This window comes from Rhipicephalus sanguineus, chromosome 8 (assembly GCF_013339695.2).
Source record: "Rhipicephalus sanguineus isolate Rsan-2018 chromosome 8, BIME_Rsan_1.4, whole genome shotgun sequence".
NCBI lineage: Eukaryota > Metazoa > Arthropoda > Arachnida > Ixodida > Ixodidae > Rhipicephalus > Rhipicephalus sanguineus.
In genome coordinates this window covers 2,361,541-2,505,719 of record NC_051183.1, presented here as the reverse complement: position 1 = coordinate 2,505,719, position 144,179 = coordinate 2,361,541, and the positions used below count along the sequence as shown (strand labels likewise).

Genomic DNA, 144,179 nt, shown 5'->3' with positions numbered 1-144,179 from the left:
CAGGTAGTATGCGAGGGATTATTGGTCAGCTGCCTGCTCGTAAAAAGATCACGTGCTACGTGACGCCAGAAAGGCAGAAAAAGAGTGTTCCACACTCGCCGCCATGGCTGCGACTGGCGCTGACTAACACTCCAAGGTTTAAATGCACATATATACCCCATAAAGTGGACGAGGGGATGACCGCCGCCGTAGCTCAGTGGTAGAGCATCGGACGCGTTATTCGAAGGTCGCAGGTTCGGTCCCTGCCGGCGGCAGGTTATCTTTTCGTCCACTTTACTTTCTTCACATTTATATTCTAAATACTACAGATAACACCCCCTATATACTTTCCTTGGCGTTATTGTCTGTTAGTTCTCGTTAATATTGTGTCTAACAAAGAAAACGAGCCCTTAAGAGTCATCTTCTTTCCTTCATTCATAGCAAGGGTCTCGCTCTGGCAGACTTGATGCCTTCAGGTAGTATGCGAGGGATTATTGGTCAGCTGCCTGCTCGTAAAAAGATCACGTGCTACGTGACGCCAGAAAGGCAGAAAAAGAGTGTTCCACACTCGCCGCCATGGCTGCGACTGGCGCTGACTAACACTCCAAGGTTTAAATGCACATATATACCCCATAAAGTGGACGAGGGGATGACCGCCGCCGTAGCTCAGTGGTAGAGCATCGGACGCGTTATTCGAAGGTCGCAGGTTCGGTCCCTGCCGGCGGCAGGTTATCTTTTCGTCCACTTTACTTTCTTCACATTTATATTCTAAATACTACAGATAACACCCCCTATATACTTTCCTTGGCGTTATTGTCTGTTAGTTCTCGTTAATATTGTGTCTAACAAAGAAAACGAGCCCTTAAGAGTCATCTTCTTTCCTTCATTCATAGCAAGGGTCTCGCTCTGGCAGACTTGATGCCTTCAGGTAGTATGCGAGGGATTATTGGTCAGCTGCCTGCTCGTAAAAAGATCACGTGCTACGTGACGCCAGAAAGGCAGAAAAAGAGTGTTCCACACTCGCCGCCATGGCTGCGACTGGCGCTGACTAACACTCCAAGGTTTAAATGCACATATATACCCCATAAAGTGGACGAGGGGATGACCGCCGCCGTAGCTCAGTGGTAGAGCATCGGACGCGTTATTCGAAGGTCGCAGGTTCGGTTCCTGCCGGCGGCAGGTTATCTTTTCGTCCACTTTACTTTCTTCACATTTATATTCTAAATACTACAGATAACACCCCCTATACTTTCCTTGGCGTTATTGTCTGTTAGTTCTCGTTAATATTGTGTCTAACAAAGAAAACGAGCCCTTAAGAGTCATCTTCTTTTCATTCATAGCAAGGGTCTCGCTCTGGCAGACTTGATGCCTTCAGGTAGTATGCGAGGGATTATTGGTCAGCTGCCTGCTCGTAAAAAGATCACGTGCTACGTGACGCCAGAAAGGCAGAAAAAGAGTGTTCCACAATCGCCGCCATGGCTGCGACTGGCGCTGACTAACACTCCAAGGTTTAAATGCACATATATACCCCATAAAGTGGACGAGGGGATGACCGCCGCCGTAGCTCAGTGGTAGAGCATCGGACGCGTTATTCGAAGGTCGCAGGTTCGGTCCCTGCCGGCGGCAGGTTATCTTTTCGTCCACTTTACTTTCTTCACATTTATATTCTAAATACTACAGATAACACCCCCTATACTTTCCTTGGCGTTATTGTCTGTTAGTTCTCGTTAATATTGTGTCTAACAAAGAAAACGAGCCCTTAAGAGTCATCTTCTTTCCTTCATTCATAGCAAGGGTCTCGCTCTGGCAGACTTGATGCCTTCAGGTAGTATGCGAGGGATTATTGGTCAGCTGCCTGCTCGTAAAAAGATCACGTGCTACGTGACGCCAGAAAGGCAGAAAAAGAGTGTTCCACACTCGCCGCCATGGCTGCGACTGGCGCTGACTAACACTCCAAGGTTTAAATGCACATATATACCCCATAAAGTGGACGAGGGGATGACCGCCGCCGTAGCTCAGTGGTAGAGCATCGGACGCGTTATTCGAAGGTCGCAGGTTCGGTCCCTGCCGGCGGCAGGTTATCTTTTCGTCCACTTTACATTCTTCACATTTATATTCTAAATACTACAGATAACACCCCCTATACTTTCCTTGGCGTTATTGTCTGTGTTAGTTCTCGTTAATATTGTGTCTAACAAAGAAAACGAGCCCTTAAGAGTCATCTTCTTTCCTTCATTCATAGCAAGGGTCTCGCTCTGGCAGACTTGATGCCTTCAGGTAGTATGCGAGGGATTATTGGTCAGCTGCCTGCTCGTAAAAAGATCACGTGCTACGTGACGCCAGAAAGGCAGAAAAAGAGTGTTCCACAATCGCCGCCATGGCTGCGACTGGCGCTGACTAACACTCCAAGGTTTAAATGCACATGTATACCCCATAAAGTGGACGAGGGGATGACCGCCGCCGTAGCTCAGTGGTAGAGCATCGGACGCGTTATTCGAAGGTCGCAGGTTCGGTCCCTGCCGGCGGCAGGTTATCTTTTCGTCCACTTTACTTTCTTCACATTTATATTCTAAATACTACAGATAACGCCCCCTATATACTTTCCTTGGCGTTATTGTCTGTTAGTTCTCGTTAATATTGTGTCTAACAAAGAAAACGAGCCCTTAAGAGTCATCTTCTTTCCTTCATTCATAGCAAGGGTCTCGCTCTGGCAGACTAGATGCCTTCAGGTAGTATGCGAGGGATTATTGGTCAGCTGCCTGCTCGTAAAAAGATCACGTGCTACGTGACGCCAGAAAGGCAGAAAAAGAGTGTTCCACACTCGCCGCCATGGCTGCGACTGGCGCTGACTAACACTCCAAGGTTTAAATGCACATATATACCCCATAAAATGGACGAGGGGATGACCGCCGCCGTAGCTCAGTGGTAGAGCATCGGACGCGTTATTCGAAGGTCGCAGGTTCGGACCCTGCCGGCGGCAGGTTATCTTTTTGTCCACTTTACTTTCTTCATATTTATATTCTAAATACTACAGATAACACCCCCTATACTTTCCTTGGCGTTATTGTCTGTTAGTTCTCGTTAATATCGAAGTGAGTGAATGTCATGTGGCTTCGTGAGCTCTGCGATCCTTTGAACGGACTCCTGTTTGGTGCTCTTGGTGGTTCCGTCGAATACTCTTCCAAGGAAAACCACTTTCGACTTAAAGAACTCGCTCTTCTTCTCATTGATCTTGAGATCCGCGTCACTAAGTGCTTGTAACACTTTCCCGAGATGTCCAGAGTGCTCCTCTTTTGATCTTCAGTACACTATAATGTCGTCAATATAAACGTTGCACAAGACTCCCAAGTGTGGCTTCAAAACACTGTTCATCATCTTCTGAAACCAGGCTGGAGAGTTTTTCCAGCCAAATGGCAGCCGATTATACTCATACACGTCAAATCGCGTAATGAATGCCGAGAACTTCTTCGTTTCTTCTTGCAGAGGTACTTGCCAGAAGCCTTTGCAAAGGTCGAGACGAGAAAACACTTTGCAGCCTCCGGTTTCATTGATTATTTCGTCAATATGTGGCATTGGAAAGGGAAAAAGGTCAGTCTGCTTGTTTATCTGCCTGTAATCGGTGCAGAGACGAAATGTTCCGTCCTCTTTTGGTGCAATAGTTATCGGTGAAGCAAAAGGAGACGTAGAAGGGCGTATGACACCGGCATCAAGCATTTTCTGTAGCTCTGCCTTCAGCCACAACTTCTTTTCTCTGGACATGTTGTAAGCCTTCCGCTTCACTATGGTCGTATCTCGGAGCTCAAATGGTACTTCAAACTTAGTGGCCGCCTTCGGGTATCCGCCTACACAAAGTAACTCAGGATACATGCGAGTGACGTCTTCTGCGGCAGTGGGCTTGCGGGGGTTTTCGGCAACGGCTGTAAAGGTAGTCGGGCGGTCATCATGTGTGGTTACTTGTCCATCCCAATAAAGATTCAAACGCAATTCTTGCATTACGGGGCGGGACAAAAGAAGTTACTTCACTCCGTGAAGGACCAGAGCTTTTACAGTCGTACTCTTGCCCTGACACGTAATCAAGATCTATGTCCATTCATCATAGAGTTGTTTCCTGCCATCATAGCCGTACACGATGACGGGACAATCTTTTCTTATAGTTAGCTGAGGAATCGCGTCCTTGTTAATGACAGTGATTGACGCTCCACTGTCAACTAGTGCTTTCACATCCTTCCCATTTACTTGCACAGGCACGTATATTAGCTTGGCGCGGTCCGTGAGAAAAATCTTTTCGTATGCTTGGGACGAAGGGTCGTCAGAACATCCTTTGGTAAATTTCCTTTTCTTCGTCTGCCTTGAGTTTTTCGTAGACGGATCGGGTTCGCTGAATGGGTCTGGCCATCCAGGTGCTGGAAACATTTCAGCAGTGGTCACTTCTCTTGCCGAAGACTGTCGCTGTTGAACGAACAACAGCTTCATAATCTGCAGTAGCTCCTCAGGCGTTCGTGGTGTTCCAAGCTGAACATGGCGCTGCATGCATTCAGGAAGTCCCAACGTGATGAGGCACACAAGTGACGAGTCGGAGAGTGCAGAGTCCGCCGTATGCAATAGCCTCCACTTCTCAAAAAAGTAGTTCGTAACAGGACCAGAGAGGTACCTCAAGGCTATTGCACGGTCCCAACTTCGAAACTTGCTTTCACAGAATGTCGCTAGAAAGCTCTGCCTCCAGTCCGCCCAAGGATGTCCTGCTTTCTCTGTTGCTCGGATGTCATGCCAGGTCTTCGCAACGCCTCCCAGGTAGAATCGCATGTGCATTATTTTGTCGCGATCGTGATTCCAAAAATTTTGATCGCATGCGTATTCGTAGAAGTCAAGCCAGGCCTGAGCACTCATTGATGATGATGCATCGTAGATCTCTGGCTTAGTTACTTCCAAAGGTGGTTTCCGAGATCGGTCAACTCCTGTCTGCATTATAAGCTCCAACAGATGTTGTTGCCGCTTGCTATTTTCTTCCTGCAACTTGATTATATCTTGGAAAAGGCTGTCTGTTTCAGCAATCTCCGCTTTTGTCAGTCCGGCTTCGTGTAGTCTATCTTCACCATGGAGCCGACGAGTATGCGCGATGGCCACTTTAAGTTCCTCGAGATTCATATCTTCTTTCGAGAATTGGCGATATGTCGCCGAACAGTCAGAGCTCACGCGAACAGATCGACTTTCCACCATAGACGCAGCATGCAACGCTCACCGTCTTGACACATCTTGCAGCGACGTCGACGCACATGGTCGTCGGAAAATCGGAGCTGTTCAAGCGCGCCCAGGATCCTGCAGTAGACTGCGCCAAAATTGTAACGACACCGAGGAATCACGAATCCAATACGGTCGCCATTACTGTTTATTCCAGCTCTTCTTCTTTTTCGCTCTCTAAGAACTGTCCCCTTGCGTCTTCTTTTCCGTCTTCTTCCTTACACAACTATTAGGGCCAAATTAAATTCATGCACAGTTTGTTTTAGGGGCGAAGCTCCTTAAGGCGGCACCCGTTCGTCCCTCGTAGTCGTAGTAGTGCGTAACCAGTCGTAACGCTAGTACCAGATCTTGACCTAAAAGGTGGTGCCGGTGGGAGATTTTTCCTGTGCGTTGTTGAACAATAAAAAATTCGCAGCGTGCGCGTTAACTAAAAGCCGAATTCTTCTGTCTCTCATTCCCCATTAGCAGCCATTGGCATGTTCCAGTAGGAAACGTTAGTAGAAGTAGAAGTGTAAGTGTTAGCTAAAAGCCGACTTCTTCTGCCTGTCATTCCCATTAGCAGCCATTGTTTACCTCCAAGGTAGTGCCTGGTGAGATTTCTCCTGTGCGTGATTAAACAATAAAAATTTTGTTCAAAACGCCGTTGATTGATGAAATAAACCAACGAAAGACGCCAGATGTTTTCTAAAAGCAAAACGAAAGAACGCCAGATGTTTCTAAAGCAAAACGAAAAGACTCCAGCTGCTTAACGAAAGACGCCAGATGTTTTCTAAAGCAATGGTTTTCTAAACAATGAAAATTCACAGCATACATGTAAAATTAAAGTGAGCTCCAAGTCGTCATAACTCATCGAACCTTTAGTATAAACGCGCCCGATCTCACGTCGGTGATGATGTACTGAGCAGAATTCACGGAAGATTCATGGTTTACCGATGAACCTCCGCAGCTTCGCCCGCTCATCATCATTCACTCCGTGGATATGCTGTGATTTTTTTAGGGGCGAAGCTCCTTAAAGGGCCCCTCACCAGGCCACATAGCAAAATTTAGTTAGATGCTGGGAGTTGTTGTGTGCCGAATGAAGAGCAGTATGCCGCAAAAATTTTTCAAATCGGTTCATTACGAGCTGAGAAAAACAATAATTTGTAGCGGCGCGAAATCATGATGCGAGGAGGCAAGTTTCAAACCCTTGCCACTCGCCCTGTGTAGCCTTAGCAAGCCAAATCCCTTCCCTGGCCTCTTCACTTGGCACATACGCATGAACACGTCATGCGCATGCATGGTCAAGTGCGCATGACGTGCCCGAGCCAGCCCGAGCACGCGAGCGGCGTTGCACGGCCGCTACCTTTTTTTTTTTTTTTATCTAGCCACCATGGGCGTTCTGTCGGCGTTCTCTGTGGTGTACTGCCTGTTTCTGCGGGACGGGCATGAAAGTTGAGACATTTGTACGGGCACGAGAGTGGCGGTATCATGAGCCAGTGCCGCATTAACGTTTACTTGGACGCGGTAGAATAAATTAGCATAATGAGTGCTCGAACGCGCCAGAACATTACTTTCCTTTCCAGGGCTGGCGTCTGCTCGATGCGCTAACCGCGGGGACACGAACGCATGGGGAAGGGAGGCATATTAGCCCCGCATCTCGCTGCAATTCAAGAAAAAAAATGAAAAAGACGCACACAATCCCTTTGTGTGTCTCATTATTTCTCTCAAGTTTTATTAATCTATTCAAGCAACAAATTATACAAACTACACATGTCGTGTCAAATAATTATCGCCGTGTCACGTGCTACTGCTGGCGACGTCAGACCACAGTCGTCTACGTAGAGGAGCGACGTCACAGCACTACCATCTACGTAGGGCCATTTTCTCATGTACGTCATCCCCTCATTCTCTAAAGCACGCGCCCGTGAGAGGATGGGCAAGCAGCGTTCACCTTGAAATTTGACCCATTTCCGCGGCGCGTAGCGTTGCAAATTTTGGCAGACGTGATCGTGAACGCCCAGTGTACGCATTGCGCTCGTTAGCTCAAAATTGTCAAACCTGGTGAGCGGCCCTTTAAGGCGGCACCCGTTCGTCCCTCGTAGTCGTAGTAATCGTAGTGCGTAACCAGTCGTAACGCTAGTACCAGATCTTGACCTCCAAGGTGGTGCCGGTGGGAGATTTTTCCTTTGCGTTGTTGAACAACAAAAAATTCGCAGCGTGCGCGTTAACTAAAAGCCGAATTCTTCTGTCTCTCATTCCCCATTAGCAGCCATTGGCATGTTCCAGTAGGAAACGTTAGTAGAAGTAGAAGTGTAAGTGTTAGCTAAAAGCCGACTTTTCTGTCTCTCATTCCCATTAGCAGCCATTGCTTACCTCCAAGGTAGTGCCTGGTGAGATTTCTCCTGTGCGTGATTAAACAATAAAAATTTTGTTCAAAACGCCGTTCATTGATGAAATAAACCAACGAAAGACGCCGGATGTTTTCTAAAAGCAAAACGAAAGAACGCCAGATGTTTCTAAAGCAAAACGGAAAGACGCCAGCTGCTTAACGAAAGACGCCAGATGTTTTCTAAAGCAATGGTTTGCTAAACAATGAAAATTCACAGCGTACATGTAAAATTAAAGTGAGCTGCAAGTCGTCATAACTCATCGAACCTTTAGTATAAACGCGCCCGATCTCATGTCGGTGATGATGTACTGAGCAGAATTCACGGAAGATTCACGGTTTACCGATGAACCTCCGCAGCTTCGCCCACTCATCATCATTCACTCCGTGGATATGCTGTGATTTTTTTTGGTTGTATGCTTTTCGAGCTAAGAAAAAAATACTCTTGACGTCGGTCCTGGAACGTCGCACGTCGAACGATCGTCGAACATGGTAGTACTCTAGCAAAGTGATCATCTGCTGCAATAAGCAGCATAATGAAGTTAAATAACCGCTTGTTCTCCACTAAGGAAGCCTGCACGAATGTGCACACTAAGTTTCAGGCCATTTGAAGAAACGCGCGGTGCGTGATGTGACTCCGAAGTTTTTGTGTACAGTTGTACACACAATGACTGAAAGGGCTAATGAGCGCCTCATCGAGTCGGTTTACGCTATTTTACAAAAGCACTGAATTTTCTGTGGTCTTACCTTAAATGCCAAATTCTCATAGCTATTAGGGGTTACCCGCAGCGGTAGTTTAGTGGTTATGGTGCTTGACTGCTAACCCGTGGGTCGCGGCGGCCGCGGTTTGATGCCCGTGTGCTTATTAAGTTTTATAACAGCACGTGGTCGAAATTTCTGGAGCCCTCCACTACGGCATCTATCATTATCATGTCGTGGTTCTGTGGGGCGTTAAACACAAAAATTATTATTAGCTCATGGGGATGCCGCCTGTATCGTGTTCATGTACTTATTCGCTCTGTTTGATGCAGAACCGCTTTTCTATTTTACTTAGGTATATTTGTTTTTTTAGGGGCGAAGCTCCTTATGCCGTGGGTCTGTCCATCCTCCGTTTGTTTGTACCGTTGTAGTAGCCACCTCTAGCTCGTGAGAAGCGCGCGTTCTTGTATGCAGTAGAAGAAGAAGACGACGTTGACGAGTGAGACTCTCGTGCGTGTTCGCCTGTGTGGTATTCTTTCTTCTTTACCGCGCGCGTTCTGGTACGCAGTAGAAGAAGAAGACGTTGACGAGTGACACTCTCGTGCGTGTTCGCCTGTGTGGCGTTCTTTCTTCTTTACTACGTCTCGTGTTTTCAACGACACCCGAAGACAACATTTCAGAAGTAACACGCCATGAGGCTCCCTCTTGGCACGCTTTCTCTGTAGCTCGGAGTCGCCAGATGGAAGACGAGTCTGCGGAACGGAGGGCACGGAAGGCGGCGGCAGCGCGCGCTCGCAGACAGAATCCTGAGGTGAGAGCCCGCGAGGCCGATGCTGCACGTCGACGCCGCGAAGCCTAAGCTGCTCGACAAGCTGCAGGGCTGCGGCGAGAAGACCCCGCCGTTCGAGCCCGCGAGGCCGAAGCTGCTCGACAAGCTGCAAGGCTGCGGCGAGAAGACCCCGCCGTTCGAGCCCGCGAGGCCGAAGCTGCTCAACAAGCTGCAGGGCTGCGGCGCGAAGACCCCGCCGTTCGAGCCCGCGGCCGAAGCTGCACGGCTGCGGCACGAATCGGATCTTGAAAATGTGAAGGACCGTGAAGCGGCGAGAAAGCGCGCGTACCGGCAGGCAGAGCCCGAGGCTGTGCGAGCACGTGAAGTGGCTGCAAAACGCATCAGGCGGGCTCTGCCCGAATGCGCCGACGCGCGCTTCCAGCGGGACTTCCTTGATAACAGTTTCGGCCATAGTTGCGGTGTGTGCAACAGATTGTGGTTCTCAAACAATCTATTCACAATATCTTCCATCAAGAAGGACCACGCTCGCGCCAATGCCATCGCCGTGCTGCAGCGCGAGTTCGCTTCGCCCCGCTCATCATCATTCATCACGTGTATATGCTGTGATTTGTTTTAGTCTTTAAATATTTTTACTGTTACTAATCACCAGGTAATAGGAGCTTAAGTGACAATATAGAGTGAATAGCGGCGGTGTCCTGCGGCACTTCGTGCAACTATAGAACACGTCTGATACGTTTCCTGGGCTGCAGATGTTCTCTCATGAAAGAAAAATTGTTAAAAGATCGCGAATTACTGAGCACGTCGCTAACGAACGCTTTACGCGAGAAAATATGTAAAAAATAAGCGTAATTGCAGTTTTATGTCCTCTACGTAAACAAGATGCGTCGCAAAGAATGTCGCTACCAGCTCCTCGCTGATGTACACCTGTTCGGTGATCGGGTATTGCGAAAACCGTGCTGAGTTTACGGGCAGGGTAGAACTTAACAACGGTATTTGCAACATTGTGCGGAGGCTGCTTATTGAAGTTTTTGTGATTAGATCGCATCGCGCTAGCTGATCGGCAAGAAGAGCATCGACTGCAAATTACAAAAGCGACAAGCAAAAACCGTTATCAGCGAAGTGTATAAAGAGCTGTCGTGATATGCAGCTAAAGCAACCCCAGTAACTTGTTTCAGAACGAAAGTAAGACACCTTCAGCAAGAAATACAAGACTTTTGAGATACTAACAGATATTTCATTCAAATGAAACAAAAATGGTCGCAGTTAATAAACTTTCAAGCGAAAATTTTTGTGCATCGGCGCTTAGTGCTACATTGCCGTATAGACAGATATATAACGACTAAATTCCGAATGTATCGAAGTATCTTAAGATAAAATTGGAATATATCGTATCGGATACAATCGGCGTTGTGGTACCTTGTATCTGTATCTCAAATACTTCTTGCCTGAGTATCTTGTATCGTATCGCGATACAATTTCAAAGTATCTTTGCCCAGCCCTGCATACATACATACATACATACATACATACATACATACATACATACATACATACATACATACATACATACATACATACATACATGCATGCATGCATGCATGCATACATACATACATACATACATACATACATACATACATACATACATACATACATACATACATACATACATACATACATACATACATACATACATACATACATACATACATACATACATACATACATACATACATACATACATACATAGAAGTTTACAAAAAGTCACGACAAAGCTTTACAAGGCTGTGCTCAATTACATTAGCCTTTACACATATCTTCAATGGGCTCCTTCAAATTATTTACAGCTAATAAACAAATTATAAGTGTGACGAGCACTTCTCCCAGCGCAGCTTCACCAAGCACGATTACGTTGTCGTGATGAGTGAGATTGTGTTCAGTGAATATGGTAGTGTTTTTTTATATAGCAGAGAAACGTCCCAAATTTATTTGAGCACACCTACTTCTGCTGTTTGATTAAATTAACATGTCACAGTTGTAGCACCTACCACTATGAAGTGAAAGTCTGTGAACTACTCTCACGAAAAAAACCTAGGAAATTGAAGAGGTAATTTAAAACATACATGAACTTGCACTTATCCACAGCCACACTACAAGATTTTACGTATTGTCACGGAGTCGTGAGGTCAACGAAAGCAGCAGTCGGTGTGTCCAAGATGAAACTTTTTATTTGGCCGAACTTGTGGCCGGGAAACGAAAAGTCGAACTACAGCAATACACACTGCACACTGACAGCGGCGAACAGATCGTCGGCCATCGATAAACTGATCTGTGGCAAGGCGCGTCGGAATTTATACCTGTGGCATCGAACATTCGAGCATTATCGCTGGTGGCTGCGTTAGTTGTAGAATACACTCAGCTGTTCGCCATTGCGCGCTCCACCCTAACAGAAAGTCCTAAAATAATCTGGAATGTTCCCAGACATTCTGGCACGGTTTGCGCAACGCAGTAACTACACGTGCAATTGGCCAATAACATAAAACATAGAAAGAAAGGAGCGCATGTGGCAGTATTTCAAGCCGAAGCTTCTGAAAGTAGCAGGGAGAATACATACTTGAGCTTCCAAGCCCAAATATATTGAAAAAGTAAATAGCACAATAACAAGTATGCAATATATATATTACCTTTATTTATCCAGCATTGACAAAGGTTCACACCAAATGATTTCGCGAGTGTCTGCTTGCAATAGAGTGCTCAAGTTCTATCGACATGTCTATGTGATACAGAGATTGTGCTCGTGGCTGAGCAGTTGTTTAGTGTTCTGTGCGAACACCAACAAAGATGTACACTGCATGCCTAAAGCTTATGTTCTTAGAATTGTGCTTCAGGAATCTGTGAGCACTCGCCTTATGTCTCTGTTTCTTTAGCATTCATCTACGCTGCATACTCAACAGTCCGATTACTACTAGCGCCCATAAATTGTAGCTGTAGAAACTGTGTAACTGAACTATGACGAGGAACAAAACGAGCCTGAAATATTTTCTTCCGCCTATTACCTGAATACGTAATACGTATGGTATGGCTTCACGGCCGAGAATTTCGCCGAGAAATTCGTGCCTACCCTGTAGGCACAACGCGATATTCCTTATTTGTAACGCGTTCAAGGTGACATCGCAGAGCGAGAAAGATGCAGAACTGTACGCATCCGCGATTGCTTACGTAACAAATTAATCAAAACTACATAGCTCTCACTGCGCTAGCTATCTCTCGGCGTAGCGCATGTTTCGCTTCCGACTCCACCACCGTGCACTCAACACAACCTGGCAAGCGCCGCATAACTAACGGCAGGATAAGACCCTTGTCCTAAAGCTATGCTGTTCAACTCGGACGCTGCAACACAATGAGAGCAACGTTCTTTCAGCGATCTCGGTGTTCAGTTATATGCAGATATTTGTCAGCTTTCAGACTCATTACACACGCACGGGTTGAAAGCTTTCGACGTGTATGAGTGACTTGTTTTGCTTGGACCTGACTGTATACATTGCTTGTTCCATCTTGGGGACTCACAATAAGCGATGCAAACCTTACTTCATTGACGCTGTTTTTGCCAGTCGAGGCCATTTTGGTCACCTGGCGATAACTATTACACACGCGAGCCGCGATTTAGCAACGACCAAGAACAACAGGGAGCAAAAAGCGCAGTAGCGCGACCAGGGCGAACCAGCCGCAAAAACGCGTTTGTCTAATGATGATGATAGTACTTTCAGCGCCATCTCGCCTCGCTCTATTGCAGTTCAGGGCGCCGCCGCTACCCTTATTTCCGTACTACAGCCAAAGGTACAGTTTCCGTTCTCTAAAGTTGTAGATGTTCTCTAGTCCGACGACCAGCGAGCAGTCAGTCGGTCGGTCCGGAGATGGTGAAGTTATGTTGAGTGTGGCTCCATCAGCCAAAGAAGACGTGTTTAGGATGTTGTGCGGTCAGTCGATCGTCGATCTGGAAGAATCGGATGATGACGCCGTGTGAGCAGTGACAAGTTACGTGTGTGTTTCCTCGAAGAAGAGAGTCATTCGGGAGCGACAACAGGAACGACGACGATCATCGCTGGAGTTTGCGTGAGTGTTTCCTGGAAGAGAAGCGTTCAAGTTACGTCAAAGAATTGTGGACTGGATGCGTTCTTGAATATTCAGGACTTTAATGGTTCTTGAATATAGGTTGTTATGCATGAGATTGCATTTTTAGCACTCCATCCGCTGTTTTGTTCCAGTTGTGTTAACACCGTCTGAGTTATATTGTGAACTTGTAACTGGTACCGAGTGTGCATGTTTGTGTAACGCTTGTACTGCCTTAACCGAGAATATATTTTTTTGTGTTATCAACTCTTGGCTCTGACTAGGCCTTTGGACCACAATCGGCGTTCGCTGGCGCACTAAAAGGACCAACTCTAAATTGTCCGCGCTTTCGAGGTGCGCTTCGGGGGGCCGATACGTCAGCCCTTGGAATCTGCCCAGCGATTGCCTCCCTCTTAACGAGACAAGTGACAGTTTCTCTTTAGTTTCCTCTTTCTTTCTTCCACTCTTTACTTCTATTTATTTATTCATCTCTCTATCTCTTGCTTGCTTCCCCTTTCTTTCTCTCTTTTTTTCTCTGTCTTCTCACTCTTTCTTTTCCTTTCTACAATTCGTTCTCTATAGGCCTCTCTTGCTCATTCTGGTTATTCTGTGATTTACTCTATCCCGTCTTTCTTTTCCCCCTCCTCACTCCGACATCTCTCCTCCTTACCCTCACTTCCATTTCTCATGCTCTTCTTTGTCACGCTCTTCATATATATCCCTGTCTTTCTTGCTCTTTCTACCTTTCTTTTCCTTTCTTCCTCTCTATCGATTTCTCGCTTGCTTCCTCTTTATCTCTATCTTTTTTTCTCTCTGTCTTTTTCTGACTTTCGTTCTCTCTATTTCTTTCTTTCTCATTCTTTCTATGCTATGCCTTACTCTCTCCCCTCCTCTTTACCCTCACATCTGTCCTCCTCATCCTCACTTCCCTTTGCCACCCCCTTGCTAAGCTATACAAGGCAATGGTGTACTGTGCAGCGTGCCTGGATAGCCGAGTCGTTTCGCCTTCGGATCATGGGAACGCGGGCTCGAATCCCACCTCGCCAAGAATTTTTCTCTTTCATTTTCTTTCTCTCTCTCTCTGTACTCGTTCCCTCGCCCATCAGGTTATCTTATCCCGCGCCGAAGAAATCGCCACGCGTTTTCTGGTTGCGAAGCAAGTGGTGAAGAAGACGACGAAGATGAAGAAGAAAACGAAGAGAGCGCGTGCCGGTTCCCGACGATGATTATTTCTGTTCCCGACAGACAAACAACGGCGAGTTTAAGCAGTTCACTGTTGAAATGCAATCCTAAGAGGTCGTACAAAATCATAATGTGATCATGATGTCGGCAAGTAATAATAATATCTAGGGTTTAGCTCCCCAAAACTACTATATGATTATGAGAGACGCCGTTGTGGAGGGCTCCGCAAATTTCTACCATCTGGTGTTCTTTAGCCTGCACTGACATCGCACAGTACACTGGCCTATAGTATTTCTCCTACATCGAAATGCGACGTGGCACCTAAAATACCGGAATTCATTTATAGGAATAAATTAGTGTACATTGCGAGCCACCTGCAGGGTTGCCAATGGTGGCTACTTTTCGCCAAATTGGCGAATTTGAGAGGCTCGTGGCGACCTAAAATTACGAATGGCGACATGGCGATTTTTTGGCGATTTCAGGATTAGGTCTCCACTGAGTTGTGCATCCTAAGCTCAGTGTGTTCACAAAAAATGAGCGCCAACATTCTCTGTATTTTTCTTGGCTTTAGACCCACTTGTAAACTGTGCACATTACGCGGCATTCGGTATGTCCGTCCTGTAACTCGTGTGTATCCCCTCAACTCATCTAGATGCAGGAGGTACTGCAGCGTGCCCTAGCGACATTCTAGCAAAATGTAAGCCAGCGGACTGCCTTGCATACCGCGAGGCGGCAGTGTTTGACTGTAAGTTTATGGCTTTAGATGCTTTAAAGGGACACTGAAGGCAAATAACAATTTGTGTCAGAGTGAAAGCCCAATGTATGACAACTTCTAAAACGGCAATATTATCAACAGCAGTGCCCTACTTACCGAGAAATTAAGCTAAATGTATCACATGATGAGCGCCACGAGTGGGACATTTTCGAAGTGATCCCGATGACGTAGGGAAGTCGGCGTACAATAAATCACTAATAATCAAACTAGCAGCAGTAAAAAAAGAACATTCCGAGCATCAAAATACGTAATAAAATGCTGTTTGTTCGTTTCCACTTGATTCATGGAAAACAAAACCTCCGTGGCGTTGCCATGGGGAACGGAGCGCGCGTGGTTCAAAGGTTCCGTTTTCGCCGAACTGTGCCTCGCCCGTCTCAGTGGTAGTTTCGGGATCGCGTACTGCCGTGCGTGTTTTGCGCGCTCGTGAAAGTCGCTCTGACAGAAAGTTCGACAAAATGCCGCATGCGTGTGATATTGCCGGATGCCCGAATGGTGCACAACGCCAGTGCTGCAGCAAGGAAACCGGTGTGTCTTTTCACTGGGTGCCGCGGAATGAACCCTTACGCTCGAAGTGGCTTAGTGTCATGCCGTTGCGCCAGTGTGCTAAACAGTCAAAACCTCTGCGTGTGTGCTGGCTGCACTTTCGTACTGAGGATTACGAGACCAACCGCAACTTGGTGACGGCTTTGAATGTGCCCATCCGAGCAAGTCTTTGCCGCAGCGCCGTTGTTGCTACTGTGGGTCCCGCTACTTCCGCTCGGCTGCTACTAGTGTCGGCGGCCGCGCAGTAAAAGCGGGCAACGTTGGGCACGGCAGCAGTGACGTATGAGAGTCGTATTTTCAGGCGGGAGATTTGAAGCGCGCTAACGCGATGCGGACCACTAAAAACGTGATTTTATTTCAAAATAAGCACTTCCTTGGCACAAAAGCAGCGCTACGAGGATTCTGGGCCGCTATTTCAACAATCAACGTCGACTTAATATTTGCCTTTGGTGTCCCTTTAAGCTTCTCTAAAGTTTCGCTTCTGAAAGGGCTAGACGACGGGATGGCCGCGTCATCCGACCATTTGTTACGCCAAAGCTCCAACTATTCTGAATAGCTTGGCGACTTGTTCACTGTTTCAGTACCCCCCATTCAGCTCGTAAAGACTGTTTTGGAATAGCGAAGGGAGGCGGATATGCGGCTATTTGTGCAATAAAAAATATTTATTGAGGTATTTTTCACTGTTCTCGGTGAGCGTGGGCAATGAAAGCAATTGCTATATAACATTTTACATTATCTACCTGTTCATTAATAACGCATCGGATTGACGCTTGTAGATATAAGTGACTATAAGAAAGGGTCGGTGGCGTCCGGTATCATATTAGGTTACACTGAAAAGGCGTAAGACTCACTAATTTTCAGTTCCTCTAAGAATTCTGTCGTGTTACCTTCAATAAACCTTTTAAACATTTTAATTAATATACGGATGCGTAAAGCTGTCTACAAACAACGCTTTCACGGTTTTCGCCCAAGGTTTACCACACTCTTACCTTTGAAACGAGCGGACAGGAATGGAACGGTATCATGAGCGTTTTATTTGTTCACCCTTGTGCCAACACGCACATCTTGCGGCTAGTCGGAGAAGCAGCACCACGCACTCCCACGGTGAAGCGCGCGATACGACTGGCATTGAGAAACGTCTGTATAATTTAAGGGTCTTATATGGTACTGTATTCTACGGTTCTATACGTGAGTGGAAATTCTTATTTCTAGAATGGCGACATTTAGCGACAAAATTGGCGACTTTTAGCGACTTTTTGTTCGTCGTTTGGCGACATTTAATCGAAAGTCAGTGGCAACCCTGGCCACCTGGCAGACAGTCACAGCTGGGCCCGCAATGAGGGAGACGCTCTATCGTTAAAACTGTCCGTCACAATAGATGCCAGCATTGGTAGTACAGGAAACAGCGCAGATTGCGACCGCAGCTTGTGAAACAGCAACCCCGAACGAACAGCTGTGAAAGTCCGTACGAGGATATCTCGCAATTGGTTATGCCGGTAAAAGAGGCGTATTTTTTTTAATTGATATGGTGTAAGGAGATGTTGGTGCACAAATAAGGCGCCGGCTGCCCCATAGCTCTTAGAGCTGTCTAACATAAAGCATTCAAGGTCAAAAATTTGCGAACATAAATTTGCAGCACATGCAATATACAACTTGAAGAACACAATGAAATTATAACGTCGAAAAAATACAACTTAGAAGAATGGACTGTTTGACGCAACAATACAAAGAATAATGCCCCCTATGAAGTTCGTAATTCATACCTACGTAGCCAAAGCATGCGGTATTACACTTAGTCGTATTGGGCAATATATAACGCTTTTAACAGCGGAGCTATTGAAAGCCGAGGTGAATTCCTGGGGATCCGTCGTCCGCACTTTCTAGCGCAGCTGCGAGAGGGAGAGGAGGATAAAGCTTTTATTGAAAACCAATTAAAATGGTTTCTTCGATTGCGGCGGCGAAGCCTGACGAGAGGGAGAGCTTGGGTAAAGCTAAGTGATTGAAAGGGGAGCCTAAGCGAGATAAGCGTAGTGGAGAGGGAGCAGAGACGTGGAAAGGGTGAAGCTAGGAAGAGACGAGCACAGCAAAGGCGAAGCTATGGTGGGAGCGGGGCAGGTGGTGTGGAGAGGAAGACAGCAGGAGCTCTATTGGCTGTGCAGGTAGAACGAGTCGACCAATGGTAGCGCGCGCCCAAGCACAGGTGGTGCTTGTGAGAGAGGAGGCAGGGTGCTAATGACATAAGAGGCGTGCCGAGCGTTGGCGAAAGCAGAGGAGAGGCGCGCTGATGCCAACAGCTCTGCTATTTAACCAGCCTTCGCGACGTTAAGAAGTCAGTTGATGCTGCGCATATTTGTTTTACCAAAGAAAAACTAAAAGCTCTCATAAATTTACTTTTCAAACGGTTTCCGTTAATACTTATGTTAATGCTTAATGTGGCTCGTATAAAACTAAACGTATAAAATGGAACGTAACCAGTGGGATATGTCCTATGCAGTTCATGCGTACGGTATGCATTGTTTGAAGAAATGTGTCAGAAAAGCCTCAAAAATAATAGAAAATGAATATTTGCTTGCTGCCTTCATAATTACTTTTCATGTAGCGACAGACATCTCAAGATGGCTAGCGTCATTATTTACGGCAGTAATTAAGGACATGGATCTTATTAACGTTTTTTTTTAATTCGCGGAAACAGGCGGTCGGTTCAAGTTGGAGAATGAGGTCCTTCCTGCGACGAGCCCATCGCCGCTTTGAGTTTTCGGAAAAAGTTGCCTGAGGTGATTATTGCGGAGCAATGAAATTCGACCAATTTCGCCGGCGAAACCGAAGCGCCAATGAGCGCAACTAGCGGACGACCAGAATGGCATCACTGTTTTCGAGAACGATTGCAGTGGGGTTAGTTCTTCTGCCTTTGTTAACTTGTGTGTCATGAGTGCTATAATATCAAGCACAGCCAAGACACACAGATACAGTGAAGCCAATCGAGGGTTGATATTACGACGCACGCTCATTCTGGGCGTCTCGGGAAAATATGGCACTTGTCTTCGTCAAGGCATTAAGTGCTATCTTTAGTAACGTGTATGTGTACGCCTTGATCCCTCTCCCGCAAACACACATCTACAGGAGAAGAGAGCACTTGCTCTCTTTTCCTTCTCTCCCCACACACAGACGGTGCTAAACATGGCTGTCACTGCTTGACGAAGACAAGCACATTTTCAAAAACGTTGGCGCCAGCGATACACCTGGTTGTTCAAGGATTCTGCATCAAGCATGTTGAGATATGTGCAGGTACTGCTTCTCTTAGATGAGGTCACAGTTCAGGCTTGTAGCAAGGGGGGGGGGGTGGAAGCCTAGCCCCCCCCCTTGCCGGAATTTTGGTGAAGTAGGCGTTTTTACCAAAAATAAATAATGAAAATAGGCGTTTTTTTTAATAGTCAAGGTTTTCAGCAAGTGGCAACGGGCCTGTGTCACATATACCACAGTTCCTGTTACAGAATAGCGAGGTAGGTGCCAGTTATGCACAAGAAGAAAACGGCTCACAAATTTCGACTTGACATGACGAGAACTTCATTAAGAGGAAAGCCTCAGATGCCTCATCAAACGCCACTAGTGACCGGCGTCCCGCGGCGGAGGCGCCAACACGAGTGATGCAAAAAATCATCATCAGGTGATGACGTCACCATGTCATGACGTCAAATATCGCCAAATTTGTGACGTCGCATGATGTGATGTCACATGTCAACCATCCTGGCGTGATGACGTCACAGATCACCAAAATATGTCGTCATTGTTGCAACTTCCGAAGAAGAAGTTGCCATATTCACGCGCGGCTCCAAGCTTCGAGACATTCTGCTTTGCCCGTTTGACCAGCAGGTCAAGCATGAGTTTTCTACCGCATTCAAGCCTTTAAGTTCTTTACCGAAGGCGTTTGTCTCTTCAAAGTGGTGCCGAAACCCGCCGGGAGCCATCCAAAGACGGCATCCACAGTAACCGAGGGCAAGCAAGCGTCTATCTCGACCGGCCAATCGTCCAGACTGCCACGACTCAACCGACCACCGTCATGGACTCGCTTAAAGGCACGCACAAAGCTCATCGCACCCTTTTAACGAAGCTAGTAAATGAAATCGAGGCGGCTGTTTCAAATGACGGAGCAAGCTTGCATGATCTTCAGGTACTCGCAGACCGGTTGGAAGGTATCACCGGCGAGCTGAAATCTTGATCGGGAGATAGAGCCGTATTTAACGGGCACTGGCAGTGAACAAGAATTCCTTCGTGCTGCCGGGGACAAGGCTGTTACTTACTCGTCCAAACTGAAGTACCGGATTCTGCAGTTGCAGCCATCGGCAGAACCTGCACCGCCACACCTAAACTCTACCGCAGCGGATACACCGACTTCTAGTCACAGCATAAGGCTTCCTCGCCTGGAACTTTTGAAGTTTAACGGAACGCCTCGCAACTGGCCTCTATTTTGGGAGCAGTTTCAAACCGTAGTCCACGAGAACCCGGCTTTGACGGATGTAGACAAGTTTGCCTATTTGCGATCATCGCTGACAGGCCCCGCCGCTGCTGCTATCGCCGGACTGCCTGCAAGTTCGAGGTGTTGTCAAGATGCACGGGCCATCCTCATTGCTCGATTCGCTAAGGAAGACATCATTGTCAAAGACCACGTCGAGCAGCTCATCGACTCACAACCCGTTCGGTCAACAGCAGATGTACGCGGATTGCGTCGCTTGTATGACGACATCGAGGCTAATATTCGTGGTCTCCGGGCATTGAAGATTACAGAGGAGTCGTTCTCAACCGTTCTACAACCGATCATCCTCCGAAGTCTACCACGAGAGCTGGTCCTCGAGTACTACCGGCGTGGCGAAAAAACCAACGAACACCCGTCGTCTAGCGGAAACGACGTAGTAGGTGAGCAGACGTCTTCCGTATCGCAGAGCAGCCTACGATCTCTGCTTGACTTCATCAACAGAGAAGTGGAAGCACGAGAACGCTGCGAGTCCTGGAGCGTTGAAACGGACCGAAACAAGCGAGCTAAACAAACTGAAGCAAGCAGGTCATACCAGAAGCCATTCAAATCGAGCATGTCGAAACAAATAGCACAGACTTCAGAGTACCACACACGAACTGTCTGTTTCTTCTGTAACAGCGACGAACATGCTACCGAACATTGCAAAGCCGCGCTTACCATCACAGACAAGAAGACCAAGCTTCAGCAAAATGGGCGCTGCTTCAGATGTACAATGAAATCTCATCTGGCGAAGGATTGCCACAGAAAGGTCAGCTGCCTTAAATGCCATCGACGACACGCGACACCCATGTGCGAGCCAAGCATCGTGAGTTCCAATTCTGAGAGTGCGGCCACGCCCCTTCAGATGCCAGCGGTCACGGGGCAACGACTGATTTACCTTCAAACAGCGATCGTACATGTGTCCTCCGGTCGGACAAGTGCTGTCGCGCGCATTCTTTTTGACGGTGGAAGTCAAAGAACGTTCGTGACAAGCCGACTTGCGAAACGACTCAAGTGCAAAACGACAGGCCACGAAAATTTGTCAGTGGGATGCTTCGGCGGCCATAACAACAAGCGAAGCTTCCGAAAGGTTACGCTGCACCTCCAGGGTACAAATGAAGTCTCAAGATACAGCATAGATGCACTTGTCATTGAGAAGATTTGCAATCAACCGGTTCCAGTACTTCAAGGCGGCGAACTGAAAGAAATGTCAAACCACGGCCTTATAATTGCTGGTTTCGACTTGCCAGCCAGTCACGTTAACGAGACGTCAATAGAGCTTCTAATCGGAGCCGACCACTACTGGGAACTTGTGACAGGCCAAACACGGTCTTTAAATCAAGGTTTAAGGGCAGTGGAAACAGTTTTTGGCTGGACAGTTCACGGACCAGCGACAACCAACTTGACAGAGCTGTGCACGGAAGCCATGGTTCTGAACGTACAAGCTGGTCCTATACACGACGCAATCGAAAGATTTTGGAATGTTGACTCCGTGGAAATGGAATCACCACAGAATGAGGACGATCCTGTTCTGACATATTTTAAGGAGACCGTCAACCAAGTGAATGGTCGCTGTGAAGTAAGACTTCCGTGGAAGACGGATATTCTACGCGATGACAACAAGGCCGCAGCACAAAGGCGGCTAAGTCAGATGACAAGGAGGCTTCTTCGAAACTCTGAGTTATTGACAATGTACCACGCGGCCATCTCCAAGTACGCCAATGATAATATGGCCGAAGTGGTCGACGACACGGCAATCGCAAAAGGCCCAATATATTATATGCCTCACCACGCCGTGATCAAAGAAGACAGGTCAACGAAGACACCTGTCGTCTTCGATGCTTCTTCACATGCAAAGGAGCATATTTCGCTGAACGACATTCTCCACAGTGGGCCCAACCTGAACGCCGATCTAGTTAGCCTACTGTTAAGCTTTCGTCGCCACCGCATCGCTCTCGTAGCCGACATTGAAAAGGCATTTCTGCAAATTTTGATCAAAGAAGACGACAGAGATGCCTTGCGATACCTTTGGTATGAGAAACTTGTCGTACCTAACGAGTCGCTCCCAAGGGTGATCACTTTCCGGATGACACGGGTACCTTTCGGCACGACTTCAAGTCCGTTTCTTCTTGCGGCAACTATTCGGCATCATTTAGACAAGATGTCCACTGAGTACCCTGCTACCGTCGCAAAGCTGCAAGATTGCATCTATGTTGATGATATAATCACTGGAGCCGACAACGTCGATGAAGCTATCAAGCTCTGCGCAGAAACAACGAAAATATTTGCTGCCGCTGCAATGAAACTTCATAAATGGGCATCAAACGAACTAGCTGTTCTCAAGCACGTGCAGTTCAAGCAAGGTTGTGAAGAGCTTCCCGTCAGCGAACCACTACGTGTTTTCAAGGTTCTTGGGTTGGTTTGGCATCCCGGTACCGACAACCTATCGTTTTCCCCTGGACCTGTCCTCGACTTTGTGAAATACAGAATTGACACCAAGCGCTTTATACTGCAAGCAACCGCAAGACTGTACGACCCACTAGGATATCTAACCCCGTTCACTATCAGAGCCAAGATATGCTTTCAGCGCATCAGGAAGCTCAACGTCGAGTGGGACGCTGCTCTTCCGCCTTCACTCCTGAATGAATGGAAAGGGTGGTGTGATGAGCTCCCTATTCTCTACGGAATCGAGCTGCCTCGCTTCTACCTGCACGATTTGGCACCACAGGTTAAGAACAGCACGCTTCACGTGTTTGCTGATGCAAGCCCATCCGCTTACGGCGCAGTCGCCTACCTGTGCACCTTCGATTATCAAGAAGGGTCTCATTCCACAATCATCCTTTGTAAGGCTCGCATAGCCCCAATCAAAGAACTAACCCTGGCCAGATTAGAGCTTCTTGCTTGCTTAATCGCATCAAGACTGTACGAGCACGTCAATCGGTCCATCCCTAACTCCTTCAACAGCGTGTACCTGTGGACAGACTCTATGATAGCGCTTCACTGGATAAGAGGTGACAGCCATCGTTGGAAACAATTCGTACGACATCGAGTGGATGAGATTCAAGCTGCTACAAACATAAAGTGATGGAACCATTGCCCAGGGAAGAAAACCCTGCAGATATGATCACCAGAAGATCAAATGCTGAGCAGCTCGCATCGTCAGAATTGTGGTGGCATGGACCTTCGTGGTTACTTAAAGGCACGGAATACTGGCCACAGCAAGTTCGAATAATTTCGGACCTATCGACCAAAGAGGACAGACAACCATGCCACATAGAAGTGCACGAAGCACTGACTACACTGGCTACGACATCACAGTTAGCGCAACCGATTATTCCTGTCGCTAATTACAGTTCCATCACTCGTTTACACCGGACAACTGCCTGGGTCTTGCGATTCGTCAACAAACTGAAGCATGACAACAGTGCAACAGGATTTCTCACATCCCACGAAATAGCGAACGCTGAGATGTACTGGACGCGCCAAGTCCAAGCAGAAGCCGTTTCGGAAGAGATAAGGGCAATTCGAAGAGGCGAGCAGCCCTCCTTGACGTCACCTCTGCGCAATACCGGGACTTTCCTAGACGACACCGGAATTTTACGCGTGACAGGACGTCTTCACTACAGTCAAAAACCTTATTCCGAGCGACACCCGGTCATCCTTCCGAAAAAACATCGTTACTCGAAACTCATAGTTTCTCAGCACCATCGCAAACTCCTGCACGCTGGTGTACGAGACACGCTCGTCCACTTACGGGAACAGTTTTGGATTCTGCAAGCACGACAGCTTGTCAAAAATGTCATCAATGAATGCGTAGTGTGTCGTCGTCAACAGGCAAAACCATTTCAGGAACAAACCCCTCCTTTACCTCCCGACAGAGTAAATGCAGCCGAACCATTTCAAGTTGTGGGGATTGACTTCGCAGGACCGTTATTAGTCAAGGTCACACGATCGTTCAAGAAAGTGTACATAGCACTCTTCACCTGCGCGGTCTTCAGAGCTATTCATCTCGAACTAATTGAAGACATGTCTGCTTCCAGCTTTCTGCACTCCTTTCGCCGCTTCGTGTCCCGAAGAGGATTTCCTGCGACCGTATACTCTGACAACGCTCTCACGTTCAAGCGAAGCAAGAAAGAACTGCTCAACCTCTGGAAAAGCATACGGTCGGAAGAAGTCGCAAATACCTTTGCAAACAGCAAGATTGAATGGAAGTTTATCGTCGAGCGAGCACTTTGGTGGGGAGGATTCTATGAACGTCTAGTCAGATCCGTCAAGCTAGCCTTGAAGAAAACCGTCGGACAGCATAACCTCACGAAAGAAGAACTTGTCACGACTCTAACGAAAGTTGAGGCCGTGCTGAACTCTAGGCCAATCGCGTACGTTTACAGTGACGTTCGATATCCGGAACCCCTCACACCGGCGCACTTCATGACAGGAAAACGCCTGGTTTCGATTCCAAGCCCGAAGTCGTCCGAGCCGCGCCCAGTGTCATCAAAGCAACTGAACCAATTATGGAAGCACAGATAGAGCAATCTAGAAGAATTCTGGCAACGATGGGCAAAAGAATACCTTCAAGAATTACGATCATCCCGTCAGCACAAGCCAACTGCGGAAGTAAACATTGGAGACGTCGTACTTCTTGAAGACAGCCTACAACCGCGCCAACTGTGGAAGCTAGCCAGAGTGACCGAAGTCCACGCTGGTCGCGATGAAAAAATAAGGTCATGTACTATCAGACTTGCAGACGGAACGCATGTGCAACGACCTACCAAGTTGCTCTACCCTTTGGAAGTTCACCGGCTTTCATGAACATTGCTTTGCGCGGGTCGGGGCAGGTTGTTGCAACTTCCGAAGAAGAAGAAGTTGCCATATTCACGCGCGGCTCCAAGCTTCGAGACATTCTGCTTTGCCCGTTTGACCAGCAGGTCAAGCATGAGTTTTCTACCGCATTAAAGCCTTTAAGTCCTTTACCGAAGGCGTTTGTCTCTTCAGTCATCATGACGGGACTATGACGTCTCATCGTGACACGACCGCTTTGCCATGGTGGTCCGATCACGGAGGCAGTGCAAAATCACGTTAGGTGCGGGAAGCTTTCGGTGGGAGGTGGGGCAGGACGAGTACATCGACAGAGAAGAAAAATAAGATGGCTTTCGCCTTCGAGTCGCCTTAGGTGAATGCATAAGGGACCCTGTGACTTTTTGAATCCCGAGCAACTGAGATCAAGGGGTGTAGAGGCCCCCCAGATCAAGTTGTGGCTCCGCCCACGATGGTACCGGTAGTCGAAGTCCCGCAGCGATGTCGTGGGGTCCTCTGGACGGCGCATGGAGTTGAGTGGGAAGATTGGTGCTTTTGAGGGATTCCTCCCATTGCCCTTTCGTGATGGGTGGAGAGGCGTTAAGGGCTACAGCGTGACTCATACTCTTTTGATCACTACTTTTGAACCAAAAACATTACTAAGTTAGTGATGTACGTGAGGGAGCGGTCATCGACACCACTGCCCAGAAAGTAGTGACAGCTTCTAGTTCTTCGATAAAACACTAGCTGCGGGTATGAAAGCAGGAAACAATCAATTGTGCTCTCTAGGTTACAAAGCGGTAACTTTTATTTGTTGGTATGCCTACACGTGTGGACATTTTACTCGCAAACGGCAATATTTGCGAGTGTACACATATATTCATCAACAACCTCGATTTCTAAATGTCATATACAAAGTTTCTACACATGAAAAATAACGCATTTCGTAAAAGAAATTTCGTTTCCATTCGGCAGAACTTCCTTTCTGGTAGCAGAAGGGCTCCTGAATGTTTTTATTCTTCTTCTCGCCGTGCACTACACGAAATATGTAACAGCTTGCCTCAGATGGCACCGAACTTGTCTTGTACTTAAACGAATTCAAGAAACTGTTATCCTCGCACATATGGGAAAAACTATAGCCGTTCTATATTCTGTACGTTGAACTTCAAGGTGCTGGAGCTAAAGAAGCCAGTCAAAAGTGACACAAAAGAGGACTTAACCATCAAACGAAGAAAACGAAACATCATTAGAAAAGGTTGAGCGCAAATTAAAATAAAAAGAAAGAAGAAAAGAACACATTACACTGCACGTGTCTTGTGTGGCTTGTCTGTGTTCCTTTCATTCAGCTGTTCCTTGAAGTTTTCTAAAAATACAGCACAAAGTGGCCCCCTATATATTTTGTTACATGCAGATAGACTCTGCTTCGAGTGTCAGCCAAACGTCTATCGCATTCCATCAAAAAGAAATAGAATTTTTGAATGGCTTCTTCCCCTGTTCTCGAGTCTATCCGGCACGCACCAGGTGACCTAAAGTATATTTTCTTTGTGCACGCAATAAAATGCTCAGTTGTGAGTCAGCGCTCGTGTATTCTCTTTCTTAGTCCATCGTGTGCCACGCTACACGTCAATCCCATTATGTTAACATACCAACTCGCCCAGCTTGCAGCGTTAATTTAATTCAAACACGACTAGCATGCAGTAAGTGTGGACACATGAATATGCATCTATAGGTAACATGCTTAGTTGCAGGGCTCAATCGAACTGTCATTAAAAATACACTTACTATTCTTTCCTTTTTCGCGATAATTTCTCGCACTCAATATTTTTATGCTAAATAGCTGCATATTGAGGAGAGCAACATGTAGTGGATTTTATTGCGATAGCAATTTATGGACACTGCATATTCATTGCCGCCGTCCTCGTCGCCGTGAGGTTCCGTATTGTGTCCTATGGCGATAACATCACCACCTTCTGCAGCTCATTGTGATGGCTGCACTCGCCCTCTCGCTTTGCTGTACCCCCCTCCCCTTTTTTCTTTCTTTTTTTTTCTTTGCAGCTTCCTTTAATTCTGACATGGCAGACCCGAACGGTGTTGCAAACTTTCTTGAAATGTCGCAAGGGCTACACTCCTCTGCTTCCGAGTTTCTCTCTTTCCAGGCAGAAATTACCAACAGCAACAGACGTTGCTCCGTCTCCGGGTCGCTCTATCTCCAAGTTTTTTCTTTCGTATAGCTTTTTCATGCCACCCGTGCGTGCTTTATTTTATTTTTCTTGAACAAGCGCCTAGCGCGCAGCCCTCATTAGGGCTTCAAGTTCAATGTAGGCCCCTAACCCGTCCCCCTTAATGCACCGCCTCCCATGACAGCACGTGCTGTGGTGCCCTTCCGCCCTCTGTGATGGAGGACAACCTGCCCCCGGGCTTCCCCCCGGGCTACACCTTGAGCGGCAACACCAGCCACTCCAGGGCCTACGACCTTCTTGTGAAGAAGGCAGCAGACCTCGTGCGACAGGAGGATGCACAACGGGCCAGCCCACCTCGCCTCTCAGCCACCACCACCACAGCAAAATGTCGCATGAGGAAACTGAGAGACGCCACCAGCTTCCTGCGCAAGGGGGAGGCCCCGAGCACTCCCAGGCGTACTCGAAGGGCGACGAAAACCTCGGCCTTCCCGCGGCGCACACCACGGGCGAAAACAGGCAAGGCAGCGAACGGCACAAATCTCCCTGCTTCCATCGACGTCCCCCCTCAATACGAGGCAACACAGCAGACGGCCGCCGCCATTTTCTCGCCGCAAACATCGTCTGCCACCGCCATTGAAGGAGCCCCCGCCATCCCTCCATTTCCCAAGAATGGCAAGGGATGCAACCAAGGAGAAACGGAGCTGGAGGAAAACCTGTCTTCCCTCCCTCGCCAAGAGAGCTACAGGAACACCAGTCACGAGTTCCCCTCTCCCTCCTCGGGCTCGCAAGTCACCCCGGCATTCTCCCCTCCAGCCATCTCAACCGCGGAGAGCAGCCCGACCGGTTCCCCACCTGCCCCCTCCGCAGCAACTGCCTCCCCACCTGAACAAGCTCGAGAGGCCGCGGCCACCGCAAACAGCTCGGGAGCCCTTTTCCCTCCTGCCCCCAACCCTGATGTCATGGCGTCAGCGAAGAAGGGAAGCAAACAGCTGACACAACAAGCAGCACAAACACAAGCGAGCGGCGAGGCCCCCCCAAAAAGGAGCCAGCCCCTCACTCGCCCAAGCTGTGTATTGGGCACCCTAACTACTGAAACGGAGGCAGCAGCCTCTCCCCTGCTCCCCCCTACCGGTGCCCCCCTGGCACCCCTCTGTGCGCCCCACTTGTTTCAGCTCCACAGAGTGCCCTTGCAATACCAAAAACAAAGCAAGTGCTCAGAATGCTGCTGCGCCTCGCCGCCCCGCACCCCGGGCCAACGCCAGCGGCCCTGGGGAGACGGTCCTGTACCGGCCCAGGAACAGGAGAACAAATTTTCGCTCATCCACACAGGAGGCCATCTCCTCGTTCCTGGCCACAGTAGACGGTGTGGTTCGCGTCCGTGTCAATTTCCGACGCAACGTCGTCGCCGCAGACACGCCCACCGGCTCTCCACTTGACCCGCTGCTTAGCATCAGCGACATATGCGGCATCGCTGTGCGTGCGAGGCAAGCCGCAAACAACACGTGCAGCGGCATCATATTCGGTATTGACACGGCACTCGGAGAGGAAGAGATCCGGGAGAACATCTCATCGAACCTCCCTGTGACCTCATGCTCTCGTTCCGGGCACAACATCATCGTCCGCTTTGAGGGCAGCAAGTCACCCACGGAGGTTGCCCTCTACAAGTAGCGCCGTACCGTCAAACCACGACGCCCGCGGCCTGTCCAGTGTGGCCGCTGCCTACGGTACGGCCACGTAGAAGCGGCTTGCACTTTCTACCAGCGCTGCCTCCGCTGTGGGGGTGCCCACGAGCCCGCCGAATGCACGGCGGCAACACCGAAGTGCATATTCTGCGGCGACAAACACCCCGCCACAGAACCATGCTGCCCTCGCTGGTAGAGGGAGCGCCAACTGGCAGAAGCCCGCACCCAAGCCAGGAGAGAGCCGGGACACCATGAGGCACATCCACAACAGGGCGCCAAGAAGGCCTCAGCACCGAGCTCCTTCAGGCAGACGCATGCCTCTCAGCCAGTCAGGCAGGGTGTGCTCTTCGCTGACATCGCCGGCGGTCACTCTGGGAGTGACTCATCGGCAACACACACAGCTCCCAATGATCATTTCACCAGTGATCGGCGCGAGTCGGCGATTGCCGTGCTAGCGGCAGCAGTGCGTACAGCGCTGGAGTTCCTCCCACCCAGCTCCCCAGCCTACTCGCTGTGCGCGGCGGCTCTCGCCACACACCAGGCTCTGAACCAGCATGGCGAGTAGTCCGCACCACCGCCCCAGGCCGCGCATCCTGCAATGGAATTGCCGTTCGCTGCGCCGCCGTCATGCTGAGCTAGCGGAGCACCGGTCTCTGCGCGACTTTGACATTCTTGCTCTGCAGGAGACGCGCGCCCGCGCGGAGGACCTCTCACTTCGTGGCTTCATTGGCTACAGCGGCCCGGCAGTATGCGCGGAGAAGAGCTGTTCGGATGTGCCTTGCACGGATGCCGATCACGCCCCCGGCGCCCCCCGAGCTGCTCTGTATGTGCGCGCGTCCATCGCACACGCGTGCATCTCCTGCTTGCGGTTCTGTGACGACGACGTGGAGTGCGTGGCTGTGACGGTTCGCATGGGTGGTGTCGATACCTCGGTGGCATGTGTGTACGTCCGTCCGAACGTCAGCTGTGACTTTGCTTTCGTGCCACACCTTGCCGCGGCGCTATCAACTGACTGTGTCGTGTGTGGAGACTTCAACGCGCACCACAACAGCTGGGGCTCCGCGAAGGTAGACCTACGCGGCCGGTGCCTGTCGGACGCGATTGCCACTGCAGGCCTCGTTATCCTAAACACCGGCGAGCCAACTTTCGTCCGCCGCGGAAGCCGCCCTTCCTGCATCGACCTGGCACTGGTGTCGCAGTGCTGCTCCTACACGTGGACACGAGCCCATGACACCGCCGGGTCGGATCACTACCCCATCCTCCTCTCCCCCACTCATCCGAGTCGCGGGGCGACGCGAGTGTACGATGTGGTGAGGCGGGGTGTCTTCCGTGAGCTGTGTTCTTCCCGACAGCCCGCGAGTGACTACTTCTCGCACGTTGCTGAGTGCGCCCGCATGGCCACTACGCGTTGTGTAGTTCCAGCCGGCTCCCCATGCCCTGACATTAAGCTTCTGAACCTTCGTGCTGCTCGTCGCCGCGCACAACGCCGTGCCATTCGCACCGATCGTGCAGAACACTGGACAGAACAAAACCGTATTGACGCTGTGTGCAGACGACAAGCGCGGCACCTCAGGCGCAAAAGCTGGACGGGCGTATGCTCTTCTCTGAGTGACCCCCGCCGCCGCAACCGCGGCTGGCCCATCATGAGGTCTCTCCTAAACCCTAGGGCCCCTCGCTGCCCCGTCCTTGCGATCGCGGTGGCGCGCGGCATCACCGAGCTCGCACTATCTGAACTACTGGCAGACGCCTTTGTTCCCCCAGCCCCCGATCCTACGCGCGTAAGCGCCGAGAATCTCAGAAGCCGCCGTCCAGTTCTGTCGCTTCCTGCGCCGTCTGACGCTGCCCTTTCGGAGCACCTAGCCTGCCTGTGCGACGCAGACTTTACAGAACACGAGCTTGCTCGTGTTTTGAACCGCAGACGTCACCGCAGCGCCCCGGGACCGGACGGCATCACGCACAACATGCTGCAGAACCTCGATGACAGCCAGCGCCACCTCCTGCTCGCTGCATTCAACGAGGTCTTTCGCAGCGGCTCCCTCCCGGATTGCTGGCGTACAGCGATGGTTGTCCCGGTGCTGAAGCGCGGTAAACCGCCGCGAGACCTGAAGTCATACCGGCCGAGCTCTCTTACCTCAGTGCCGGGAAAGACCATGGAGGGGATGGCGCTTCATCGCCTACAATGGATAGCCACTGCGCGCGCCACTTTCCCACCACAACAGTGCGGCTTTCGTGCCCTGCGCGCCACAGCCGACTGCATAGCCGCGGTCGTCGGCACGCTTGAGCAGGCACTGCACGACGGTGAGACAGCCCTGCTTCTTCTGCTCGACGTGCAGTCGGCCTTTGACTGCCTACCACACGCTGCTATCATCGACGCGGTTTGTGCGCTAGGAGTACAGGGCAAATTCCTCCGGTACATCAAGGCCTTCCTCACCGAACGCTCACTGACTGTCCGTGTGGGGAGGGTGTCCAGTACCCCACGCCCTGTCCCCACCGGTGTGCCTCAGGGGAGTGTGCTGAGCCCCTTCCTATTTAACCTGGTCCTCGCACCTCTCATTGAATGCCTCCCGAAAGGTGATACGTTTGCTGTGCGCGCGGTGATATACGCGGACGACATCGCCCTGTATGTGCGCGGTCCCACCCGCTACACCAATACCGTCCGCCGGTGCCTCCAGAGTGCTCTCGTGGCCGTGGCCGGGTTCTTGGACGGCATTGGCCTGCGCATCTCGGCTGCGAAAACTGAGGCACTCCTTGTGCATCCGCGCGCCAGTGCTCGCCGCACCACTGCCACCATCACACTGCACGGTGTCCCACTGCCGTGGAAAACACACGTGCGCTACCTTGGCCTCACCATCAACCACAGACTCCAGTGGAACAACGAGGTAGGCCGTGTACGCCGTGGAATGCGCCGTGTTGAGTGCTATGTGCGTCGCATACTCGCGCGAGGTGACGGTTGCCCCGCCTCCTTCGCGATGACCATTTACGAGGCCATTGGGATAGCCAAGGTGCACTACGCGCTGCCCCTGTGCCCCCTGCGCCCCATCCAGTGGCATGCGATCGACGCCGACCACCGCCGAGTGCTCCGAATGTGCCACGGACTTCCGCGCAATTCGCGCATTGCGGACACACTCGCGGAGACCCGCGCCTGGCCGGCGTCACTCACAGGCGAATTGCGCGCGCTCTACCACCTGGAACGCCTCAACCGTGCACCGGATGGAGCAGCCATCATATCTCAGTTGCGCGCACTGCCCGACTCCCGTGTTGGCTTGCTACTCAGCACATTCGACGTCATCGTCGCGGACAGCGCTCCAAAGATTCCCCCGTGGCCTCCCCCTCCTCGGCGAGTGCCTCTCTCCATCGGGTTCGAGCTCCCGGGGGTCCGCTCCAAGCGCAACACACCCGCCTGTGCCATCGCACAAGAAGCCGCTGCAAGAATGGAACATGACCTGGAAGGAAGAGTGCAGTTTTTCACTGACGGCTCCGTGCTCCAGGACCATTATGCGGCCGCTGCCTGCACGGCACCGCAGCTGGCATTGAAGCGCCAATGCCGGCTCGCCTACCTTGCGTCCTCCACCACGGCGGAGCTGGTAGGAATTCACCTCGCTGCTGACCTCATCCGTGAATCGGCGCACATCGATCGCGCCGCGATCTACACGGACTCGCGGTCGGCACTCCGCCAGCTCGCCAAAGAAGAGCGCGCCCCACCACTCGCACAGCGTGTAGCCCTTCAACTGCACGCACTGCGAGAACACGGTTGCGACGAGGCTCTTCAATGGATACCGTCACACATTGGAATCGCGGGGAACGAAGCTGCTGACGACCTGGCGAGGACTGCACACGACCCCGCGGTTCCGCTGACAACGTACGCGGACTCCGCAGATTCAGCACGCCAGAACATCCGGCGAGAGCTCGCTCGCAACCACCCTGATGCGCGCGTAGCCTCCGGCTGCCCCCCGCGTTATCTACCGGAGGGAATGCTAAACCGAAAGGAGCGCTCCCTTCTGCTCGCACTGTGGACCGGCTCTGTCTGGCCCGCCGAGCACCGGCACCGCCTTCGCGGTGCTCCCTCACCCCTATGCGGCGACTGCGGTGAGGAAGAAACACTCCAGCATCTCCTCATCTCCTGTACCGCTCTGGCTCCGCAACGGGAGCACCTCGCGCGCGCCTTCAGGAAGCAAGGGTTACGCTGCGCGACCATGAACGATGTGCTGCACCCGGCCGGAGCCATGGACCGTGTTCGCGGTGCCCTACGCGCGGTGCTCGAGTACATTGATGCCGCGCAACTCGCAGACCGCCTCTAGGCCGTGCTTAGCGCCTGACCAGCAACGACAACGACGGATCTCCCCGCTTCCTCTGCCCCCAGCCCTCTACCTGTTGTGACCTTCCCTTTCCTACCACCTCCTCCCCTTTTACCCTCCTTCCCCTAAAGTGACGCGGTTGTGGTGTCCTCGACTGAGAGACAGTTACTGCGTCACTCCCCCACCTTTCTATTTTCCATTTTCTATCAAGAACCTCTTCTCGCCACCGCTGGACATGACGTCATCACTAACTACTTAAAACTAACACGCCAGGGATGACAAGGCGCCTTTGACAAAGATAGGTCCCCTATCGAAACGTCGGCCAGCCTGTTCTGAGGCACTTTCTCCTGTTTGTAACCAAGCCCACTCCGTGTATCCATCTGTCGGCTCCCTTCTTGATCTTGGACTTCATTTCTCACAAGCATTTCAGTGTAGCCTAAAATAAATATTATTATTTTAGTTTCGATCAGCCACATCTATTCCTTCTTTCCTACAAGGTTTTTCTTGGTTCAAATTTCCCCATATTACTTGTTGCCGCACGTAATACACATTCGGAAATTGCGACCTGCTGTGGCGATCTAAAAATCAGGTTCTCTTCCGCTTCTCAATCCAATCGAGCGTGTGCGATCGCTTAAATTTAAAAAGAAAGGAAAGTAGAAAAAAAAGTAAATAAAAACGAGCGACCCCCGGGGTAGGTGTTCCCGGCTCAATGCATCCGCTGATGTGCCTCGCGGCCTGTCAGGGTGACTACACCTCGCAGCTGTTTTATTGCTTTGCAGCTAGCGGGATTCATTCCGTCTCTGGCCTTCCACCTAGCGTCGTACCGAAGCTACACAGGAGCTTTGAACAGCAATCGCTCGTCGTCTGATCGGACGTACCGACGTTTTCCACCGCCGTAAGTACTCCAAGAAGTCCCAGTCTTGAGTTTTCATTTTTCTTTACAATGAGGAGCTCTTTTTTTTTTGTCTACTCATACGTGACTAGAACTATCTGTCATACAGCATCGATGCCAAGGCCACGCGTAATACGTATCGAGAAAGCCTAGCCCTTACAGTGATTAGAACAAAGGCTTGCCTGCAACATATGAGCGGGTACCTTTCCACGGGGCCGCAACAACGCACCACTGCGGTAGGGGTAGCAGAGCACAACAGTCCCAAAACTAAGGCTAAATTCCCGGTTTGAAAATACCTTAACCACAATGCATGAGTTCATGAGGCACGCCGCACAACGGGGCACAACGCCTGCATATTTCTTCAAGAAAGAGGAACATAGAGGAAAGGAAGATAATCACAAAGCGAATTAATGCTTGGCTGGTTGTCGAAACCATTAGCGGAGTAAGCAAGCGCCCGGTTACCTGATAACAGTTGTCTGAACAACGTTTATTTTTATTTTCGCCTCCTCCAGCTACCCTTGTCCCATGAGGAGCACGGATGTTATTTTGCGGGGCGGTTATGTTGATCGATTGCATCTATTACGCTTGCTGAACTCGACGGATGCGTCTTTCTTTTTGTGAACTCTCTGTAATGGGCGTGAACAAAACTCGCAACAGAGCGATGCAACTAGCCTCTTTGCATAATCGGCAGCCAGCAAATCGCTGACATTGACGACTGCTACGAGTGGCCAGGGTTGCACGAAATATCTGTACAATTTAAAGTTTTTCGGTTAGTGCACTTTTATAGAGGTTATGCGAACGCAAACGCTTACCCTCAGGCAGGAAGCTGTAAACTTTCGTCGTATTGTCCTCACAAATTCTTGTCTTCCGCCTCTATGGTACGGTAGTTATTGTACTCGTCTGCTGACCGGAAAGTCGCGGGCTCGATCCCAGTCGCGGCGATCGAATTTTGATGAAGGCAAAATGCCAGACGACCGTGTACTGTGCGATGTCAGTGCACGTTAACACCAGATGGTCGCCATTTCCGGAGCCCACCACTTCTGCGTGCCTCATAACGATATCGTGGTTTTGGCACGTAAAACCGCATGTATTATTATTATTATTATTATTATTATTATTATTATTATTATTATTATTATTATTATTATTATTATTATTATTATTATTTTATTTTATTTTCGATACTGCCAGTCTCATACGAGACCAAAGCAGAAGGGCATCAGTTCTTGGATACACAATACAGTTTTCAGTTTCACGTTTATACAGCGGCATATTTGTCAGAACGTGTAAGAATGGTTGGAGGCAGAAATGCCTGTAGGGGTCTCGAGGCAAAATTCAATAAGTACATTCTGAAAAAGTGGCGTTAATTGTATACAAACACTGAGCAATCGGTACATACTTAAAGACGGCATAGAAGACAGCTCTTATCTAGTAGACAATACAACTCTAGTTGTACACATACACAAGAGCACTGGGAACAATACACCAGAAAAATACACACTTAGGTAACTTTGAACCAGTTCCTGCATCCAGCAAACAAATTCGTTTACGCGCAATTGGACTCGAACATTTATTCCACAAAAAATAACTGCTAGTAAAATGACAATACAACACTAGTTGTACACAAACACAAGAGCGCTGGAAACAATACACCAGAAAAATACACACTTAGGTATCTTTGAACCAGTTACTGCAACCAGCAAAACAAAATTGTTTACGCGCAATTGAACGCGAACATTTATTCCACAAAAATAACCGCTAGAAAAAACGATAATACGGCTCATCAAAAGAGAAAAAGATAACTGGAAAATTATTTGCAGAACATGTCCTCGATTTTTGAGGTGAACTCTGACAATGATTGTATACTGGTAATCGAGGAATCTAGACTATTCCATTCTCTTATTGACAGGGGAAAGAATGAATGCTTGAAGCAATCGTTGTACAAGGTGTATTCTGTAATAGTGAACGCATGTTTGTGTCTTAGTTCTCTGGATTCTGCTAGGGAGATGTATTTTGATGCATCGATGCGGCTGCGGTTATGAAGCAGGTTGTGTAGAAATTTTAATCGTGCCAGTTTTGCTCTTGTCGCTAGCGTAGGAAGACCGCAAGATTCTAAGAGGTTAGTGGGCGAGTCGGTGCGTTTATACTTGTTGTAGATAAACCTTACGGCCTTCCTTTGTACCCGTTCTAACCTTGCGATATGAGTGGCATATTGAGGGAACCAAACAGTGTTGGCGTACTCTAAAATTGGACGAACGAATGTTGTGTAGGTTAAGAGCCTAGTTTGTATCGGTGCAAGTGGGAGACGCCTTCTTAAGAAAATCAGCTTGCGCAAAGCGGCAGCTGTGACGTTATTTATGTGTGCTTCCCATCTCAGATCGGAAGTTAATGTAACACCGAGATATTTCTGCAGCGTGACTCTTTGTAAAGGTGTGTTGTTTATTGTGTAAGTAAACTCAGAGGGTGCCTTTTTTCTGGTCACCGTCATACAGACCGTTTTTGTTAAGTTTATCGACATTTGCCATTCTTCACACCAGTGAGCAATTTTTTCCAATGAACTATTTAGTGCCTTGTGGTCATCGCTGTCTTTAATTTCCCTGTAAATAACGCAGTCGTCAGCGAAGAGCTTAATTTTGCAGTCTATGTCGGCTGTAATGTCATTTATATAGATAAGAAATAATAATGGCCCAAGGACGGAGCCTTGGGGCACACCCGACTTTACAGAAGCCGTCCCTGATAATGCGCCTTCGTAAACCACAAACTATTATTATTATTATTATTATTATTATTATTATTATTATTATTATTATTATTATTATTATTATTATTATTATTATTATTATTATTATTATTATTACCATCATCATTGCAAATCCTTGATATCGTTCCGTCGACAGGGTATGTCGCCAATAGTATCTCATGAACGACCACTGTTACAATATGCATAAAGTTTAAGGTAACAAATGCAAGCAAAGATCTAAGTGTGCTTTACAAGCTTGTCGAGTGAGTTGTAAGATGGCCTGACGTGACTTCGGTATCCAGTAGCGGGGCGAGGTACATTCGAAGAATGCCAACGTGAAGCCTTAGAAAGAGGCAAACCTAGGTTTGACATGGACGCCGTTTGTGAGAGCTTAGTGAAGCTACACCGAGAAGGACAGAGTGTTTTGGGCTTCAGAGATGCAATGCGCGTGCTATTGAAGAGCTTAGAATCCACGGTATGGTGCTCGCGCTGTGTCCGGTTCTCATTGTGCCTCGCCGCAGCCGCGTCTCTCCCTCACCCCCGCTTGGTCTACGCCGGCCGCTGGTAGCCACGGGCAAAGTTGGCGTGCTCCTAAGTTCGAACAGAGACGGGTTGGATTCCAGAAGCCACACCATCCACATTTCAGCAGAAGTGAAGTGAAAGCACCCCTGTACATAATCCGATGCACGTTAAAGGGGCCATGGCAGTGGCGTAGGCAGAATTTTTTTTCGGGGGGGGGGGGGGGGGGCACCTCCTTGATCCGACATCCGACATTGGGTCTGGGCAGATAAGTGGGTTCAAGTCTCACTTTGAGCTCTGTATCCCATGGGAAAAAAATTCGGGAGGTGGGGGGCACGGGCCCGATGTTCCAACCCAATTTTCGATCAATATCTGTGTTATGCGGCTTGATTCTTGTCCAGTCACAAACAAGCAGGCCAAATTTTAGCCTATTTGTTCGAGCACTTTGTTTATAACTGAATATTTTTATAAGTATGCGAGCGCCTTGAGAGTCGGGCAACCCTGACGCACTCGCGAGCCGTGACGTAACAAGCTTCCTGCTGTGCAAGCGTCTGTATTTCCGGCGAACGATATTGTTCCGTGGTCAGTTGCGCGTGCAGTCGAGTTATTTCAGCTTTGTTCAGCTTGGCATTGAAATTGAACGATTTGCAACGGCTGAAACTTTGGTAGAAGATGACGGCTCCACCCCACGCAACACATGACGTCACACACGCCGTCGCAGAGTGGCGTTCACCGGCGGTGTGCGGGTTTTATAGCCGGCGACTTCTCGGGCCTATTTTGCACTGAAATATTCTTTTACACTTCATTTTTCATAAAATAAAAAAGGACACGAAAATAGAGAGAACAGGAAATATTACAAAGGAAAAAAAGAGAGAGAGGGAAAAAAGAAAAGAAACAGAGAAGAAAAAAATAGAAGGAAAGTGAAGAAAGAAGGGAGGAAAGAACACGAAAACGAAAAGGAAGATAAGAAAACCAAATTGACCAAGTATGTACTGGACATATTGCTATCACTCATTATCATCGACGCGGCCTGGCTAATTTGGCAATTATTATATGACTGCACTTTGTGTGATTATACTACATGTGCTTGTATTGATGTGATTTGAAGCCGATACAGCGCATCTTTATTGCGTTCTGATAATAATATATTATATTATTGAACTTATATGTGTAGGGACAATAGACCCCCTGCTTCTATTTTTCGCTAAACATCACAAATTCTTCGGTAAACGTGGGTGCTATCCAGGACACTGTCAAATACCAGCATCTTGTCAAATTTCGTAACCGCGGCATTTTAAGCCTATTGGAGAGGCCGCAGCAGCCGTCCGGGCCAATCAGACTTGAGCAATGGCGGAATTCGACAACAAGGCGGAATTTGACAATGTCCAGAATAGGGGCCGTGTCATGGCCCTTTTTTTTTATTGATATGATATATAAGGAGATGTTGGCGCACAATTATGGCGCCGGCTACTCCTTAGCCCTTGAGTGAAACTTGAACACGTATCTTAAAGTAAAACATACAAGGCAGTTCATGCAAAATAGAACACTCGGGCACACATACGCAAAAACACACTTATAGGCACATATCACAACAAAATGATAAAGAAATGTTCCAAAGACAGCGAATGAAGTCTCTGATAATGTCCGTCGTTAATATTTGGTCCGACCAGCACAAAACAGCAGAGCACACGTCTGGTCTTTAAGAAGATGTATTCGCTCGTGAGTACATTACAGTCGATACGTTATTCACTTCAGCACACACATATGATGGATGTCATATGAGACTGCGCATAATAAGTACGACATGTGTTACACAAATGAAAGTGCGGTATTTCTTAGTACTTGTCAGCAATGCCGCTGTCTTGTAAGAAACGTGTTAACGCTTTTAAAGCTTGCGTCTGTAAAACTCTAGTTGGCCACGGGCCCAGAAGTTTCCTCAAGCTAAACGGTCTGCGGTCTAATGCCAACAGTTCCGATTTAAGACGGCGTCGCGGCGTGTCATGATGTGGACAGTCTATGAGAAGGTGACATACGTCTTCATCTATAAATCCACATTCGCATTCGGGAGTTTCAGCTCTACCAATTCTGTGCAAAAAATGTTTTGTGTATGCGGTGCCTAGCCTCAATCGGTGAATAAGACTTTCCATACTTCTATCTAATGCTAGCGTAATTTTGAATTCAATGAATGGATCGATGTGATATAAATCACAGCTCTTTGTACTTTGGTGAAACCAAGCAGTTTTGCTCATTCTGAAAGTTGTAGCCTTTATAAGACCACGCAATTCATTTTTCGAAAGTGGTAAAGAAATAGTAACATCTTTACGATGTGCTTGTCGTGCCGCTTCATCGGCAGCTGTGTTTCCAGGATGTTGCAATGGCCAGGTATCCATTGGAATTCGATTTCATGTTGTGCCTTGCTTGCTTTGGTGAGCTCTTTCAGCGTTTCGTATGTCATGCTATCACTAATTACTGTCGTGTTTGTACTCGAGAGTGATCTTAATGCGGCCTGTGAGTCGCTGAAAAGTACCCATTTTCTCGCGTCTGCTGCCGAGTTTATAAATTTTATAGCATACAGAATAGCGAAAAGCTCTGCTGTAGTAGATGACGTCGTACGACATAATTTAAATGATTCCTGAATATTGACCTGTAGTATGATAAATGCCGATGTTGAAGATGTTGTGATACTTGAGCCATCTGTGTAAACCTGTATGTACCCTGGATACCGCATGTGTATCTGATAAAGCGCTAGTTGTTGAGCAGCTTGGATGAACATGTCTCTCTTTCTGATAATGCCATCTACTGAGAATTCAATGCTTGGTATTGCAAGTAGCCATGGAGGATAGTCCATTTCAGAGCTCCAAATTTCATTTCTTGGTAATATATGTACATTACTCTGTATTTCTGCATGAGCATTGCTTTTATCCCTTCGTAAAATCTCCAGTGCCAATGGGTGGTCCTTGTGTTGCGTCTAAAGCGACGCAACACAAGGACCACCCATTGGCACTGGAGATGGCCCCTTTAAAGAACCCCTGGTGGTCAAATTTCATCCCGCGTTCCTCACTGCAGGAGTGCCTCGTAATCGGATCGTGGTTCTGGTGGGTAACGGCATACTTCAATTCAACAAATTTCTCTGGTTGAATTCTTTGTTGCGCGCTCTTTTTCTGTCACAATGCAGCATAACCAACACAACCAGCCATCCGCGCTCCTCATTTTTATCACTCCGATCGTTCATGTATCGTAAATTAAGTATACATTTTCGTCTTTTTCATAGCCTTCTGTTGCAGTAAACTTAACTGCTGAGGCTATTAAGCTGAAGCTATCGCCGGCATAACCACTGGATTTCATTTGGGTGGGTTATTTCTTTAGGACTTATCTATTCGCTCATTTTTCTTCTTTTTTTTCATAAATGTGCTCTGCGCACAAAAGATTAGTTAATTCCACGCTAACCCGCCACGGTGGTTATGGTTATGGTGCTTGTCTGCTGACTAGACAGTCGTGGGATCGAATCCCGACTTCGGCGGCCACATTTCGATTGAGGTGGAATGCCAGAGACATGCGTTGCTTAGACTTAGGTGCACGTTAAAGAACACCAGGTGGTAGAAATTCCTGAAGCCCTTCATTACGACGTCTCTCATGATCATGTCGTGGTTTTTGGACTTAAAAACCCAACAGTTATTATTATTTCCAGGCTACCTTTGCGCCGCTGCCATTTTGGCCGCTATGTGCGGCGTGCCCGCCATAAGGCTGATTATGTAAATTAAGATTCCTTTATTTAGCACTGTGCAACACGACTGAGCTCAACATACCTTTAAAAATAAAAGGGAAAACTAAAATTTCCCCAGTTCTAAGGAGTTGTTTGCCTGCCCCACTAAAAATTCTCCAGTTCTAAGGAGGTGTTTGCCCCTTAACGCGTCCGCTGTTTTATCTAGCTGCGGCTTGTCTGGCTGATTGCATTGTCAAGCTATTCTGTTGCTCGCCGCTCCGTCAGCATTCACTTGTGTGTGGCCCGCTGGCTAGGCACTGTTGCACTACCAAGCAGGGAGCCGTGAGCAGCTGTTGTTCTTTGAAGAATTGGCACTACCCGCGATTCTCAGTGCCGTGAGTACTCCGAGAAGGTTCTTGCGTCTTCGTAGATGTTGCAAGGGCTTACTTCAGGCCTTGTTGGCGCTTTCCGCGTTTTTTGAGTGTTGCACTGTGCGTGGACACTTTGACGAAACTACTCGATTAATCCCTGAATCAGCAACTATTCATATGCCTGGTCGAGATTGCGTCAGTACCCCGTCACTATCTTCGACAAAGAACTAGTTTTCTCGATGCCAATGTACTTGCGCATGCCTGAGTATTGGTTTTTTTTTTTTTTTTCAATGTATAAATGTGTGTATTCCGGCCTCAAATAAATCATTTATTGAAGATTAGCGCTTGTGTGTGTCCCCCTTCGTCTTGTCCTGTCTTGATAAGTCTGTGCTAAATACCTAATATAGTCGTACATCTTCAATGCAGGCGCGTTTCTTTCACTACTCTGCGATATGTTCAATTTGTTGTCCATGCGGCCTCAATAAAGCAAATTTGTTTGAAAAGCTGTTGACAAACGTATGCCAATCTGATCAAATTGTATATACGGGCTGAGACAGACGAAGCGCTGACTAACAACCACGCTTTTTTTTTCACACACCGCAACATATGCGGTTCCTTGTCCGAAAACTATATATATAACTGTGTGCATATGTTACTGTACATTGCTGTAAGCTGTATGATATATAGTACAGTACATTGTATATATTTCTGCTTGTTAAAAAATGAACTGTGGTTGATAGTCAGCGCTCCGACTTCCGGAGTCTGTTTGTTCCGCTCCTTGCGCTGTCAGCCAATTCTTGTATATCCAGAGAAAAATTTTTATCACCTTTATGGATGCAAAAGGGTGTTCGGTTGTCTCATTGCTAACACCAACGCTTAAGGGGCAATACCAAATAGTAAACAGGAACAAAATGGTCATTTTTACCAACTTTTCATTGCAAGCAAAAATTACGATAGCTGCTACAATCGACGCGAAAAGCTGGATGAATAAATTTTGCAGCCATCATTGCCTAATTGTCGCGTCAGGTACTTCTGTGCGCATTATTACGAAGTTCTTCACGAAACACTTCCTCATAGTGCCCTTAGAGTTCGCTATCCTGTGTAATAAATCTTTTTGTAGACTACATTACGGATGGGTTTCGGTGCAGCCATGTTTGACCTTGCCATGGGGCCTTGCAATATTAGATCTTGCCATTTTTTATCTTGAACGACTAAGCAAACAGTGCTGCGGTGGGTGTATACACGTGAAAACGGTTGGGCTGGTGCGTTCGGCGTTTCCTGACCTTATCGGTTGACGTCAGGACATACAAAAATAAGAAAATTTCATTTAACATCCCAAGGTGACGGCGCCCACATTTCTTACGTATACAATAGTCTATAGCCGTAAAGATTAGACAGTTTCCACTTGGTCAACAGAACGCCCGTAAAGGCGTGAATTTTTTTACGGTGTACTATTGTGTCCAGTATGAGCGTTGACACGCGTGTGCGTGGCAAATAGCCCTAAACCCGACGCGGGGCGATTCGCGGAGGCCGCTGTCTGAAGTGGGAAGGACGCCGCGGTCCCGCTAACTGTCGCCTCGATATAGCGCTGATACAAAGCGTCAGCTGAATGCGTGTCAGCGACCGCTCGCGATAAGGCGGGCAGCCCCCGCAGAGGGCGACAGGCCTCTATAGTACCGCGTTTACAACCGCTTGTGCGCGCGTGTGTCACGCACAAAATCAAGATACGGCGAAGCAGAATAAAGCGAAATAGTGCTGCTTCTTGCTCCGCGTGGACGCTGCAATGGGCGCTACGTTATCAAGCTGTTATCCAAGATCGACCTTGTGTTATCTGTCTCATGCGTTCAGCGTCTCGTAGAAGAACGCCAGGCCTGCGCTGCACACGCAGCAAAATCACATCGAAAGCAGTAGGAGCTGTCTTTCTAGAGCCTCTTGTAAACTCTCCTGGGGCGTGAAGGAACGTGAGCTCGGGCATGCTGGTATTCCATGTTAACGCCTATAGCGCACAGAGGGACAAAAACACAGAGGTACTACGCGGACACAACCACTGTTGGAAGGTACCCACCACGCCATAAATCATCATTATTTTGGGAAGTAAGGTAATACCCACTGTGCCATTGCTGCAAAACGCTATCGCGTCCAACCGCCACACAAAATGCAAATTGGCCTCCAAACATGGAGACAACAGGCAGTCAGAAAAAATTGGAGGTAAACAGCGCGAAAGACGAAGGACCAGGCAGAGAAGGACACAAACAACAGCGCTGTTGTTTGTGTCCTTCTCTGCCTGGCGCTGTTTCCCCCCAATATGTCGTACCAACTCGCCCAAGCAACCACTTCAGCTTAGAAAAAAAAAAGTGTTGCGTGCTCAGTCGCCTTACGTAGTCGCCACTGTGCATGCGCGTTCCGCTTATCACTTTCCGGTCTTGCTTTCCGGCCCCTTGTTTTTATAACAGAGTGCGTAACTAACCAGTCTCCAAAAAGTATTTCGCTTTTATCTTGTGAAGATCCGAGTGCGTGATTCGCTTGCGTTTGGATTTTCGGAGGACAAACCCAAATACAGATGCAAGTTTGTTCTTAAGCACCTACGGCGTGCTTAAATAAGCCCAATGTACCCAAAGCATGGGTACCCAATTTTAAGTCCCTTTTGTTAAACAGTAGCGTGAAATACAATAATTAAAGATTATTTGGTAAAAGACAGCAAGAGGGCGTGGGGAAGGTTCTACATTCATGTACACTACATTAAAGATAGCTTTGTCTTATGATTAACAACTGTGGATGCAAACAAACTTTAGTGACGATCCCGACGCATGCTTTGTTGTGAATCTGATGCACGCGTCGCGGGCGTCCGTATAGCACAAACAACGTTTCTCTTGCAAACGGGTCCCTGCTCTTTACAATAATGTTGCAACTAAGGCGTAAAATTATCAGACTAAAATTCATGTTTTTGCTGAAAAATAACCGTTTATCCCTTAACCCGCAGCCTTTCATAACTCCGCTCGAAGCACGCCGGACAAGGCATCGCCACGCTGAATCTTACGCCTTGTAGCACTAAAACCAACCCAGTATTTAAGTATTCATTTTTTCCGCGTACAATAACAGACTGGAACAACTTGCCTTGTGAACAGCTGCCCAAGATTAACGCTATTGCACAGTTAAGATGTTAAGTTTTTTTGTATATGCTTTGTATATGCCTTGTATATGCTTTGTATATGCTTAGTTTATATGCCAACTTTTGTATTGTTTCCTTTTTTTTCGTTCCATACTTACAATGTTGTTTCCCTCTTGTTATTATAATTTGTACTTCCCATGCCCCTCCTGCTTGGGCCCTTACCTGGGCCTGCAGTATGTCATAAATAAATAAATAAATAAATAAAGAATATCTCAGAAAGTCGAAGTAACGTATCGCGCCTTGTGCACAGCTTCTGACCCGAATACCCGTGTTAAGGATTTCCCGTAACCTCACGCGGGGCCCCCACAGTAGCCTCCTGTGGGGTCCACAAAGACGAAACATCTCAGCGTTGGGACGCAAGTCCGCTTTCTACAGGGTCTTAAGGCGTCTCTCTCAGCCCCCCACGCAGGCACCCAGTCCTCCCCTCCTGTCAACGTAACGGTACACCACACCACCCTCCCGGGTTTCGGCACCAAAATGTTATGTAAACTTCTTGTTCTAATTTTAATCGAAGCTTTCATAACAACCCGAATGTGGTGGGTCTGACCCTGCCGCGGCGGTCGCATTTTGATGAAGTCGTAATGCTAGAGACTCGCTTACTCAGATTTAGGTCTTCGTTAGACAACCCCAGGTGGTCGAAATTTCCGGAGCCCTCCATTACGGTGTGCCTCATATTGATGCCGTGGTTTCGGCCCATAAATCCCCGAGAATTATTAATTATTGCTGCACTCCCAGCTTTGGCCAGCACATCTTACATAATGTTTCGCAGTAAACTCTGAAACCCCGGTATGCGAGAAAAATCCCCACCCTTAAACCATGAGGACATGAATGACCAGTGGAGCTTGAACAGGCGCACCCGGTGTTCATGACTGGATTTAACAGGCTTAAGCCTCCGTGCCTTTTTTTCTTTCTTCTTTCTTTTTTGCTGAGTCGTGAAGAGACGGACACGCTTGGCTGGGAAGACAGATGACCAGCCCACACGCCACAGAAGTGATACAGAATTTTGGCTAAAGGTACAGAAAGGCACTAAATTTTCATGCAAGGTAGTACACAAAAATTTTGCGTATGCTTCTTTAAAGCTTTCCGTTTAAGCACCATACGTTTCTTTGCCGCGACATGCGTCGTCTTGTCTGGCTCTCCGCATGCGCTCGGTGCATAGTGCACGACCATGAGGAGCCATTTGAGCAGCATGCGTCTTTTTGCTGCATCCCCCATTTCATAACACTTCAGCCGACCAGTGGTAAGTAGTGAAGTTTGACCAATTTCTGTGGTGCATACGCTTTTGGCCGCGGACAACGTCTTCATTTTTATAGAGAAGTGGCCAGCAGCGAGGTTTGTCTAATTTCGGTGGCGCGTACCTGCGTTGGGCCTGTTCTGCCTACGGGACATCCGTTTCGCCTCGGCATGTACAGCTTAGCTGTAGAACGCTACGTGAATATTAGAGTCAAAGGCACAGCTGCGTCAGTTCAATCTACTTCGTGCTGCGCAGAATATTCGACCCGTTAATGAGAAGCAGCACATCCACACAGCGCAATACACACCGCACGGACGTTACCGGTTGAATGGCCTCTCCCAATGCAGATGCGACAGTTTCTCTTGATTTTTCTTACCGCCAGCTATGCCTAACACACGTTATCATATCTGACCGAAAGCAACACACAGGGCAATGGCAACACGTACGTGTTTGTTTATTGAGTAAGGTATACCATACAGCAGTAATCTCAAACACGCGCTGTGCTGGTCGCATCCGGCCCGGCCCAACCCACATATTACCGTGTTCGTAACATATATATTTTCTTATAACTTTGTGACTGAAGTTTTGGGACAATGCTATGGCACCCTCATTGTTTTCCAGCATATTACGATTAATAACGGTTTTTTGTGACATGCTACGCCCACGTGATTGGTCTGAAGTATTTCGTTCGAGAGGCACACCGTGCCGCCACTGTGCCTTGAAACATAACCGTGGAACAAAAGCTCTATAACTCAGAATCGGCGTGACGGTTTTAGTCATTCGGCAGATTGGCATCGATATTTTCCTCAAATCCTGACGCAACACCCCTTTCATAAACGAACCATACATGAGATATGGGAAAGGCCTTCTTTCAAACATTATCTGAACTTTTGTTCAAACTACCCCCCCCCCCCAACTCCCTCCTCTCCAACCTTCTTCGTTGTCCCGGCCCTTGTGGTACTGAATTTCGTGACCGCGGCCCGCCAGCTGAGGTGAGTTTGAGACCTCTGCGATGCAGTAAAGGCACAGTAACGATACAATAAACCATGAGTAACGTACACGGTACAGTAAAGGCAGCAGGGGACTTCTACACTTAACGGCGCGCAACCAAGAGTAGCCAAGCAACTCTGATTGGAAGTAATGAAGATTCGAGATTCAGTGCTTAGCAATGATGTCAGCGAGGCTCGAAAGACGTGCTCGTAGGATCGAGGCTACAGAATTACTCTTCATTTTTTTAATAGATCGCGTGTATGAAATTACGTACGAGCGCAAGTATTACCAAGGAAGTTGTAAGAATTTTAATTCAATGCTAATCGACAAAATGTGTGGGAGTCACAATAAATGTTAACACTGCAGTAAAAGGCCCATTAGCTTCCTTACACTGCTGTACAAAATATTCTTCACGGTAATTTCTCACAGAGTCAGGCCAACGTTTGATCTCAAACAAACAACATCACGGCCTCCGAGATCATCGCCACGCTGGCCAAACGTCCTAGAGGCCATGGGGAAGCTCGTAGCGCAATACAACAACGATGTAGGCTGTCTTCACGAAGTGTTCTTGAACAATGAATAAAATCCGTCCATTTAAATGGCTAATTAAAAAAAATTTCCAGAGCACAACCTACCTGCTTATATTTTGACAATTCAGATATATCCGATAAACACCGAATTTAACGACCAATATGACCCTGTTCCGCTCTTAATCGAAAGGGCGTGTTCTAAGCGGTCATTGATACATCGGCATGTTTGGCCGATATAAGCTTTACATCACGTGAACAGTATCTCGTAGACCTCACCCATCGCACTTTTAACAATGGGCTTGTCACGCACGGAGCGGGAGACGTCAACGTATGTACACTCCAAGACAAAAGGGTGTTTAAAGGGTGCGTGGTTAGTCTCTTTGGACCACACCATTAATCCCTTTAAGGAATAATGGCGGCGGGTCTAACTGTTAGTCCCCATGCAGCTAACGCTTAGTCCCGACAGTTCAGCTAAGTGGACTAACATTTAGTCCACACATTTACACCTTACCGGACAACCGTTAGTCCCCGCAGTTGCACCTCGCCCGACGAACAGTCGGTTCATTCAAATACTTCATTCGGATGAACCTTTTTATCCCCATTTCAGATAATCCGTTAATCCCCACAGATGATTTTCTACAGTTACTCTCCACAAGGCTTAATAGTTCTTTCGCGCGTTTTTTTTTTTTTTCTTGTTTCGCGGTGAGCGACAAATGGCGCGGCAAAGAACACGCGAAAAAATATTTAGTCATGCGTGTATCACTGCTTTCACAGTCAATGCGACAACGAAAGAGAAAAGTGAGACAATAAAACGTTTTACTTTTCTCTATACATATGAAGTTTCTGCTTTCTTTCCTTGAATTCTCCGTAAAATGTGCAATACAGGTCCAGCCGCGTGGCCATATCTCGCCCTTTCCTTTTTGTGAAGCTGCTCCAACGGAAGCGGCAGATGAATGGCATTGCACGTGCCAGCGCACACATCCTTCTGCACGTTGTGCACAACGGCTGCATCCTGCAAAGCACAAAAGGATTGCAAATAGTAACACGTGACAGCGAGGGTGAAGGTGAACGCACATGTCAAATACGTGCAAGGGGAAATAAAAACACACGTCTAAAATATGGCATGCAAATAATTTCACCATGATGTCATACATCATCAAAGACGCATTTCGAGCCACATAGCGCAACAGCTGCCGTGCCGCAGCCATCACGCCGAGGTGCCGCCGACCACCGTGCCGCCAACGAGTCGGCGAGTTTTCTGCGAGCGCCGTCGTACAGCTCGAGCAAGCCCGCCAGCCGCTAGTGAACCTCGAGCAAAAGAGCGAGCGAACGCGGGGCCGCCGCCACGAACGGCGCCGAGCTGCATGCGACGAAGTGACGAGGAAGCCGACCGCAATGGCGTCCCATTTTCCACAATGTTTCTCGAGCGAGCGGCAGTACAGCGAGAAAACGCGGCGGTGAGCTGCTTGCGAGCCAGCGACGGGGAAGCCGACGGTAATGGCGGCCACTTTCCGCAGAGCTCCGAAGCACAGCTAAAGTCGGCTAGCTAATGCCCCCGCCCGCCCATGTCGGTGCAGTTCAAGCGCGCGACATACAACCGAGCTCGTGGCCGGCCTTCGCAATGCGTTTTGGACGAGACGAGCGCAGCGGCGAGGCCTGTGCCCAATATCGCGAGCCCGCAGCTCACCACGGCGGCGAACACTCGATGAGCGAGCGTCCAGGCGGCCGACGGTAATGACGGCCAATTTCCAGGTGGTCTCAAAGCACAGGCGAGCTGACGTAAGCCGGCCTTCGCGGTGCATTTCGTGCGCGCGATATACAACACGATCGAGCCCGTTCCCGGAAGCGCGATGCGTTTCACGCACGCGACACGTGCGGCAGAATAAACAATGATCACTTGTGAAAGAATCCAGGCCCGATATCTGCCCAGAGTCAGATTAAAATCGTGGATCCGATAGGTCTACTCTCTTTTCGGCCGCCATTCCCAGCCGGTGGCGACACAGTGCCGTGACTACGCCGGAGATATATAGCGCGGCGTCGCCACGTGTCGACACCAGCTCCAGACTTCATGGGTGCGGCGAAACGTAAAAGCAGCACCACACGCTCATCCACGCATGCGCATAGGCGTGCGCAGGGTTCCCCTTCAGGGGGGGGGGAGGTCCGTTGCAGCGCCCCCCCCCCCCAATTATGTCAATGTATGGCGCTGACATCGCCCCCCCCCCCTCCGAGTCGCAGCGCCCCCCTCCCTATTATGTGAATGTGTGGGACTGACTTTGAGCCCCCTCTTAGGTGTTTAGCCCCCCACCCCCCTGCCCCCCTCCGTTCGCACGCCTATGCGCATAAGTGTAAGGCACCGTGGCGTAGTTCCTAGATCGTCGAACTCTCCAAGCGCGACACAGCCGCCCACATGCCACCACGAACTCAAGTGGGAAGACTCACTCAAAAGCGACGAGGACGGTTAGTTCCCTTGACAGCGGTTTGCACACGGAACGTATCTCTGCACACGGCCGGCATCTCCCGCGCGGTTGATCTCTTTGCAGACTAACTGGTTTGCACACGGCACGCATCCCTCTGTAGTAGCTCCTCGACGGTCTATCTGTTCATCGCGCGCGCCTATTGGGCTCCATTACTTCTCTTTCGGATAATTTTGCCTTAGAGTGTAGGGCTCACGGGAGCGCAAGACGACCTCTTGATATGCGGTCACCTGGCGGCATTAGCGAGAGCCAGATGACATCGAATATGAAGTACTCCTAAGGTATGCTTGCGCCTATTACAACAAGCTTTAAGGGTGTAATACGCGCAAACGTAGTTGTTTTGTATTCAAGTATTTGTGTTTGTGTGTATATGTGTTTGTGTGTTGAAACCTTCCAGACAACTAATTTAAGCTTCGTGTGTTCCGATGTTTTCGTGTTCAGATACCATTTCATTTAAGCTATTGGAGTATAAAGAATAATGCAAAATGAAACTCTAAAATTGGGAGAATTCGGGATTTACGAAAAGTAAACTTCGACAAACGCCTAATTTCCACCAAAAAGTAAACATCGAGAAACATCGTCCGAATTTCAAGAAAAATTGAAGCGGATGAGAGCGTTGTTTTGACTTGCTACCTCAAAGTGATCCTGTTTGAGGACGCTGCTTCCGGATGGGCGCTGTAGTCTAGTCGCGTGTAACTTATCAGATTTCTTGGGTTTTCTTTATTAGCCAAGAAAGTGAGCACGCAGTTAGTACGTTGCTGAAAATAGCACGGTTAGATGTATTTTAACATGCCTATACATATGCCTCATTGATATTTTAATGATTAGGTGAGTATTTGTCGAGTTATAAACATAATTAGGCATAATTAACTAAACCTCATCAAAGAAAAGGCAAGTAGTGGCTACTACAGTATACTGGGAACAGTATGCACTAGGTGTGCTTCGCGTAACGACGTTCCTCTTTTTTTAAATCGTGCTGCGCGGTATTTGGGACACCCTGTATAAGGCTATGCTATATGCTCCGCTAGCGTTGCCTCAATATTCAAGTGGTTAGGATGCTCGCCCTGAGATCGTGGGTACGCGGGTTCGAATTCCGCCTCGCGAAGAAAGCTTTTTTCGCCGAAAATTTTTCTGTTTCTCTTTCTTTCTATCTCTTTCGTTCTCTGTCTATGTACTTGTTCTGGCACCCATCAGAGCTATCGCAACCCACGCCGCACAAATCGACGCACGTGTTTTGGTAGCGAAGCGGAAAATGATGAAGAGGAAGAAGACGTTGAAGAGTCCGCGTACCGGCTCATGAGGGTGATCATTTCTGTTCACCCCTCGCTGACCAATGGCGAGCTTAAACACCTCCACTGTTAAAAGCTAATGATTGACAGCCTGGCAAGACGAGGAGACTTCATGATTGGCAGCCAGCCTATATATTCTGCGCAGTAGGGTTATCTAGGCCATCTACTGACAGGGAAATTTGACGATGTGAAGGAAACGAAAATAGTTATGAAATGTCACAGATTCGCCGCAAGGGGAAGGGCAAGGGAGAATGCGATTGCAACAAATTAGAATGGTATACGAGGTAAGTCTAGCAGTTAACTTCGTTATCGTCAAATCCGGTGTAATTCAGCAAAACGCCTCCGTAAGGAAACGCGGCCGCTGCAGAGAGGGAAGCGACCTTCGTGCTGTTTATATCTTCGTCGCGAACCGAGCGCTGAGAACAGCACGGACAAATGTATGAGCCCTCGATACTGATCTCTGTAAAGATAAGGCGCGTGCGACCGCACCCGCCCAAGCATACTGCGTAGCCAGTCAGGGCCGGAGGGACGGCCGCGTAGCTCCGTTGCGGCACTTGAAGCTCCGTTGGGCGTGGTCTGCATGTTCCCAAGCACCCAAAAGCTTCTTCCCCGAAACGGCACGGGAGTCCATATGATCTATGACGCGCTTAAGTGACTGTCTTTCGGTCGCGTATTGATGGCACACGCACAAGATGTGGTGAATAGTCTCTGACGTGTGACACACGCTGCAGTTGGGGTTTCGCTCCTGTCCAATCCTACAGAGGTATCGTCTTGTACATGCAACACCCAGCTGCAATCTATGCAGTAGTGCTTCCTGGTCCCTTCTTAGCCGGGATGGAAGCCGAAAAGCGTGACCCGAATCAAGTCTGTAAAGGCGCTCTTGGCGATTATCAGGGTCATCTCATAATCGTGTCGTGGATGTATCGACACACGCAGAAGCGCACTCGAATAGGTGAGTATGTATAGGAGCATCTGGACAAACTCTACAAGGGCGCCAGCTGCAAGCGCTTTCTCGGCGTAATATTCTCAGCTCCAATAGAGTCACGGCGTCGAAATTCGCGTTTTAAACGTGTCACTTTCTAGACCAGATGGCGATACTCCTATTCCCTCCATCTTAGATTGCGGTTGAACCATGAACCACTAAGCTACATGGGTTGAATTGGACGAATGCTTCGCAAAAGCCTATTTTGGTTTCACCTCCTGTTGGATGGCTGTATACCTGCACGGGAGCAATGTCCTGAATATTTCATATGCTCACAATAATGTCGAGATGTGGTCGGTATCAGCGTTTGTTCTGCTGCAAGACGAATTTATTCGTCCGTGCAAAACAGGAAACGGCGACAGTGCATGACGTAAACCTCTAAAACGTATGCGTTTCTGGAGAGAGAGGGAGGGAGGGAGGGAGGGAGGGAGGGAGGGAGGGAGGGAGGGAGGGAGGGAGATAAAAATGACGGAAGGGCAGGAAGGCAGCTGATACATAGTAAGGATGAAATATTATATAGTTGTTTCCTGTTACACAGTGTTTACACAGGTTTATGGCGACACATGTGTTTTGGCCAGCTAAAACCCGTTTTTGGAGAAGGATGTGCACGGCCGCATATCCCGCACAGAATAGAAACATTTTGTTTTGAACCGGTGCCGTACAGATTGAACTGTGTGCACGTCACGGCTCTCACTGCTGTCCGCAATTATCCAAGTCGTTAGCGAGTGAGTACAAACTACGCCAACCTGAACTTTCAGATCATTTAATTTCGCTTTAAGACTGCTAGATATCCTCCCACACCTCGTTGTTAAAGAAATATGTTTGCACTACCCCCTCCCATCACACACATGTCACCTTTTTGGAGACCAAAGCTGCTTATTAAGGCGTAACCAGCCAGCAATTTCCATATGGGGGGGCGGTGGTTGTACCTTCGACCCCCTGCCCCTCCTGGTTACGCCAATGGTAGCGCTTAAACTTAGGCGCTGAGGATGGCATCCACCAGTGTCCGAGCTTCTTGCCTTGGACGACGGACGATTGTCAAGTCTGTCTAAAGCGGTGACACGTATTTCTAGCCCCGTTCAAACAGAAGCATCAACAAAGATGGTCAGTGGCCTCATCACAGCTCGAGTTGTCGCACGAGGGTTCTGGGCCGTTGCAATCCCAAATGAGCAAACGTTTGTGAAGGCCATGTAAAGCCAAAGGCGACTCAGAATAGTCTCATACTGAAAAATTGGCAGCGCAAACTAACGGGACACAGAAGGGGAACACAAACAAGCGCAGACCTTTGTCCGCCCATTGCACAAAGTGCGGTTGCGTACCTGAATTTTCGCGCACGTCTGTTTTATACGCCCATCGTGACACTAAAACTAGGGAGATTGCGGAAGCCTTTTTCATTAAAAAGAACTTCGATAGTTGCGTCAGCTCACCTTCTATATCGCTTTTAGATTGTGAAATCTCGTTTATGGACGACACCTGATTATGGTGGATCCTTCCCTCATGTATTTCCCTTTCCCTTCATGTTTAGCTGGTATATATTATCTTCTGTGAATAAATCCAAGTTTCAGTCTGCGCTTGTTTGTGTTCCCCTTCTGTGTCCCGTTAGTTTGCGCTGCCAATTTTTCAGTATGAACCTATACCAACTTGCCCGCCTTTCAACACTTCTGCAAGTCAGAATACTCTCTTTGGCGCAAATTATTCATGGCGGGAGAGGAAAGTGCAGATTCGAATCTAAGCTATGCAGTGGAGCTTTGGGAAGTTATGTCGCGTTCCACTGTGCAATACATTAGTGGTAAAGCTAGGCACCCTAGCCCTTCTCACATTATGTGCAAATACGAGGTCCTGCGATAGCAAGCTAAGCCTCGAATCTGCTTAGGCTGCAGTGGATACCGACATGGACAGAACGGGCGACCATGGTCATTACTGTAAGATGGAACACTGAGCGAATAGGCACAGCTTTATTCTGGCAGTTGCTAGTCAGCGCCATGTTGCGTCTCTTTCTTTGTCTTTCGTCTGTGTCAGTCGCGCTGTAGCCACAATGAAATCATTATGTACATATACTCAACAATATGCTATAATGAGTATCTTTCTTTTTAATTCGAAAACCTTAGATACCTCAACAAACGCAGATTGGCTGGCGTCCCGTGTCAGCGCCGTCCACACGAGTGATGCAAAAAGTCAGCCTCACGTTATGACGTCATCACTACGTCACAGATCGACAAACGTTTGTGACGTCATTGCGACGTCACTGTGACGTCATATGACGTGACGTCACATGGTAATGCCATCGCATGACACGCCTGCTTGGTCAAAGGTGGGCCGATCACGGGGGCAGCGGAAAACGAGCCGAGGTGCATCCGATCCTTGAGGCAGTGCAAAAGCACGTTAGGTGCTGAAAGCTTTCTGAGTGTGGCGGGGCAGGATCAACACATCGATTGAGAAGAAAAAGAAGATTGCTTTCGCCTTTGAGTCGTCTTAGGTCAGAGCATAAGGGACTGTGTGATGTTTCTTTTTTTTTTTTCCTTAGTGATGGAGAGGACCTCTGCCAGTGACTAATTTTTTATTAGGTACATGATGAAATGGCCACACGAGACACTAGAAACTTGCGTTGAAGTCCGACAAACTGGACCCCACGTACCCTCTTTACTTCTTCGTTTATAAACGCTGCGGGGCGGAGGATTACGAGCTCTACAGCAGTTGATGACGCAAATGTAGATGATTTCTTGATTTTATGGTGGCGAATCAGGTGGAAGCCAGATTACGCATACGGAGCGTTCAGGAGAATCAAAACCGCCTATGTTGACCTCAACGCATCCACTCTACATCCCATGCATACATAATAGGGGAGTGCGAATATCGAGTTTTCAACTTCGACGCGAGTTGAAATAATCAAACCAAGTGCGAATCGAGTCGAACCTTTTTCGAATAATCTCTAATACGAAAGTACAAGTGCTGACTTCTGCAAAAAAAAAAAAATTTCGCCAACCAGACATGGAAACGTAAACTTGTTGTACAGCAAATAACATACACGAAGATTATTCCTTCCAGAACTTTATTACTTGGCGGTACCACACGTGTAATTATTTGACGTCATGAAGGATGGATAGCTGCTCGGTATGTTCGAGAAGCAGCAAGGGCGTTGGTGCGTGTCACTATTCTTCCGGACAACGAAAACAACCGTCAGTAGACACACTAGTGCTTACGTGCTTTACCTTGCCGTAGTTTAATCCTCAAAGCCTGCTATATCAGTCTGGAGACGCAAAGGCACTGCTCAGCATGATGTTCACTGCGGCTGCTTTCTCGCAGGTTAACCCAGAATAATGTTAGTTTTTTTTAGACATTTCCTCTTAACTTTGCGAGGACTCCCCACTCGTTTTGGTGGTTTTGTTCAGTATAATTTCCGCACGATATTTATCTGCCTCACAGACAATGCCCTGGCTGTGGCTCTGCCCACAACACTCGAAAACTGGCGCAACACTCGCAAAAACGCAGTGGAGGGGGTGTGGTAACTGAAACTAATTTTTCCACTTATGCACCAAATTTGGCAAAATTTAGCGTAAGAGCGTAAGTATTTATGCTTCTGGTTCATTTCAACACCTGTTATGAAGTTTAGAAATGTTCGATTAATTCGAGTAGTAAAAGTGCCTTCCGAATCGAATCGAATAGAGAACAATTCGAATCGAATATTCGAAGCTTCGAATTTTCGCACAACCCGAATAAATAATAGCGTTGTCTCCTTGCGGGGACAACTATGGTAAATGCGTTTACTGGTTTATTCCAGGAATAGTTAGGAGGATTTGCGGGGATGTCAGCACCACAAGGGTACGAACGATCTTGCCGAAAACGTGAGGTTTGACAGTAAAGTTGAATGATTGGCCCACGCGCCACACCAAACCACATATCATCAGCGCTGAACGAGTAGCACCACTACTACTGGTGAATGGAAAGCTTGTCCTGAAAGAAAAAAAAAATCTGCAAGAACGTGACGCGGTAGAAAACGCTTTTGCGCTGATAAAGAAGCAAAGCCAAATGGTCACTAGCGAAAACCTAGACAAATGCATCTGCGCAGTTAAAATTACCAACGTCTCCCCTACTCACTGAAGTAGCTCGCCTTTTTGCTATTATTCCAGATGCGAGTGAAAATTGTGAGTGGCGTTGTCTATTCACCGTACCCCGACCTAGAGGACCTCAGGGATGTTTCCACGTACGCCTTCTTGAAGCGAAGACTGCAGAACTACGGTGACAAAACGGCACTGGTAAGCGTCACTTGTCCAATCGTTTTTTGTTTCCGTCTTTCTAAGACCATGACAAGCGCTTGTGATGAATAGCTTGTTATGTACGGAATGATGTGTTAGTTTATATACTGTGGGCAGAACTAGAAATGTGTGCGTGTGGACGCTTTATTGCGATGTGAACATTTGCAAGCAAATTGTACATTACCACGTTGCTTTGACTTGTTTCAACGTGCTATGTTGTTTTTTGTTTTAGTTGCAGAGTTTTTATTTTGGGTAACCGTTTTTATTTGTTTTTCGCTGCACAGCCTGTAGAAATAGAGTAGCCGAGGTAACAAAAAATTCATCCTCTGCACAGCAAGTCAGTTAAAACACAATAGAACAGAGTCCGACATTGAATACGTCGTGCAATACTGAGCGCAAACTTAGCCCCACAAATAAAACGACCCAACGGATATGACTAGTCGTTCTCTCCACCGGTTGAAAAATTTTCCATAAACTCAGTCTAACTTTCTAAAGCACGAAGTGCACTCTTTTGGGAAAATGGTCGATCCCGGCCAAGATGGTCGCGTTTCGATGGAGGCAATATGCTAGAGGCCCGTATTGTTTGATTTAGATGCACGTTAAAACCTCGTGCGATTCAAGTTTCCGGAGCACTCCGCTACGGCATGCCTGATAATGATATCGTGGTCTTGGCTCACCAAACCTCAGCAATTATTAGAGCGATAGCCCTAGTCCTCCTTGTACAAACACAGAACGACTTTGTGCATGCATTCGACCTTGAATCTAGATCAACGTCAATTTCCTCCTCTTCCTTCTCGCACTTGCGTCGTCATAGCAACGGGACATGCGCAGTGTCGGTTTGTATCCTCTACCTCGCGCCACGCACAGTCGCTCGGCGAGAGCCCCGAGCCGGCGGGCCCGTGCGCTCCTCGAAACTTCAACTTCTGTCACGTGATTCACACGCCGGCCATACGAAGGCAGAGCTGGACAGCGCGGCGCTGCTTGTCGCGCGGGGGCGCCGGACGCGCGGGACAACGCCGCGGCATGCTTTCCGCGGTAGTTGCCTCGACGAGCTCGCTTGAACCGCTTTCAATCACGGCATTTTTATTATTATTGCAAACATCGCCGCGTCACAGCTGCGGAACTTGATGTCAAGCTTGTATAAAGCGATAAAATAGCCCAACCGGTAATTAAAACGAAGTTCAGTGGCACGTGCTAGTTGTGTGGAAACAGGGGGAATCTGATGTGAAATTGGACGAGGCGTATGGAAAAAATGTACAGAGAAATGGTGATCTCGTAATATTGTAAGCGACATTCAGCTCGCCTCATATAGTTTCACCCTCGGAAACAGCTGTTTCATTCTGACGGCGCGTCACCCAGAGAAGGTAATGCACGACAGTAATCTCTCCTGACGTCGACATATGCCGCACACGAGCAGTGTACTAGCGACCCTGTCAATCTTGGAAGCTGACCAGGGCCCCAAAGTATCACCGCTCGCTCCTCCCTCTGTCATGTCGCGGCGGCTGTGCACCGACATTGAGAGCTTCGTGCATTACAACAGAAAGAAATAACGTCTATTTCCATGCGCCACTGTGCCAAGAAAAACACACAGGTGCTCCTCAGAAAAGGAGCTTTGCATTTGAAGGCAAGTTCTCTCTGGTGTTGAACTGAGGGATAACGCCTGTGGCAGAGGGGTGGAACCTGAGAACACGCTGGTTCTGGATGCGATCCCAAGACCAAGGACATTTCCTTGCCTCTGAAATGCGAAGTCTTTATTTATAAGAAATTCAGAGCGGTTTTCTTTCTCCTAGCGTCCCATTGGATTGCTAATGACGTCTTCAACCGTTCTCTAACTCGAGGCTTTTGCTGAGCCGACACGCGAGACGAAGCATTCTAATACCGAGGATATTTTCGAGCGCTCTCTTCTCGTGCCATTGTGACAGCCCGTGCTCTTGCCGCGCTGTTCTCGTGCTCGTGTCAGTTCTCGGGCGAGTGCTCATGAGCACCGCAAATGTAGGCCTAAAGATGTTTCCACATCATTTCGCCTCCTGGAATAACTGCACAACATGTCCGCTGACCAGCAACCAAACACACACTAATTTGAAGTAAAAGATGAATTTAAGACCGATAAGTTGTTATTTGAGGGTTCGAATGCCGTAAATGTTGATACGGTAAGGTCATTATTGAGGGAGAAAATAGAATGCAAGAGTGCGCTTGTGTCTGTCGTTCTTCTCCGTCGTGTGTTTAGCGCTATTTGCTCACGTCTTAATAGAATGCAATGTTTTATTGTCAAGTTCGCACCGAAACTGCAACGGTAGAATATCAGTTTCATGTCCTGAATTCCGCATTAAAAGAATAGCTCATATAACTGTTTTTTTAATTGTAGTGCACTCTTTTAAAGCCAAGATCAACGACGTGTCAATCCTGCCAAAGTGGTTGTGAATGACAGACAGACAGACAGACAGACAGACAGACAGACAGACAGACAGACAGACAGACAGACAGACAGACAGACAGACAGACAGACAGACAGACAGACAGACAGACAGACAGACAGACAGACAGACAGACAGACAACGAACTTTATTTCATCCTGAGGACTTACTGACAGGACTCCCTAACTCGGGCCGTTGTAACCGCTGGCTGCATCCACGTAGAGGAAAGAAAAGTAATTTTGAAAGGCTTGTGACGCCATATTAATTGTCAATATTGATGTTATTAGTCGCTTTTAAGTAGCAGCACGGAAAATGATACGTGCACCTTGCGATGTATACTACAGATGTATGTCGCATCTACTACAAGGTTTCATGATTAACGTGGCGCTCGCCACGGTGACAAACACTCCCAGACAAACCTTGACACGTCCTTGAAGGACGCGCCATATGTTTAAGCGGCGCTCCGTTAGTACAGCACACATGGATAGCAACTGTGGGTATTTTAACGCGATAGCGTTAAAGAGCTCATTTGGCAGAAATTCCGGCGTCGGTGTCGACGTCGTTTGTTGCGAGCAAAAAATCATCATCTTGTCCGTGACCGAAAAATAGAGAAAGATGCAAATAAAATAAATCATTAAAAAAATTTGGAGTGGCTTAGCTGGGCTATGCCAGGATGTACATAGCATTCATTCTAAAAAGACAGGGCGTGCAAACAAGGACACAAGAAGTCAGGACACCACAAACGCCGTTCTTGTGTCCTTGTTTGCACGCCCTGTCTTTTTAGAATGAATACTTACCAACTAGCTCAACTCTCTGTTATTCTAAGCATATACGTAGCGTTAGCAAAGGTTCAGCTGATTATTCTTAGCTTTCCAGATTGTCTAGGATTATTAACCTTTTTCTGTTCATTCTTCGTACGCTGAACCGCTAATTGCCAGGCAACTACTTCGGGATCCGACGAGATAAGCTTTTCGGCTCTTCTGCGCCGTCGAGCAGCATTTGCGCTCTCCTTCTCCATGGAGTTACCCACCTGCAAACGCCAGTCACAGGCGCTATCAAGCGGCCCCAGCGCAGTGTCAGACGGCGACTGCACAGCGAAGGCGCTTAGCTGCGCGCGCGCCGGCGCTACAGTGTCTATGGCTACGACGTCACTCCTCCCGAATGCGGCGCAGACCAGCAGCGGCGAGCCACGCGCGGCGGTGGCGGAGTCTGCGCGCGCGCCGGCGCAAGCGGGTCTACCGCGCCTACGACGCCACTCCTCCCGAACGCGCAGACCAGCAGCGGCGAGCCGCGCGCGGCGGTGTCGGAGAGCGCGTGAGATGCCAGCTCCGGTGACCCAGCTGTGTGACATCACTGATCCTCGCGCATACGCAGCACGGCTCATGACCTTCCGCGCGAATACGGCTCCGGCTAGGCAAGTGCAGCTAACGCTACAAAACTTCGGGCTCGAATGAGATTCAAACCTAGGGTCGTCGGCGTGGCAAGCAGGCGTTCTACCAGAGAGACACGCTATTGCTTGAAACTGCTTCGGAAGAAAAAAAAACACACTATATAAATGTCGCGTAGTGGACGGAATCTCCTTAACGCATTTCATATTGCGTGGAAGAAGCGTAGAGTCACGCCAGGCGTCAGAACATATGGATTGCGCAACGAGTGGGTGTTTTAAAGACCCACCCATTACAAATTCGTGGTGCCTTACGGACGCGTAATAGGCCCTTCGCTGATTCGCAAGAGGAAGAATTATGGCGTAGCGGGCACTTAACTGTACTTGCAGTAGGCATTCTAGGATAGTTTGAAACGGCCTGTGTTTCGCGCACAGTCGTTCGTTTCCTTGAGGCACAGTTGAGGCATGCATCGAGAAGAGAAGCAGGCGAGTAATTGAGAAGGCGATGCGCACGGGGCCCAATTATGCTATCGCGTTCTACTCTTGAAGGCGAAGCCCAAGCGTTCTCCAAGTCTTTTTTTTTTTTACTTAGTCCACGAAGCCTAAGTACTAGTTATCATGTACCTAAACTGCGACAACGTATGCTATCGCTATCGCTCGCATACAATGTATTCCGATTTCACAGAAAATCTCGGCACATCGTAGGCCGTAGTTCAGGAAACTATTTCCACCAGTCACGTGTGGCACATGCCCGCATAACACTTCAACACAGGGATATGCGCCACAGGGTGACGTGCATGGTCGTAGGCCATGCACGTCACCCGTTGGTAGCAGTCACGTCCAAAGACATTGTGCAATGATTTTTTTCTTTTTTTGAACAAAAATATTGTCAGATCCCACAAATTGTGACAATCGATTTCATTCCAGGCACTAAGCGAGTAGCCGCGAATGGCGAATTTTTCACTTGGAGCCAAGCGTTACGAGGCGGATCTAGCAGTTGCCAGACATGTCGACTGCACTGGCGTGTAAAACGTAGATCGCGGTCCAACGTGACGTCGGCACTCCCGTTCGAGCAGAGATGGCAGTTTTATCGCAACGATGTGCACACTACAGTGCGATGATGTGCATATAATAAGTAGCTGTCGTCGGCGTATTCGAGCAACGCTTGTAATGCGGCTTCTGCGGTCAATTCTTCTTTAATTGCTATTAAAGCGGACATCCAACACAGTGCAACCACAGCATACGTTGCCCCGACATGAAGCTTGTATATGGTCTTTATCCTAACCAGTTTGAAGCTCAAGTGTGGCTCTGGGGTAGAAACGTCACTGTCATCCAGAATGCTTGGGTTCGATTCCGGCTCGAGCCTTGATTTTTATTCTTCGCTTCCATCAGGACTTTCCGTTCATCGACAACACCGGCACCATATTTTCTGCGACACGAGCTCCTTAACCCTTTTGCTAAAGATTTGCAAAACCTATTCATCCTCGCCCTGGCTTGATATAGACTGTTAATTATCAGTGGCTTATACCCGTGTATCGCAGTGCTATGCGGGTATGTGGGACACGTGACTGATGGAAAGAGTTTCATGACGTACACAGGAGGCAAGTTAGATTATTCGTATCATGACCGGTGAATCATGGTCATCATGCACTCTTGTCCTCCTATGGCTTTTTTGTATATACAGAGTTATGGAGACCACCACGAGAGCGCCAAGACGTAGGCGGATAGATAGATAGATAGATAGATAGATAGATAGATAGATAGATAGATAGATAGATAGATAGATAGATAGATAGATAGATAGATAGATAGATAGATAGATAGATAGATAGATAGATAGATAGATAGATAGATAGATAGATAGATAGATAGATAGATAGATAGATAGATAGATAGATAGATAGATAGATAGATAGATAGATAGATAGATAGATAGATAGATAGATAGATAGATAGATAGATAGATAGATAGATAGATAGATAGATAGATAGATAGATAGATATGGTCAAAGTGCATTTGGTTCGCTAGCAAATGCTCCACATTTAGAAGCGTCGGCTCGACTGGTGCCTCTATCGCCGCTACTAAACGTTCGCGCCATCCTCTTGCCACTCAATCTTGAAAAAAATAGGGCCATCATCACGGTGCTCAATAGTGTCGTCGTACTTCCTTTCCAGATTGGGCACAGGTGTGTGTAATTTAGCAAAGAGTCAGGCCGACATTACGCCGCAAACAATTTCACGATCCCATTTGCCGATAGTTCACAGATGTGCGACAATTAGCATGCTGGACTGAAATCCCTTGTTCGAAGCCAAAACAAATATGTGCAATCATTTCTAGCGTTTTGTGTTACCACACATCCGTTTTCTCTAATGCTGTGTTTTTCTATTTCCTCGCGGTTACAAGGTTAATAATGCCATTTTATCGAGCAGCCTAAAGTAGGTCAGCAACGTGTGTGGGGCCTCTCGACAAATCTTTTCTGCTGTATTCGTTGCGCACTTCATACGTGAGCCGCAGCTAATTTGACGAATATCTACCAATAAGCATACAGTCGTCTGTAAGCACTTGTCTTGTGCCTCAACCCGCCACGGTGGTCCAGTGCTTATGGTTCTCGACTGCTGACCCGCAGGTCGCGGGATCGAATCCCGGCCGCGGTGGCCGCATTGTCGATTGTGGTGAAAAGGGCTGAGGCCCGTGTACTTAGATTTAGGTGGACGTTAAAGAACCCCAGATGGTCGAAATTTCCGGAGCTCTCCACTACAGCGTCCCTCGTAATGATATCATGGTTTTGGGACGTTAAACCCAAGCAATTATTAATTATTATTGCCTTGTGTGTACCTTTCATAGCACTTTGTATCTTTGGGATGATGATAACGTATGTGCACGGACACATAATAATTCGGAACACTGGACGGGCGACCACTTGCCGGCGGAGCACATCGGCGGAAAAATACAGCCATGTTCTGCGCATGAGCGATATCCCTACCAAGCAAGGCTCGCGCTCCAGTGCGCTTAGAATGACCGTACTGTTAAACAGTAACGATACTACTATTAAAGGTATGCTCTAAATATTTCTTATACGGCCGCCTGGGCAATGCAAACATACTTTAATTGGTTTTCACGTTCGTTCGTGCGAGTGACGTTAGTTTTCTCAGTCCATTGTGTGTTTTCCGAACGAAGTACAGCGAGTCAACAAATTGTATGTATGCGTACGCTTCTTCGATAAATGTTTTAGATAGATTCGAGAGGAAAGCGGAAAGTGCGTGTACATTACTTCGATTCCCGCATATCCCTGTTATTCGTGGTAATGAGCTGTGACTTAAGTTATTTATTACATGACAATGCATACGTCTTTTCTAGTGAAGTGCCTGACCACCAGTGTTAGGCGAGACAATTCTTAAGGCAAAAGCCTTAGATGCCTCATCCAATGCGAAAAGTGACCATCGGCGGCGTCGGCATCAGCGCGAAGTGATATAAGAAATCATGCGATGACGTCATCACGACGCCACAGGTCGCCCAAAATTGTGACTTCATCATGACTCACATAACGTGACGTCACATGATGAAGTCATCACATAATATCGCCGCTTGGTGAAACGCGGGCCGATCCCGGATGCACTGCAAAACCATGTGAAGTGCAGAAAGCCGTCGATGCCGCCGATCCCGGAGGCAGTGCATAACCGCGTTATGTACAGAAAGCTTTCAGAGGGCCAAATGAACACAATTGAATGACAAGAAAAAGAAAAAGACGATGTCCTTCGCCTTCGCGTTGTCTGAGGAGAATGCATACCTGACCGTGGGACCGTTTCAGATATCGCCCCACCTAGAGATTCAGTGACAACTTGTCTGGAGAAGACAAACCAATCATCGTAGTGATTCAGTCACTGTTAGGCACACCCGACATGTAGCTGAAATCACCATACACTCAGTTTGCACAACAGGTACACAATGTTCTATGTCCAGTACTTGCAAGCCTTCAACAGGCACCATGACTCTACTACCTACAGTGAAACGTGATACGCCCGAGATCCTGCGTCCATGGTAGTATGGAACGCCGCACTGATGTTTAAGCTCACGCGCATTTTTTATGCTCACTTCTTTCTATCTGCCTGTTTTTTCATCCCTTAATCCCCTTCCCCCATCGTAGGATAGCAAACCGGATGATCGTCTGGTTGGCCTTCCTGCCTTTCCTTCATCTTCCTCCTCCACTTCCACCCCTGGACGGTATCTTCTTTTGAATGTCTTGGGGATAATGCAACTATTCATCGTTACTTCAATGTTTTTACGCAGATACATGGACAAGACAAAATAACCTATTCGGAGTTGCTGGAAAAGCTGAAGATAATGGCCAGCGGGTTTCGATCGCACGGCATTGGTACGGGCGACCGGGTTCTTGTGCATGTCGAGAATGGCGTCGACAGTTTCGTCGCCGCCTGCAGCATCCCGCTGACTGGTGCCACACTGGTAACTTCGGACGTCACATTTAACGAAGGTAAGTCGTGTGAAGTTCCAGCAGGTACACAGTTCATCGGGACGCTGCTGCACAGCTAGAGGGGATCGCTTGTGAACGAGTTTGGAAGTGCCAAAGCTGGGGGGTAAGCGCAACAAATGAACAGTTAAGCAACTAAAGTTTAGGCCGTGACAGTGTTTCGTAATAATAAGCTTAAATTTTCAGACTGACTTTTCCGCAATTCATGAGTTAATGCGCAATTAGCAGAGCTCCTTGAGGTTTCGCAAAAAGGTTTGTATATTGTTTATGCACCGAGGGCTGCGGCACTAAATGACATGTGCTATGAGTTCTATCATCACGAGAATAATAACTAATGTTACCCTAAGGGCTGTTCACAAAGCATTAAAAAAGGGGGGAGGCGAGGAATCATACGAAGAACATGTCTTAAAATAATACCATAATTGAGAGAACAAATTACAAAACAAGTAAATGCGAGACAAACATAGCTGCTCTCAGTGAAACAGACATTGTACAATGCTTCTGTCAAATTACAAAACAAGTAAATGCGAAACAAACATAGCTGCTCTCAGTGAAACAGACATTGTACAATGCTTCTGTCAATTGATTTCTAAATCATCGAAGTGCTAGGGTACTTCACGATGGTCTGGTGACATCGAAACCTGTAACAAGACGTCGAATTGACAAGAACCTCTTGTGACACAGTTGTTAATGAGACCAATTTTCAGACAATGGTGACCTTCACCATATGACCACCGAAGGTAGCCAGCCAATGGCATATGACACTCACGAAAGAAGAGACTTGTGAATCCTGCCCAGGGTTTACAGACAAGTCAAGACATACGAGTCACGGTTCTTCTTGATAAACAGGCACTTTCGCAGTATCGATGTATCATAAATACCCTGTGAGACGACCTCGCAGAGTTTGAGTTGAAGAGCATTGAGCTAACACCTTGACTATAGCATTAGCTGCGTCCGCTTTTGTTTACTTCAAATACCATGTCGCCATAATTAATCCAGCTGTACGTATTTGAAAACTATTTCATGCATTCTTCTAATATTATTGACGAAATATTTCCGTGTGTTCTGTGAAGACATTTTTTCTCACCCAAATAGCACTGAGTAGTCAAATCAGAATTTCGTGACAAACATTGATAAGTGCGATAACCAAACACTGGTCGCAGAAATGATAACTCTGTATGTGGGTGTAAATATATAAATGCCCTAATCCTTCAAAATACTTTCCACTGGACTTCACTACTCAGCTTTCAAAATTTGTTGTCGTAGTTATTATTTTATTATATGCTCCTAAAAATTAGTTTGTCAACATTTAATTTGAATGTGGTGCTTATGAAGAGTAAAACACAATGTCAGTACAGCTATGGTTATTTTGGCATGGATCTGGAGAGGCACTTCATTAGGTGCCTGCTTTTATGCGTTTTGTGTATATTACATGATCTAATCCGCTTATCAGAAAGTGATGAGTCCGACGAAGTCATATTGTTTTTACTCATTCATTCGTGAGAGTGTCCATGAACATATTTGTAGTAACCTTTTCTGCGACAGCAGGACGCGTAAATCCCACTTTTCTGTTTGCAGAAAAAAAAATTCTCCCACAGCACCCCTTGCAAATTGCGCAACGCTAAGTCACTCATAGCTTATTTGCGTCTTTGTAATCACGAGGAAAATTGTTTTACCAAGCTTTCGAAGCGCGGTAGTAGTGTTACAATGGCGTTGAATTTCGATCAATTTATTATGATAGCTTGTAAATTTTCGTCTTCTTCAGATAGAAGGGACCTAGCTATCAAAAGCCCCGATAATTTCCTCTTTTTCTGGTTTTTCAGAGAGGCAATTTTAGCTTCCATTGATCACGTGTTTTGTAAGCTTGCGGAATAACTTGACCGATAAATGCATCCAAACACAATCCCCTGCGATATTACCAGGCTCATACCTCACCGTAATTGCGGATATTGGTGCGTGTGAACATTTTTCTGGATATTATGTACCTCTTAAAAAGTCGGCACATGTTCAGGGACAACATCAGTTCGCAACCATTTCGACAGCCAAAGGAAGGACAGGCAAATGGAGAGAAAAATGGTTGATGCATGCGGTGAAGTAAGCTCTACAGGAACAGACCGCACCGCTATGAAGGCTCACAAAAGGTGCAGGTGTATGGTGCTTACTGCTGGAAATGAAGTCCGCACAGCCTTACTCAGCACAACTTGAGAAGTGATACTCTGTGCCACTTGCTTCAGCCATTTCATCCCAAATACCAGTTCATGAAATCGCGACATGGTGCCTTCTGATGCAGTGGGGCAATGTTTTCCCACTCTTTGAGAACACTCTGTGGGACATATGTGTCCCATTTTTTAGGGGCGAAGCACCTTAGGACCCAGCTTTGTCGTCGACTGACTGTCACTGTCCGCTGTCACGGTATATAGAAAAACCGTTGTTATAGTCGAAACATATGTGCGTATGTTGCGATGACAATTACGATTATAAACTCACATAAAAGTAATAGGCAGCACTCAAAACACTGCTGAAATATCTTAATGAAAATGAAATCGAATAATAATTAAAGGCACTATGTTCCCGAAATCAACAAATCTGGATATCACAATTCTGAAGGATGTGCACAGTGGGATGTGGAAGGTGTGCCTTTTTATACACTTTAAGACACTCAATTTACATTCGCAGTAGCAACGAGCGGGTGACGTACGGTGACATACCGGTACGATACCCAGAACTTCGCCGCTCGTCATGATTCACATTAGGGTAGATTCGGTAATTTTTTTCCAGTTAACTACTGCCTTCATTTTGATGAAATTTGTTTTATACTATTTCTTTGTAGTCTATATCAATATACGTCCGCCGGTTTTTATATCATACTGTCAAAATTTTCGTAAACCTACAAGGGTCAAGAGTGCAAGCTTTGTACGATGCCTCTCTGTTCTTTTACAGAGGAACTTCTTGATCACGCTAAAAGAACGGACGCGACTCACCTGCTCACAGGAAAGGCTTATGTCGACCTCTTCAACAGCATATCACCGGTTTTAAATTTCAAGGTACCTGTATTACTTTGTACCTACACATTGCAACTTCATAACTGTTCGTAGGGTGTGTATGTACCATTTGCCTTCAAGGCTTAGGGACAAGCGAGAAAAAAAGCTGCTTTGCCTGCTTATGGGAATCAGCAGGCAGGCTATAGCTCCATTTACGGCACCGTACGCAGTTGTCTTTTTGAGCAAGGCATAAGCAGATGTCATAAGAGCTTTCGCAACAACAGGCGCGAAAGTATATCTCGGTTTCGTTAATTGGCCGAATGTATTGGGCTCGGACTGCGTGAAAGAATTGATAACAGTTACAACGGACGCGAGTGACAAACAACAGCTTAACAAATATATCTGCTGGCGCCGTTTTCATGTACATTGAAGACCTTTATCACTCTACACAATTTGCAAACGAGAACATGTGCGGGTTGTCGAGGGCGTGTCTACGTGCGCGTGTGTGTGTCAGAATTGATAGTTTCGCTTGTGATAAACGGATTCAGGCTTCATTTCTTACCCAAGCCTTTGTAGACTTTACCAGTCGCTTGTCGCGCTTTTTGGGAATTATTCGTGTTCTTCCTGCAAATATACCTATCTGAGTGTTCGTCATATTCCCAAAGAGCGCGTTTGTCAATGACTGTATGTTGACGCCTGTCCCCCAATGAATGATTGACATTTGTCAAAGATATTTTTGGGAAGTCAACTAGTAACTTTACTCATTCATGAACTGCAAACGTGCAATGAAAACAGTGGAGACTGCCCCGCTAAAAATGAAATACCTGCTTTAGTTCATAGTTGCGCATATTTTGTGTGTACAAAATGAATAGTTCTTTTTTGCGTATCCTTCTAATTGAGCTTTCTTTTATTGTAATTAAAAATATTTTCAAGACTGAGAAAATTTATTGAGCTTCGGCTCCTTTGGGACTTTTTCGTAAAAGTGGCGCCGCTATTTTTTGGACCCTCCTTTTGGAATCTATAATTGCTTGTTATATAGCTCGGGGGCAGCATCTAGCAACACTCGTGTGTGGTGTGCCTTTGCGTGGATAAGGTGCGCGTCAAACATTTCAGGTTCGTAAAAGGTCGCGTGAATACCTCGGGGACATAAAAGCAGCAAACGAGACCGAGAAGGGGAGACGCTATATGACCGAGGATTCTTGCTTGAAAATATTCTGTTGGCCGCTCGCTCAGTCATAACGAATAGCTTTTTCTTCTCGTTTACACCATTCGGGCACGTGTATCCACACATATGTAACTCCGTCACCCGGACGAAACGCTATATATATTTACGCGTGCACACGTGCCAAACGCCGGCAGCGGAAGCGGAATACCATATTGCTCCGCTCATGACCCGGAGAAGCAGAGCGACGATGATTCAGCAGGCGCTGCTAAATCAGGAAATCGAACACAATTTCGCTGTCAGTGGCCAATCTCCAGTCGGAAAAAAAAAGAAGAATTCTAACGAGGATGCTTTACGACGACACGTGGGAAACTATATATTTCGCCTTCGTGTCATACCGTAAGGAGGAAGCTCTGGTCTTCCGGCTCTTTGAAGCACATTTTCTGTTACTTACGCGGTAAATTTAAATACGAGGGTGCCGAAACTTGCGAAGCGTAAAGAAATTTTACCCATCAAGATCACAACGACAAATATGCAATGAAAAATTAAGGAAGCTTCGCACTAATTGTGCCAAGCCTGAAGGAAGTGCGGAGCTAGGCAGCCTTCTTTGTTTCTCTTCGGCTTTCTTTTTCTTTCCTCCTCTCTACCTTTATTTTTGTCTTTTCCCGTTTTTTTTCTGCCTTTTTTTTCTCTTTATTTCTATTTACTTCTTCCTCTTTCTTTATGTACTTGTTTGTCTTTCTCTTTCTATTTCTCTTGCTATTTTTTGCCTTTCTTTCTCTATCTTTCTATTTCTCGCATGCTTCCTCATTGTTTTTCTATTTTTATTAGGGGTGTGCGAATATCAAATTTTTCGAATACAAATCGAATACGAATATCCACCTTCGAATATCGGATCGAATATCGAATATCAAAAGAAAAATGCCTCCACAGAAATAATACTTTATTTAACATGCAGCTATCTGAAAAAAAAAACATCAACAGCCTGACTGGCAACACAACATGCACTGCCATCTCCAGAGCACAATGTCCAGGCTAGCATAATGCACATCACAACACAAGCAAATATCACGGCACAATGAAAGTAATGACTAGATGTTATCATGGAGAAATATGAGTTGCTCCACATGATCACGCAGCAGGCGCTCCCTTCTAACAGAGACAACCCCCCCTCCCCCTGCCACTGACAAGGCACGCTCGCTTGGAACAGAAGTGGCTGATATAGGGAGGTATATGGGGCAAAGATTTGCCAAACTGGGGTATCTGAAGGTGCCCAGTCACATGGGTCACTGTCTTTCTTCAGAAGTGGTCCCGCATAGTGAACGAGTGGTAGTGCGGCACGTTACGTCTGTTGCTCCGTTGACATGTGTCAATGACACGGTACCTCGTTCCACTTCCGTTCCACTTGCCAACATTTCCGCACTGTCCAACGTGCAACCCGGTCCAGAAAATCTTCCGCCAGCCTTGGCAAGCGAGTTCGCTTCACTTTTCAGTTCCAACTTGGGCCTTGCTAAGGGGTTCACGCATCGGGTTAAGACGCGTCAGGGCGTGCAGCCTGTAACTTCCAAACTTCGCCGTCTGCCATATTCTCTCCGTGCGCCACTGTCAAATGAGCTTCAAAGGTTACTAAGCCTTGACATCATCGAGCTCATCGATGCTTCCGAATGGGTGTCCCCCATTGTCGTTGTTGACAAGAAAGGGCAGCATCAGGATCTGCGTAGATCTCCGAGAACCGAATATGGCTATTGTTCCAGATAGTTTCCCGTTGCCTCACACAGAAGAGCTTCTCCATGCTTTGGTAGGCGCTACACATTTCTCAAAACTCGACTTGGCTTCCGCTTACCATCAGGTTCTCTTGCACCCTGACAGCAGGGACCTAACAGCCTTAATCACTCACGATGGACTTTTTCGATTCAAGAGAGTATGCTTTGGATTAGCTTCTGCCCCAGCGGCATTTCAGAAGATGATGGCAGTAATCCTTGACCGTTGCCCTGGTGTGTTGTTCTACATTGACGATGTGATCGTCTTTGGCAAGACTGCAGAAGAGCACCTCTTGAACCTGAAAACAGCCCTGCAGAAGATCAAGGATGCAGGCTTGAAACTGAACAACAAATGTGTCTTTGACGTTCCAGAGCTCGCATTTCTAGGGCACAAGGTCACTGCACGTGGTATCTCGCCACTTCCTGAGAAGATTGACTCCATAGTTAACACTCCCGTGCCAACCAATGTTGCTGCCCTCCGTTCGTTCTTGGGTCTTGTAGAGTACTACTCGAAGTTTGTTCCACGTTTGGCACAAGTGGTCGAGCATATGAGAGTCTTGCTTCGGAAAAATGAGCCATTCATCTGGTCTGCCGAAGCAGACAACAGTTTCAGAAGGGTAAAAAAAATGCTTTCGTCGAACACAGCCCTTCAAATGTTCGACCCGGCGCTTCCAGTCATTGTATCGACAGATGCTTCCGACTGTGGGCTGGGAGCAGTCCTCCAGCAACAAGATGGCCAAGAACTTCGCACAGTCGCTTTCGCATCTCGTACACTGTCCCCAGCGGAGAGAAAGTATTCAGTCGGGGAACGAGAAGCACTGGCATGTATTTGGGCATGTGAGCGACGGCACACGTACCTTTGGGGTCGCCATTTTAAAATTCGTACAGACCACCAGGCGCTTGTCTCCTTGCTGTCGTCACAAGGACGTGGAAGACGCCCGCTTAGAATCGCACGCTGGCGCGCACGACTGCTTTGTTATAACTTCACTGTTGAATACCGCAGGGGGTCCACGAACACTGTTGCAGATGCACTTTCTCGGCTGCCAGCACCTACCTCAGAAGCAGAGCTTGCAAAGGAGGAAGAAATTGTGTCGCTCGTTGAGCCAGCCTGTGTGGCAAAGGAGAAGTTCAGACAGGCCGTCCTTGACTATGGTTATCTAGAAACCGTCAAGTCTTTTGTGCTGAGTGCCTGGCCGCCACAAAAGTCCTTACCAGAAGAGGTGAAGCCGTTCTACCTTATTAGAGAGGAACTTTCTATTGTCGATGATCTTCTACTGCGAGCAGAGCGCCTCGTGGTTCCGTCCTCTCTCACTGCCCAGTTCATTTCCACCGCACACGAGACACATCCTGGTATCACGCGCACGAAAGCCCGACTTCGTGAGCGGTTCTGGTGGCCACGAATGGATAAGGAAGTAGAAACAGCAGTGAAAAGCTGCCACATCTGCCTCGAGGCCGATAAATCTGCCAAGACATCACCAGCGCCACCGCAACCTGTTGAATGGCCTGAACGACCATGGCAAAAGCTGGCCTTAGACATTGTTGGCCCCTTGGAGCGCGCACCTCACAACAGCAGATTTGCTATAACGCTTGTTGATTACCACTCCAAGTGGCCAGAGGTATATTTTTGCCGTGAGGTATCCACGAGCACAGTGAAAGACTTTTTAACTAGTGTTTTTGCCCGCGAAGGCTACCCCGAGGGAATCGTTTGTGACAACGGGCCTCAGTTCACTTCCCGGGAATTCATCACCTTTCTGAAAGACAGGGCCATCCGTCTTTTGCATTCATCGGTGTACTACCCCCAGGCGAATGGACAAATTGAACGATTCAACAGGACATTCAAAAACTTTGCTCAAGTTTCACTTCTCGAAGGACGACCCTCCGACAAGCAGTCATGGACTATCTTGCTATTTACAGGGCTACTCCACAGGCAACCACTGGGGTTGCCCCTGCTGTTCTACTGCATGGTAGAATGCCCCGAACCAGGCTGGACGTCGTTGGCTTCTCAGCACCAGCATTCGCTAAAGACCCGGCTAAGGAATTGGCGCGACTACGTCGTAGGGTCCGGCGTCAACAGCGGAGCAGCAAGCTGTACACAGACAAGAGCAGAGCTGCCAAGGAACCTGGGATAGCTGCAGGCGACATTGTTCGTGTCAGGAAACCATCCGTTCGCTTTAAGGGCGACTGCTCTTTCTCTTCACCAACTAAAGTGTTGGAAAGGAAGGGACCTGCTTCTTACAGGCTTGAAGACGGCCGTACGTGGAATGCCTCCAAGCTTTCCAGGGTTCCAGAGGGGGGTGATTCCCACCAGTCGCAGCTACCTGTGCCGCAGTTTCCAGTTTCGGTGCCACAGCCTGCCGGCCTACAACCTGCCGTATCGGATCCGCCACCTGCTGGCGTACTGCAACCTGCCGTGCCGCAGCCGCAGTCTCCTGGCGTAATGCAACCTGCCGTGCCGCAGCCGCAGTCTCCTGGCGTAATGCAACCTGCCGTGCCGCAGCCGCTGTCTCCTGGCGTAGTGCAGTCTCCTGTGCTGCAGCCGCCTTCTGGGACGCAGTCGCCATCTTCTGGGGTACTGCAGCAGCCAACCTCAGCAGTACAACATTCAGAGCGGCCGACCCGAAGGCGCCGGCCACCAGCCTGGCTTCAAGACTATCAGACCAACTTTTAGTTTACGGTCTGAAATTGTGTTTGTTCTGTACTATGTAAATAAGTAGAGTAAATACTTGGGTTTTTCAATGCGAAGCATTTCTTAGCGAACCTCTGGCACTTTGAGCGTTTCTATCTACGTATCTATCTATCTATCTATCTAGCCGCCTACGTCTGGGTGCTCTCATGATCGCCTCCTTAACATGGTGTAGACCAAAATTTGCATGGGAGGGTAAGAAGATTTGACGAATATGACTGTCGGGTCATGACATGAATACCGTTAAAATCCTGTCGCGTACGTCGTCAAACCCTTTCCACTAGACACGTGTGGCACATACCCGTTTACCACGGGCCGCGGTGTGCGGGTATGCGCCACAGGTGATTGACAGTTTATATCTATCTAGGAACGGCGAGAACAGACATTGGTAACTTAAATACTAGAGCGTTAAGGAAAACCAACATCGGCAGCGTTGACTCAACGAATGGAAAGAATGAAAATTGGGATCCCAGCAGGAATCGAACCCAAGCATTGTGCGTGGCAATCAGGTATTCTACCACTGAGCCACGCCAGGTCTATAAACTGGTTTGGAAAAGCAGCGTACGCAGGCGTAATTAAGGTGCAACGTCAATTGTGGTGGTGGTGCTGGCTATCTAATTTTACAAGAAAGCAATAAACACTACACGATACTCCTACGATGTGTAGTCCTACAATACAGGTGTCATATCAGATTAACGTCTGTAGTTCCAGTGTTGGCTCCGCTTTTATAGCAGTCTAATAAACACGTTTGTATTCCTATGATTCAGCAAGCTATATTGAAGCATGGCTCGATCTCGGTGGTATACATTAACGAAAGTTACATATGATATCCACATCACCACACCGTAAAGTGCACTTCATCCACCAGAACGACGCAGTGTCCTCTTCATTTCTTACGAGGCTGGGCGATGGCCTCATGCTGACCGAGGATGATGTCAGATAGATTGACAGCCGCTTTGTAGACTAGGCTACGTAGGCCACATACGCCCAGGTAGTCTACGAATACGACGAACCCCATCCACTGATGTTGGTCTACGTAGCACTATCCAGGCCTACCAGCCTCGACGGCCTATACCTCATCAACGCGAAGGGTGGCTTAAGGTTCCGACATGTCGCAGGCTCTGTCGACAGAGAATTTGTCGACGAAATGACCGAGGTATCCACGAATTCCAACAGCTCTAGTATACCACATACTTCACTACACATGGGCCCCTCGTCACCACGATCAACAACCGGATCCTATAACAAGTCATGTCCAGCTGCTGGTGCTCACTGGTCACGGTGATGATGCCCTTGTTCAAGAACTGTCAAGAACTTCTTGCACACATGCACACGGGTTCGTGAAACGTGCGTGCGTTCTCGGGACACGTATAAGCACTACATATAAGCTTACCGCTTCAGGTGTTGGTAATACCCACGTTGCCATTGGCAGCGTTACCCAACCGTAAACAACTGGTTATATAACACATATACGGCTCTTCAACATATATATGTGTGCGTATTAAATTTATACAAATCTTTAGGGTCATTTTGTAACGTGTCGCTCACTAAAAAAAATTACGCCACAGTCACCTTCCCGCCGCATGCTTCGCATAACATCGACTCCCACGGTACGTGGGATCTGCCTTTTTTTTGTTACTAATACGTACTAACAACTAACCACTAAAAATAAGGGGGGGAGTATGTTGTATTCAGTTTTGGTTTCGTTTTTGATTCCTTCATCCCCCTGAGGGCGCATTTACTCATTGCATATAAACCATGTATCATAGTCAATAAAGGCAGTTCTTGTTCCATTCATCGGGACGGCTGGAGTCTGACTCCCTTCATTAGGCATCACACGCATATTATTGAAAATGTACGGTTACATGATCGCCAACAGCGCTGCACGTCGTAGATGCACCAGCAATAAATCATACGTATTGGGGCGCTCGTCGCAGGCAGATATCGTGCCTCCGTGCACTTACGATGTTTATCGCTCCTCTCGGCAACGTTTTTAGCGATACTAACGCAGTAGAAATGTGGAAGATGAGTTATTTTATGCATGATAATGGAATCGCATATTCGAATTCTTCGAATATTCGAAGTTATTCGAATAATCGAAACTTTTCGAATACACGATTTTCGAATCGAATACGAATATTTCGAATGTAACATTCGACGAAATTCGAAACTTTCGAATATTCGCACACCCCTAATTTGTATGCATGGTTTTGGCTGCGTTACGCCAAGCGGCGACAGTGTACGACAGCATACGACAGCATACGACAGCCCGAGCCCCTAAAGTGATCCGCATTTAAAAGAAAAGATGCAGTTCAACAGGCTGAAGTTATTTGGACATTCAATATAATACAGAATCAATGCTGCATACAGTGGTCTCATATATACCGCTACTTGGGGAACAATGCTCTTGCTAGAGCCTCGCATGCAATGTAAAAATTTTACGTCTGTTCTAAGCTTACATATCCAATTTGTCTGCTTTAGATGCTCAATTGACGAAGCAATTTACGTAAAACCATGTCTTTCATTGATCCTTATGGATTTTCTTGTTAATTTTTCTCGCTAAGTAATTGAAGCACAAAATAAAATTCTGTTCATCACACTGAGTCGAGCCCAATTTTCCATCTTGTGTGTAATATGTGGCGTTAGAATCAGTCTAGTTTTCTGACAGATCTGTTTTTGCGTGCATACAAACAAGGCTATCAAAGATATGCCTGAGGTTAGTATCATTCTTTCAAGATTTGTCGCAACGCAAATCACACCAGAACATGCTTAGAAAAAATCACGTTCTAGAAAAACGCTTGTTTCGTTCATTACCTATGAGGTCAAGCAACTTTTACAATAGCTATTTGCCAGTGATGTTTGCAGGCGTTCCAGTTCCACTCTCATTTTCCAGTTTCTAAATAGTATCACATAAGACAAAGTATTAGAGAGGTTTTTAGCCTCTGTCCTCATACCTGACGCCATCGTTTCTTATGTGCTGCGACACTTTCTATAATAGCAATAAATGCGCAGAATATATCCAAATAAAGTTTCCTGGTTCTTTTCGTTTTTTCAGTCACGGTTCTCTTTCACGGACACGCCCGGATACATTAACGTCACAAATTTTGCGACCAACGAAAACCTGAAGGAAGCAGGATTTCCGAGTCACCAAGTCGGTGTCAAGTTTGTCTGCCACTCTACAGGCACAACTGGCATCTCAAAAATTATGGAAATCGGGGAGGAAACGTTCCTGTCTCAAATTTCCTGCAGAGAGTGAGTTCATCTCAATTTTTTTTTCTTGTACATGGTAGCTCAAGTAGATAGCTTGAACTAAAACGGCAAGCTAAGCGAGTTCGCAGATAGCATTCAGGTCTCTCCCTTAGCGAGTAAAAGGTTCCTAATGACAGTGCACCTTTGAGGGAAGCATCCATAAATAATGTATTGCATATATTAAGCTTACACAATATAATTCCCAAATTCTAATGATGGAGAGGATAGTTAGTGAAACTTCCTTATTATTTCAATATTGCTAGTCTGACTGCCTAAGTCCTGAGACAAAGACAGCCCACTAACGTGTACTGAAGTTGGTTAGTTGAGCAAGCCAGCGCCCCAAGCACAATGAACGATGGCTAAACGGTAAACATTTCATAAGTCGCCCAAGCAGTAAAAGCGTGAAATAGGAGAGAGAGAAATGGACTTTATTTTTTACTAGGCTCCTTGTGCTTCAGCCCTAAGGTGGGTGACCTCCTGAGTCCAGGTAGCCATTGCTCGACGCCGCCATCCGAGCCCTGTTCAACAATGTATAGCTGGTTTTCAGGGTCCTGAGTGTATTCATTCGTTTATCCTCACTTGGGTGTTATACCCAAGGAGGTTATTAACCTCCTTGGTTATACCACGCGCGGAAACCAAAGAGAGGGAGAAGTTTATTTACAGAGAGGCAGAGAGGTCGGCCTTGGCGATAGTGTGCTCTAGCCTGCTACTCTACACCGGGGGTGGGGAAAGGGGAGAAAAAAAAGAATGATTGATGACGATGGTAAGTAAGGGGAGGTGAGTATGTACAGTCCCGTCAAGTTGTCGCAATCCTACAGCCGCGTGTCCAGTCCAATTGCTTGTAGGAAGGCTGCGACCGCTCTTACGACCCCCGTTGCATTGTTGGCGTCGGGCCATGGACCCAACAGAACCTCATCAGTTAATGGCCTGTTATGAAATCCTTCAGTACAGGAAATGAGTTGCTGTCGTGGACGTGCGTATGCTGGGCAGCTACAAAAATATGTGCTCAATTGTTTTGTGGCACTTGACAATGACCACAACTGGGACCAGTGTCACTGCAGTTGATGATACGTGCATAACGTCTTGTGAGGGTCACACCAAGGCGAATCCGGTGAATCATGCTTGTGATGTGTCGCTTTAATTTACGAGGCCTGCGGAACCTCATTTCCGAGTCCCATCTGTAGAGTCGCCGGTGTAGTCGCTTAGGTTTGGTCCAGTGATCAAGTGTTAAGTTGCACATTACGCACCGAAGCAGGGGCTCCGTCTCTGGTCGTGAAAACGCAATGCGCACTTCAGGGGTACTGTTTAAGGCTTATAAACAAAAGTGCTAGCATTTAACTCTATTTGCACCGACTGCCGTCAACGGCCATCATGTGGTCTTTCAACAGCGCAATTTAGATATTTGTGTTACCGGGACAAGCGAATGACTTCACCAGTTGATGTCACATGCATTGAGCTATAATTTAAAATTCACGGAAGGTTTACCCCTTAGCACTGAAAAAAGTTCGATGTCGAGTCTTCTGTCAATCGAGTTGTTTTGTGAGTGCACATTAACTAATCACCTAGCTTTATCCTTCCAGGAAATTTCAGCTCGCGACACCTGATGATGTGTGCATTGGAGGCGGCAACATTTCCTTTTACGTTTGTTTTACGTACGTCTTTTTCGTCATCTCGATCGGAGGGACCATTGTGCTACTCGACAAGTACAGTCCTATTCCCGACGTCTTCACAGCATTCCGAGATCACCAGGTAAAGTACGCCCCATTTCGAACTATGCAGAAACTTTAGCTAGTTTCACCGCAGCAAAAAAATCGCAGTTCCGCCATAATATTTACACATAGCGAAGCAAGCACATTTCTTATCAAAGCCACTGTAATAAATCAGTCATTGCAAAGGGGGCAGAAAGCGACATATTTGTATGTACGAAGCCTGGTGTATCTGACCAACTTAATGGACCGCATACCTACTGCAGTATAAGCCTGCATGCTGCCAATACTGCAGTTGTTCTACCAAAGCGCCTGTCAATCTCAGGAGATTTAAACAGTTACTGAACCACCGTTCGGCCTTTGTGAAAAAAAGAACACATTCTACGAACAGAAAACACTGCTGTGAACAGCTCAGCCAAATTCTGTAGTTTTCCGTGGCACATAGACATTACAAACGGGGCGAAAAGTTGCCGCTTTCCCAAGTGCCCTCGCTTCATAAAGATGTCCCGTCCTTACTAACTTCGGCGTGCGCGTCGTCAGCTGTATGTCGTCAAGCAGCAGACTGTTGCTGTTGGCTGACAACTGACATAAATCAGCAAGGGCGTTTGGTTCGAATGCACCTCTTGACACTGTGTGTCGCCACGTGCCGACGCTGTGCTCTATAGTGGGCTAACGTTACACAGTACCAACACTAGCGCGCACTGGAATACATAAGGAGACGGCGATCACGTTTCATGGCGCGCGCTCAAGGTCATGGCGCTCGCATGATGAAGCTTCTATCCTCCGTGTCATCCCTACCTGTATAGCTTGCAGCGCACTAGTCGGGACGAGAGAAGAACGAAGTGCTTTAAAGCATGCCTCAAATCCCCGTTTTACCTCGTTCTTCATGGATTCGAGAAGCTTTCGCGACAATCGATTCGTGAGACAATAAACTCCATTGCTGAAATCATTCGATGGTTGTTCTGAAAAGTGGTTGACGACCCCCTTTAAGTAAGCCAAGCCTTTCTTCGCCCTTTTTATTATTCCACATTCTACGGACATGTAAAGCGGAAAATTATCGCAAATAAAATTGCGTGTAGGACCTAAATCTGTTTTAATAAAAGTGAATTCACGTATAAGAAGGGACGTTCGTACGTTAGACTATACTTTCTGGTTAGGATTTAAAAAATACAGAAAGCCACATTTCTCTATGACACAAGAATTGTCGCCATGTGTGCTCCTACTATTTTTAACATCTGCAATACACAAAAGGGTCAAAACAAAGACTCAACATGTCCAAGCTCACGTTCTTTCAAGCTGCCATTTTTATTCGGATAAAGGGAACGAAGTTCAGTGAAATACAAGCTTGGGATGTTGTTGAAGAAGAGTTCCCATATTAGAACAATGGCGTTTTTTCGCTTGTTTTAATAATAATATATATGGTTTAACATCCCAAAACCTCGATATGATTATGAGAGGCGCCGTAGTGGAGCGCTCCGGAAATTTCGACCACCTGGGTTTCATTACCACGCACCTAAATCTAAATACGCGGGCCTCGAACATTTTCGCCTCCATCGAAAATGCAGCAGCCGCGGCCGGGATTCGATCCCGCGACCTTCGGGTCAGCAGTCAAGCGCCATAACCACTAGACCACCGTGGCGGGGTTCACTTGTTTTAAGGGCGGAGCACTTTATGGGGTCGGGCTGTCGTGTGATGTCGTCTCCTGTCGTCCGTCGTCTCATGTCGTCGCTTGTCACGCTGAGAAAACCCCGTAGAGCATAGCGATGTATAGCATAGCAATGAGTAGTATAGCAAGGAGGAAAGGGAAGTGAGGGTAAGGAGGAGTGAGGTGAGCGTGAGGAGAACGGAAAGGAGGAGGGTACCGGTAAATCAGCATAGCCATGACCAGCATAGTATAGCAAGAAATTGTAAAGGAAAGTGAGGGTGAGCAGGAAGGGAGAGTGAAGAATAGCATGCCCATGTGTAGTATAGTATAGGAAGAGGGGGCAAAGGGCAGTGAAGGTGAGGCGTAGTGATGTGAGGGTGAGGAAGAGGAAAACGAAAAGCTCGAGGGTAAAGCATAGCATAGCCTTGCATAGTATAGCGAGGAAGTAGCGAAGGGAAGTGTGGTGAGGAGGTGCAAGAGAAGGATAGGGTAAAACATAGCATAGCCATGAATGGCACCGCTCCCGCAAAACCATGTATAGCATAGACACGCATACTATAGCATAGCAAGGGGCGGGAAAGGGAAGCGAGGGTAACAAGGAGTGATGTGAGGGTGAGAGAGATAGATGGAAAGGAGGAGTGGATAGGGTAAAGCATAGCTTATTCGTACACAGTACAGCAAACTAATGTGTGGTATAGTCCAGCCAGGGGTGAAGAAGGGAAGTGAGAGTGAAGAGGCGGGAGTTGGTAATACATAGCACAGCCATTATGGCGTCATGCAAAACCATCTATAGCATCGCCATGTGTAGTATAGTATATCGAGGGGCCGGGAGAGGGAAGTGAGTGTAAGGTTACTGGTGTGAGGGCAAGAGAAAAGAGGAGAGGGTAAAGCATTGCATGGCCACGTATAGTGCAGCATAGCCACCTGTATTATAGTACAACAAAGGGTGGGAAAGAAAAGTGAGGGTGAGGCATAGTGATGTGAGGGTGAAGAGGAGGTGGAGGGGCAAGCGTAGCATAGCTCTGTAGAGTATAGTACAGCGAGGGGGTGGGAAGAGGAAGTGATGGTAAGGAGGAGGGGAAAGAGGAGGGGGTTAGAGCATAGCATAGCCCTGTATAGTGTAGTATAGGAAGGTGTGAGAAAAGGAAGTGAGAGCGAGGAGGAGTGATGTTAGAGAGAGGAGTAGGGAAGTGGGCACCACAGCCTCACAAATAAAGGTTTCGTTTGCCGCCATGGACGCTGAGCAGGCTGCACATTTGGAACGCCAGCGCGCGCTCGTCCGTGAACGCCCGCGTCGCCGAAGGGCAGGCGAATCACTGCTCCGCACCTCCTAGAGCTTTCACGTTGAACGCAACTGCGTAAGTTTTAAAAGGCAACACAAAGGCGGAGAAGTGTGCCATTCTTTAGGCTTCATCGAATTGTCGGTCTCTTAGAACCGGAAAGAAATTAATGTTAGACTACTGGGCACTGTAGTTAAACGAAAGGCCTTTGTTGTTCACGCGGACCCAGTGAAAGCAACAAAACTTTTTTTTTATTTTTGTAGTCGTACATTACTACAATGTATATGTCGGGAAATACACGACGGATAAGTGCGAAAAATGTGATGCACGAGCTACCGCCGTACACAAGCTATGGGAATACCAGGGGTCAAGAAATCAAAGACTGTTTCTTAAAGAAAGGTGGTCGAGCGCGAAGCTTTCTCCCATGCGAACTGAATCAAATTCCAAAGCCAACGACCACGCAACGAACCCGAAAAATGCTGAGTGACCCGATGCCATGCATATGCGATCTCAATGCTTTTAGGATTGTATTTTTTTAACGTTGAATTTGAATGAAGACACATTTCGTTAAGTCGTATGGCCTTTATTTTAGATCATGTAGCTGTTTATTACACGCGCACACTCACGCTTTCACGTGCCACTGTACACATGCCACTACTGCTTTGTGATTGATGTGGTAGAAAGTAAGAGGCTCTGACATTTTAACGTGATACAGCCTGCTTGCAAACGTGAGATGAGTGCAGGAAAAGAGCCCAGTCCACAGACGCACCGGATATGCAGTAATATTTTAAATGCGAAGCATTTCTTAGCGAACCTTTGGCACTTTGAGCGTTTCTATCTACGTATATATCTATCTATCTAGCCGCCTACGCCTGGGTGCTCTCATGATCGCCTCCTTAACTTGGTCCAGACCAAAACTGGCATGGGAGGGTAAAAGGATTCGACGAATATGACCGTCGGGTCATAACATGAATGACGTGAAAGTCCTGTTGCGTGCGTCGTCAAACCCTTTCCTCCACACACGTGTGGCACATACCCGTTTACCACGGGTCGCGGTGTACGGGTATACGCCACAAGGGACTGACAGTTTATATCTACCCAGGAACGCCAAGAAGAGACACTGGTAACTTAAATGTGAGAGCGTTAAGAAAAACCGACATCAGCAGCGTTGACCCAACGAATGGAAAGAATGAAAATTAGTATCCCAGCAGGAATCGAACCCAAGCATTCTGCGTGGCAATCACGTATTCTACCACAGAGCCACGCCAGGTCTATAAACTCGTTTGGAAAAACAGCCTATGCAGGCGTAATGGCGGTGCAACGTCAATTGTGGTTGTGGTGCTGGCTATCTAATTTTGCAACAAAGCAATGAACACGGCATGGTACTCCTACGATACAGGCATCATATCAGATTAACGTCGGTGATTCCAGTGTTGGCTCCGCTTTTATAGCAGTCGAATAAACATGGCATTTGTATTCCTATGATTCAGCAAGCTATATTGAAGCATTGCTCAACCCCGGAGGAATACATTAACGAAAGTTACGTACGATATTCACATCATCGCACCGTAAAGAGCACTTAGTCCGCCAAATCGACGCAGTGTCCTCTTCATTTCTTAAGAGGCTGGGCGATGGCCCCAGGCTGATGGTAGATGATGCCAGATTGATTGACAACGCGCTTTGTAGACTAGGCTACGTAGGCCACATACGCCCAGGTAGTCTACAATACGACAAGCTCCATCCACTGATGTTGGTCTGCGTAGCACTATCCAGGCCTACCAGCCTCGACGGCCTATATAGACAGACAATTTGTCGAAGAAATGGCCGAGGCATTCACAATTTCCAACAGCTGTACTGCACCTCATACTTCGCTACACATGGACCCCTCGTCATCGCTATCACGACCGGATCCGATAACAAGTCATGACCAGCTGCTGGTGCTCACTGATCACGGTTGTGTTGACCTTGTTCTTGAACTGTCAAGAACCTCCTCCATACATGCGCACGGGCTCGTGAAACGTGCGTGCGTTCTCCATCATAAGGTACAAATATAAGCACGACATATCAGCTTACCGCTTCTGGTGTTGGTAATACCCACGTTGCCGTTGGCAGCGTTACCGAACTGTACACAACTGGTTATATAACACATTTGCGGCTCTTCAACATATATGTGTGCGCATAAAATTTATACAAATCTTAAGCGTGTAACGTTTCGCCCAGTAAAAAAAATTACGCCACAGTCACCTTCACGCCGCATGCTTCGCATAATATCGACACTCACGGTGCGTGGGATTTTTCTCTCTCTCTTGCAGGTGAACGTCGTGCACGGAACGCCAACGAAACTTCTGGAGATCGTTCACGAAGCCAAGAGAGTTGGTCAGTCGTTCCCTCGCGTGAAGAAGTTCACGACCCTGGGAACACCGATTACGGAAATGACGCGCTCAGCCATCGTGGCAGCGTGTTCACCTTCCGAGCTGCGAAGCTGCTACGGCATGACCGAAGTGAGCGGGTACCTCGCTGCGCCACCCTGCGGAGAAATCACGGCAGGCGACGTAGGCTTCCCTGCACCCGGAACGCGAATGAAGGTGAGCCTTTCTTTAGAGCGACAGCTCCGCTCCTCCCGATATAAACCGTGAAGACGACTTTGTGCATGCGTTTGACCTTGCAGCTCAGCCAACGTCAATAACCTCTTCTTCCTAGCGCGGGTGTCGTCATAGCAACGTAGATGCGCAGTGGTGGTTTGTTCTCCTCTCCCGCTCACCCCTCCCAGTCGGTCAGCGAGAGCCGCGACCAGGCGGCCGAGCGCTCCTCAAGGCCTCAACTCCTGTCACGTGACTATCACACCGGAATTACGAAGAGAAATGTAGGCAGCGTGCCGCTGCTTGCCTCTTGGAGGCGTCGGGGGACACCGCCAATGCATGCTCTCCGCGGTGGTTGCTGCTATCACTAGACAAGCTCGGTGTAACCGCGTTCAAGCATGGCATTTACTGCGAAAGTACTTCTACCTTACCTACCGATATTTCGCGAAGGTCATTAAAGAACACGAGGCTTCAGCTGGACTCATTTGAGGAATGGATATACACGACAACGCGATAAGCAATGCACATTATGGAAATGACCCTGCAGGATATGTACGTCGGACATGTTTAGCACACGACTCATCCGAAATTATACCGAGCAATGGCCTTCGCCAAAAGTGACCGCTGATAAGTTTCGTTGTGCTTGGTCGAAAATTGGCTTGGCCTCAGCCACAAATTTGGTTAGCACGTTCTCACACAGTCTTGGGCCACCCCCATAATATGGATTTGACCCGCCCGCAGTATTAGGTGGCCCAATACCAATGTCTACTTTGCCCAATTCGACAACAGAGTTGACGCATGTCCGGAAATACTGTCAAAAGTGACTTGGCCCACACACAAAATAATTGTGACTCAAAACTGAATGGTTAAGCAATGGCCTGGCATCGGCTAACGCTGCTCCCGAATGTGCTTTCGCACAATACCACGTTATTGAGAATGCCTACTGGTGTAGCATAATGAATCCAACAGCGCACGTACCTGACCAGGACACAAGATAGGAACACATGACAGCGCTGTCGTGCGTACCTGTGCTGTGTTCGAGTCATTTACGTGCATCTTTTTATTCATAACACTACGTCGCTTGGCGAGGCCTAACCACCTCTCTTTTTGTTTTTTTGCGTCACAAATACGTTTCTATCTAAAACAACGGTTCAAAGCTCACACCTTACTTGTTAAGATAAGTGTTGCAAACGATACGAAGTTCAGGCAACATGGAAGTTTGAAGTGGGCAGCATTCGCTTAACAAGGGACGTCGCTAGGACCATCATTTAGACAGCGGAACTTATCCCTACGTCCAAACGTTTGCTCTGGCGACCTTCCTTACTGAACGACATTACGTCAAGATAGGTAAGTTAGAGCAATGTTGCTGATGTAGCCAGTTATTCCCACTTCCAATCGGCTCAACTGTCGCTGGTGCATTAGTGACATTTACAGCTTGTTTTCGCGGTACCACCAAAACAAGCGCTAATTAGATTATTCAACAACTCAAGAGGCCTATAACAGTCTGAATTTCATGCTCTGATATTACTTCGGAGAGAATGAGTACGTAATTTATATTAAGGCCACAATAGCTGAAGCAGTCTTAGCATCGTCAACGTGTAACCCATACCCAGGCCCTGAGTTCGATGTCCGAACGACCGACTGTCTGATTTTGGAAGGATACTTTTCATGTCAGTGCACGCTGATTGGATTGTTCGCGAAAGCCGGTGGAACAGGGCCACTCGTCACCGCCGTCTATCGCGCCTTACCCTATCAGCATGCATTGGAATGACCAGACTGGTTAGTGTCAGGTTAGTCTGGTTTGAAAGTCCACATAGGAGCTCCCGGAATAAATAGTATGCCAACACTGCCGTTTAGCGGTTAACCGAGACCCTTTGCATTTCAAGGTTGTGGATCCAATCTCTGGGGCCGTGCTTTCTCATGACCAGAAAGGAGAAGTACTCTTCCACACGCCTCACATTATGGACGGCTACTATAAGAGCCCAGAAGAAACGGCGAGCTTTACAACTGATGATGGGTGGATACGCACAGGTAAGCACATAATTGACATAAGGTATATCAATGGGTTTTAGTTTAAAAAATTTCGAGGGTATCCTACACTGTCGCTAAGACGACTCGAAGGCGAGAGCCATGGTGGCGATACATTAAGGACCGAAACGTCACCGATCAGGACGTTCGTTCAGGCTAGCTGCTATTTCATACAACGAGGTTATTGGATGAAGGGATTACCTGTCTTTTTGTTCTTTTCTTTTCATTCCTTCTTTTTTAAGGGATATATTTGAAACAGCCGGCTTTAAACGTTAGTTGGAAGTTAGCGCCTGTGTTGTGTATCTGTGTCCTTGTTGCAATTTCTGCGCTAAAAAAAGTTTGTAGTATCAAATGTCACATTATGGCTAGTCGTGCCTCATTTTGTGCTTGTGGAGCCTCCTCTGTATTTGTATACATCTGCGGCCTACCATACAATCCACTAAGCCCTAGCCCCGCGTCTTCAATCGCACGCACTTTCCGCATTACTCCATAGCGAACAGCGCTGGTATTCGTGTCCCTTCTTTACCTTTGTCCTCGTTTGTACCGCGCTGAAACAACTCAACAAGTTTAGCTTCATCCAACTCGCCCAAACATCAGTTCTTCCATAGTCGTGAGTAGGCCGAGTGGTGCGAGCGCCACTTCTTTGTATACATTTATACTGTCCAAGCCACTGGCGCCGCTACGCAGAAGCTTTCTTTAACGCCTGCTGCACCACGAGATCGTCTTCTTTACGTTATTTATCGCCTCGAGCCACGCTTTAAAGGTCACGTGATACATTTTGTACCGTTTAGCGTCGTCACCGTGGCATTTCAAGGTGACCTTTGTGTAACCTTGAAAGAATACCGCGGTGAAAGCAGGGTGTCGGAACGGAACGAAAACCGAAAAGGAAAAACGAAACAAACGATATTTTTGACCGGGACGAAAACGTAACCGAAACTTTCTCTATTATTTCGTTCCGTAGTAAAACCGAAATTTTTTCAATCGTTTTTCGGTTCACAAGAAAACTTCGAAATCCGGAACAACTGAGCTCATGCGACGTGAGCAGTTATGCGTATCCCAGGGTACAGTATTAGCGCGTACCTCACACAGGAATTCCAAAGCAAAGATATTTTGAAATTGTGTGAAAAACGAAAACAGTGGCAACCATAGATGTTTATATTAACGCGAGTTGACTATCGCGCGCCTGTCACGCAGGCCAAAGTGGAGAGGGCACTGTCGGCGCTGAAGTTTCTTACAGCGAAAGCTGTTATGAGATCGCAACAGCTGACTTTGGCACCATAGTTGTCCGCCGCCGCCGGTGTCCGTGACCGCTATCGCGTGATATAAGAAAAAATTAAAGGAGAAACAAATTTCTAGGATCGGATGGGATTTTAACCCGCGCCCTCTGTGTGGCAGTCGGGTCTTCCACCAGAGTGCCACGCTGGTGCTTGTAACTCCTTCACAAAAACACTATACAGGCGTCACGTGGGACAAGGAATCGCGTTAGCATACGTAATATAGCGTGGCAGAAGAGGAAAATAACATCCAGTCATCAGACAGTGCTAGTAGCGCAAAGAGTGTGTGCTTTAATGCAGGGCTTGAAGTCAGGGGGAGCTCGGGGGAGGGGAGGGGGGGCTCCATTTCTTAAGGAGGTGTTGTATGCATGTGTGTATGTATGTATATAGGCTGCCGCCCTCTGAGGGCACCCCTCCGATGAAGGACGACCTTAAGTCCTGCTTTAATGCTTCCCACCAGTGTTGCGGAGTCGTCCCACCAGAATTGGAATCACTCCGGAATCGTTCCACATTTTCCCGATCCCGGAATGGAATGGGGACAACGCTTGGAGGAATGGAATGAGAATGGAATTAAGCGCCTTTTGCACAGAATGGAATGGGTGTAGAATTAGGCCTTTTTCCGAAAATAGAGCACGTTTTCTTCTGCGTCCTGTTTTTCAAAATTCAAACGTTAGTAATTAAGAGCCTCGAAATTAACAATAAAGCAGTATTTTTAAAATGGATTGGCTAATTACAAGCACGGTGCATTTTTAAGCAACACGCCTACTACTAACCGAGGCATAAATTAGTGTACAAACAAATGCACTATCCCAGCAGACACAGAAGGGAGAAAACTAATTATTTCTGCGCGTTGGTTCCCATTGATACCCCCACACGAAAGTGGCGAGTACTCTATGCACAGCCTGATATTTATCTCACGAGCAGTTTAGTACCTGACACACGTAAATAACCTTTGCGACGAGGAAGACATTGCATACCTGCGCACAGGTGAACACAGAAAGTTCTCCTCACCCTATCTATCCTTGCGACGCGCGCTTGACAAGCATGAGTGCTGACGAGCAGTGCGGCCCAGCGTTCCGTATTCGATGCAAAGACACAAGGTGCCCGAGCGGTGCACTGTTCCAAATAATGCCAGCAGATCTAGAGGGTTTTCTTCCCCATTAACCAAATCTTAGTTTTCTCCATATTCCCGACCGCTCCAGACGCGTGGCAAAACTGCTTAGCCTCCATGAATACTACGTTTGTGAGCAAAAAAACGCTATGTCGTCATTTTAGCATTAGCACATTTACGATTAAACAATAATAAATTACCACCATTCGTTCAAACACGCTCACCATGCAAATACTATAGGTAGTGGTAGAACCGCCCCTATGGGAATTAGTAGGGCAGTTGTACTGCACGAGATATGTCACCAAGCTACTATCCCTCGACCTTGGTAATGTGTTTTGCGTACTTTTGCAGTTCTTAATGCATCTGATGACATAAGGTTTATGGGGCGTTCATTCTTAACTCAATAAAACTATCAAGATGCCTTTCCTACGTTGAAGAATTGCAGGAATGGAATTGAGCTGCCCGGCCATTCCCACTGTCCGAATAGGCTAAGTTTTTCCGAGGAATTGAAAGGAATGGAATTGCGGGAAGTTCTAATTCCCCGGAATGGAATTGGAAGGGAGTGAAGGCGCACATTCCGCAACACTGCTTCCCACCCACTGCGAAGTGCCTAGCCATAATACTTCATCATCATCAGCCACAGCACAAAGTGCTCATAATGCCATACAGATGTGTAGCGGGTACCACGATTCTCCGAAAAATGACGAAAAATGGCATAGTGGGAACTTCGCTACTTCAGAAAAATTGCGATGATTTATGGCGTAGTGGGTACCTTGCATGTGTGCTTGTATTAGTTGCCCCAAGAGACTCTCCAGCGGGCTCTACAAAGTCCGCTCTTCCAGCTTTCGTTGTGACTGTGCTGCGTGTGTCGCGCAGGCCTGGCGATCTCTTTATCAGAACAGCGGTCTCGCACATCAGAGAGTACACTCAATGACGTGCTGCTTCTGAGATCGTGCTCACTCCCTTGACACAAAGCATTGAGCCCACTAAAAAATTCGTGTTTGTCTTATGAGAAAATAAATACTACGACTTTGAAATTAATACTGGTTTGTGCTAGTTGGTAGGAATTCGTGGTACAGTTACTTCCACTACTCTGAAGAACGTGTTTTACCCTTGTTCCAATTTCTTAAGAGTAGGGCAAGTAACTACATCACAAATCCAATGGTTTTTATCATTACCTTTACTTCGAATTTTCGCATAAAAAACCGTTACGAACCGTTACGCAACGTTTTTTTTTCTTTCGATCTGGAACAGAAACGGAGCGGAACTTTTTGCGGTAGAACGAAACTAAGACCGAAACGAAAAACGTTTCGTTCCGACACCCTGGGTGAAAGAATCGGGAAAGGATCATCATCATCATCGTCATCAGCCTGTCTACGCCCACTGCAGGGCAAAGGCCTCTCCCATGTTTCGCCAATCAACCCGGTCCTGTGCTTTCTGCTGCCACGTTATACCTACAAACCTCTTAATCTCATCTACCCGCCTAATTTTCTGTCTCCCCCTCACGCGTTTGCCATCTCTTGGAATCCGGTCAGTTACCCTTAATGACCACCGGTTATCCTGCCGACGTGCTACGTGCCCGGCCCATATCCATTTCTTCTTCTTGATTTCTTGATTCCTTCTTCTTGATTCGGCAAAGAATATCGGGGTGAAAGTGAAAGAATCGCTGCCTACGGATGGATGTAAATGTTCTGTGGACTAACATGGTACCCGGTAAACCACAACATCGCGAACAATGAAGTACGACTAGAAAGAAAGTAGTGCGATTTGATCTAAGCGCTTGTACTAGCCGAACCTCTGTACAAACTGTAGTATCGCGCTCAGCATGAGCAACACCGCGCGAGCGCGTGGCCGAGCGCACTGCAAGGTTCTACAGTGGCGCCAATCGTGATATATTTTCGAACTATAGCGAGATAGTTTCGCTGTCCCTGCAAGCGCACATTGCCTCCACTTGCTTGCTTTCACCCACGCAGTAATCATTTTCAAAGCTGATATCCCCGCAGTGCGAAACGAGGGCGAGCGAGAAAGTTAGTGGAGGCGATGCGCACTCGCAGGAACAGCCAGAGGCTCCCTGATAACTCGTAAACATGTCACGATCGGCGCCACTGTACAACCCTACAGTGCGCTTGACTCTCCGCGGTCCTGCGGTGTAGGTCATACTGAGCGCGATAGTACGCGATGCTTCTTTTCGATTTGTCTTGGGGTGTCTTTTACGAACGTCTTTGCTTGCCGCATCGGAATGACAGACAGCGCTGCATGTGACCATCGCGGCAATGACGAAACCATTGAACATTTATGTCAGTGCCCTCACTACAGCTCTCAGATACAGATACAGTCCCTCTCAGCAGTGTTTGCTCGCCTCGACGACCAGCCGCTTTCTGAGCAGTAAATCTTAGAATGTCGGAAAGATCGAGCTTCACGCCAGAAAGCAACGAAGGCGCTGTTGAAGTTTTTGCGAGCGACCCACCTCGTCGAAAGATTGTGGCACTCGTGTGTGTATATGTGTGTGTGTGTGTGTGTGTGTGTGTGTGTGTGTGTGTGTGTGTGTGTGTGTGTGTGTGTGTGTGTGTGTGTGTGTGTGTGTGTGTGTGTGTGTGTGTGTGTGTGTGTGTGTGTGTGTGTGTGTGTGTGTGTGTGTGTGTGTGTGTGTGTGTGTGTGTGTGTGTGTGTGTGTGTGTGTGTGTGTGTGTGTGTGTGTGTGTGTGTGTGTGTGTGTGTGTGTGTGTTGTGCTTCCCTCCCTCCCTATCCCATTCCTCTCTTTCTTACTTTTCAGTCTCCCCTTACCCCTTCCCCAGTGCAGGATAGCAAACCAGATATGTTTTCTGGTTAACTTCCCTGCCTTTCCGCATTACATTTCTCTCTCTCTTTGCGATTTAGGTGCGCGATAAAAAGCTACAGAAGGTCAGATTTATTAGGAACAGAATGCTTGCTTTAACACAGTACACATGCACAGACGGCCAATACTTATCATCATCATCAGCCTGTCCAATGTCCACTACACGACGAAGGCCTCTGCCAACGATCTGCAACCCATCCTGCCCTGCGCGAGCTGTTTCCATTTGATGTTCCCAAATTCCTTCATTTCGGTGGTGAAATCCACGTACGCAAGATCAACTAGTCCTTGAAATGAGGCCCCTAGGCAATAATTCTCATGAACTGCACACGATGTTGTACTGTAGTGGCTACCAGTTCACTGCGACATAGAAGGGAATGTTCGTGCTGACTCCGCTGCCAGAGCTGCACATCACGCGGCGTCTGAGAAAATCGACATTCCTTTTTAAAGAAAAGACGCGGCGACTGCAGCACTCACGCGGAATCTGCAGCGAACACTGTGGTGTGCTGCAGGTAACCAGTACGGACCGCTGCACAGAATAGACCCGACGTGTAGCTCTTATATGCCACAAGGGCTCACCAGGAAAGGTTAAACGTGCATTCACCGGCGGAGACTCGACGTTGCCTCTACGAAATACTACAAGCACGACATCGGGCAGTCCGACTCGCCCGCGTGTACCACATGTAATACCCGGTAAAGAGCACCTACTCTGCGGCTGTTCCCGTTACGGCACCGAACGACAGATTCTGAAGGCAGCACTTCATTTGCAACGCGGCTTGAGCTTGGAGCTGCGGCACCTTATCGGCCCGTGGCAAGACAGCGGTTGTGCGACGCGCAACACAAAAGCGCTGTTCGTGTTCTTGAGGAACACTCGACTTAACGAAAGTTTGTGAATGAATATTTTGTGTATATATGTGTGTTTGTGATTGTATGTACTATTCCTGTGTATATGAAATCGTTGAATATATCACATTCATCACCCGACATCTGGAGCAGCAAGCCAGGCGATAGTCCAGGCTAACATCTCCGGGAATTTCATTAAAGATTATTATCTCTCTGTTACACTTCTTGAGCGCACAAATGAACAAGGACGAAAAGCCTTGCAAGATCAAGAGGTCATTCCTGAATGTCACTACTATGAAAAAAGTGAAACATGAATTAACAACATGCCCAAGCATACGCCCTTTCAAATCTCTCTGTTAGTTTCGGTGCTCCGCCTAAAAATTTCCCGTCCTCGGACACGCTTATTCTCTTGGCATTCATTCCAATGTTCTAATGGGCCATCTATTATCTGTCCCTCTCGTGCCGTGACCTGCCCATCTCCATTTTTTCCCCTCTAAATATCTGCTAGGATATCGCTTACCCCTGTTTGTTATCTGATCCACTCTGCTGTCTTTCGATCGCTTAGAGTTACGTTTATCATTTTTCGCACCATTGCAGGCTGGGTGCTCCTTAGCCCCGTCTCGGGTGTCTTTTTTATTAGATGCGAAGCAGCTCTTTCACTAGCCTATGTAACGCTGTCCCTCCGTCCGCACAAACGCGAGGCAACGCGCTTCCCTCGGCGCAGGTGTTGGAGCAGTGCCAGTAGGTCACGCCGCAGCTGGGCGTTGACGTCATGCTCCCCTCGCACGCTTCCTTGGCAGGTGAGCGCGTACGTCACTCTCTCCATCACCCGCCGGAGCGCCCGCAGCTGCCGGCTCCAACGCCCGCTCGCCTCCCGTGTCTGTGTTTCAAACAAACGTTTGCACCAGTAAACGCTACACCGAGTTTCGCTTCAAACGAATCTTCCAGCGCTCACCGCAGCACCCGCGTTAGCGCCGTTCAACCCGTGACGCCACCCGTGCGCAACGCTGCTGCTTCGCATCCCATCAGGGTTCCCTTCGGGCAGATGGTCCAATTTTTCTCCAGGCTTCTGCTCAATACGTTAGACAGTTCCAAAATACAACGGTTGTACACTATCCGCTTTAGTGACACTGTTAAAGGGACACTAAAAGAGCAAAACTATTTTTCTCGTATCAGTAAGCTAGTCATTCCCAATACCAAAAACACCACACTTGCTGCGAGAAGACGCTTAGTAAGTGAGAAAACGCGCGAAAAGAAAATGTGGGTGCCGACGCCACCTTGAAGTTTCTGCACCAATCGCCGTGACGTCACTTATTTTGACGGCGCCTACTAGGGCCTACGTAGTTCCTAACAGATAAAAATGAAGGACACTGTCCTCTGAGGGGGCCACAGACTTAAGATACCAAGTTTGGGGTAATTTTGTTTAGTCAATGGCACCAAAATACGATAAGTACACTTTGAAATCCGTGACGTCACTCGCGAAGATTTCGGCGCGAAATTCAAAAATTGATTCATTGTTTCTCTTTAGTTTCCCTTTAATTTGCCGGTCATGAGTTGAGAATTATCGTATGCGCGCCGACCCATCCTTATTATTCGGTGTATTTCCTTAACATGAGTAAGAGTTACATGCACCAAAGCTTAATACACTGTAGTATTAAACAAAGAAAGCAACATTTCCGGGGCCCTCCATCACAGCGTAACTCATGATGACATCCTGTATTTGGCTCGTAAAAAGCTGTAATATTATTATTATTATTATTATTATTATTATTATTATTATTATTATTATTATTATTATTATTATTATTATTATTATTATTATTATTATTGTTGTTGTTGTTGTTGTTGTTGTTGCTGTAGCGTTAGTAAGACTTGCCTAGCCGTAGCCGATTTCGCGTGGAGGGTCATGAGCCGTGCTGCGCATGCGCGAGGATCAGTGATGTCACGCAGCTGGGTCACCGGAGCTGGCATCTCACGCGCTCTCTGACACCGCCGCGCACCGCTCGCTACTGCTGGTCTGCGCGTTTGGGAGGGAGTGGCGTCGTAGGCGCGGCAGACACGCTGGCGCCGGCGCGCGCGGCTCGCCGCTGCTGGTCTGCGCCACATTCGAGAGGAGTGACGTTGTATCCATAGACACAGTGGCGCCGGCGCGCGCGCGCGCAGCTATTCGCCTTCGCTGTGCAGTCGCCGTCTGACACTGCGCTGGGGCCGCTTGATAGCGCCTATGACTGGCGTTTGCAGGTGGGTAACGCTATGGAGAAGGACGGCGCAAATGCTGCTCGACGGCGCAGAAGAGCCGAAAAGCTTATCTCATCGGATCCCGAAGTAGTTGCCTGGCAATTAGCGGTTCAGCGTACGAAGAATGAACAGAAGAAGGTTAATAATCCTAGACAATCTGGAAAGCTAAGAATATTCAGCTGAACCTTTGCTAACGCTACGTATATCCTAGTATAGCCGAGCTAAGCCACTGCGAATTTTTATTAATAAGTGTTCATTCTGTGGCCGGAGTCGCAGCGTCCGGGCATGTATATTTACGGATCATGTGGTAAGCTTTCAACAACACCCATATCGACTATTGGTAAGCTTCATTACACGGCAGGGGTGCGATCCCACACGTACGCGTCAGCACATTTATTGCTCATTTTCTTCCTTCTTTCCCTCCTCTCTTTCTCATCTTTCTACTCCCCTTTCCCATTCCACAAGCGTAGGGTAGCCAATCGGACAAACGTCTTTGCCTTTCTATTTGGTTCCTCCTACCTTGCACGGCAGAAATGCTTCACCGCAATAAACTGCGTGCACTTTACCGCATGACAGGGGTGTCATGCGCAGAAACTATTCAACGCCTCTAAGACCGTTACCGGCGGGTCTCTAGACCGAACACAATTTCGAGGCGCAGTCATTTAAGGGGAATTTCTGGAATACAGCATTCGAATGGGTAATCTCCTTGCCAAGTAGCTTTCTCGTTCTTTCCTCCTTCCTTGCACGGCATAAATAACTGCGTCCGCTTTGTCGCAAGGCGCGCGTAGTGCGGCAAAACTACTTAACTATGCAACGCATGTAAGGCCGTTACCGTTAGGTCTCTAGACCGAACACACCTTTGCACAGCGCGGTCGTTTAAGAGGAATTGCTCGATTACACAATAGACAGCAATTATAAGAGTAATTTTGTACGTCGGAGATACACGAGAAATGGTACACAAATGCAGGTATCTAAGTCATGCATACGGAAGCGTGGAATTACAGGGTATGTCCGAAAAGTCAATTGAAAAAAATTTTTATCAGATCGTTGCAACACAATAAAAGGTTTGCAGATAGGCTCCTCCTGCATCGATACATCGCTTCCGGCAGCATTTCCCGGCGGTGATGATGTCACTGTAGGCCTCTTCCGGAATGTCGTTTAGAGCGTTCGTGCAAGCCCGTTCGGCTTTGTCAGCTGTTTGAAAATGACGTATTTTCGTGGGGTCCTGACATTCCGACCAACCATCGTCACCATAGGCTGTCTTTGTGAGAGGAAAAGTTTACACTGCGGACCTGTCGAGTTTCACGCAAAAGTTGGTGCCGATCCTCTCGCCTTTGTTCCGACGAGCGCAGTATTACGACTTGCGCGGCAAATGAAAAGGAGCTTCACGGAAAAGCCTGTCCTCACCCTTCAGATGGTCACAGACTACTGAGCGACCATGCGTGCGTAAGCCAACTTCGCCCTCCACCAATCCCATCCCGTCCTGGCACGCTGCGGTATACAGTCACTCCACAATATTGTCACGGGGTCGTGACTTCGACGAAGGCAGCAGTCAGCAGGTCCGAGATGAAACTCTTTATTTGGCCGAACTTGTGGCCGGGAAACTAAAAGTCAAACTAGAGCAATACACTGATAGCGGCGAACAGAGCGTCGACCGTCGATCAACTGCTCATGGCTGGGATGAGCCGTCTTTTCTACATCATGCATCGAACTTTTCAGTCTTATCACTGGCTGTCGCGCAAGCACTGGAATAATCTAGACTATTCGCGTCCTGCGCGCAATCTTAACAAAACGATATACTACAATCGCGAAGCTTCTCGAACACTGCGGAGCGGTTAGCTTCGAGCGTTGATAACTGTCCTTGCTGGTCAAACCCGAATACATCAGAATAAAAGAAGAAGCGGGCGTGGCAATATAAACACTGGCAATAATTTTGAGACAAACCCTGTATGAGCGTGATTAACTCGTACTTTTTAACCATTATATCTAGCACCGTTTGGACCATACTCATAAGGTTAGCATTCCGTTTCGAAAAAAGGGATAATTTCTAAAATTCTACATGTCATGTACCATCAGTGTTGGCAGCGCTAAACTCTACGAATGGCAGACCTAAAGGAAACAAGCGCTTACTTCAATTGAAAGTCCGCTGCGAGATGCGCACACAAATATAAGTGCAAAGAAACAGAAAACAAAAACCAAACAAGCCCTCGTACCAAGTCGATCATTATTGATCCATTTGTATATAGCACCACATCAAGATGTCGAAATTCGTCTTTGGCAAGTGAAATACATGGCGCGCTCCCACATCCAGAGTAATCACGTTTCATTTCAGCTGCCTCAACAGTCAAGTGGGTTGGCAATTCCCGGTTGGGATAAACACTGTTTGTGTTATCAAAATATGGCGTGCAACCACAATCACTGCGGTGTATAAATAGGTGACCATTAGAACGTTTTTGCGCATTATGATCACACTCTCCAGGCCACTCATTCTCACACCGTTCAGTCTGCAGGCTCGACCACATGAAAGTGGTATCCTATAAACGACAGCCTGTCCGCAAGGGACTTACGTATTGTGATGCCTTATGTGACAAGTCTTTCTTCTTTTCATTTCTAAGGGGACACGTATTCTTAACAAAGTCTTTTTTTTTTTTTTTCCGGGGACAGTTGCAAGCCGTCTCTCTTCTTTGTGGTGCTTTTTATCATGAATTCGGACCGACTTGCCCAACTTTCCGCGTTTGCGGTCACGAAACTACGTCTGACGCTTCATACAGGGGCACAACATGCCGCTAGGTTCGCCACCAGCAGCGGGGGTTGCTACATTGGGGTAGGGGGGGGGGGGGGGGGGCATCCGCTAGCGGGCGCACCGAGCTAGGATGAAATCTAGTGACTCTAGGATGAAATAGAGTTACTGTATATGATACCTTTAGGTAGCAGAGTTGCGCATCTGTCTTCCAAACGCCGCTAGCAACCATGCATTGCGGAGAAGCTGACGCTTGGGCCAATTTTTGTATTTTGCGAAGCCACCGCTGCAGCGAACTGAATTAACGCTAGTCGTCGATAGTCGATGTTTATCGCCCGTATTCGACACAGCAGACATGTTAATCGGCTACATGGTAGGTATGTCGCCTGCAAAAATGGAGTGCGACTTCATCGCATAGCTGTGGTTGCTAGCCAGACCTATGCGCAACTCTGCTACCTAAAGGTAGCATATACAATAACTTTTGGCTGAAACTGCTGAGCCGCTGTGGAGGAAATTGTTTTATCTTGCATCCAACCGTACGACTGCCACACAACGCGGTGGCTGCATCCGCGTGTGAAAAACGTTGGCATTCCATATTGCAGAGACACTGATTTCAATTTACGCACCTGAATAGGCACAGCCACGGCAGCTTTTTTTTTTTTTTTTTCGAAGCGCTCACCTTCCTTGGATGTGTTCACCTTCCTCGGATGCGCGATACGTTTCTTCTCTTAGGTCACAAATGGCGAAACGTTTGCGGGTTAATGTCGCGCGTACAATGCGTCCACATTAATATATCTGCCTACTGAGCGTCCCTTTCTGCGTCATCATTTCAGATCCGGTAGTTCGCGCAATCGCACCAAGCTAGAATATGTTATACCGGCTCGGTCAGCAGCCAGCCTTGCTGACGGTAAAGAGGTCCGTCACTTGTTCACGTGTCACCTTCTCTGGCGACTCTTGCGTTTAAAGGACTGTTTTGAAGCAACCTCTGAAAATACAAAAACGAAAACAAGCGTGTTAGTCCTTCCTTACGTTTCTCGTCTATGCGGCGCAATTTCTGTTGCCAGCAGTCTGTTCACGTGGCGTTGTGAGGAAATACGCTCTCGATTGGTCCATATAGGAGGTATGTAAGTTCTGAATTCTCTCATACCCTGCTTTGCCATGCAGTCGCGCGTCCGTTCTGCCGTGCCTCGCCTGACTATCGTGCGCAATCAACTGATTCCACTTCGTTCTGCGCGTTTTCGACTATGCAAGCGGATATAACAGCGTGTAGCCGAAAAGCGCGAAATCCTGATAGGCTCAACGCTTAGCGCTCACATAGTCCGCGGGTTTTATAAACAAATAAGTGGCCAGGAAGAGATAACGACTGCAGGAAGGGTAGCGAAGTCAAGGAAAAAACCTCTCTCTCGTCTTCCAACTCGGAGTGGTTGAGGGCCTTTCAAGGCGGATGGTTGGGCTAGTTGATTTGGAGCAAAATGGGACACAGTTATTAGCGCAAAGGGTACAAGGACGGGAAGAAAGGACCACGGCGATCCCGTGCTCTATCCCCTCGCCGTTCTCCGATTCGGGCTAGTAATTATGTCCTTTGACTCGCCCAGGCAAAGTGAAATCTTCTCGCTCGGGCACGGAGCGGTGAGCGACCGAAGGAAGAAAAGCAGGCTCCGCGTCGTTCACGTACACAACACACGCACATACATACACACACGAATGCACAAAGCATGCGCACGTGCGCTTTTAAACACCTGCAAACGCTGCGCACCTGCACGTTCGGACCTGGAAGTGTATTGGCTGACGGCGACCAAACGTGCACGGGCCCTTCGGAGAGACTGACGCGCCGTGTCTTCGTTGCGTTTCGGCGTCAGTTTACCGTTATTTAAAATGGCCACCCGAAGAATGTGAACCGTAACACAGCACTTGGCGGACCATACATGGAGCAAAATTATCCTTGAAGCGTCGCATTTTAGTCGCTTTACGCCCCAGCATTTACCTCATCGTAACCCAGAACGCAGTGGTTCATCACCTCTATAAATCTCGAAAGAGTTTTCATAACCGCTTTTTTTGTGTGTGCGGTATTTTCTCTTCACCAAGGCCACGAAATAATGGAACATGTTCGATTGCCCAAAGAAGCAATGACAGTTATTACCTAATTATCGTAACGCTTCACTGCAGAACAAGTTTAATCTATGGCTTGTCCAGCTGAAATGTCGGGCCGTGCCGCTCTTGGAGCGTCGCCATACCCTTCCGATGTGTTTATGTATGCACGCACGTTGAACTGAATAAATTTTGGTTGAAGTCTAGCGCTGTCCCGTGTTCTTCTTTTTGTCATTGACCCCTCTCCGCTAGTAATTATGCTCTATTTGGCTCGGTAACAACTAGCCCAATTTTCCGCCTTAATTGCCTACAACCCGTTCATTGGCGTATTGTATTGGTTATGTACTAATTAATACTCATCTCTGATCTCATACCACTGGTGTTGTCCGCCCTGTGTAAACATTATCTTCGCGCCTGTCTTTCGTCCTCCGAAGTCCAGGTCGTGCGTTTCCTCGCGGTTTGCCCTTTATAATCGTGTAGTACCAACTAATGCAAACTAACACCTTTCTTAGTTTGTGTTCGCACCGGTGCACTGCTTGGCAGAATTGAGGATGAAGTTGACACGCACGGTACTGGCGAGGCAGTGCATGGCGCCAATTCTTTAAGACCGAACAACGTGGCTAAAATATTGTAGTCTGGGCGCAAGAATGAAATGAAGGATTGCGCTTTCTGGTTGTAATAAATATTACGAAAATGACGAGGAGCAGTACCGTTGACACAAACATTCAAAGTGCAGGACTGAAAAAGATATCAGGCGTATAATAAATATAATATAATTTATGGGGTCGTCCCAAAACCACGATATGATCATGAGGGACGCCGTAATGAAGGGCTCCGGAAATTTTAACCATCTGGGGTTCTTTATTAACGTGCTCCTAAACCTAAGTACACTACACGGGTCTCAAGCATTTTCGCCTCAATCGATAATGCGGCCGCCGCGGCCGGGATTCGATCCCGCGACCTTCAGGTGAGTAGTCGAGCGCCATAAACACTAGACCACCGTGGCGGGTAAGATATCAGACGTGTATCATTTCGAGTGGAAGTTTACGAATTAGAAATCGCACTAACTACTTATTCGCTCTTCAAAAAGCGTAACACAAAGTCCGTTGAGATTGACCGAGCTACGTGTTACGTGACATAATTAAATTTCTCCTCAATGATTAGTTGTTCTGAAATGCCACTCCATATATGTTCTGTATGATCAGGTGACCTTGGCTACTACAACGAAGATGGTAGACTATTCATACTGGGTCGAGTGAAGGCCGCCGTATCAGCGAATAATATTTGGGCGGGACTACCCCAGATCGAGGAGTGCCTTGCGTTCCACCCCAGCGTTGCCGAGGCGGCTGTCATGCCGAACCCGGAGTTCCCTGCAGCCATCATTGTCACCAGGAAAGACGAGGAGCCAAGTGAACGTCTCGCCGAGGAGATCAAGACTTTCGTCAAAGGTGCGTGTTTAACACAACTATTTTTTAAATAGACTTGGGAGTTGCTTTCTTCAACCAAATACGGTTTCTTATACATGACGGCACCTTCACAATGAACAAAAGAAGGGGATTTTTCTAACGCGATAGCGTTAAAGAGCTCGTTTCGCAGGAATTCCGGTGTCGGCGTCGTTGGTTATGGGCGAAAAATCAGCGTTGTCCGTGACCGAAAAATCGAGTAAAATGCAAATAAAATGAAGCATAAAAATCGTCGGTTTGAGTGAGAATCGAACCCAGGCCTTCTGCGAGGCAAGCAGGTGTTCCACCACAGAGCCACGCCTTTGCTTACAGCTGGTTCGGAAAAAAAAAAAAACACCAGGAATGCGCGGAAAGCGCAGCACAGCCACAGCGAAAGCTGGAAGAGCGGCATATCTAGAGCCGGTTGTAAACTCGACTGGGGCTACTAATACAAGTAAACTGTAGCGACGTACCCACTACGCCACAAATCATAATTTTTGTGAAGTTGGGAAGCACTTACCACAATATTTTTCGTTATTCTGCGGAGAAGCGAGGTACCATCTGTAAGGCATTATGTGCACTTTGGCTGAGAACTGAGAACTATGGCTGAGAACTTTTCAATGGGTTGAAAGCTTTAAACGACCCGCTATTTACGTAATTCGCATTGTGTGACACCTGGTCGTTATTTCACACTCCCACCACGCTATATACCATAGGTTAACGTGAGAAAGAGAGGGAATTAACTTTACTCATACCCTGAGGAAATGGCTCATGGGAGCCTTATGGGCTTCCTTGGCAACCAATAGAAGTGCACATGCGAGGTACCCACTCCGCTATAAATCATCATAATATTTGTGAAGTAGGGAAGCAGCCACTATGCCATTTTTCTTCATTCTGCGGAGAACCGTGGTACCCGCTAGACACCTGTAAGGCATTATGTGCACTTTGTTGATGCTATGGCTGATGACGATGAAGAATTATGGCAGAGCCCTTTGTAATGGGTTGGAAGCATTCAACAACCCACTCGTTGCGCATTTGGCATTGTGTGACGCCTGCTTACAGAATTCGGGTTGTGTGAAGCCTGGTTGTTATTTTACTCTTTTACAACGCTGCATTACGTATGTTAATGTGGTTCCCTCCCGACATGAAGCCTGTATGGGGCGTTTTTGCGAAGCGCAGTTTGAAGCACAGACTTTTGAGCTCGTTCCGGAGTGGCTTACACTTCCGGACACTTGTGTGTGTTTGCTTGACTTTTGAAATGCCTCTTACTGTAGAGAACAACATGGGTGTTCTGTATGTTAAGGTAATTCTAATGGGACGAATTATGTAGTACGTGGTTCACAGCTATAACAGGTCATCTTTCCATGAATTAAAGAAAAAGAAAACCGGCATAGCTCTGAGGTAGAATACTGGGCTCCCCACGCAGAGGGCCCAGGATCGAACCCCGTTCCATCCTGGAATTTCTTTCTTCATTTTTTTTTTCTCATTTTGCGCGATAGCGGTTACGGACACTGGCGGCGGCGGCGGCGGCGGCAGACAACTACGGCGCCAAAAACGGCCCTTGTTGTGATCTCATAACAGCTTTCGCTGTAAAACACTCTGTGAATGCGTAGGTCGGCAAAAAAAAAAAAAAAAACTAGTCAAATAAACTAAACTGGATGAAAAAACACCCTTTGCGCCTATGGGATACGAACCCACAACCTTCGAGTGGGTTCGGGCCCTACCGACGGAAAGTGTGTTTTTTTTTTATCCACTCCTGTTCATTTCATTTTTTTTTTCATAATTACTACACCACGATTATTAAAAACAACAAATAATATCCCCTGTGGTTTCCTTCGCCTAATTGTCTGTTCACTTCATTTGGTCATGTCTAGCAAACAAACGACTCCCTTTAACAGTTCCTCTTCTTTGGTTCATTTGAACAATTACATTGGTGACCCTATTTCACTTTCCTTCCAACAGCAGGCTAACAGTGGAAGAGCAATCTATAATAGTTTATGGGGTTTTAGGTGCCAAGACCACAAAGTGCTATTGAGGCACTCCGGAGTGGATGACACGGGATTAGCTATGACCACATGGTATTCTTTATCATGCACATGAATATATGTACTCAGGCGGTTTCACATTTCTCTCCCACCGAAATACGGCCGGTTGGCCGGGAGTCGAACCGGCGTCCTTGAGCTTAGCAGCGCTATAATTCACATGCAAAGCTACCAAGACGGGTGCAATTCATCTTATAAGCGAAGTGGCCATAATTGACCTTACTTCAAATAATACCGCAAATAAGAATTCCAAGCTGTCTTAGTAAAACACAACGTTTCAATCATGAGGTTGACTAGATGCCGGGGTGCAGGTAAACTTAAGGTGCTCGGGGTATGCTGTCACCGGCTACAATCTTTAAATGTGATGCCTTGACACACATACCTATCCTAATAGGTTTTGTCACGGAGAACCAATACGTATTTTAAAAGTGCAGCTGTTCAGGCTTGCGGCAACTTGAGCTCCATTCGTAAAAAACTATCATCATCACGAACCGGCATGCGCTCACTTCAATCTCTTTAGAGTGAATGTGCTTAAAGGAAAACTAAAGAGAAACAATGAATCGGTTTAGATCAATAAAGTGTGCTCTTAGAACTCTAATGTCGTTAATTTCGCCATCATAAGTTTACTAATAAAGGATAAAATAAAGTTGAAAGTCTCATTTTTAAATTTCGCGCCGAAATCTCCCCGCGTGACGTCACGGATTTCAAAATGTATTTATCGCAGTTTGGCGCCATTGGCTCAACAAAATTACCCCAAACTTGGTACGTTAAGTCTATGGCCCCCTCAAAGGACAATGTACTTCAGTTTTACCGATTAGGAACTACGTAGTCCCTATAGTAGGCGCCGTCAAAACATGTGACGTCACGGCGAATGGTGCGGAAACTTCAAGGTGGCGTCGCCACCCACATTTTGTTTTTGCGCATTTTCTCGCTTACTAAGCGTCTTCTCGAAGCAAGCGTGGTGTTATTGGTATCGTGAAAGAGTAGTTTACTAATAAGAGAAAAATAAATCGTTTTGCTCTTTATTGTCGTCGCGTAAAATTTCTCAGGTGGTTATGCGCCACAGGAATTGGGGAAGCCCCATTGCCGTGTACAGCAGGTGCGAGTGTCAAACGCAAACGAACACGTGAAAAAAGAGAGAGAGAGAAAGAAAGAGGGCTAGAAAACTTGAAAGAAATAAAGCGAATAAAGAAATAAAAATATAGAAAGACAGAAACACATAGACAGAGAGAGAAAGAGAGAGAGGAAGAGAGAGAGAAAGCAATAGAAAGAAAGAGGAAGAGAAAAACTGAGGGAGAGAGTGAAAGGGAAGAAACAGAAAGGAATATAGAAAGAGCGAGAAAGAGATATAGCCACAGTGAGAAAGAAAGAAACAGATACAAAAAAGAGATACAAGGAACCGAGACAAAGTGAAAAATAAAGAGGAACAAGTAAATCCGCCCAGCTCTGCTCTTTCTTCAGGCTTAGCACCACTAGTCCGAAGCTGCCATGGTTTTTCCTATAGTAGCCTCAGCAGTAGATTAAATGAGCCGATTATATATGTACACCAAGCAGCCCTTCAGCTCTATCGGAACAGAAAGGACCTTGGGGCTTTGGTATCCATTCCTCTCGCACTCTTGAGAACACTCAGAAAATGAAAGTTTTATTTGGGCGCCTGCTACTTAAATACTCTGCAGCACAAGTATTACAGCAGTACCTTGCTGCTAATATTTATATAAATGAGTGAGCTTCGTACAATTCTGCTGGGCAGTAACGCAGTGCTTTATCTTGCAGAACGTCTTCCTGCTGCTCGCCACATAGACGGTGGTGTTTTCTTCGTTGACGCCATTCCAAGGAGTGGATTCGGCAAGATCAAGCGACGGCTGCTCTCCGAAATCATGCCCACGTTACGAAGAATGGATGCGTCATGCTGCAGTGGCAATGCATGCGCGAAATAAAGGTTTCGCTTAGACTTTAGTTGCCCCTTCACAAAAAAGACATCACACCTAAAGCCGCAGCCCACAACTAAGCAATAAGTTGTGCCAAAATCCGGGACAGGAATCTGGCATTTTTCCGGGAGAAGAACCTGGCAGAGGGAAAGAGGTTTTCTGAATATTCGGGAAACCGGAAGTACGTGCTTGGCCGGAAGTACTTGAAACATAATCAAGAGTGCCACTCATTGCTTGTGCCACTTATTCTTGAATGGCAACGTGACAACAACGGTATACGAGGAGCGTAAAACTTGGAGGATGCTTGAGCTTCGCTTTCGAGAGTACATATAATGCGATAGCGTAATCGGGCCGTGTTCGTATCGCCTTCCCAATCGCTAGCATGGCTTTGCTTCTCGATGGAGACCTAAACCGTGCCGCGAGCAAAGCCAAAGTGCGTACGCCCTCCTGGTCCATTATCCTTCCATGTGGCGCGGCGAAACGCGGCCACGCGGCCACACTGCGGGGCGATGTCGTTTAAAAGCGTGGCCGTTCGTGTGCCTCGATGCGTGCACCCCCTAAAGGATTTCACCTCCATCCCCCATTAGGGTGTTGCCGCTCTTAGAAGGGGGTGATGCCGCCGCGCCGCCATTTCTTGGCAAGCGTCCCGCACCTCTCAGCTATGTCTCAGTGGCGCCGTCGTAGAGAGGTGAGACGTCGTGAGCACAACTGTGGCAGCCGCGCCGCAGTAGACGTCGCAGATTTCCTCACCCTAAAGCGGAGAAAGCGCGCATGAAGGCACCCCTAGCGGCCGTGGGCATTTTGCGCCATCTCGCGGGTTATATTCAAGCCGCCGAAGAACCTCCGGGATGTGTGTACCACCAACGCTAAATGGTGTAAAACAGCTCGCCGCTAGTGTGCTAGCGGATTTACGCGTGGTGGCCGAGCGGCTCAACGCATCGCGCCACGGAGCGAGGGGTCGCAGGTTCGAATCCCTAGTCTCTGTCGCACCGAAGATTTTTTTAAAGTATGTCTTTATTTGCATCTACCTGGAATTTACGCTCACGGAAAACACTGATTTTTCCCACACAACCAAAGACACCACCGCCGACACAGGAATTTCTGCGAAACACTCGCTTTCACGCTATCGCGTTAAAATAAAGAACACGCGCCGAATGCCAACAGAAACATAAACACCAAAACACATGCTGTGTAATGACTTCTATCACTCCACGTGGGAAGCAATGACCGGTATAACGGAAAATTTTACTTTCCGCATGTCTCGTTTCCGTCGCGCTGTACTTTAACTGTGTTGCTATGTATAGTGGCAGGGCATTCGACCTAGTGATAACGTGCAAAAAATAAACAACAAAAATTGTTGAATGTTTCCAGCACGCCAAGATGCGCCATCATTAATCTGCGACACTAGAAACAAATCGTACCTGATCGTCGTAAACTATATAATCTTATAGTTTAGTCGAATATCATCATAACGTCATATCTGTAATTCGTCAAGACATCGTTTTTGGAGGTATTCAGGGTTGCCCCCAGAAAGTGCCAAAGATAGAAACGTTCTTTCTTGACATTGTTCTAATTGATTAGCAAAAGAAGTCGTTTGCGCGTTATCGTCATGGCCACTTTTTTCTTGATTATCTGCACCTGCTGGATGACGCAACCAATTTGCGTTCTTCGTTAAAGCTAAGCTCACAAATGCCTAATCAAGTGCACTGCGTACTTATGGATAAATGATGCAGTCGTCCCTCTTTTTAATCGTAATGTGTCTTAAATGAGCTTTACTGGCATTGCATTGAGAGGTAAGGTTAATGTGTAAAGAGGTGAAACACAACACTACAACCTTACCAAAAGTGCGCGTAACAAGGCAACTGCCACTTATTTCACACAGCTAGTAAATAAAACTATTATTGCGAATATTGATGGCCAAAATTTCCGGTTATATTCCCTATGAACATTATGAAGAGTGAAAGAGTAAGACTCAAGCACTACCACGGAAGAAGTCCTTGCCTAAGCCCTTGCGAAAACATTACCGAGCACTTGATTTAGGAGAAAAAAAAAAGGTATATCTCTGAATTTAAGGAATCAAAGTTCTTGCTTTATTTTCTTGCGATATAGGTTTTGGCTTGGCCTGAAGCTTTGAGTGATGCAGTTAATAGAATACTTTTGCAGTCCAGACATACGTCATAAACTAAAATAAAGTTATCCAGAATGCTGCCACATTTTATCTAAAAAGTTTAGCGCAGTTACGTCACATCTTATCTTTCACCCCTTGAAGTTCATCAAAACACACACACACACACATATTATATATATATATATATATATATATATATATATATGTGTGTGTGTGTGTGTGTGTGTGTGTGTGTGTGTGTGTGTGTGTGTGTGTGTGTGTGCGAGATAGCTGCAGAGCTATCCTCCACGCAATCCATTCCCTTGACAACGACTTCAAGCACTGCAAGCGACCAATTCCAATACTGTTGTGTCATCGTGCAACAGAAACGCCCCTCCCACCTTCGCTGTCCCTCATGAACCTACAGCACTGCTCTTGCGGCGTAAATCCACACAAAAACAAATATGGCATGTACACTGCGTTACAAAGAGGGACGCGCGGTGCAACGGAAGGTGCATGAATACCGGACCCGTTTTGCAATGCTCTCGCCACCGACGCTCCCACAGGGTGAGTCATCTGCAGACTTCCGCTTACAGTTCGGCGAAGATCGGAAATTCTTCGCCTCAGACGGTTCTGCCATGGCGCGATAGTTTGGAGGTCACCCCTCTTGCCCCCAAATAGGTGCACTTAAGCGCTGATCACGCCACCTGCAGTCGGTTTTCGTTTAGAAATAAATTACGAGGGCGGAGAGGGGCACTTTGTCGCAGATCGCACTGCAAAACATACGGGGTTTACCCTTTCCTGCCCAAGAAATATATCAAAGAAAAATTTCTAACCTGTTCGAAGATTATTACTAACTTGTGATGACGGTGTCCGCATGCTGCGCCAGGGTTTAATACCTTGGTTGAACTACGCCAGGATTATCGAGAATTGCCTATTTATTTGTGCTTATCATTTTGTTCATAAGAACGGCTGTTTGTGTTTTTCTATTCCTGCTTAGCTTATGCAAGTGGAACAAGTTGCAGAAGACAAACACGAAACATGAACCAAGATGAGAGGTACAAAAGGCTACATCAACAGTAGCTACTATACAACAGTGCACTGGGATTAAAGTGAAATAGTTCTGCAGAATATTTTAGAACGACTTGTAATATCTTTCTGCTGTCTGACCGAAATTTTACCGAAAAATACGAAATAACGAAATTTTAAATAGACTGCAACTATCTTTCCCATCTACCATTTATGCAGAAAGATCATTAACCCATATTGGCCCGAATTACAATGCATTCCGTTCTGTTGAATGTCAGTTTTAGCAAACTAAAGTACTGTCCACAAATGAAAGCTGAATCCACGTAGCGATAGTTGAAACATGCGTAAATGCAAGCATGTGCACGCAAGCACATATCGCTTTGCATGATAAAGAAGCGCAATTTTTGATTAACCTGATCCCCTGAAACTCTTTTTAATGCTTTTACTCATCACGTCATTTTTTGCTACGGGTGCTATCATTAAGAAATAAAAAGCAGCTGTCAGTCAGCGCTTGCATCGCGTCCTCACATCTTTTGTCCCAAGTCTGCGTGTACGTATGCGTGTACGTATATGTGCGTGTACTTTCCAATAAAGTTTAGTTGCAAGTTCAGCGCGGTGTCGTCTCTTCCTCTGTCCTTGTCTATATTTTGCGCTGTTTTTACATCCCAAGCATGAACCACCCCAACTTTCGCTATTATTGTCCCAAGTCCGCGCTGCCTTTTTGTTCTCTAAAATTATTAGGTAAGATTTCCCTATCAGCACTCTAAATACAATGCGCTAACGAACAGGGGCGGGTAAACTTTGGGAAACTTAAGTGAAGCGTCAAAAACGGTCCATTTTCGGCAATTTTTACTCAACATTTTCTGCATAAACTGTCGTAATTCTGCCATGAAAGCACGGCAAGCGTAATATTTGCAATCGCTTTCATTCTAAGCATGGAAGCGCCTGTCCATAAAATGGCAGCCATAACCAACACAGAGAAAAAAAAAGCTCATTAATGAGATCAGATTATGTGGGAAGGTAGCAGTTCTAAATATGTGCCGGGGTACACATGCTTCAAAAGACCGCCAGTTTATACAGCTTGTATGCAATGAAATCCTAAAAAAATCCACGCATCTCCACGAAGTGAATCATGACGAGTGGGCGACGCTCTTCAGGTATCGTAGCGGTGAGTAACCGTACGTTACCCGAGCGTTGCCCCATATAATGTAAATTGAGTGACATAAAGTGACATAAAGAGTCGACCACAAAGCTAGGTCCTAAGGTGCATAATGTCTACGTTGAAGTCGCCGACTAGTATAAAGGGTTTGTGCTTGTAGGTGTTTTATATTCCTCTGTCACAAATATGACTGATTTTCGTCTATCGTAAGCCTTTTTTAATTCACATGTTTCGACTATAGCAACGATTTTCTATATACCGCGACAGCGGACAGTGAGAATCGACGACAAAGCTGGGTCTTAAGGTCCATAATGTGTACGTTGGAGTCGCCGAGTAGTATAACGGGTTTGTGCTTGTAGGTGTTGTATATTGTTTCGCCACAATTACAATTGATGTTAGTCTATTGTTAAGCCTGATGTTTCGATTTTACAAGGTGCTGTGCCGTGAGCACGGACGCCAATCGGACGGATAAGCCTCGGCCTTAAGGTTCTTCACCCCTAAAACTAACAATTTAACGAGGAGAACAATGTTAATTGTTTCCACCAATTATAACCCCACTCTTTTCCGTTTTTTAACTGCGATATAGCACATTCATATCTCATAAATGTGTGTCGCTTTCTAAATGTGCAATCGGATGGTGAGGGATATGAAGTGAACCTGATATTTCGCACAAAACGTGTACCATCGTTCGCGAGAAGGGCGGTGTCCGATCGTCACTATTCTGTTTCGCAGCTGAATCTTCAAGACAAATTCACGTCCAAGAAGGATAAGAATAAGCTTCAATGAAACAAAGCAGTATATGGATTACCATGGGCGAGGCCCCTCTTCCAGGGCCCCGTGGCCGCAGCAGCTCACCGGGCCTGATCCAGGGTCGCCAGCTTACTTCCCAGGGCAGATCGGCAGGTCGCACCTTCCGTGAGCACTTTCCTATTTTGCGTATTGCCAGAGTCGAACGAGACTGGTCTCTCCGGGCCGTTGTTCGTTATAGGTAAGTGTGTTCCTTACAAGCATGGACGACTTAAGGCGAAAAGCACTGTTGTTCCACGCGCCCAACTGCTTCAACAAGGCGCCTCGTCAAGCAGTTCAGGATAGATTTAAATGAAACGACAAAGCCACTCGTCGCGCGTCCCAGTGTTAGCACCAGCCTCAGGTATTCTGTTCGATACATCCGGTGCTTGAACATGTGGCGCGCGCTATCACATCTTGCGCCGGACATATCGCACGTGGATCATCAACCAGCACGCCTCGCTACTTTTGCAAGCGAATACGTCACGTTAATGATTCAGCCTGAATCCGCAGATGAACAAGTAACGACCGAAACGTAGCAGCAAGTAGGACTCGTGCTGCGAGCACGACGGGCAGCTGAGATCCTTGGAGCCCTGACCCCCTTAATTAACCCATTCAAGGGCGGCCAAGGACACCCTAACGGACTGCCGCAAGTTATCTAGTAAATAAACAACAAATGTTTGCCGGAGATAGGAGAACTATAGAAATCAGAGAATATATAGTATTTTTCTACAGGGTGTACTGCACACCTCTTTAATAGCTGTGTATATGAAATAGTGGAACGTTTCTGCTAGTCACCGGTGGTGTTTAAGAATGTTGAAACAAGATATATCATTAGGCACGATATACATCAAGGGTCATTTTCTGTTCATTTTCTGTAAAAGAGCAGCGCCAAGAGGAATACAAAGGATGAGATGAAGACAGGACATGCGCTGTGCTCACAACTGTCTTCATCTCGCCCTTTGTATTCATTTCGGCGCTGCCCTTTTACTTCAGTATGAAGCCAAACCAACTCGCCCATCTTATCTGCCTCTTCATTGCTGTTGTTCTTTAGCCTGGTGCATATCTCATTCCATAATCAGATCGAGCTTGTAGTGCAGTTCATCCTGGTCAGATGAATTATTAGAGGACATGGACTTCACTTGCACAAATGGAGTACGGCAACGCTCGGGTTCTTTGTTATTTTGGAGTAGCAAAGACCTACGCCATCGTTAAAGGGGTGGTGCCATTAAATTTCGAGGCTATAACAAGCCTGTTGTGGGTTTCCTCTGTATGCAAAAACACTCCACGCGAAGGGTCGGACACAGCAAACGTGTAGAATATTGATACGGGGTTGTATGAGTATATAAAATATGTATTTACAGAAAGGAATCAGTAAAAGAGTCAAGATGGCTGACCACCACACTCGCGCCAGTCAGGCTCTTCAGCCCTTCGTCTTCCTTCACTTCCTCTCCGTAACAGGACCCCCGGGCGTTGTAGCGCCGTCTCGGCGCAGGTCCGGCGATGAATTGCGAGAGAAGTAGGGCTTCATCCGCGAAACATGCACAATGTCAACAGGTGGCGTACTTGACGAATCGAAGTGCAACGGCGCAATCTCGTAATTCACGTCGCTAACTTGACGCAAGACTTGGTAGGGTCCTGTGTAGCGGGACAGGAGTTTCTCGGAGAGTCCTACACGGTGACATGGTGACCAAAGGAGCACCCAATCACCTGCGGCAAACTTCATATTACGATGCCGGTGGTCATAGCGGGCTTTCTGCATCTCCTGCGACGTGGCGAGACGAGATCGGGCGACTTGACGAGCCATGTGAGCCCGGTCAATAGCGTCGTGAGCGTACATGGTAACAGATGGCGCGGAAGGTAAGACGGTGTCAAACGGCAATATGGGGTGGCGACCATACAAAAGATAAAAAGGTGAAAATCCCGTGGTGTCATGTCTAGAGGAATTATATGCGAAAGTCACATAGGCCAACGTGGCGTCCCAGTCGCGATGATCTTGAGAGACGTACATGGAAAGCATCTCTGTGAGTGTGCGGTTAAGACGTTCAGTAAGTCCATTAGTCTAGCTGTGGATGGTAGGCGGTAGACAGCTTGTGCTCTGTGGCACAAGATCTAAGTAGGTCGTCGACAACTCTCGACAAGAAAGAGCGGCCGCGGTCCGTCAGCAGCTGTCGGGGTGCACCGTGGAGGAGGATGACGTCGTGAAGAAGAAAATCCGCGACGTCAGTGGCGCAACTAGTTGGCATGGCCTTCGTGATGGCGTAACGTGTCGCATAATCTGTAGCGACCGCGATCCACTTATTTCCCAAAGTCGTCGTCGGAAAAGGGCCAAGCAGGTCAAGGCCGACGCGATGGAATGGTTCCGAGGGAACTTCAATTGGTTGTAGAAATCCAGCAGGCGGCAGAGAAGGCCTTTTCCGGCGTTGGCATAGGTCGCAAGTAGCAACATAACGACGCACGGAGCGGTATAGCCCAGGCCAGAAGAACCGACGTCGCACGCGGTCGTATGTGCGCGAAACTCCGAGATGTCCCGCCGTCGGTGCGTCGTGAAGTTGTTCAAGTATGACGGGCCGTAGATGGCGAGGAACGACAAGCAGGAGCTCAGGGCCTTCAATGCTGACGTTGCGGCGGTAGAGGATGCCGTTATGCAACACGAACATACGGAATGCGGCGTCGGTGCTGCCAGACTGGATGGCATCGATGATGGTGCGCAATGACTCATCCCGACGTTGTTCGGTGCGCATGTCGCTCACGTCAGTAAAAGCCATTACGCAGCTGTCCGGATCATGCGCAGCGGGGTCAGGAGGATCCACCGGATGACGAGAAAGACAGTCTGCATCCTTGTGCAAACGTCCAGACTTGTAGGTGATTGTGAACGAAAATTCCTGGAGCCGCAAAGCCCAGCGACCAAGACGTCCGGTCGGGTCCTTCAGAGAAGTGAGCCAGCAGAGAGCGTGGCGGTCCGTAACGACGGAGAACATGCGGCCAAATAGGTATGGCCGGAACTTAGCGACAGCCCAGACTAAAGCCAAGCACTCTCTTTCGGTGATGGAATAATTTCTCTCGGGGGAAGAGAGCAGGCGACTGGCGTAAGCTATCACGCACTGTTGACTGTGCTGCCGTTGAGCGAGAACTGCTCCGATACCGTGCCTGCTGGCGTTGGTACGAACTTCTGTTGGAGCAGATGGATCAAAGTGGGCAAGTACGGGGGGAGTAGTCAAGAAGCCAATGAGAGCGGTGAACGCTTGAGCCTGCTCAGGGCCCCATGAGAATGTGGTGTCTTTCTTCAGCAGATCTGTTAGTGGCCTAGCAATGTCGGCGAAGTTCTTCACAAAACGACGAAAGTAAGAGCATAGGCCGATGAAGCTCCGCACGTCAGAAGTAGAGCGGGGCACAGGAAAGGTGCGAACAGCGCGGATCTTTTCAGGATCTGGTTGGACGCCGTCAGCGTTTACAAGATGACCCAGCACGGTAATCTCCCGGCGGCCAAACTGGCATTTCTTGGAATTCAGTTGAAGTCCGGCTGTTCTGAAGACTGCGAGAATTGCAGCGAGACGCGTCAGGTGGCTGTCGAAGGTGGAAGAAAAGACCGTCAAGGTAACAAAGACAAGTAGACCACTTGTAACCTCGCAACAGAGAGTCCATCATCCGTTCGAATGTCGCAGGAGCATTGCATAGGCCAAAGGGCATGACCTTGAACTGGTATAAGCCATCAGGTGTTACGAAGGCAGTCTTCTCGCGGTCCATTGCATCGACAGAAATCTGCCAGTAGCCGGACCGAAGATCAATAGACGAGAAGTATGTAGCTCCGTGCAGACAGTCCAACGCGTCATCGATGCGTGGTAGCGGGTATACGTCTTTGCGGGTGATCTTGTTTAAGTGGCGATAGTCAACGCAGAAGCGCCAGCTACCATCTTTTTTCTTTACAAGGACGACAGGGGAGGCCCAAGGACTGTCTGACGGTTCGATGACACCTTTGCTAAGCATTTTCTCGACTTCCGTTTGGATCACTCTGCGCTCAGTGTGGGAGACACGATAGGGGCGCCGACGAATAGGACTTGCGTCACCGCTGTTTATACGGTGCTGAACGACGGACGTTTGCCCTAGAGGTCTGTCGTCAAGATCAAAAATGTCACTGTACGACGCGAGGAGGCGACGTATGTCATTGGCCTGTGCAGGGTTGAGGTCCGGGGCAATCATCTTCGAGAAATCAGCCGGCAAAGAAGATGAGCTGTGAGTCGCAGTAGGCGCAAATAAATCAGTCTCGGCGCTGAGAGCTGCAATTTCAAATTCGTCAGCATCAGATATGTTGGCCAAGAACATGCCACGAGGAAGTACTTGAGGGCACAAGCTGAAATTTAGAAGTGGTAGCGAGGTACGGTTGTCGGTGACAGTGACGAGTGTATGCGGAACGGCAACGTTCCGGCTCAAAAGAATGTCAACGAGGGGATAGAGGACATATTCACCGTCGGGAACCTGCGGCTCTGCTGTCAGAACGACGTAGGTGGCTGCCTGAGGTGGGAGACGCACGTCTTGAAGAGAGCACAGTCGCGGCGGGGTAGTGTTGGAAGCAGCGACGAGCTGAGGCAGTTCTAGCTGAAGGACGCCGGTAGCGCAATCGATGAGAGCAGAGTGATTTGACAAAAAGTCCAGTCCAAGGATAACGTCGTAATGGCAGCGGTCAATCACGGCGAATATGACTGAAGTAGGTTGGTCGACTATACTTAAGCGGGCAGTACACATACCAAGAACGATTGGCGTGCCGCCATCGGCCACACGGAGCACTTGTGTAGCTGCTGGTGTGAGGACTTTCTTTAAACGTGTGCGTAGCCGTGAACTCATTACAGATAGGTTCGCTCCCGTGTCGACAAGTGCTTGAATAGGTACGCCGTCTACTTTAACGTCGATGACACTTCGTCTGGTGGGTACAGAGAGAGGATTTGCTGCCGTAGTCGTCAATGCAGCGCCACCTCCGGGGGCTGCATTTCTTAGTTTTCCGAAATGGTGCGCCCGAAAGCCACGGGGGACGATAGGCGTCGTGGCTGTGGCGAACGGGACGATGGGCGACGTGTTTGCGGCGAACGAGATTGGTGTCCACGTGGCGAAGGCGAGCGGCTGTACCAAGTGTTCCTAGCGGCATTGTCAGCGGCGTTGGACTCAGGAGCGGGTGAAAAATGGTGGGCATTACTGTCAAAACGGGTCATATTGGTCGTTGCACGAGGGGCCGAGGACCATGTGCTGCGGCAGTAGCGGGCAATATGTCCAGCGCGGTGGCAGGTGAAACATATTGGGCGGTCATCTGCAGTTCGCCACTCAGCCGGGTTGCGAGAACGTGGAGAGAATCGTCGGTTTGAGGAGGATGTGGCAGAAAGGCGTTCGCTGACTCTGGGCGTGGCGACAGAACACACAGAATGCACTTCGATATTTTCCAGCTCCTGACGAACGATGGCTTGAACAAGAGGAACGGTAACGGGGGTGGCATCGGTGCTGCGCGAATAGAATGCTGAGGGCGCCATCGCTTCCAGTTCACGACGAACAATTCGTGTCAAGTCTTCCGGCGGCGAAGGATGTTGCGGTGTTGACTGCTCTTCACACGTCGACGTGGCAGCGGTGTTTGGAAGTCGGGCGAACGGTTGCAGAATGCGGCGGCTTTTTGCTTGCTCGAACTGACGACAATCTTTGATGATCGCATCCACGGTCGAACAGCCCTTCCACATCAGGATGTTGAATGCATCGTCGGCGATCCCCTTCAGCACATGCCCGACCTTTTCACTTTCCGTCATGTCACTGTCGGCCTTTCGGCAGAGAGCGAGCACGTCCTGAATATAGGAGAGGTACGATTCCGTGGAGAATTGAGCACGGCAGGCCAGTTCCTTTTTGGCGGCGATCTTACGGCCGGCGGGTTTGCCAAATACCTCTCGCAACTTTTCTTTGCATTGGTCCCAGCTAGTGAGTTCTTCTTCGTTGTTTTCGTACCACACCTTCGCAGTGCCCCTCAAGTAAAATAACACGTTGGCCAGCTGAAGTGTGGGATCCCATCTGTTCGGTACACTCACGCGTTCAAACATGGCCAACCAGTCTTCAACGTCGACGCCATCGGTCCCACAGAACGTACCGGGATCCTTAGGTGGTACAAAAGTGGTGGTGATGGCGACGTTGATGCAGGAGGCTCAACGTTAGCCATGGTTTGGAGGGCGATGCGACGTCCGCTGCGGAGCTCCGTTGCCTGCTGAAGTACCCAGCACGTCCACCAATATGATACGGGGTTGTATGAGTATATAAAATATGTATTTACAGAAAGGAATCAGTAAAAGAGTCAAGATGGCTGACCGCCACACTCGCGCCAGTCAGGCTCTTCAGCCCTTCGTCTTCCTTCACTTCCTCTCCGTAACAATATATTTTGATTCACTTCCAAAGTGTACTTAAATGCCCATTCTCCCGATCGAAACCCATCGCTTGCGCGCCATCTCTGACGTAGCTCTATAGGAGGGGCAACGAAAGTTGTAGTGACGTCACACCAGATCTGCTGTAGTGACGTGGGTGACCTCCGGACCTCCGCCACCTCCGCAACGTACGTACCGGCTGTAGTGAACTAGAATATATTCTAGTTCACTATAGTACCGGCAAAGCATCGGTTGCTACATCACTCGCCGAGTTTCGATGCCTTCCTGGCTAAGTGCGTCACAGCCTTGTGTGGTCACGTGTACCAAGCCCCCTACACTTCTACGTCACTGCCCAACCTACCTCGGCGCCCAGAAACCGAAGCCGAAAGCTGTCCACATCGAAAGGCGATATTAAATTATGTAGCGAGAGTACAGGAGTCTTAGTGCGTGCATCATGCTTCCTGGAGCTACAGGAAACGCTTACAGCAAAGAACGCGCAAGCCACAAATTTGGTGGTACCACCCCTTTAAGCGGTATCATGCATGCGCTTGCACCCGAACGCTTTCCGCGGCCTTGGAAGGGAAGGGTAAAAGTAACGACGCAAGTAGAGACAACAGTATAGTCCCAGGACGGAGCCGTTATCGAAGGCGTTAAATTTCTAAGCAGTTAATCAGGTACAGTACTCACGGACTCAAATGAGACATCATATTTTTAGTATAACGACTGGTATTCGCAATTGTTCGGGGTGACCAAGTCATGTCGCGAGGAATTTGATTTCTAAAGATAATCTTGGCTCTGATCGACACGTTCGAGCCGAAATTACGCCGATATGGCACGAACTAAAGACGGTGGAGACGAAAGTATGTGCGCTACTTAGCCTTAAATTGTCCTATTTCAATCCGCGAGTACTGTGCCTATGTGATTAAGACTGCAGATCAGCGATGCACGTACTACTCTGAGTTAACATAATGGGCTACAGTGTCGGACACTATACTACTACTGTCAGAATCTGCTATTCCTTCAGAAGAGAGCTTTGCGTTACGTCAAAAGTTGCTATAGCAGACGGCGAAATTTTTAACGTCGCCGTTATTTCGCAGGTCTCACTTGGTTAAATCGAATCACGTCACCATTTATTTGTAAGTAAACTTACAAAAAAGGTGCAACTCTTTATATAAAGCGTCGACGAATATTCATTTGGATTGTAATAGATTATATTTGAAGAAGAAGCTAACCATGATTCAGCTACCTGCAACTTGTGTTTTTCCATAGTACATGCATTTTGCTGTTATCTGCCTTTTAGTTGCTCCTACACGTGTAAAATTTGCGGCGCAGTTGATATTTTGTGTTTGTATCCTGTTGACAATCGGAATTTGTTCCGAGGCCTTCATCTAGCCTTTCGAGCTTACGCGCCAGCTGTTTACTTCCGAAAGGAAAACAGGAAGACTCAACTTCGCTTCACTCCGACTGTTTCGCACATAAGCATATTGACATTGACGCCGCAATGGTGGCATCATCATTGTCCAGATAGCTCAGTAAAATGGCTCGTAGTGGAGCACTGTCGTCCTTACTTCCGCGCAAGCGGATTTTCGACACATTTCTGCACTTCCTATTAGCTAACAACGAAAAGAAGAAGTACCGGGTTAGCGTTTTGTGGTAAGCCATTTCTCTACACTCGAATGGATGCATGTTGCTTTAGTGACGCCTGGCGACCGACTGCCTTACAGTTGATGTTGTGCTGCAGGCGAATTTCTTTTTTTATTTCACTTGCAGATCACCGGCTCTGATGCCTCCCCGACGACCCTTGGAGCAGCAAGCAGCTCCCTTCGGGCACACAGCCAAGTGGATATCTCCACTTGGCTGTGTGCTTGGCTAGTGGATATCTCATCCACTTTCTGTAGAGTCGCACTTCCTGAAAAGATAACTTTGAGCACTTCCGCGTTCTACTGCTATCATAGCCGTTGTTATTCATCGTGTAAAGTGTCTGAAGTTCACGAGGTTTACATTGTTTCGGAACATCACGCATTGCGCGGCGCTTCTGCAGTAATGTTCATGATGTTCATGCATGACGAGCTACTTACATTATAGGCTGCCCGAAAGTCTTCTTTCGTATCGCAAAGTAAATATATTTGTTTTGTCATTTAAGTTTTGTAACTGCGATAAGGAAACATGAAAGTGAACGTATGAGTGTTCGCACACTCTCATCGTGTCTAGCTGAGACAAGATATTATCATGTAAACTTAGTCTTGCTAATTATGATCAAAAACTAATCGCCATATATCGAACAGAGAGAGCACCAGTAGCCCGGGAACATAAGAATACAATGAATTATGCCTTGCTGGCCAATCCAAAGACATTTAATGCAAAGACATTCTTGCAAGAGACACATTATTGCGAAGCATTTTTGATGACTACAATCAACATTCCGGCAAGAGAAATGTGGAGTGAAGACCTCGTCAGGAGACATGCGAGTCTCCTTTTGCCTTACCTCTTGGACATAATTCAAATTTCATTTCTTTTGCTCGTCCGGGCACGAAAATAACGCAGTGAAAATGCAGGTTCTTCCGACAATGCCCATGGACCATTTCCGTGGGTATATGCGTTTACGTACGTGAAAACATCTATACGCGTGGTCAGGGTACATAATGAGCCTTGATGAACTTTGACGTCACCTTGCGTCAGCCGACGTGGCAACAACGACAAACAAAGAAGTGTGCTGTGGAACAGTTACAAACGACTCGTACGAACCATTCTCTGCCAAAGTACGAAAGTTTTTCATTACGTAGATGGCAACTGTAGTTACCTGCTTCATTTTCTTTTGTATGCACGAGCCAACCACTCCAAATTTGTTCACTGCTTCTTGCCCCGTCATGTTAAAGTTGAATTGAATTGAACACAACTTTATACAATCCTGCGGAACACGCTGAAGTAGTGTGTAGTTTTTTTAGTGGTGCCTGTCTGGGGCGCTGTGTTTATGGCCACATTGTTTGGCCCGAGCATATCAATTCAGCAAATTGCACGATCGGGCTAGTTGGCGATCCACGAAGGTGTGTGTCACCAGTGGCCTAAATTCCGGAAGATCACAAAGGGGGAATGCACATCTTGCCATGGCGGCTATTCTGGTTTTATAAATAGAAGTTTAATTTTTAAGTTCTATAAAAATAAATTTATGCTTTGAAACAAAATTCTCAAGAAATACGAGCATGGGCTTCGGCGCCCGAGTGAGGGATCCTAATATAACATCACTCAGCCGCCAAAGTATGTAGGTGAAGTTAGAAAAAGTGCAACTCGAAAGGCTCTAGCATTTTTTTAGTTAATATATGTCATTTGGATTGAACCAGCACATGAAGATACTATAGCACCAATAGAGCATAAAGGTACGGCTTTTCTTTGCATTCAGCTCCATTCCTCACTGTGTATACCTGTAAGAAATGGCCTCCCGTAATTTACCGCTGAGAACTTTCTTGTAAAGCATGTTCATGTTCAAGGGTAATTGTTTTTAAATTACGCAACCATAGTCCAGCAATCGGATTCATACTTTATCATCAATGCCTTCCATCGAACCGTCGACATAAATAAATAACGGCAGATGATCAGGGATTCTTTATGAACTTTCCATTTTAAGGCCTAGCATAAAACAGCACGTCATAAGTAACCCGCAGCAGTTCAGAAAGTTGGTGCTCTACAGTGCCTTTACCTAAGGAAAAACGCTGCTTTCAGTTTTGCACTTACTTTCCGCTTTTTGAAAGGACTCTTTGAAAGGGGGGTTCACTTGCAAAGGGTGTATCCCCCCCCCCCCCCTCTGGCAGTCAGAACACCGGGGGTGTGCCGACGTCCCCATGATTTACGCCCCTGCGTATCACATTCTTTTTGTCCAATGTTACAAAAGCTTTTTCGCTCTAAGAGAGAATCACAATTAATTCAAAAGCTTCTCACGCACTATACGAATTGAGCCAATGGTTTGACATGCTTACATTGTGTTTGTTTTAATGTTTTTCATTGCCGTATTGGCGCCACTTTTTCTCCTATCTTGATCCGATCTTTACGCTGCAAGCAAGGGCTCGTCTCATGACGTTTTCTCGTCGTGTAAGGCTACATCCCTTGCGATGTTTTAAGCACAATAATGCAGAATGTTTTCTCTATTATGGTATGTGCTAACAGCCTTCTAATATATAGTGTTATACCTTCCTCTGCGCTCACTGTATATATATATATATATATATATATATATATATATATATATATATATATATATATATATATATATATATATATATATATATATATATATATATATATATATATATATATATATCATAATCATCTCCAACGCTGTATAGATTTCGGACGGTCTATTTTCGCAGGCGACATGCAACTCAGGCGACGACGGCATAATAAAAAAAAAGAAAAAAAAAGCGGCGTATCCGAGAGCCTTCACCCGATCACTTGTTAATTCATTAGTATTTCGAAAATAGCGTTATCTCGTTTGAGGGCGTCAATTAATTGCCCTCACATTCGTTACGGGTTAGGTAACTCTCGTATATTTACTAAAGTATGGCATTTTATGGCGACAAGTGAAACGGCAATGCGTGAGTGGAGTTGTTTGTTCTTTTTTCGCCATGTTTACAGATCACGCATGACGCATGCTAGTGAGGTCACAGAGAGGGACGGCGCCAGCTTTTTTTTTTTCTTTTTCACTGGGGAGGGGGGGGGGGAATTGGGGGCATCCACGAGAAGTGTGTTCCTTCAGGGCGGCAGGGAACTTATGTGTTGTGTTTTGTCTATGTGCTTGCTCTTTGGAGGGTAAGGGGGAGGGCAGAAAAAATTTGCGGAAACTGCACTATTTGGAATAGCATGCTGTAGACTGCTGGCTATTTGGAATAGCGGCCGCGGCGGTCGCATTTCGATGAGGGCCAAATGGTAGAGGCCCATGTACTTAGATTTAGGTGCACGTTAAAGAACACCAGATGGTCGAAATTTCCGGAGCCCTCCACTACGGCGTCTCTCATAATCATATCTTGGTAAAACCCAAGATATTATTATTATTATTTGGAATAGCATGCTGTAGACAAGGGTACGCAGAGGGACACGGAAAACCGCAAAACCACAAACGTGATTTTCTCTGTGCATCACTGTGTGCTTGCATTTATCAAGCGCGTCTAAAAATACTGTTTACGATGATCTCCGCAGAACGATTAAGCTGTAACAACTTCTAGATGGATTTTGATTAGAAAATTCTAGATCGGTTATGCTGAATAACGAATAACAACATATGACACACCAATATGCGCAAGAAACCATGAAACGAAAAAATCTGTCTACCGTCTTGTTTTCAACTTTCGTGAGTGTCACGTCTGACCATATAGCGACGATTATCTTTGGGCGTTGTTAATCGTCGTGCGCGCAATTACATCTGCTGTGCATTTCCCGCCCGAGCGGTGCGTGGCGCGCACACTAACCCGCGTAACCACGGCGCGGCAGCCCGAAGCATCGCGCGCGCAGCCTTCTCATTTTTGGCGCGAAAACCTAACCAGTTGCCCCCTCAACACCGTCGGGCCGTGTTTTCACTCGGCGTCCACGCGTGTTTTTCAAACTGGCGCGCCACTTTCCTCTCTCGGAGCAGCGACCGACGGACCGGTTATGCCGCTTCCTCGTCCTCGATAGGCTGCCTTCTCTCGCCCTTTACGTTCTCTCCCTCTCTAGAAAGAGAGAGTGAAAGCGAGGCCGTCTTGGGTGGAGAGGAGGCAAGGACCAATGGGTGCCCTGGACGCCCGCTTCGAAACGAGGGGCGCCAAACGAATCTGGCGCGCGCGCTCACACATTGAACGCGTGGAGCGGAGTAGGGACTGCCGCGTGGATTTTGCTCCACTGACGCGCCCCGTCAGCTGCTTCGGCTACTTGTTGCCTGACGAAGAGGAGGCCGGACATCTGAACACGATGGGATCGCCGCACGGTTACCGAGCGTGCCGGCGGCTTTTCGACGACGGCGAAGACCGGGCCACCAGGCGCACCTTGGACAAGATGCAGGAGGACAGCTCGCGGACCTGGAACTTCGACTTCGGACGGGACCGACCGATGCAGGGCCGATACCAGTGGCAGCGCTGCGGAGACGACGACAAGCGGACGTCGACGCAGTGGCGCTGCTGGGGCGACGCGTCGCCCGGATCAGGTGAGGGAGAGCCGCGCCTCGCGCCAGACACGTGCGACGCGCGTCGCTGTTGGGCGCGCAGTCGCGTGACGTACGACACCATCCCCCCACGCTGCATCCCTCCCCCGCCATTTCTTGGCAGGCGAACGGGTTGCGTGCTGCGCGCGCGCGCGAAACGAGATTCGGTTTGAGTGTCTCTATTTGCGCGCCAAAAATATCCCGCTTCTAAATGTTCTGTTCCGTCTCTGAACCATGGGCTTTCGCTTTCATTTTTTCTTAATTCTAATACAACGTACTTGTGGTGCGCGAAAAACAAGCATGGAACCTTTTTTTTGAAATTAGTCACGCAACTAGGAATCATTTTGCAGCGCAAATTAGAAACATATGCACAAGAGAAGACAGAAACGATGCAGGCTTCTGGGTCTATAACTAGCGGTCCTGAAATGAAAATTTTTGTGTGTTCGTATCTTCTAGAGACGTTTTACAACAATGTGTCTTTTCTCTTGTGTATTTGTATCTGACTGGCGCTGCAAAAATGATTGCGAGTTCCAGCTAGCCCGCGTTAGCGCTTTGACTAGCCACGGAAATTCAGTAGCGCTAGTTCTAAAGTCAAGGTTGACAATATTAGAAGTCATTAGAGTCATGCTAATAAATATTCTGTGGAGCATGAAAAAGAAGTCCTTAGACGACTTTATTGCCCGTCATCGTCACGAACACCTGTGATCAGCCATCACTCTAATCTTGCATGCGCGTCAGCTCGAGTATTCTTATGTAGGGCCCGCAGTCAATGCAAATAACGGAACTTGTTTTAAGTGTAACAATGCAGCCTCCTGGTTCTGTAAGTCCAGGTCCTGAAATGAATTTTCTTGCGCATTTATATCTTCTAGAGATATTTTCCAATAACTGCATGAGAAGCACGAACTCCTCAAAAGTCACGAATCCTGTTGCCTTGCATACTCACCAATAAATTCACAGCACGCATAGAAGAAAACATGCAAGTGACAGTCTGCAGGAGCAGAACGGACTCGATCGCTTGTTGCAGTGCGTCCCCATCCATTTGAGCTGCGGAGTCATGTACGCTGCGTGCATGCCAACACCGTATACCCTCTGGACAGGCCATACTCGGTCGTCCTTAGTTCAACATTCTTCAAATGCTCCAGCTATTCATGCGCCATCCTTAAACCACGAGAGTGGAATATAAATTTTTAACACGCCTTGCACTCGGTGCTCTACTTTAATCCTTTTCTCTCTGCGTGCCTCGCTCTTGACTTTACTAAACTTTGAGGGCACTGTTCACAAAGCTTTTTTCCTTGTTTGTAAGTGGTAGTTTACGTTGGTGAATCGTCTTCACTTAGAACAATTCCCAAGGACGAGTCGGTTATGAACAGATGCTTTGAGAAACGCCCAGTGTGCCAGCCATACAAGCAGCCGTATTCAGCCAACAGACTGCCCGTGATAACCTGTAGGCCATATTCTCGGACATCAGTAGTGGTTAAAATTTTGTCTTACGATCAGTCCTGGCGTTAATATTGCATTGTCAACATGACTCGGGGCACAGACGTATTTATTTAGGCACATAACTCATGCAGGCTACGCAGAGGGACAGCCCAAGGCAGGTTCCTTTGCTGCTTCCATCTTTCTTGCTCAGTAGTTCAAGGAGAGCTTTCGAGAGTGACGTCACGCCGCTCCGAGTCGGGAACACCTGCTCGAGGCGGCCCAACTGCCAATGCCGTTTCGAACAGCTCTGCGCTCAAATGAGAAAGAAGAGATGGACAACAAAAAAAGGGCGGGAAAGGACGCCGCCAAGACTCGCTGGCTCTTCGTGGTATAACCCGTTACGGCCCCCGAGAAACGAATGGGGCAAACATTTTTGGCGGGAAGTGGTGGTGGGTCGCCGTGTCGAGAAGAGAGGCCGCTTGAAGAGGGAAGGCGAGGGGGTTCGAGAGAGGCCTTCTTACGCTCCTTGCAGCCGTGTCGCCATCGACGCTTAGCGTCATTGCTTGGCGGAGACGGTGTGTGAGGTCGCGTGCCTGTTGTAAGACCGGAATTCGAAATGTGACGCGATGTTTCGTAGCAGATCCGCACTCCTTCGCAATCGACGACAGAGAGTGGAGGGCACGGGGCGAGAGTAAATCTTAAGGAGTCGCCAGTGAACGCGTTACGTGTGGTTAATGGCGGGAGACGGAGGCTTTGGGATTGGTGGTCCTTGACTCACTTGGCTTGCATCGCCGTTGTAGCGAGAGTGCAGGGATGTTTTCGTATGATATCGAGCTAACATTCGAGTTGCAATGCACGTACGTCTCACTGGGTGTGATGTGTTAACGCTATAGTTAGTGCTAGAAACGCGAGTTCCATGCTTAATTCAACTTGATTTCTCCCGCATTTAGAACGTCACGGAGTGTTTTCGTTAATCAATCTTTCCCTCTTGGCACTGACAAACAAAGCCAACTGGAGTCGCATTAGGATAAAGACGAGTGGTTAGGTTAAAGCTGATGATTTGACCTATTTATTTGCATTAATTCGCCACTCTGCTTGATTTTAATCCTTGTAAGGTACTACACATAGCTATATGCTGCGATTTCCAGTAGGCGCGAACGCTAAACTTCACTTATTTGAATTCGAAATCTCTTTAGGTTGCACGCAATTTTCATTTGCCTTATGAGCAGTGATTCAGTGGACATTTTTTTAAATTTTTTGTAGCAGCGCGCCACGGATATCGATAAAGAATGCGTGTTAGTTTCTGAAAGGCGATGAAAGTTCACTGTTAAAGCAGTAGGCTATCCATGATTTCAAGCTGCAGAGAACATGCAGTCATACAGGTATTTAAAATGCCTGTGAGAATGAGACAGAGATAGTGAAGGGGAGGACATGGGAATGAGATGCGAAAGATAAATATCCAGAAGCATCCGGAAATATCCAAATAAACATCCAGCAAACCGAAAGACACCGATTCAGTTTGCTGTATAGCCGTGTGCACAGGTCGGCCACGAGTCACTCACGAGTCAACTCACTCAGACTCAGATCGGGCTGTAAGTCTGAGTGAGCCGGGTGAGTGATATTTTGATGAGTTTTAGTCCGAGTGAGTTTGGTTGAAGAAAAGTTTAGCGAGTCTGAGTCCGTGTCCAGCTGAGGAAAATATTGGTCAGTCTGAGTCCCCAGCTCAAGATATATTTCTTGAGGGAGTCCGAGTGAGCTCCACATTTTTTTTTTGTCGACTTATGGTCCTATATATCTACTCATCTTCAGCATTACTATCAGCCTTATATCGGCTGGCGTTTGTACTAAAGATTATCCACACATATATCAGCACACCAGCATCCATGCGTCATCTCCATATTTATTGATCAGAGGCGTGAGTTAGGGGAAGGAGTGCCATGACCTCCCACAGCAAACTCTTTCATGGGAAGGTCTCGATAAAAATATCTTGCCTGAGTAGTGTATTTCATAAAAATGTCCGTACTGGATTGAAACCGCTGAAAACTCGCATGTGAAGGTACAAGATCAAAAGGCGCATCATAGCGCACCGATTATGTCAGATGTTGGCATTTAAGAGCATTGACACCGATATCGAAAAAAAAGCTACTTTTACGCCAACGGGCTCACGAGTCGACTCACTCAGGTGAAGCCGTGGGTCTGAGTGAGTCCGGTTGAGTAATATGTTGGTGAGTTTGATTCTCGGTGAGTCCTGTTGAGAAAAAGTTTAGTCAGTCTGAGTCCGGTTGAGGAAAATTTTGGTGAATCTGAGTCCTAGTGGACCCTCAGTGCAAAATATATTTGTTGAGTGAGTCTGAGTGAGTTCCAATTTTTTGCCACCTATGGCCGTGTGTAACAGGAGACAGCATGAAAGGTAATGAAAGTGCACAAGTGCACTGTTATAGCAATAGGCTATCCATTATTACAAGCTGCAAAGAAATGCTGTCTTGTATAGGAATACTTAACATGCTGGCAAGAGTGCGAGAGAGAGAGTGAGGGGGAGGGGGCAGGACACGCGAAACATAAGTATCCGGCATTATCCGGATAAATATACAGCAAACTGGAAGATAAATATCCCGTTTGCTGTATCGCACCGAGTAAAAGGAGACATCAACATAGCAAGGAAAAACACTTTCATTAGGAGGGACGTATTGGAACCCAAACCACGTTTATCGTCACCTCTGTTTCCTTAGCTTCTACATCTCTCAGGACAGGGGCGGCTGCAGGATTTTTTAAGGGGAGGGGCACCTACGGCAAGTTAATTCCTTCAGGTGGTGGGGGGTGCGAAAGGCGGGAAACTTAGTTATGTGTATGTGTTGACTATGTTTGCTCTTGTGTGGGCACGGAGAGGGAGGAGGGAGGCGTGGCAGGAAAAAACTTTTGGGGGGCGGTCGCCCCCCCCCCCCCCCGTTTTATCTCGGTAAGATTGCCCTGGGGTTTTCCCCCCGTTATAATATACTACATAGGCTCACTGCTGCACTGTCTGCTATCAACAATGCGCTATGGACGGCGATGCCAACGGGCGCTGAAAATGGGACAGTTGCATCACTGACGTACAGAAAAGAGACATGACCCTCTCATGTTCTCTTATATGCTTGTGTGTTTTCGTGTTTTAAGCTCTCTCGCTCTCCCAGCGTCGTGCCTTTCTATTTTCTTACATTGCCGTCTTCATTTCCCCTTCCCAGGCGCAGGTTATCATACTGATAACCATCTTCTCGTTAGGCTCCCTGGCTTTCACATACAACTTGTCTGTACACGACATACAAACGTTCCTTGTGCTACTTGACCGATACAATAACCATTCCTTGCTTTGCACAAGATTGCTTTGCAGTCGTAAGACCACGAGCAATGCCGGTTCACTTCACGTGGTTTTATTTTACTCACCTATTGCTTTCTCGATCAGCAAAAATACATTTGTGCAAGCGGAACGAACTCGCTCGAGCGTCATAAGGCACCGAAAACGAAGCCGGCATTTCTCGAAGTCAGTCGTGCTTGCAGGAACAACACACTGCTCTCCTTTGCTTAGGCAATCGTGAAAGCTTCGCATCATATGGCCACGCTTCACGGCTCGATGCATCTTCTTCCAATTTCTTCCGTTTTGCTTCGCCGCGCGCGGCAAGCACGCGAATCGGCGCGAGGGGAGCGCGCTGACCGGCGAGTGACCGAACATCCCCTCCCCCCCCTTCATCTCTAGAGTGTGCCCCCACTGGGCTCGATGGCCCCCGGACGTTGACTCGGCTGCTGCAGCCGCCGCTACGGGGCCAACGCTGTTACCGTACAGCCCGTGTGCTCACCTCGCCAAGCGGGTTGTTCGCGCGGAAATGTCGCGAACATTGCCCCGTGCTGGAGCGGGAAGCCTGCGCTCTCTCTCAACCCTCCCCAACTACATCACTCCGCACTGCAACTCACTTGCTCTTGTGCAGCAGAGAACACGCCCCCTCTCCCCCCCCCCCCCCTCCCTTTCTTCTGGTGGCTCGTCACCCGGTGATTCGGGGGGCGCGTGCGCATGCCCTTCTCGAGTTCTTGAAGGGTGCAACCGGCAGTGTGCTCGGTCAGAGGCCCAACATGCCCCCAAAACACTTTGCGATCGGGGGGCAATCCCCTCTCTTTCCTGCATTCGAGAGAGGAAGGACCGCGAAGGAACTCCGCAGATGACCTGGGCCTCCTCATGTTTACAAACACGAAGCATGCGCTTTCGCCGTGTGGTTCCTCCGTTTCGGGTGGTTAACGCCCGCCCCTGTGCTACTGCTGGTTTCGAGGGGGGATTGAGGTCCTCCTCAGCTGTGCACTGTTGCGGCTGCTCGCCCGTGTCCGAAACGAGGTGGTGTTGTCACTGATGGCGTTGCTGAAGATAACTGGGGCGGTCATTTCAAACCGCAAGGGGTTTTGTTTTTCTCCTGAAGCCGGACAATAAAAGTGGAATGACTTAGCCAAGCTTGTGTCAACCCTTCCTGCACATGGCACCTAGTCTGCGTATGCAACGTTGCAGGATGAGGCTTAATAATTGCTGGAGTTTTACGCACCAAAATCACGATATGATTATGGGGCACGCCTAGTGGAGGGTTCCAGAAATTTCGTCTACCGACGGTTGTTTAACGTGCACCTAACCCTGAGCACACGGACCTCCGTCGAAAATGCGACCACCGTGGCCAGGATCGAGCCTGCAGTCACAGGTACCAGACTGGTTCATGTTTTAACATAGTCTCCAATTGTCCTTCACTTTCAAAGACCCTACTCTCATTGCCTTCATCGGCACGGTGTTCATACACTTGTTCAATTGTCTGCCACCTAGAGGTAACTGAAGCGACATTTCCTGTTAAGGTTACTTTTATCTCTTCAAGCCTCCGTCATACGACCTGTAATGTTTTATGTAATTTGACATGAATTTTTGCGAGACGGGTTCAGTAGATCTTCCTAGGGAAAAATCGAAAATTCGATGAATATGAGCACTACTAACCCGCCTGCAAATGAGACCTGACAAGAGACCGCACACTCCTTCCAGGCACAACTTCAAATTTGGACTCCGGCAGACGGTTTGCCGAGGTAGTTTAATATGAAATCGCGCTTTCCGCGATCACAAATTGAATCGGCTATGGCAATCACGAAACAAAAATCCACATGTGCGAACTGAAGTGTGGCGTTAGCAAGTACGCATGCATGCATGTATACAGCAATGTAATATGTCACTGTCGTGGCGTGATGCTCGAAATGCCGCCAGAGATGTCAGATTTCCTTTAGTTATCTCACTGATGTGAGTGAGTCCTATTCCCACAATCCTATACTTATCCACGGGCTGTTCTTGTGACCGTGACCCGCCCATCGTTTCGAAGGAATAGCTTTGATACGTTCTAACATAATAAGTACATTTCGTTCTTTAGGAAAGTTCAGGTTCAGGGATTCGAAGGTAGAGATTGCATCTATTATGTTTGCAGTCGACCTCACTGACCCTCGCATTTTTCACGTTGTGCTACCGTAAAGGACGTGCTCTGTACCAACGTGCTTTACACACGCATTACTTCTCGCTCACGAACTAATGCCATCCCTCGAGCACTTTCCATGAACTGGCGTGTAGAGCAGCTGTCATGTGGGCCTGACTGTAGAAACTACCGCTTCGGACACATACGTTTTCTGAGCCGCTAACCATGGGCATGGGAACTCACAATTTTAAGTCGCCACCACTCTTCCTCGCTTGTGTTTCGTATAGTGTGCGAAGTAACGCTATGTTTCTTGTGGTAGCTTTATCTTCCCGCATCTCTGGTTCTTACATGGAGGCTAAGGACCCGTCTGGCCAGCGGCTCGGAGACTCGGGCTGCGTTCGGAGGGTCCCCGTCTGAACCAGCCCTAACTGTTCCGCTTCCGGGAATCCGTGTATACGTTCCGAATATATGCCGCGGCTGCACGCTTCTCCCCCGTGCACCACTTGTTGCGTAACAGACTTGGCCTTAGATCGTGACTTCCCGGTTGAGATGAGGCGCTCACTCTGTTGTAACGCTCCCCGCCAGAAAGAAACGAGCGAGGCGTGGTCACCGAGTGTACATAGTCCCGCCCTGCAGGCCCTTGCGGAATCAGACTGAAAAACGCCCACGGGAAATGCAGCTGCCGCCAAACAGCCGGCTTCCCCGAATCTATATCGCCCGACCCGTTCGCGGAAATGCGCCGCGAGCCTATATATACATACAACAAGGCGCACACCGTGGGCCCCTTGGGAGTAGACCGCCTTTGGGATGCCTCGCTGGGGTGTGCGCTCGCATCTCGTCTCCGGGGCGTCGTTATTTTTGATCGCACGTCGCAGGTTCGCGCCCTGTGAAACTGCATGTACGGAATTGGGTGGGAGTACGTGCGGCAAGCCAGCGCAGAGACCCCCAATTTACGAAGTACGCCAAGCTCAATTATATACTGAATCTTAACACTCCTTTTGTGTTGGCGGGGAGAGCCTCGGAGATTGCATTTATCCCGCTAGGGTCACTGCGAAAAGCGCTAAATTGAGAAAGAAAAAAGGGCGGACACGACGAAACACGAACAAAGAAAAAAACAGACACCCTCACACAATGATAATTGAAATACGAGCGCGTAACTTAAACTGGGACTTCGGAAGACAAGGACAAGCGCATCCCTGTCCTTGTCTTCCGAAGTCCCTGTTCAAGTTACGCGCTCGCATTTGAAGTATCGTGAATTACCAACTCGCCCAATCAGCTACTTTAACCCTCACACAATTAAGAATTTCATGAACATTTTGACAGAATGGGCTGCCTGGTTAGGTTGATAAGACTTTCGTGAAAATTTAGGTCGAATTGCCTGCCTGCTTGCGTTAATTAAGACTATCATGAATATTTTGACAGAATTGCTTGTTTTGTTTGGGCTAAACTTTCATGAAAGTCTTAAATAATTAAGCCAACCAGAGAGGCACTTCTGTCAAAATGTGCATAAAGTTTTAATTGCATAACCCAACCAGACAGTGAATTCTTCCAAGATGTTCAGCTTTAAGTTCTTCAGACAACTTTTTTTTTTCTTGTCGTTTCTCTTAGCCTGCCTAGCGCAACAGTATAAGCTATCAACTCGACTGGACACTGCTCCTGAGGAATGTTTTCTCATTGTTACTGCAAAAAATGCACTCCCTAGGGTATTTCTAGCGTCGGCTCATAATTGTCGTTATAATACGGTGTTACGACGAAATACCAGCCCTGAAGAAGACAAGGCCCCTTGCCCGAATGTTGGCTCAAGGATATTCCTTCTCATCTTTTCGAACATCCACCTTCTCTTGAAATTCTCTGAAAAATACACAGGACCACTTCTGCAGCACTCGACACTCATTGCATGTCAGGCACGTAGCCAGGATTTTTTTTCGGGGGGGCCCAAGGCCTAATTGTTCGACAGACAATCTTTCCATAGCAAAAACAAAAAAAAAGTTGCCTGGGAATATAGAGGGCTGGAAAAATTTCGGGGGGGGGGGGGCGCCCCCCCCCCCTTGCATACGTGCCTGTTGCATGTACATGAGACAGATAAAAGGCTGATTATGTGGCCACCACTTGGAGGATATCTTGCAGCACTTTTCGGAATGACGCATTTAGTAAAACCGATGGTTTACTAACATTACGCATTGCCCAGAACGGGACGGTTCACGCAGTGGGAAAATTCTGATTGAGGAGTAGCTCATGAATTTTCATTCCTTTCCTGGATTTCTTGCCAACACATCGAATCAGCGAAAAATATAGACCAGCGCTGCCTGCAGCTAAACAACCACGATTTTACAGCATGGTGAAATGCATGCCTCGGGAAAGTGCTACGGGAGAGTCCTCTTGACAATTTTCGAAATATCTAAATATCTGCTCTGTCATATTGCGCTTACTCATGAATATCTGCAAAAATCGTCTAGTTTTATTTCTCGTATTCTTCGTCTATCGCCGTCAATGCGGAGCAAAGGCAGCTAAAGTACAGCGCGTTTGTATAAGCAAAAACCCGCATAATCTTTCATGCCTGTACCCAGCAGCAAAAGTTTACAGGACGTAGGCCCCACAGCAAATGCGAATTTCTTACCTGTTAGTGAGTAGGGCTTCTAAGCTAGCTGATGACTCTATAGGCTTCAATACGAACCACACGCTGGAACATTTGTTCGGATGCTATGTTGCCAGGCAAAGTGAGAATATATCTTTCTAGAACATTTCGCGTCCCGCAGGCTTTTGCTGTTGGGTGTACATTCAATATTTATTGTGTGATAGCTAATGATTGAAAAGATATGACACTTAAGTTATGCGTAAAGATGGTTTTGGAAGCTGGCAAACTCACAGACGCTGTCGGCATTATAATGAAAAAGCTATTCAAACCATGATGATTCGTAAACTGGGCATCTTGCACTATGTCGGTCGAAACATTTTCTTCAAGACTGCAATCCCAAAACCTGAACATCCTCGCGAAATAGACTGCACAACCTCTCGGCCTGCATCACAACAGTTCCGTGCACCCCTTCTCATACATGTTGCCTATCGGGTGCAACGCAAACGGGTGACACGGGCTACATTTAGTCCTCCCATCGTTTCCTTGCTCAGATAATGAGGTCGCACGTGAGCAGAAAGGGCGTTGTGCGCAACAGCTTTGTTTTTCTCCGAATGACATCGGATATGCCGTGGCACGAAGGCAAGCCAGCCGCTTCGCCTGCACGAGAGGACGAACTGATGGAAACGAGCTGGGGCATCTTCGTGACCCTGAAGAGAAGATCACTCAGGCACCAGACGCGCCCAGATCGACTCCGCCCTGAGCAGAGGCAACGGCACCACATGGTCGTTAGGACTTGGAGAGTAGCCATGCGCTGTTGGTTAAGTTAGAAACAGTTCGCTATGTATATTTCATGGCTTACTGCGCTTGATAACTCCTTTCACTTTCTGTCTTTCTCGCGGAGGCGAATGTGAGCAGCTCCGACCATCTTTTCTCTCTCCCTTTCACTTTGAGACACACTCACTCAAAGACGAAACGGAGCGTGCGGGTCGTCAAGGGCGCGTGGAATCGAAGGGGGACTATGAGAGAGGGCAGCCCCCAACCGGGCAGATGGGGGATCAAGGGGGAGGGGGGGTTAGGTCTGCGTCTTGCTTTCCAGAGGGGGGAGGGACGTGGAGCATCAAGCTACCGCGCAGTGCAGGGCCAACCCAGCAGCCGAGCGATCTTATCCAGGCAGTCGCGTTCCCGACGCGTGCTGCTTGCAAGACGGAGAGGGGGGCTGCGTCTGTTCGAAGGGTGTGTGCTGCGGGGGGGGGGGGGAAGCTAGGGGGTTGAGGGGTACTGATAGTAAAAGAGGGGGGGGGGGGGACAGAGTTTCTGCTGCTGCGAGTGGCAGTGACGTGAGCATGACGCGTCCCCGGGGACGCCCGGGGAAAGCCGGGTGCAGCGACCGGTTGGCACTGGCTGGCTCTGTGGCTTGAGCTGTGTACAAAACACGGCCTTGCCCTCCCCCCCCTCCCTCCGTACTCCTCTTCTTCTTCCTTCTCCTCCTCGCGTGCCCGGGGGCCGCCGTGGCTTCGGCAACCAGTTCGCGGGACGTCGCCGCAGCGCTTGCTTGCAGAGCGAGGACACCTGCTGCTTCTGCTTTTGCGAGAGATGTTTCGAGTGGTGGTAGGCTTGTGCGCGCTTAACAACGCCTATTACAAAAGCTGCGAGCGTGTGGCTTGCAACGCGCGTAGCACTGCTGTCCCGTGTGCCGATAAATATTCGCATCACGAAACGGCCATCCACTGCCTCATCGCAACCACGCGCGTTGAATAACGGCTTCTTTTTTTCTGCAAGGAGCAAGAAGATTGCTCCGCATCTTGCTTCTGAAGAACTAAAAAGAAGAATACAAGCTGCTTTTGTTGAACACACATTGCAAATCAGATTATTAGTAACTACGCAAAAATGACTCGTCAGCTCATAATTTCATTAGAATAGTATGATATTATCTGCTTTTCCTTGCCCGTCCTTGCGTGCTACCTTTCGGGTGGTCACAAAAGTCGGCCTCTCTGCACCAGGACGAAGAATTATTATATTATAAAGATGAGTTAGAGTTGACCGCATCAAATAATAATTTTCGTGGGACTGACAGCGTAAAATTTCTTGCATGTAGAACGCATCGCGAATTTTCTAGTGGAAAGTTTTCTCGACAGAGCGAACTATCTCTCAGTTTATGGAAGGTGACAGAAGGTTATTTTATGCTTTTATGCACTGAAGCATCCTCCATCGCATCATGTGCACTTAATGCTACATGTGTGGAATCCGTGAAGGTTTTCTTTTTTATTTCCACGCCAGCACCATGAACAGCTCACATTACTGAGAAGTCGCTGTGCTCCTTAACCATCCACGCAGGTTTTGCATTTTAGCAGTCAACGCAATACGCTTGTAACTACCATGCCAGGTAGCGCGAGTAACACAACGCCCCAATCAAGAGCGTCTCCGGCACCTTCACGTACTGCAGCCCAGAATGTTATATCGTGGCACAGTGTCGCAGTAACGCGCCGAATGCACAACATCCTGCACGTTTTCATCTCTTTTGACTGCCTGTCTTTCTGCAAAGCTTGCGGTGGTTGTGGTTATATTCAAACCATAGTAGATGTCTCTACATGTCTATTTTTTCACAAATGGACCTCTTCCTGAGCCACACACAAACGAAGATACCGTCGCACGAAAATTCATCCATCGAATCCTGTAGAAAAGTGATGCAAAAACGCGAACCAAGAACAACAACTTGCACCTTTGCCTCTATTCTACGTATTGTACTTCTGCAAAGCCTGCTGTGGCTGCATTTAAACCGTAGTGGATATCTTCAGACTTCTTCTTTTTCTTTGCACAAGTGTATCTCGTCCGGAGCCGCATTCAAACGAAGATACTTTCGCACAAAAAATTTTATTGATCTAGTTTTGCAAGAGATCTTATCATTCTGCCAATCTTCTCACAGCCACCGATCCCAGCGCGCAGCTTTCCACTGCCTGCAGGGAGGGATGGTCGTACAACATCCAGTCGCGACTTCTGGGGGTTATCCTACAGAGTCACCACAGCATCGCGTGGCAGGTGCCCGCGGAGGGATGGTGAGGGAGCGGGGTTTGTTTCGCCCGTGCACGTGACGACCACATGGTCCCGCAGGGGTGTACAAGACCGCGCTGTGGTGCACACGCAGCTTTCCGGAGAGGCCGGGTGGGAAGGCGAAGGCCGGCGGCGGTGTTGAGTTAAAGCAGCAGTTCTTCTCCCCGGCCGCTACTGCTTGCAGCAACAGCCGGGCGTGGCAAATACGAAAAACCAGAATCGAAGTAGCCTGCTCGCAAAAGGTTGCGTGTGGGGGGGGGGGGGGGGGGGGGGCTGATGGAGAAGTTGAGAGGGGGGTGCCAGCAGAAGAAGAAGACGAAGCCAGCGCACAGGTGCGACGTCTCTCGAGCTGGCGTCGTCGCTCGCTGACGAGGCGTCGTCGGGCTTCTCCGCGGCCGAGGCCACGACGAAGAAGAGGGGGACAGGTTTACACGTCGAGAGAGATCGGGGTTGCGGTAGGGGGGGGGGGGGGCAGGGGGCAACCGTTGCCTGTAGCGTGTCCCCGTCGACCAGAAGGGGGGCACGCTGCCGCCCTCCCTAATGATGGCCCGTCGCCAACCGGTCCCTCGTGCGCCCGGGCGGACCCCAACCAACCAACGGGCGCCCTGGAATCACCGCTCAGCTGCGACCCGCGGGCTGGAGCGCTGTCGGCCGGCTGCAGCGATCAGCTGCGCAGGGAGGCAAGCGAGTGTGTTGTTCGAGGGCTCCGTGGGAAAACAGAGTGGTTGGTTGCTATGCGCGGGTTGTGTGGACGTGAGGCACAAGGTACACAGCAATTAAGGGGCTGCTCCTTGGGGATATTAGCCATTAAAGTAGCACGGACCTCAGCCCCTTTTCTGACTGTCGACAGGAATTGCAGAATAGTAGCATTCTGGCAATGACAGATTCCTGCAAGATGAGTAGTCTGCATGTTTGAAGTGCACTCGCTGATTCATCCTCGAGACAGCCTATAGTCAGCGGAGTCGTCTTGTTTGGTACGCTGTTTGTCGCACTTCTGCGTGCTTCACTATATTTCATGTGATTTGATTCATATTCTTTCATCCTCACAAACGTCGTCCAACAAATAATAATCTTAATGATTTAAACAGAACAACGCAATAGAGTAAATGCAATAAATGCAATGACACTGACGAACACTGCGATGATCCTTGCTCTGGGGAAACAAAAATAAAAATAGCAGTTGCAATGTGTTTGGGCTTGTACGCACATTTCACTGTCTCCAGTTTCTCCGTCAAACATTTTGTCAGCCTCGTGTGGTGAGCATAGAAATATACATCGCGTATATGGCTGGTGAGTTTAGAACTAATGCTGAAAAGGAAAATGTAGATGCAGACATCCATAACGGTAACAGGTCAAGTGTTTGAAACATACTCGCTATTTTCTTTCCTCCGCTTTTCAAGTGTGTAATGTCCGTCCAGAAAAAGCGCCCTTTTCCCGTAGGTACTTCAATATTTCTGCTATCCACCATACTAACTACAGCACACGTTTTAACGGCGTATATAGTGGCAATAACAGTTATAACCCAAGCATTCGTAACAACAACGGTATCTGATGATTGGCGTCTTCTTGAATATTTTACAGATTCCCGCAGACAGAAAGACAAGAGCTGCTCCTTCAAAGGAAGATGCGATGACGTGATCGGGCGCTCCGAGATGACAGGGAGGACTCCGTACTGACAACCGTTGACTTCCGTGAGTACAAGCCGTCATTTTAAACTCACGGGTCAAATAGGTTATTTTTTAATTAATATGTTACAATACCGTTTTGCAGTACAGATTGCTGTGATAATCGAAATATCACGAGTGATCATTCCTTTACAACAGTGGCTTATTTTCATACATGCCGAAACGCTCCATCACGCCTAGAGAGGGTCATAGGTCATCCAGGAACACATGCGTCTGTTTAGAAGAATTTATTATACATCACATAATTTACAATCATTTCAGTACAACATAACGTCTTCATATTCTAGACAAGGTTTGTGACAATCACGAAACTGACATCTGTCTCACGGAGATAAATTGACACATAAAAAGGCACGGGTGCACGTGTACTATTGCACATCCACCACGATTATTTATAAGTTTAGTCGTCTGGCGATGTTAGTGATTTGTGAAAATACTCTCATGAATCAAGTGCCACCATTCACTGGCCGTTTTAAAGTTTCATGCCATCATCGTCAAAAATTACCTGCTAGTTTCAATGGACTCTTATATTCAGGATACATTATTACTGAACCGATGAAAGTTTTTCTATGAAATTCAGAACGAAATCACAATGTTAGGCTAGAGACGAAGCACTGTCAACGAGTGATATGTAAACCATGCATAATGGGACATCCATGACCTTGTAAGCACCTCAATATGGGCGCGTCAAAATATGTCCGAATAGCCAGGCTATATAGGCTACCTTTTTTTTTTACTTATTAATTCTTCATTTCAGGTCAACGAAAAACATGGACCTTCCAGACAAGGCAAGCCACGCAAGCTCGCCTTCACTGGTCTCAAGCACCACAGGTGTTCATCGGCTGAGAGCCTCCATACATGACTGATGTTGGGTGAAAAACAATATGCTACATCATTGATGAGAAATTATATATTTCTCAGCAAAAAATGAGGAATGCATACGGACGTCTCGGCTACCACATAAGCTCAAAGTTCCGTGGTAGCTTACAGGAGGTCCGTTATAATATGTATAGTTGTTTGTTATACTATATTGGCTTATACTTTGCAACACAGCAATACTAAACATGAACAGAGTGCCTTAAACTGTCAAATGTGATGGGGTCGATATACAGTTGCTACAAGTTCTTAACGACAATCCATGCATTGTAATCTGAGAACCTGCTCTTGTATTTCAACTCTATCTTATCTATGAAAAACTATTTCGTCCTGTTCCTTCTGGGAATATATTGTCACCATAACTGCATAGTGCATTATCCCTGCATCTATGTACAAACTTCGGTTCAAATATAGATTTGTTGAGAAGGCCAGGAGCTATGAAAAAGAAGACTGGTTCTAAGAATAGCACAAATAAAATGTCCGTGCGCTTAGATTCAAGTGCACGCTAAAGAATTCCAGGTGGCTTCTTTCTAACCACGTGTCTTGTAAACACACCATAATTTTGGCACATAAAACGCTGCAATTTAGCTCTTTTTTTTTGTCCAAGGAAGAAACGTTCTGGCAGATACAGTATGTTCCTGTAGTTCTTCTGATCATTCTTTTTTATTCCGTTTGCTGCGGTGAGATATCCAGTAAGAATAAGCTCACTGTTTCTTCTCTCCAATGAAGGAAGGAATGTATGCAATGCAGTCCTTCACAGAAGGCCCTCTGTCAAATGAAGATTAGGCGAATACGACTTTGCAGGCGCAGATATATGATCTTAGAGGGCAGCGTAGAAGTTACTAAAGGAACCCTGGCGTTCTTATAGTCTATCGCGCACTGCCATTTTTTCGGAGACGTCCCATCCGGACGACACAGAGTTATCAGATTATCAAACGATCACTCGCTTCTTTATTCCCATAAAGAAATGCTGTGATCGTAGTGGAATATGACATGTATATAGAAATTTCTTATTTACACAATTTCTCTATTTTTTGTTCTGATCAGTATTTTAATGTCCGTTATATTTACGCAATCGGAAGGGCAATGTTTTTATTTAAAGTGTGTACAAATCCACAACGATCTCTGAGGCACACGCCAGAAGGTGGTCCGACCTTGACAAAGTGTATTGCGGTGATTTTGTAGGTTGATCATATTCTTCAGTGAATTCACATGCTTTACTGATTCTCTTTCGCCTGTTCAGTGGCAGCTAGATGCGACAAGATGAAGGTTTATCCACCTCGATTATTTACTTTTAATATTTAACGTTACCAGCTTGTATTTTAAGACTTAGGCAGGAGTGGATACTGAAGAGAAGGTTCTACAGCAGCGCAAGATCAATTTTGCAACGAAAGGAAGGAATTGTGATATGGGAAGCATTCGTGAAACTTTTAATGAAATCAAAACAGCCGCATTACCCGGTAGTCACGTACACTGCTGTGAGTGATGTACAAAGGTTATATTCGTATGGCCAACGCAGCTAGTACAAGTACACTATTCTCTGCAAAATTAAATTATGCCAGTAGTTTTAACGTACGGAAATGAAAACCGCAGTATTACGTATACAGTGATCGACACTACCGCTAAAGCATATAAGAGAACACCAACCTGTGTGGTAACAAATTTCACGTCGTTAAATACGAAATATTGATAGAAGAGCACAAAATGATGGTTTCACCCTTATTTAGCAGCAATATTAAGCGTGATAGTATAAAAAGAATTCGGCTGTGGAGAAGACAGTAGAGTGACATGTGCTCGAGCTACTTTTCACTGACAACGTACTTTGTTCAAGCATGACCAACTTCACGCGGTGCCTCCAACCTTGTGAAAACTCAGTTTGTACAGCTATATATTCTGAATAAATTTCAAGGAATATATGTGAGAATACTCGCGAGAACTATTTTTTTCCTAAGCGTACAGGCGACATATAAGCGTTATTAACTGCCAAAGTATTTTTCCGTTTGTTTTGTACTTATCGGCTGGTGCTGGTGGGAAGGTGGTAATATGTAGAGTGCTCTATATGGGGCGCACAGGTGTTCACACTGTATATCCCTCACATGTTATGATCAATACGCCTGTTGCGTTCCCTGTTTTCTGTTTCCCTGTTGTTCAGCTGTTACAGTCAGTCGATCGAATACATTGTCAAAAGTCCCCATTAATGGGAGAAATAATCATGTTGCACAAGTGATTTTGCATAGCATAACACTTCTATAGTCGGTTACAAACTGAGAAAAATGCATGCTTGGCCTAAAGGCGTCGCTGTACCACCCACAGAAAATTTGCATAGGTGCTCCATCCAATCGCATTTCGTTATTTCCGTGACGTCAAGCTGGTCCGTGTATTATCAGTTAGCTGATATTGTTATACAGACATGTTCATGTCGCTGGTTTTTGGTCGAAAACTTAAACTTCCTGGCAAATTTCGGCAAAGATTCCGACATCACCTCGGGGAAACGTAATACTTTAAGCATGGACGACGATCTTTTAATCGGTAATATGCGTACTCTTTATATTACCAGCGAAAAAGTACTTAAGGTTAGAACGGAAACTGGATAGCACGACTCTCTCGGACAGTTTTGGGGGCGGTGCTTGTGTGCATTCTTAAGTTGTTACCGACTACAGTATGTGCTCATAGACCTTACCCGACGTCTCAAAGGGACCACAAGATTGTAACCTCACGATATTCCTACATTTGTATCCTTGGTAGCATTTTAGCGTGTATAGAATGCCTTGTCGGTTTTTAGGCGCTAACAATTTGCCCAGGTCTGTAGCTGTCCACCTTCAATAGTTATGCTTAGTTACTGACACAGTATGGGCAAAAATACGTAGTCATTGTGAAATTATTGTTACGACAATATTCGGCTATTTATTGCCGTAGACATGATTTCTGTGCTTATATGCAGCAATTTCTAAACGATGCATTGGTTTACGATCACTGGCTTGCACGTCAAAATAAGTCTTGATGCCCATATTAACAAGCACATGCGTTCTCACTTGATCAGAAATTTCTGAAACATCTCTAGAAAGACACTGACATTTGAAATATTTAGTTTGGGTCTTCCGTAATAGTGTTTTCCTTCTAAGTCTGCATAACAATGACGTGTGAGCAGTGATTACATAGCTCACTCCTGAAGCAAACCGAGTGCCACATCCTTGTCAACATTACACCTCTGAGCCCATGTTGCTTGTTTGGTTCTTTCAGTCTGGCAATATGTTGTCGACAGTTACTATATGGCTTTGTCAACTGAAATATTGTTATTATTGTGGCCCCGTCCGCTGTCGCTTGCTTGTGAAAAAAAATTTCGTTGATTTTTTTATGGTTGTACATTCTGAAATATTGATTCAACGGGGATAAGATCTTGATATTATGTTATGTCGCTATGTGGTTTAGCATCTTGTCGTACCGTGCAGCGCTCGCTGACTTGAATGTGATACCGCATGCATCATACTTCATATGATAAATATTATTATTCATCAACGATGCTCATACCTTGTTTGCCATCATCGTACTCAAATCTTGGGAATTTGTGTTTTCATATTGTATTGGTGGAGAAAATTTTCCTGTGCATTATTGTTCCGGTGACAATTTGAAGCGCATGCACATTCTCGGTGTGTACTGCGCTATTGTATGTATAAAAGTGTTGAGTTTAACTTCCTGTCGTAAAAAATAAAATAATTCATTAGCCTTTGATGGTCTACCTGTCTCTTTCTGTAAAAGTACCTAGATTTCTACTTTAAGTCACTCTAATGTGTTAATCGGTATCAAGAAATGGACAAAGTAAGAAGACAAAAAATAATTCCGTGCCCATACTCACAACGACGTCTCACGCTACAATTCTTCATTAGCCATTTGAGACGCTTCGCACGCATTTGTGTACGCAACTTGTTTTTGCTAGTTGTGTCGACTAGTGGCTAAGAAAGAGCAAGCCATATTGATGTTTGGAGGAATCGAACCTCCTGCGTACTGAATATGTCTTCATTTAACTTCATTTTGCATTTCACTGTTCTATATTATTACTTCGTTGAAGGCAATACCCTTTTCAACGTTCCGCTTACCGCAAGCCACGTAAAGAGTACAACTTTTCTTCGCTTGAAATGAAGATATTCGTAAACGATATTGACCTACATTTCCAGCCTGAGATTTGATTCTACTGCTGCAAAAAAAAATCATGAATGACGTTATCGTGAATACACATTCAATTACAATTTATTTGAGATTAGTTACTATAAAAAGAAAAAAATCTATGTATTATGATGTTATTTTTGTTGAAATAGAATATTGTGTGCCTTGAGATATTGTGCAAATTTGATGCACTAACACACCGTCTTTCATAAATCGCGTCTGAAAGTGTTAGAGAAAAATTTTGCCAATCAGGGTGTTGGGCACATCACTGGCGAAGTCGGTTGACTAACGGTAATGACCGCATTCAGGTGACTACAAGCCTGGAATGTCTGACCATAAGTCGACTCATGGTCAGTCAAAAATAATTACCCGGAACATTTGTCTAATAATTACTCATTTTACAATTCGACATATATTGAGCTGTATGTCAGCTTTCTAGCTTTCGTGTACGCGAGCCCCAACAATTGCTTTTAAAGGCTCGTATTATTCCAGGTATCCTCAATGTTTGCACTAGCAGGACACCCTACGTCTACTCTGCATCCACTGACCAGGTGTGAGTGCCGTGGACGGAAGGTGTAATTTTGCGGAAAGCTTGCGGTCTTTACGCAACAGAAGCAGCTTAAAGCCTGTTGATTAACACTTCCGGGCACATAGTTTCAAGTTGGGAGTCACGAAAAGTGATTGCATATTTCTGAACGCCAAGCTAGCAAGCAACTGTCATACATTTGTACACGTTGTCAAGTTAGCAACTCCGCCACGTCAGTTACCGAAAGTAATTGGCGCACAATGTGCTTAGGGTCACGTAATAGTAATGGCATCGAAATACCCGGCCCTATTTCAAGTATTTCTGCCTCAAGCATCACTGGTCTTGAATGAAATGCTCTCATTATAATAAAGTATATGGCGGTAACTATTACCGAGGCCTCCGTGTTTACGCAACTAAAGAGCTCTACAAAAGTGTTAGGGGTTGTACGAAGAGCAAAAAAAAAATATCACACCATCTCCGCTAAAGGGGACCATGAGGCGATGCGGAGCAGCGTTTCGGCATGTCGAGCCCGCGTTTCAGAAGGGGAGGGGAGAGGGAAAGTGGAGAGGGGTGGGAAGAGGCGGAGTGAGAAAGGGGAAGGGGAGAGGGGTAAAGTGAGAGAGGAGGGTGTATGGAGAGGGTTCGCGCATGCACAGTAAGGGTGATCTCGCCGCACACCACCATCACCACCGGTTTGAACTCCGCCTTAAGATGCTTCGCATCTAATAAAGTGGCTCATGCAGCTGGCAGATGTTTCGATAGGTTGGCCTGTCTTTGTAACCAGATGAGGCTTGCCATCTTTGGCGTGTTATCATGAAGAAGGTTAATCGCTGACAGGAAGTCACGTAGTGCCGTTTTCTCTGCTTTTATTGCGATAGCTATTATATGGACAGTCTCGGCTGGAAAATGTCCGTCCCCATCGCCGTCATTCACCGTATATGTATAAGTATGTATATATATAGAAAGGCCACAAAGAAAAACAATTAAGAAATTATTTCCGACGCGCGGAATCGAACGGACGACCTCTCGCTTTCCAGCCCGCCGCGTCAGACGTTAGGCCACGACAGCACCGTCTCTCAGCCTGCTAACGGCGAGCTATTTATATACACCACGTAATTCAGCATGCTTTCTTAGTGGCCACATAGATGGCGCGACGTGCGCGCGTGTTGGGCGCTTTAAAGATCGTCGCCCCGCCCCTGTGAACGCCGTTGCTGTTCGCTCTACAGGGCGTCGTCGCTTTCGTGCGCTTATCTCAAGGAAAGAAGGGGCGGCCGGTGGGGTGCTTCGCTTCGCTCGCTGCAGCGGCCGCGTTTGCGAAAGGAGCGCGCCGTTCAGCGCTTGTGTTGTCTAGTCTTTCTGTGTCCTCGTCTTTTGCGCTGTTTCAATATGAACAACTGTGACAATTAGTTCGCGCTCGTCTTGTGTGTACCTGTTCGTTTGTTTCGTGCGTCCTGCTTTATGTTTGAGCAGTGCGCTTCAAGTGTCGAGCTGTGACGCATTAGTTCGCGCTCGTCCTGTGTGCGTTCTTTTCGTGCGTCCTTTGGGCTCGAGCGATGCGCTGGCAATTTCGAGCTGCTTTCCGTTCTTCGCGTTACATTACAATTTATTGCTATCGCAATCATTGCTTCGCCGTTGCGGCGAAACTGTGACTTTTTTTTATTTATTTACAAATTCTGCAGGCCTATTATACTTAGGCCCACGCAGGAGGGGCAATGAAAAAAAAATCACAGCATATCCACGGGGTGAATGATGATGAATGGGGCGAAGCTACGGAGGGAATCATCTGTAAACCGTGAAACTCTTCCGTGAAATGCGCCCAGTACATAATATAAAGAGTGTGAAACATCGTGTATATATTAAACATCAAACTTTTATTGTACTGTTGGTTTACGTGGTCCCTTCATTATCACTTGTGATCGGTGAAATGCAAGGAAGAAGTCCGCTCCCGAGCGAAAGAGCGCCAAGAGCGACCGCATTCCCCGCTCGCCCTGTGCGAATTAAAGGCAAGGCTAGAGGGAAGACAGGACGCGCGTTCCACGACGCGAGGTCGGTAGCATGCCTAACGAAAGCCAACGGAACGCGATCGTGCAAGTGCTCCGGCTTCGCATCGCCTCATGGTTCCATTTAGCGTCCCAAAACCAAATATATTGCTCAAGGTGTGCCTTGCGTTTTTCGTAGAAATAATTTCTTTATCATGTACATTAAGACGAAAAGTTGAAAGCTCACTAGAGTGTATCGCCCGCAAAGTATGTCTTTTAGTGTGATTTAACTTTCGTACGGCAGGGTCCTCGCGCCGTTGCCGGTCCACCTCGCCCGTTGACGATCGGGCGAGGTGGCTACATACAACTACTACTACTACACTTTAAGAAAAACATCTGGCGTTCTTTCGTTCTGCTTTTACAAAACATCTGGCGTCTTTCGTTGGCTTATTTCATCAATCAACGGCGTTTTGAACAAAATTTTTATTGTTTAATCACGCACAGGAGAAATCTCACCAGGCACTACCTTGGAGGTAAACAATGGCTGCTAATGGGAATGAGAGACAGAAGAAGTCGGCTTTTAGCTAACACTTACACTTCTACTTCTACTAACGTTTCCTACTGGAACATGCCAATGGCTGCTA

At 47.5% G+C, this 144,179-nt stretch overlaps 2 protein-coding genes and 1 long non-coding RNA gene across 3 annotated transcripts; all 3 read left to right on the top strand.

The window, feature by feature from the left end:
* Positions 1-27,380: 27,380 nt before the first annotated feature.
* LOC125759649 (polycystic kidney disease protein 1-like 3) lies at positions 27,381-28,833 on the top strand. Its single transcript, XM_049418672.1, has 2 exons — positions 27,381-28,129; positions 28,338-28,833. The coding sequence occupies exons 1-2, from the start codon at positions 27,381-27,383 to the stop codon at positions 28,831-28,833; spliced, it is 1,245 nt and encodes a 414-aa protein (XP_049274629.1).
* Positions 28,834-41,296: 12,463 nt separating this feature from the next.
* LOC119401220 (uncharacterized) lies at positions 41,297-104,206 on the top strand. The gene is made up of 10 exons (XM_037667901.2): positions 41,297-41,391; positions 56,163-56,288; positions 64,375-64,576; positions 67,514-67,617; positions 76,215-76,411; positions 77,989-78,157; positions 83,352-83,624; positions 85,505-85,649; positions 99,980-100,222; positions 104,032-104,206. Exons 2-10 carry the CDS (start codon positions 56,163-56,165, stop codon positions 104,193-104,195), a joined length of 1,623 nt encoding a protein of 540 aa, XP_037523829.1. The 5' UTR covers positions 41,297-41,391; the 3' UTR covers positions 104,196-104,206.
* Positions 104,207-121,445: 17,239 nt separating this feature from the next.
* On the top strand, positions 121,446-140,583 carry LOC119401223 (uncharacterized). Its single transcript, XR_007417295.1, has 3 exons — positions 121,446-121,816; positions 135,890-135,999; positions 136,751-140,583. It is a non-coding gene; the product is annotated as an uncharacterized LOC119401223 (long non-coding RNA).
* The last annotated feature ends 3,596 nt before the right edge of the window (positions 140,584-144,179 follow it).

Coding starts and splice junctions, on each gene's coding strand:
- LOC125759649 (XM_049418672.1), top strand. CDS start 27,381: ATGGAGGACAACCTGCCCCCGGGCTTCCCCCCGGGCTACACCTTGAGC. Junction 28,130..28,337: donor CCCAACCCTGATGTCATGGC/GTCAGCGAAGAA, acceptor CACTTGTTTCAG/CTCCACAGAGTGCCCTTGCA.
- LOC119401220 (XM_037667901.2), top strand. CDS start 56,163: ATGCGAGTGAAAATTGTGAGTGGCGTTGTCTATTCACCGTACCCCGAC. Junction 67,618..76,214: donor CACCGGTTTTAAATTTCAAG/GTACCTGTATTA, acceptor TCGTTTTTTCAG/TCACGGTTCTCTTTCACGGA. Junction 83,625..85,504: donor CACCCGGAACGCGAATGAAG/GTGAGCCTTTCT, acceptor TTGCATTTCAAG/GTTGTGGATCCAATCTCTGG.